The following is a 108,181-nucleotide window of genomic DNA, read 5'->3' as shown; positions in this document are numbered from 1 at the left end:
TTTATTTAACCAGTAAAAACACATTGAGACTGTGTCTCTTTTTCAAGTGGGAACTGGCCAAGCGGCAGAATACATAATTACACTTTCAAATGCTACATTGGCTCCCAGTGACAGCCAACTGTCACAATCTGCGAGTTATCTGCGAGGCATTATTTTCCAGTTCTGACGTCCTAGTTCCATTTCTGCGACAGTCACATTCCTCATTGTAGACACAGGGTCTAGAAAACTCTGTGTGCGTGCGTGCGTGCGTGCGTGCGTGCGTGCGTGCGTGCGTGCGTGCGTGCGTGTATGTGCACATCCGCACATGCACGTGTGGGTGTGCAAACTGCAGTTGGTGTGTAAATTGAGCTGTTTGGGGCATTTGACCTCTGGGGTCCACGGCTACTTTCTTCTCCTGCATGTGAAGTTGTTGTTCATAGCATCAGCAAGGTAGTGCAGCTTGGATCAGATTATATGTTTCATCATAGTGGAATATTCAATTGATAACCACCCATTATCATTACATAAGCCTTTGGTGTAACGTATTATGGCCTTGAGTAGCTAAGAGGAAAAAAAAACATCTGTAAAATGTTTGGATATAGCATGTCATCAATGTATCTTTTTTCCTCTGTGTGTTAAGCGCGTGCGTGTGTGCGTGCGTGCGTGCGTGCGTGCGTGCGTGCGTGCGCGCGCGCAACTGCGAATGTGTGGCAGTGTGTCTCACTTGCAATTGAATCTATAATAGTCCAGCAGCCGACAGGCTTCTTTTGTTTAAAGTGGGAAATTTGGTATTAGTCTTTTTCATTGGCCTAAAATATTGTCTATATACATACAATACAATCATGAATCCACTTGCTGACCGGCTGTTTTTGGTTTCTTGTGTTGTGACCCTACCATGAACATCCTATGGCAGGCAAACATGTCAAACTTTCCTCTTGCTTTAAGTAGAATGTGACATGTCAAACTAGGGGGTTTTCATGATTCTGAATCCATTGCATGCACAAAATACACTCCTTGGGCTAATAGCAGCCATAGCCACTTGTGCCAAATGTGCCCAAAATGTGCTGACATCGTCACATATGGCCTTTTTTAGTGTATTTTGTGCAAAACTAATGCTTGTATTGGATGGATTCAGAATCATGAAAACCCCATAGTTTGACATATCACATGCTACTTAAAGCAAAAGGAAACTTTGACATTTTTGACATTTTTGCCTGCCATAGGATGTTAATGGTATATACCAAATTTCCCACCCGTCCACCTCGGCTGCCGGACTATAACCAACTAAGTTCAAGACACTTATTAAATCACCAAACTCACTGATTCTGTTAGGCTACCTCATGCAGTTGGCTGTGCCAAAATGTGCCTGATTCTGCTACGTACATAACAGAATGACTGTTTACAACTGTTAAGGTAAGTGGCTACTGGCTACTGGCTAGTAGTCTCACATACTTTGTCATACTTGGCCATATTGGGTAACAAAGGCCAAGTAAAACAAGAAGCACTACACTACAGGCTCATACTTCAGTCATGCTAGTGTTAAAGGAAAACAAAAGGCGAACCAATAGCCTAATTAGACATGCACACGGATTAGACCAAGTAATCCCATGCTAAAGATGAGCCTGCAGTACAGACATTTAACATTACTATGAGGCCAGCTGGTCCCATTGGGTACGAGAAAACAAATATACGAGAAACAATAAATAAATATATATTATACTAAAGGTTCACATCTACAGTTCGGGCCGGTCCTTGCCCCTCACACCTATGCCACAACGCCGATCTGACCAGTATGTCTGAGTCATTGTGTCAGGATGGGGGGGGGGGTTTGTCAGAGTAGCCGTGTCAGAGTAGTACCTCTGTCTCTTTTATACAATATGGAGATATATGTCATTAGTATAATCCCATACCCTGTATATTGGCATGCCCACAATGGGCATATTGGTTGGATCGATGGTTCTGATATACTCAGACATTCTTTTCTTCAGAATTGTATTGGGAGGATGACCCCTTGAGATGCAGCATCTCGTTTTAGAGGGGGTCCTATACACACAACTACACAACATTACAAGCAGTGCAAGTACACAGTACAAAAGACACATAGGTGCAACATAACATACAGTACAAATACACAAGACATACACATACAACAAGTACAGTTAGCTTGCTCCCCTTCTTCCACCCACACCCCCGGCCCTCGGCTCATTTACATATAGAAATAGTGGAGAAAACAGTATGTGTGCAAGCAGTTTTAAAAGCATGAACAGGTTGTTTGGAGATGTGAATACAGGGAAGTCCTGAAGTGGCCAAGAGAGGTAATTGATCTGAGTGAAAGCGGAAGATTGTTCCAGTCAGATGGAGCTTTGTATAGTGGAATGACCTGCGTCCGGATTCAGAAAATATTATTTTGGGAACAATAAGATAGGGATGTTGTGTATGTCTAAGTGAGTATGTATGTGAATGGTTTTAGAGACTGTTTCAGAAGGAAGCATGAGTTCAAGTCCGTTGCTCTCCCCATGTCCCCCATATATGGGGACTAGGTTGGTGGAGGGTGTGTAGAGCCCAGGATCACATTCGATAATTGACACAGGGGTGAAAAATGGGTTACAAAATTGTGGGATAAAAAATATATTAAACAGAGACTGTTTCAGGTATGAAGGACAGTTGAAGTAACCTGACTCCGCCAGATGGGGCAGCAGAGAGTACACTGGGTTCCCCCCTCCAGTGTACTCTCTGCTGCCCCATCTGGCGGAGTCAGGTTACAGTCGAAGTGGACGCATTTAAAAAGGAACTAGAAATGCACTCTGTCGAGGTGCCAACTTGCGCCTTGCACACAAGTAGGCCATGCATGGCCTACTTGTGCGCAAGCAGAGCGTACTAACTAATGTATATTACAACTGCTGTTCTAAATCCTTTAGACCCGTTATTGACCTTATACCTACCTTGAGGCGTACCTTAGTTACGTCACCATAAGGGACAAGCCAATAAGGGACCACAATTCTTACCGACATACATACATACATACATACATATACATACATACATACATTAACTTTTACCCACCCAACATTGAAACATATGTTAACACCCCCATCGCCCAGGACGAAGTTCACCGTCCTTTCTATTAGTAACGCCCGACGCCCAGGACGAAGTTTTATCCAAAAGACGAAGTTTATTGATATGAAAACGGATCACATCGCTCCACAGCCTGGGAGCGCCTGTTGTGCAATCCTCGATGTTGCGCAACAGTAAGACGTCATCGAAAATGTTCCCCCCCTGTTTAGCCGACGACAAAGAAAATCTTAAAACGTTAATAACTCGCGATCTAAATCCTCCCGTCTAATTATAAAAAAGATCCTGTGTTAGACGGCCCTCCGCTGTCCAGTCGCTAGTCGCGATAGATTTATTCTTACCTCCCGTTGTTGTCGATCGCCTTTAGAGTGGTTTGGCTATACATCTAGCTGCTACAGCCACATCCGGAACAACATCCGGTCCATCGGTAAAAGTGCTCCGTTGCTATAAATCGACTGGGCGCTATAATTTAATGGATTAAATAACCCCGGGCAATTAAGGTGTTTATGTCACCATCAACAGCCAATTATAACCATGCATACCATATACATACATACCACTTTTGGACCACAATACTTGTGCGCCCTGCTTGCGCAAGTAATAATTAGGTACCAGTGGTGTACCTTGTCTTAGAACTAAGAACAAATGTGCATAAAGCTACACCAGGCTTTTCGCGCACAAAACGCGCGCGTTTACCCCCGCGCATGCGTTTACCCCCGCGCGTGTGTTTACCCCCGCGCGTGCGTTTAATTAAGGTCCAGTCCTATTTTAAAAAACGCACGCGCGGGCCGCGCGTTTAGGGTAAACGCGCGAGAAAAGCCTGGTGTAGCTTGGCCGTAAGGAGTTACATAGTACATTAAGAAGCTTGAGATGCTGTTTTGTTTTGATATACAATGTCAGCATAGTCTACAATGGGACTATACAATGTAAGCATAGTCTACAATGGGGATATACAATGTCAGCATAGTCTACAATGGGGATATACAATGTCAGCATAGTCTACAATGGGGATATACAATGTCAGCTTAGTCTACAATGGGACTATACAATGTCAGCACAGTGGGGATATACAATGTCAGCATAGTCTACAATGGGGATATACAATGTCAGCTTAGTCTACAATGGGACTATACAATGTCAGCATAGTCTACAATGGGGATATACAATGTCAGCTTAGTCTACAATGGGACTATACAATGTCAGCATAGTCTACAATGGGGATATACAATGTCAGCATAGTCTACAATGGGACTATACAATGTAAGCATAGTCTACAATGGGGATATACAATGTCAGCATAGTCTACAATGGGTATATACAATGTCAGCATAGTCTACAATGGGTATAGTACTTGATTCAAAATTTGACATATATTTGACATGGCATTTTTGTACAACCATATATCCGAACGACTCTGCAGCGGGCACTGCACTCCCTCGAGTCCTTGCCAATGTGCATGCAGAGCTTGAAGTTGGTCGGTCCCATATTATGCACATGCATGATAGGTCTGATCTGTAGCTCTGGACTGTATCTCCATAAATGCCATGGGCATATAGGGTTTGTTTATGGCTATATCTGAGTCATAGTGACATAATATCAGCTTTGTTTATGGCTATGTGTGAGTCAGAGTGGTCCTGTCTATGGGCGTATCGGGTTTGTTTATATGGCTATGTCTGCAGACATGACACAGAGTGATGTGGCCGTGCATGGGCGTATATATATCAGGTTTGTTTATGGTTATATAGCTGAGTCATATGACATGACAATATGGGTTTGTTGTCTCCGCCAGGCCACTAGACGGTCTGTCATTCTGCCTGTGAACAGGTCATCTCTGGCACCGTTGGCTTTGATGGCAGTGAAACTGTGCACTCAGACTCCCTGGGTGCCAGAGCAGAACCTCTGGCCAAATTTTTTCTTTTTTTCCACATAGGCCTACCAGGACAGGACAGTTTTGTCAAAAAATCATGCAAATCTGTACACAGTATCTCTATAGTCCAAATTTTCATATTCCATCCTGATTGGCTATATTCAGAATGCCATGCACCCTTTTCAAATCTTCCTATTATTATAGCGCAGCACCAGGAGGCCGAATTTTGCAAAACATTTATTTTATTCCCCAAAATTTGGCCCAAACATCACGCAAATCATTAGGCACATTATTTCTATACTCAAGTGTTCAAGATGGATCCGTCCGATTTTTCATATTCCATGCTGATTGGCGGTTTCCGAACAAAGCTGGCCCACAATAACCTGACTATAGCCTACCTGACCTGGTGGAGAGACATGTTTCTAGTTGTTCATGGTTATGTCTGTCTGGGTGAGTGACAGTGACATGCCTATCGGGTTTGTTTATGGTTATGTGACTGTCTGAGACTCTGAGTGATGCATGTGGCTAATTAATGGCAATTAATATAGGAAAGACTATCTAACGACTATAGCCTAAGCCCTAAAAGCCTATATCCGATATATTATTGTATCTATTAGATATATATCTATCCATCCCCATTCCCCCTGGCTCCTGGATAAGAATAAAACAAGCGTCTTCGTGCCCGATCCCGGTTCTATTTGTATTGCACGCTGAGTTTGCGCACTGGGCGCCTCCATTGTCTCGCCAGCAGCAGCAGCCGCGGCGGCACGGAGCGCGAGAGCGCGCCGATTTCAGAGCGCAGGGGAGCGGCGTATCAGACTGTCAGTGACCCGAGTAGTGCCGACTAGTCTCCGGGAAAGCAACCAGCGACAGACAGCAGCATCAACAACGTCGCTCGCTTGCCAAGCAAGACCGACAGACCGTCGGGTCGGACCGACCGGCGGTCAGACAGACACACAGACAGCAACAGTTGTCATGATGGCTGAGATCAGCTGAGGCAATAGAGAACAGGCTAGATAACAAGAGGAGTGAACATTGCGGCGGTGCGTGCACGGTGCCTCGGTGGATGTGCTTGTCATCCTCGCTCGCTCGCTGCTGTTGTGATTTGGGGCAGGCTGTGCGCGCGCGCGTGTGTCGGCGTGTGTGTGTGCGTGCGTGTGTGTGTGTGTGTGTGTGTGTGTGTGTGTGTGTGTGTGTGTGTGTGTGTGTGTGTGTGTGTGTGTGTGTGTGTGTGTGTGTGTGTGTGTGTGTGTGTGTGTGTGTGTGTGTGTGTGTGTGTGTGTGTGTGTGTGTGTGTGTGTGTGTCCTGTCATTGGCACGGAGAAGCTACGGGGGGCACGGAAAACGTGTTGCTGCCTCAGCCTGCCTGCATGCGAGGAGTCCTGCATGTAGCATGTTATTACAGGCGTCCGATTACCTGGAGGAGATCATTGGAATATATAGGTTAATATAACGTCGCGTTTTTTTATTTTTTATTTACGTCGTCGGTCCAAGAGCTTGTTATTTTAGGCTAATTATCTCGAGGTTTATTTCTGGTTCAGGTGAATTGAATCGCTGCTCATGTTCCGTTCGGCAGGGACTGGGAGACGACGGGCTGTTGCGTCTGCAGAGATCACCAGCCCCAGCAGCAGCTGCTGTAGTCAGACTGCTTGACAAGCCTAACCCCCGGACTAGTGGAATCATATCACAGCAGCCCAGCCAGGCAGCAGCGCGTTGTGTCGGGCGACCGTGGCGTGGTGTTGGTGAAGAGAAGACCACTGCAGACAGACACACAGGCAGACAGGCGTGCCAGGAGGAAGGGAAGGGAAGGGGAGGAGGAGGGTGGCGATAGCCTGTGACGGCTCTCTCGACCCTTTGCGGATCGAGCCGAGCAGAGGAGGGAGCCCCTCCGCGTTTCAGCGACGAGGCGAACGAACCCCCACCCATTTTTCCCCGGGGTGCGCTTTGGTGGATGGGGGGCAAGCAGAGCACGGCAGCAGGGCGGCCCCGGCCGGGCGCTTTCCCCGGCGTCTCTACGGACGACAGCGCCGTGCCACCCTCGGCCCACTTCGGCCACTACCGGCCGAGCGGCGGCACCATGGGCCTGCGGAGCCGCTCGGTCAGCTCCGTGGCCGGCATGGGCATCGAGCACCACCACCACGGCCCCGCCGTGCCCTTCGGGTTCTACAGCAGTGCCCCCCGGGGGGGAACGGACTCGGACAGAGCCGGAGCGGGGTCCGGCGGCACGAATGCCAATGTTGTTGCCCCCCACCACGGTAATAACGGCTACCAGGACAACACGGGGGGCGGAGTAGGGCACCACACGGACGGTGTCCTCTACCTGGGGTCCCGGGGGTCGCTGGCTGACACCTTACCCCTGCACATCGCACCCCGTTGGTTCAGTGGCCACAGCGGTAAGTGTGCATAAATATGTCCAAACTGGCAAAACGCACGCACGCGCGTGTGTGCGCGCACGCGCGCACACACACACACGAATGCAAAACATCTGCGCACTTTCCTGTAGTTGACCAACGCAGGTGCCATATTTTACTCATGCCACCCATACCCAGTCAGGAGTTTCACCCCTATAGCCTCCTCATCAGTGTTTGTATATAGTGTATGATGAGACAGAGAAAACAGAAGGAACTTGCATGGCACAGAGCACACCTTTATTCAAATGAAAATGAAGGGATTATCCTATACTGTAACTTCTGTTTATTTGTGGAAATAGCTGTCTGGGTTGGGTCAGTCTGCCAGCAGCAGCAGCAGCAGAGGAGACAGTCTGTTTTGTCATTGTGTCGGATTCAGAGAAAACTATCTTTAGTGTCTGTGTGACATTGAGGGGCTCTGCCACAACAACAACAACAGGGGAGATCCCGGTCTTGACCGTCTGTGCATTAGGTCTAATTCCGTGTTGTGTGTGTGAGGTGACTCTCATAAATAAGCCTGTTGCCAAATCTGTCTGAGTCAATTAGGCTGGCGATTTGAGAGAGAGAGAGAGAGAGAGAGAGAGAGAGAGATGGTGAAGGGAAGGAGTGATGGAGACTGGACAGAGGACGGGAGGGAGGGAGGTATGGAAGGAGCAGAAAAGTGAGGTGGGAACCTGGGAGGGAGACGAGGAGGGTGGGGTGGTATGGAGGGAGACGAGGAGGGTGGGGTGGTATGGAGGGAGACGAGGAGGGTGGGGTGGTATGGAGGGAGACGAGGAGGGTGGGGTGGTATGGAGGGAGACGAGGAGGGTGGGGTGGTATGGAGGGAGACGAGGAGGGTGGGGTGGTATGGAGGGAGACGAGGAGGGTGGGGTGGTATGGAGGGAGACGAGGAGGGTGGGGTGGTATGGAGGGAGAGCTAGGGATAAAGGGTTGAGTTGATGGAGCGGAGGAGAGGTTGTTCATGTGTATCATAGCCCAGTAGGGGATAGTAAATAAGTACTGTACTTAAGTACAATTTTGAGGTATTTGTACTTATTATTTCCTATTTCCAATACGTTTACTTCTACTCCACTACATCTCAGATCCAAATATTGTACTTTTACTGCACTACATTTATTCAACAGCTTTAGTTAGTTTGTGTAGCGTATCTGGATTATTATTACAAAACACAGCATACCCACTTCAGCCCTATATACATTTCGGCCATTTAAAGCTGATCTACAGAGCTTGTAGATCTGCTATTTTTAAAAGCTTTTTATACATTTGAAATAAGACGTTCTGCATAAAGAGTATACTTTCTACTTTTGGTATTTAAGTAGGCTACATTTTGATACCAACACCTTTGTACTTTTACTCAAGTAGATTTTGAATTCCAGACTTTTACATTGCAGTAAGTATTGATACTTTTACTCAAGTACGAAAATGTGAGTACTTTTCCCACCACTGTCAGTATTACCTTATTGGTCGCACAATATACATGTTTCTGTGTGACTGAGCCTACGGCCTGATTTACGCTTCAGGGACAAAGTGGAGCCTGACACAAATACCATATTTCTGTTTGCGTGGCGCTCACCGACGCATAAATCAGCCTTCAGACACCACAAATGTCCAGCAGCTAGTGACGCTGGCCTTAGCAGACTCCTTGAAAACCGCTCTCAAAGAGCACCTACGGACGGCTGCAATTCGAAACTGGCCCCTGTAAATGAAGTCTGAGCTCCCCCCACCCCTTTCTCCCCATACTGTACATGTTTTTTCCTGTTATTTATAGAAGTGTATATTTGTACGTCTCTAAATGTTCTGATTAATTGAAAATGGTGGACCCTGTTGTAAACAAGTATAATGGATCGTCCACAAAGTAACAGTTTTTGTATTGACTTGTGCTTTCGTTTGAAATTTACCCATTCTGCATACTGTGAAATAAAAATTTAAATCAATCAATCAATCAAGCACGCACACATGGCACACGAGCACACACACACACACACACACACACACACACACACACACACACACACACACACACACACACACACACACACACACACACACACACACACACACACACACACACACAGTAACAAGAATGCAAAACTAAATGCAGAGAAACTCACAAAGTCACACACCTCAACTTAAAGGACCACTTCACCACTTTTCAACCTATCTTCATATAATAAGTCCTCACTAATAATCATGATAAAATGGCACGATTATTTTCTACTCAGTCTGTGTCTCATAGGAGGGCTGTGGGCAGTTCAGAAACCCGTCCACCAGTGACATCATCATTAGGCAGATTTTTTTTAAACAAGATTAGATTTTCAATATCGTGAGAACGATGGCATCCATTTTCGCATTGCAACTTTTCAGGACTAGAAAGCCTGCAGTTTCTATTAGCTTGTATTCCCCATCGATGATGTCACTGGTGGACGGGTTTCTGAACTTCCCACAGCCCTCCTATGAGACACAGGCCGAGTAGAAAAAAATTGCACAATTGTTTCATGATTATTAGTGAGGACCAATTATATGAAGATAGGTTGAAAAGTGGTGAAGTGGTCCTTCAAGGCCTATTCATACTCCAGTTTTAGGTGATAAGTTGACCACCGGAAACTAACATTAGTCAGGGAATATTATCAGAATAATGTCAATTCTGGAAATTTCTTACCAAGAATTCTCTTCACCAATGTGTTTGTAAAGGTGTCTACTAACATATCCCACATTGGTTTCTATTCAACCACCCTAGGGGAATTTTTCACAGCTGCTGAAAGTTGGGGTACCATCAACAACCAATATAAGGCAAAATGTTCTAAATTTCATTATGCTTTAAGTAGCATGTGATGTGTCAAACTAAGGGGTTTAAAAAACGGCCATAGCATCATCACAAATGTGATGAGGTCAGCACATTTTGGCAATTGGCAATGGCCGAATTTAGCCCAAGGAGTGTTTTTCGTGCAAAACTAATGCTTGGAATGGGTTCCGAATCATGAAAACCCCTTAGTTTGACACGTCACATGCTACTTAAAGCATAATGAAATTTAGAACATTTTGCCATATATTGTTTGTTGATGGTACCCCACATTTCAGCAACTGTCAAAAATTCCACTAAGGTGGTTGAATAGAAACCAATGTGGGATATGTTAGTAGACACCCTTACAAACACATTGGTATAAAGAAAATTCTTGGTAAGAAATGTATTCCCAGATTATATTAGTATCCCCTGACTACATGACGTCACACCGCGGTGGTAAGCCACTCACCCCAACACATCACCTGACTACATGACGTCACACCGCGGTGGTAAGCCACTCACCCCAACACATCACCTGACTACATGACGTCACGCCGCGGTGGTAAGCCACTCACCCCAACACATCACCTGACTACATGACGTCACGTCGCGGTGGTAAGCCACTCACCCCAACACATCACCTGACTACATGACGTCACGCCGCGGTGGTAAGCCACTCACCCCAACACATCACCTGACTACATGACGTCACACCGCGGTGGTAAGCCACTCACCCCAACACATCACCTGACTACATGACGTCACGCCGCGGTGGTAAGCCACTCACCCCAACACATCACCTGACTACATGACGTCACGTCGCGGTGGTAAGCCACTCACCCCAACACATCACCTGACTACATGACGTCACGCCGCGGTGGTAAGCCACTCACCCCAACACATCACCTGACTACATGACGTCACGCCGCGGTGGTAAGCCACTCACCCCAACACATCACCTGACTACATGACGTCACACCGCGGTGGTAAGCCACTCACCCCAACACATCACCTGACTACATGACGTCACACCGCGGTGGTAAGCCACTCACCCCAACACATCACCTGACTACATGACGTCACACCGCGGTGGTAAGCCACTCACCCCAACACATCACCTGACTACATGACGTCACACCGCGGTGGTAAGCCACTCACCCCAACACATCACCTGACTACATGACGTCACGCCGCGGTGGTAAGCCACTCACCCCAACACATCACCTGACTACATGACGTCACGCCGCGGTGGTAAGCCACTCACCCCAACACATCACCTGACTACATGACGTCACACCGCGGTGGTAAGCCACTCACCCCAACACATCACCTGACTACATGACGTCACACCGCGGTGGTAAGCCACTCACCCCAACACATCACCTGACTACATGACGTCACGCCGCGGTGGTAAGCCACTCACCCCAACACATCACCTGACTACATGACGTCACACCGCGGTGGTAAGCCACTCACCCCAACACATCACCTGACTACATGACGTCACACCGCGGTGGTAAGCCACTCACCCCAACACATCACCTGACTACATGACGTCACACCGCGGTGGTAAGCCACTCACCCCAACACATCACCTGACTACATGACGTCACGCCGCGGTGGTAAGCCACTCACCCCAACACATCACTCTGTTCTTACTAACCACCGTGGTCACCTTATCACCTACAACTGGAGTATTAATAGGTCTTTAAACTCCCTAGATTATTAACACATTCTCTTCTCACACACACACACACACACACACACACACACACACACACACACACACACACACACACACACACACAGACACTGAGTAGCCGGGCTCAGCGAGGTCCCCAGGCTCTCATTACCGAAGCCCCAAGCATCTCACGGCAGGAGAATAGCAAGTCAGACGTCAACATCATCCCGGCTGTTTTTCCTTCCCTTTATCACCTAGCAACCCTGATGTGCTTTTGTATCGGTGGGAGGAGATGGCTCTGTGGGGACGCTGGGAACAGCTTCACACCGGTACAAGACATCCCGGGAGAATGACAGTGGACACTGGACAGAGATACAGGCTTTTACAGGGTCTGTGGTTGAAATAACCCATTTAGACCTGAGGACGATTCGACAAATATCTTCTAAATCCTGACAAGACTGAAATACCCATGTTTCTATGTCAGTGGTTCTCTATTTCATGTCAAGGACCCCGAAATATATATGTAATTGGCCGCCGATCCCCCAATCTGAAAAAATGTTGTTCCAGTCACCCCCCCCACCCAGAAGCAAAGATATGAGTTAAAAACGTTTGCTCTGAAATTGATTGATTGATTGATTGAAGTATTTATTAACAGTTTGCAGAATTACAGTACATTTCAAGCACAACTCAATACAAAAACTGTTAACTGTGGACGACACCGGCATAAAGCATTACACTTGTTTACAGTGTCCACCATTTTCAATTCATCAGAACATTTTAGAGACGTACAATTATACACTTCTATATAACCAAAAACAGGAAATCGTCATAAGGAGGTAAACTGGGAAAGAATATATATTCAAAGATTTGCGCCACATTTTCACGATTTCTCAAAAATAGCAAATCTACAAGCTCGTAGCGTAGCACTCGTTGCCACGCTATATGAGCTTGTAGATCTGCTATTCTTCAATAGCTAAAGTACAACATAATGCTTGAAAAACACCAAAAGGGGTTCCCGCCGTGAATGGGATAAAAACTGCGACGGGCTATGTGGTAAAAGAAATCCAGGTTAAACATAAACATATCAGGATGAATGTCACTGTGAAATGTCATGTTTTTAATGGAGTGCACTTGTCCATTATTATTAATGTGTACATTTTTCTCCAGCACCTTCTTTGCAAGAAAGATTTTATTAAGTGATGCTGGCTTTATAATGTGACTGTCTCAAGGACAATTTGACTGGCTTAACAATTAACACAGAATTGACTCAGGTCCACATATACCACTCTTCCAAGTGCTACCAGTTCAAGTGGTTAAAATCTGGGAACCCATTGGCAAAAAAAGGGATAAACAGCCCCCATCTTCCGGTGGGGCGCTTATGTTTTTATTCCAATGTACGCAGACGTTCTGAATGCTCCTGCCGACAGATTCAGTAGCGCAGCTTGAAATCCATTCTCATTTTTGAGGGGCGCTAGCCCCTCCTATATTCAGCTATTAGTGTAGATTTTCGTCTTACACAAACATTAAATTCCCATTGACAATGAATGGAGAATTTACGTCATATGTGGACGAGCAAATCGTTTATTTTCGTCTTACACAAACATTGAATTCCCATTGACAACGATTGGAGAAATTACATCATATGTGGACGAGAAAATCGGCTATTGTCCTACATAAAGATTAAATTCTCATTGACAATGAATGGAGAATTTACGTCATATGTGTGCAAAGAGAAGAGCGCCCCTCACTTCACACGGGTGTGATTTTTTTCCCTCTACACCAAACCTCTCTGTCGAATAAAACAGATCTACCAGCTCATAGTGTGCTACATTGCGAGCTTGTAGATCTGCTATTTTCTGCAAATGTTCCCCTCGGAATAGAAATCCCAGCGCGTACAAGAGCACAGTGAGCTGCTGCATTTTATTTTCTCCGAACTTAATTGCATGTTGGGGGATTCTTATTTCTGAGTTCTAGAAGATAAAATAATTCAACTTGTAACCAAACTACATCATATTTTTAAGCAGATTTTCAATAGTTGCTTAGCAACTAGAGCTACGCTTTCTCCAAGCATCTGTTTAGCTCGAAACAAGGTTTCCAGTGGACAGTGGACACAGGGGTTTACTTTTACTTCATCAACCCATCATTATTTACAAAACTCAGGGGGAGTAGTGAATGCAATCTTGTTTCCCGGGGGGCGGGTTCAACATTTTCTCTTTGACGCAATTGGTCAGAGCTACTGTCAGTCAAAGGTCTCAAGCATTGAACGTCACTGTACCAAAGCCCGCCCATATTGCATACCGTGTCCCGATTGGCCACACCAGTTCTCTGGTGTAGGAAATGGGCGTACAATTGAGCCTCTCCAGACCGTAATACGCCGGCAGGCAATTTTTTTTTGCCAACGGCTGATTCGGTCTGGCTTATTAGCCAGGCTACCTTTGAACCAGTATGGTTAACTGAAGGTTGGAATAACGTGTTCCTTCCACGCGCTACGTCCAACCAGGGAAACTCCCCCCTGTCAGGTGTAAAGGAGCGACTTGGACACTCATGCATGAAGGAAGCATGAGTTCAAGTCCGTTGCTCTCCCCAGGTTGGCGGAGGGTGTGTAGAGCCCAGGATTACATTAGATAATTGACACAGGGGTGAAAAATGGGTTACAAAATCCGGGGATAAAACATATATAAAATATATAAAACCACCTCAGTGGTATACATCCGACGGAATTTCCCAGCCTGGTATTCGTAAATGTAACCTCAGTAAACTATGCTTAAACGGTTAAACCTAACCTTATTCCTAACAGTACAGCGGTGCCAAAAGCTAACTAAGGTGTCTGGACGTTCTGACAATATCTGGTCATCCTATGACACTCAGGCTCGCTGATCTTTTTTTTTTCTTTTATAATTTTTATCCCACAACTTTGTAACCCATTTTTCACCCCTGTGTCAATAATTATCTAATGTGATCCTGAGCTCCACACAGCCTCCGCCAACCTGGGGAGAGCAACGGACTTGAACTCATGCTTCCTTCATGCATGAGTGTCCAAGTCGCTCCTTTACACCGGAGTTACCCTGGTTGGACGTATAGCGCGTGGAAGGAACACGTTATTCCAACCAGTTCCTTTCCCCTCCATCAGGCACCCCGGCTGGCCAGGGGGAGGCAGTTTAGAGACCAGGATAATTTTTTTGTGAGGGTACCTACCCTAGGCTCGCTGATCTTAAAACGAAGCACGGACCTTTGTGACTCTTGGCCCGCCCTTTTCTATCCATATATAGTTGTATCACGGTGTTTGATTGATGGCTCCCAGGGTTTGGTGTATAAACAGATCAAATTAAAAGCGTAATGGAGAATGAGTGGAACCATTTGACTTTCCTCATAAATAATTAACGGCACTTGTTTTTATATGCTGGCAGAATCCATGCTTTCATGTATTACATGTTTTTTCCATGCAATGAAAGTGAATGGAGAGAGATAAAAAACAAACAAAAAAAACACGATTCTGCATTCCCCTTTTAAGTAGCACAGGAGAACTGATAAATAATAATAATATATTATAACTATATTTTATCTATATTAATAATATATTTGGACTGACTTATATCATGGCTAGCTAGGAAGCTATACAATGCAATGTTCTATGTTCAGTGCAGTGGTGTAAAGTAACTAAGTACATTTACTCAAGTACAATTTTGAGTATTTGAAATTACCAATACTTTTACTTCTACTCCACTACTTCTCAAAGGCAAATATTGTACTTTTATTCAATTATTTGAAAACTTTAGATACTATAGTTACTTTGTAGCCTCGGTACTCAGGCTTTTATTATTTTCAAAAGCACAATTTGAAAGTAGCATATCTACAAGCTCACAATGTGTCGCATTGCGGCACATTGTGAGCTTGTAGATCTGCTATTTTCAAAATATTTTGTATACATTTGAAACCTTGAAACGGGACATTCTGCATAATGAGTACTTTTGGTGCTTAAAGTACATTTTGATGCCAACGCTTTTGTACTTTTTAGTGCACTTTGAATTCTGTACTTTCACTTGTAATAGTTACAATATTTTCAATATGAAAGATTTACCATTTCCACCACTAGTTCAGTGTAATTTTTAGATTCATACAAGAAAAGGGACCCCAACCTCCTTTAATTGTGTGAGCCAGATTCTTGCAGTGACACTGAAGGCCTAGGGCAGAAAGTTTGTCTATGCTTCTGCTGAATGATTTATTAAAAGATGGAAAAATAATATGTTTTATGAGTGCAGCCCATTTCCTCTTTGGATATCCACATTCTTGCTGAACAAAAGAAGAAATCAGTTCAGCGGTTCAGCACGGCAATATATTCAAGGAGGCATTGCAATACAGCTGCTACGATTAGTTTGATTATTTTAAGAGCAAGACTGAAATCATGAAAGTGTTTTTCTTCTTCAAGTTAATTATTTTTTAAATTTAAGCCCAGTTACTGGTGCTTGGACTTGTTATTTGCCCCCATACTCCATTTAAATAGCCAGCTAATATTCTGTTTCTTTTACAATTACAGAAACATGATTTCTCAAAATAATTCTCAACAATTTCTCAACAATTTCTCAACAATTTCTCAACAATTTCTCAACAATTTCTCAACAATTTCTCAACAATTTCTCAACAATTTCTTTCTTTCTTTCTTTCTTTCTTTCTTTCTTTCTTCACCTTGAATTCATTATTGTGATTAGCAGCCTATAATCACACTTAAAAGTGGTAATAGTTTTCAATGTAGTAGATCTCATCAAGGTAGATCTCATGCCCCAAAAGGCTTCAGTTCCCACCTGTTATGACATTTCAATTAATACATTTGACAGTAGCTCTATTGAATTATCCTGTCACAGATGTCACTGATATTTTACCTATTTTTTTCCTTTTTTTTTTATCCCACGATTTTGTAACCCATTTTCACCCCTGTGTCAATTATCTAATGTGTGATCCTGGGCTCTACACTCCTTCTGCCAACCTGGTCCCCATATATGGGGGACATGGGGAGAGCAACAGACTTGAACTCATGCTTCCTTCATGCCTGAGTGTCCAAGTTGCTCCTTTACACCTGACAGGGGGAGTTCCCCTGGTTGGACGTAGCGCGTGGAAGGAACACGTTATTCCAACCAGTTCCTTTCCCCTCCATCAGTCGCCCCGGCTGGCCAGGGGGAGGCAGTTTAGAGACCAGGATTACTGCATGTTTTTTTGTGAGGGTACCTACCCTAGGGGACACGGGGAGAACATGCATGCAACATATTTTCCCTCTTCATCAGTGTCATGGTAATGGGCACAGAAGCTGACCTCTTGCCTTGATAGGGCTTGATGAGATCTCTAACTAGAAATGCACGATCGAGATGCAATGTCGAGATGCCAACTTGCGCCTTGCACACAAGTAGGCCATGTATGGCCTACTTGTGCGCAAGCAGAGCGTGCAAGTACTGCTACTAAACTAATGTCAACAACTGCTGTTCTAAATCCTTGATTGACCTTATACCAACCTTGAAATGTACCTTAGACTAGTTACGTCACCATAGACAGCCAATAAGGGACCACCATTCTTACCCCTATACATACATACATACATACATGCATACATACATACATACATACATACATACATACATACATACATACCCAGCCGATCACCAAACGTACCTTAGTTACGTCATCAAGAATGGTGGTCCCTTATTGGCTGGTGGACAACACAGACATACATACATATACTTATTGGCCAGTGGACAACACCGACATACATACCCAGCCGATCGCAGCGGCAGTACTGACAGTGTCATTTTAGCACACGTCATTGTCATGGCCTTGGACCTTCATCATGACCAGTAGGTGCGCAATACGTGGCTTTTGAAATGACGTCATATTGCAGCCAAGTCTATGGGATTTGTAATATTTGTTTAGAGCATTTCATTTGAGTAGCTTTGAGCCCCTTAACTCTTTGTTCCTCAAAAGTAGCTGCATGGTGTGCAGGTCCCTCTCCCCCTTTTTACCTTTGCAAAAGAGAGGCATGCAACAGCAAGACACAAAATCCTGTAGTAATCAAGTTATTGCTGTTGCTCATATACAGTATGTACAGTTGGGTGCCACCGATATTGTCCCTTATTTGACCCATTTAGGCCTGACCTCAAAATTTAAAAAAATCCTTCTAAATCCTCCAGTTTTCTGAAATAAATATTTTCACGATTTTTCAAAAATAGCAGACCTACAAGCTCGTAGCGCGCCACTCGGTGGCGCGCTATGAGCTTGTAGATCTGCTATTTTTCAATAGCAAAATTATAACAATGTTTAAAACACCAAAAGGGGTTCCCGCCCAAAATGGGTTAACTGTCCTTTTGCGCAGATCACGCAAACCTCAGCAAAAAGAAAAGGACAATATCAATGGCCTCCAACTGTATACAGTATACATAGTCATATATTGTACAGGTAGAGATGTGATAAGGTAAAGTCTGGTAGATTAAATGGTTTCTTCCACAGTCATAAACATTTATCGATTGAAGACTTGTGTTTCACTCATGTTTGTGTGAATGAGTGATGAGGATTTAATATTTGATTCCATAGTATGGAGAATGTCTGTAAATGACTCAGTTTACTACCACCAATTTAAAATGCTGGTAAAACCTTCTGTGAAACCCATGTCTAACTGCATTATAAACGTACTTACAGTATAATGCATTATAATCTGCTCATAACAGTTAAAATCTCTCCGTCTGTCTGTCCATCTGTCTGTGTACAGCTAATCTCGGACAGCAACTTTAAAACACACTTTTTGCTTCTTACATATTTTATCCAACACTCACACAACTTGCTACACGCTATCTTTGGAGTCACGTGATCAACATCATATAATATCATTCAGAATTTTGAGGGGCGCTAGCCCCACCTATGCCCAGCCTTCCGGGTTTCTGTAAACACAAACATTGAAGATAAAAGTGAGGACAGAAAAGTGAAGACGCCAAAAGTGAGTTTCCATACATCCATACATTCCATACATCTATGATTGGCTTCCAAAGTTTGTGCGCGGGCCCATTTAACAGAAAATGGTAAAAATGCACGCACGCACGCACACAGGCCTGTCGGCCTGGTGGAGATAATGACCTGCAATTTGTTGACCTTTCCGGCTGAGCAGCACAGAAAATGTCCCAGTGCTGACACCATAAGCATTTGCTTTTGTTTTCCTGCTGTGCAAATGATCAAAGTTGACTTATTGTTATTCAAACAATGTGATTAATGGTCTTTCTTTGTGCCTGGCCTGCTGGCACAAAAAGATAGGTGGGATTTATCACAGTTTAAATGTGGGGACCTCACTAAAAGATAGGTTGGATTTATCACAGTTTAAATGTGGGGACCTCACTAAAAGATAGGTTGGATTTATCACAGTTTAAATGTGGGGACCTCACTAAAAGTTGAGATCACTGCAATGAATAACAAGTCGAAAAGTATGCCGACAGATGAATAGATGGGAAGACGGACTGAATGATGTATTGACAGGAAAATTAATGGATGTGAAGACAGACAGACAGACAGTCTGACTGACAGTTCCGGAATAGGACTGAATGAACAATCAGTGAAACGGGGTAAAAATTATATGTTAAATTAACAATTAACTATCTGTCAGAATGAATTTTCAGACAAACAGCCAGGCAGACGGACAGACAGACAGATAGGCCTGTCACAATTATTACATAATCGTCTAATTGCAATTATTGGAGATTTGCAATTAATTTGTATATTTAAGTTTTGTCATTTGTCATATCTGCCCTGTGCAATTTGTGTTTACGAAGCCTTAAAGGCAAACAGAAATACAAATGTAACATTCCAATGTTCAACGAGAAAATCACAATTAAATTGTTAATTGCAATTATTCGTGTGACAATTTATCGTCAACTTAAATTTGTAATTGTGACAGACAGACAGACAGACAGACAGACAGACAGACAGACAGACAGACTGGCTGTTTGGAAGTTGGACAACATATGGAGACAGAAACAAACATGTAATGAGCAGACAAACAGATGGATGGATGGTCCAGCGGTCAGATAGATACAGAGACAATATCACAGAATGAACAGCTAGCGACACAGACAGGGAAGAAGAAGAAGCCAGACAAAGATCGATACAGAATACAGTCAGAGACAGATTGTCAAACACTAGCAACTGCTCAAAAACACATTAGAGACATGCCGGCAAGGCAGTCATTTGAATTCAAAAGCCGTACAGTATACCTTTAAAGGTGGACAAGACAGAGACAGGTGATGACTTATAATGTCAGGAAAGAGAAACATTGATAGGCAGGCATACAACCAGGTCAAACACCAATGAACAAACTATGGACACAGATAGCGCTGACAAAAAGGCTACATGTTTGACAGACAGATGGACAGAGGATAACTGTCTGTCAGAATAATGTAGTACCTTTCAGAAGCTTGCTCCTTAGACCTATCAATCAACCTAACCCAGTTGATTTTTCAAATCCTGACACCAATCCAATGTACTCTATCAATACAGCACTTTTACATTGTCTTGTGCGTGCGTGCGTGCGTGCGTGCGTGCGTGCGTGCGTGCGTGCGTGTGTGTGTGGGATCAATTATATTTGCTCAAACTAGGGACGCCATGGTTAATGTGCCGAAAATGGGGAAAGTATTTACAGTTGGAGGGGGTACAGCATTGTATAAACAAACAGATGTAGAGTTTCTGGCCAATATTGATGACAACTACAGGGCAGCGCTCTGTGGATTCGTCTATATAGTCTACTTGCCAGCCTCGACATTTCTAACATAAAAACTTTAGGGTATTCAAAATGTATATAGGGTTCACAATGGGGCTCTATGGGCTGACAAGTAGACTCATTGAGACGATCTACAAGCCTGCACGCTTGTACTGTATATCTGCTATTTATTAGTGTATCGTTTTGATGTTGTTTTACTTTCATAAAAACGGTGTGAAACAAAACACATCTGCATGAATAACAGCACGTGACGTTACCTATGCCTTAGTTGAGTCCTAGGCTGGCCGAGTGTGGATCATTAAGGAAACTATTGATTCTGAGCCTGTTGATTCTTCACTCTGAGCTCAAGGAGTTTGTCATCGTGTTGTCTTCATCTATTGTTTTACACACAAACGCATGCTGGCACGCATGCTGACACGCACGCACGCACGCACGTACGCACGCACGCACGCACGCACGCACGCACGCACGCCTGATTATAGGCCAAACCGATAGTCCCTTTAACTGCTTGTCCTAAAGTCTATACTTCATTGACTGCATGCATGCTTGGGCAACAACAATCACAAGCTCACTATGCATTGCAATCAGTGTTGGGTGCATTACTTTATATTTGGAATATATTACTTATTACCGTACTTATTACCTTAAGTAATATATTGTATTACATATTACTGTCTGAGCAAGAGTAATACATTAATATTATTATTACATATTACTTTTTTTTTTAAATGCTCAAATAGAACAATTAAATATTTAGTATAATATATAATATATAATATAATATATAAATGATATATTGCATAGACCTACCCCATCCTACTCAGCTTTGGACAGTTAAAACAGGAGTTAAATGTATTCATTGAATTCATGGAAGCCAATAAATAATTTGATGACAAATTATTGTCATTGTGAGCATGCAGATCCGCTATTTTCATTAAATGTCCACCTGACTACCTTTTTTTCGGTCTACAAAAGAAAATAAACGATCTACAAGCGATGTGTTGTTTGAGCTTGTAGATAGGCTATGTTTGGCTCCTGTTCAACTTCTCCTAGAATGTGGATTCTATGTTTGGCTCAGGTTCTCCCAGAATGTGGATGCTATGTTTGGCTCAGGTTCTCCTAGAATGTGGATGCTATGTTTGGCTCAGGTTCTCCCAGAATATGGATGCTATGTTTGGCTCAGGTTCTCCCAGAATATGGATGCTATGTTTGGCTCACGTTCTCCCAGAATATGGATGCTAGAGTTTGGCTCAGGTTCTCCCAGAATATGGATGCTAGAGTTTAAGTGTTTAACAATGGACGACATAATAATGTGTAATCGCACCGTGCTGTGAGAGGCAGGGGTTATGTGAGTTCACCCACCCATCAGGAGTGCAATTACTCAGTGACCCTCTCTCTCTCTCTCTCTCTCTCTCTCTCTCTCCCTACTTCACTCTCCTCTCTCTCCAGGTAACTAAATACAGTACATTTACTCAAGTACTGTACTTAAGAACAATTTTGAGGTACTTTTACTGTACTGGAGTATTTCCAATTTTGTGTACTTTCACTTCTACTCCACTACATCTCAGAGGCAAATATTGTACCTTTACTCCACTACAATTATTTGAAAATGTTAGTTACTAGTTACTTTGTAGATTTTGATTATTATTACAAAACATAAATTACCCACTTCAGCCCTATATACATTTAGTCCATTGTGAGCTTGTTGTAGCAATAGTCACTTTGGGACAAACAGCAGCATCGTTTCTCAAGACAATTTAAATGGTATACAAATAGAGCATCGCAGTCCCACCCCCTACCATGGCCCAGGAAATGAATCCCAATGCATTTTTCCCATAGACATTTCAAAAAGTATTTATTTAAAGACGGTTACGCCGCGGACAAAGCCAACTCGAGTTGTGACAACTCATGACAGCACAAACAATATTTTGGACCAAACAAATAATTACAAAGAAGAAAAACAACAAAAAAGGTTGTAACCTGCCGTTTTTTTCTTTCTAATTATTTGTTCGGCCCAAAAAATTGTGTTTGTTGTCATGATTTGTCACGACTCGAGTTGGCTTTGTCCGCGGCGTAAACGTCAATAAAATAAATACTTTCTGAAATGTCTATGTGGAAAATGAACGGAGAATCATTTCCTGGGCCATGGTAGGGGGCGGGACTGCGACGCTCTATAAAGCATCAGATTTTGGGCGGGAACCCCTTTTGGTGTTTTAAACATTATGTTATAATTTAGCTATTGAAAATAGCAGATCTACAAGCTCATAGCGCGCCACCGAGTGGCGCGCTACAAGCTTGTAGATCTGCTATTTTTGAAAAATCATGAAAATATTTAGGATTTAGACGTTTCTTTTTTTTTTTCCCGAGGTCAGGCCTAAATGGGTTAAGGTAGCAGTGCTCAGTGTTTACATGTGCAGTAGGTCTAGCGGTCTACTTGGTACAGATGGTAGTCCTTAGGGAGGTTGTATTCCACTGGTCTAGCGGTCTACTCGGTACAGATGGTAGTCCTTAGGGAGGTTGTATTCCACTGGTCTAGCGGTCTACTCGGTACAGATGGTAGTCCTTAGGGAGGTTGTATTCCACTGGTCTAGCGGTCTACTCGGTACAGATGGTAGTCCTTAGGGAGGTTGTATTCCACTGGTCTAGCGGTCTACTTGGTACAGATGGTAGTCCTTAGGTAGGTTGTATTCCACTGGTCTAGCGGTCTACTCGGTACAGATGGTAGTCCTTAGGGAGGTTGTATTCCACTGGTCTAGCGGTCTACTTGGTACAGATGGTAGTCCTTAGGGAGGTTGTATTCCACTGGTCTAGCGGTCTACTCGGTACAGATGGTAGTCCTTAGGGAGGTTGTATTCCACTGGTCTAGCGGTCTACTTGGTACAGATGGTAGTCCTTAGGGAGGTTGTATTCCACTGGTCTAGCGGTCTACTCGGTACAGATGGTAGTCCTTAGGGAGGTTGTATTCCACTGGTCTAGCGGTCTACTCGGTACAGATGGTAGTCCTTAGGGAGGTTGTATTCCACTGGTCTAGCGGTCTACTCGGTACAGATGGTAGTCCTTAGGGAGGTTGTATTCCACTGGTCTAGCGGTCTACTTGGTACAGATGGTAGTCCTTAGGGAGGTTGTATTCCACTGGTCTAGCGGTCTACTCGGTACAGATGGTAGTCCTTAGGGAGGTTGTATTCCACTGGTCTAGCGGTCTACTTGGTACAGATGGTAGTCCTTAGGGAGGTTGTATTCCACTGGTCTAGCGGTCTACTTGGTACAGATGGTAGTCCTTAGGGAGGTTGTATTCCACTGGACACACACACACACACACACACACACACACACACACACACACATGCAACCTTCACTTTCAAGGGGTCAGGCAAGAAAGAGAGGGATCAAGACATCAAACAGAGATAAGATTAAGATAGACAGAATTTGCTGTTCCTTAACAGGTTATTGTGGGATCTTTCTGTCTGTCTGTCTGTCTGTCTGTCTGTCTGTCTGTCTGTCTGTCTGTCTGTCTGTCTGTCTGTCTGTCTGTCTGTCTGTCTGTCTGTCTGTCTGTCTGTCTGTCCGTCCGTCCGTCCGTCCGTCCGTCCGTCCGTCCGTCCGTCCGTCCGTCCGTCCGTCCGTCCGTCCGTCCGTCCGTCCGTCCGTCCGTCCGTCCGTCCATGTTGAACATTGTTCATACATTTTGAAACATTTTCAAAAATAGCAGAAACAGAAGACCTACAATCTCAGCATGTTGCATTATGAAGCATGGGCTTGTAGACGGTTATTTAAAAAAAAAATCAGTATATTATGGCCTCAATATTCATTCATTTGTTTATTTTTGCCAGTCATTGTCAGTCATTTATTTTTTCATTGAAGTTATTTGTTTTATCTGCCGTTTGTCATTTTAGTTTACAAAGCCTAAAAGTCAATGAGAAATGTGGCTTTTAATTATGTTCCAATGTCCAATGCCAAAACACTGGAAAAGAGAAGGGAACCCACACACTCATATGCTCCAAAAGGTATATTTATTGACGACGTTTCTTCATCTGGTCAAACTCAAGATGTGAGTGACCCACTTAAATAGACACCCACGGGTCACGTTACTAGTCAGTGGGTGGAACCAACACAACATGGTCATTGAATCAATTGTCAAATCAAATGCCAAAACACTGACATGAAATCACAGTTATTTGTATGACAATTATTCGTCAATCGTCAAGTAAAATGTCATGATCGTGAGAGCCCTGATTTAGCCTCAGGTTTATGCAAAGGCTAAAATGTGTTATTTAGATAGCATGTTATGTAGAAAGATGCCAGGTCATTACTGATCTGGCATAGCATTCTTTATTACATGACTTGGTTGAATGCATGATTCTGATTGGTCAATCGCTGAATTCAGCGGTGTTACTGTTATTTCTTGATAATGACCGCTCCGCTCTATAACAGACTGTCGAGACCGATGCCTAATCAAACCCTCAGAGCACCTGCTGCGCCCCGCTTGATTTACTGCTGTTTCCAATATGACAGCCATGTAAACACACACACACAATGTCATTTAGGCCTACAGCTTTTACAGCTTTTATAGCTTTTCTTTTTTCTTTTTCTTTTTTTTTACATTTTAGCGAGAAATAGACGAAGCAGTACCTGAAAATGGATTCTATTTGATCAACTAATTTCCTTGTTTTCTGCTGTAGCTGGGCAGACGCGGCCAGCGCGACACTTTCATTACCGCAAGCAAGGAAATAGCTCGTTTTGTTGTGTTTTGGGTAAATGTATTAATTTATGTATTAAGTAGCCATGTAATAAGCAGGATAATGTCTGTCATTGTCGGGATATAATTCACCTTCAGGGTGAATTATCTCCCGACAATGACTACCTAGGCAGATAATATCCCTTACATAGTGTTTATAGTTTCAATGTACGGATATTCTATACTGTTAGACTGATGTTACTTCTTACTTATGATCCTAGTTGACTATTTCTATGCATTTGATGTATTACCTTATGTTGTTTTCAAATCGCTCTGGATTAAGAGCGTCTGCTAAATGCCTAAATTGTAATTGTCAGCCTAGGGCCAGTGTCCAGTTCCTTGGTGCATATGGTCACTGTGTCAGTGGGCACTGTACAGCAGTGTCCAGTTCCTTGGTGGTAATGTAGTATATTGATAACAACACTCAATTTACTACAGTAACAGTGGCTGCAGTGGGGTGGGCACAGCAACTGTTGCCAGGGCATTGTCCTAACGTCACCATGGCACAGCGGAGAGCTTTTCCAAAGACACACGTCTGACTCCCTGAGACTGTAAGCAGCACTGGGGAGTGGCACTCAATGCCAGCGTCAACACAAAGCCACGTCTCTGGCACTTTTCTGATTCCTACATCATGTTGCCTGATTGACTATTATATTGCACAGTGCCATCTTTTACTGGTGAAAATAAGTATCACATTCTGTTCTGTCCTGTAGGTTTCCAATAGCCATTACCCGGGTTCTACCCCCCAGCATTTGGAAGATCTATATTGCTCTGGGCCGGGCAGAAACCTTGTATGTCCTGAACTGTTACTTTCTAGGAAATAGACTACAGGAACCTGTGCTCCAGTGGATATCATTATTAGTTTATCATTTAATCACACAAACCTTTCATTGGTTAAAGGAGCTGTACATGATGTCATGGTTTGTTCAGTAACAGTACTGTACAGTACATGATGTGATGGTTTGTTCAGTAACAGTACTGTACAGTACACGATGTGATGGTATGTTCAGTAACAGTACTGTACAGTACATGATGTGATGGTTTGTTCAGTAACAGTACTGTACAGTACATGATGTGATGGTTTGTTCAGTAACAGTACTGTACAGTACATGATGTGATGGTTTGTTCAGTAACAGTACTGTACAGTACACGATGTGATGGTATGTTCAGTACTAACAGTACTGTACATGATGTGATGGTATGTTCAGTAACAGTACTGTACATGATGTGATGGTTTGTTCCGTAACAGTACTGTACAGTACATGATGTGATGGTTTGTTCAGTAACAGTACTGTACATGATGTGATGGTATGTTCAGTAACAGTACTGTACATGATGTGATGGTATGTTCAGTAACAGTACTGTACATGATGTGATGGTTTGTTCAGTAACAGTACTGTACATGATGTGATGGTTTGTTCAGTAACAGTACTGTACAGTACATGATGTGATGGTATGTTCAGTAACAGTACTGTACAGTACATGATGTGATGGTATGTTCAGTAACAGTACTGTACAGTACATGATGTGATGGTTTGTTCAGTAACAGTACTGTACAGTACATGATGTGATGGTATGTTCAGTAACAGTACTGTACAGTACATGATGTGATGGTATGTTCAGTAACAGTACTGTACAGTACATGATGTGATGGTTTGTTCAGTAACAGTACTGTACATGATGTGATGGTATGTTCAGTAACAGTACTGTACAGTACATGATGTGATGGTTTGTTCAGTAACAGTACTGTACAGTACATGATGTGATGGTATGTTCAGTAACAGTACTGTACATGATGTGATGGTATGTTCAGTAACAGTACGGTACATGATGTGATGGTATGTTCAGTAACAGTACTGTACATGATGTGATGGTATGTTCAGTAACAGTACTGTACATGATGTGATGGTTTGTTCAGTAACAGTACTGTACAGTACATGATGTGATGGTATGTTCAGTAACAGTACTGTACAGTACATGATGTGATGGTTTGTTCAGTAACAGTACTGTACATGATGTGATGGTTTGTTCAGTAACAGTACTGTACATGATGTGATGGTTTGTTCAGTAACAGTACTGTACTGTACATGATGTGATGGTATGTTCAGTAACAGTACTGTACAGTACATGATGTGATGGTTTGTTCAGTAACAGTACTGTACATGATGTGATGGTTTGTTCAGTAACAGTACTGTACTGTACATGATGTGATGGTATGTTCAGTAACAGTACTGTACAGTACATGATGTGATGGTTTGTTCAGTAACAGTACTGTACTGTACATGATGTGATGGTTTGTTCAGTAACAGTACTGTACATGATGTGATGGTATGTTCAGTAACAGTACTGTGCATGATGTGATGGTATGTTCAGTAACAGTACTGTACATGATGTGATTGTTTGTTCAGTAACAGTACTGTACAGTACATTATGTGATGGTATGTTCAGTAACAGTACTGTACAGTACATTATGTGATGGTTTGTTCAGTAACAGTACTGTACAGTACATGATGTGATGGTTTGTTCAGTAACAGTACTGTACATGATGTGATGGTATGTTCAGTAACAGTACTGTACATGATGTGATGGTTTGTTCAGTAACAGTACTGTACAGTACATGATGTGATGGTATGTTCAGTAACAGTACTGTACAGTACATGATGTGATGGTATGTTCAGTAACAGTACTGTACATGATGTGATGGTTTGTTCAGTAACAGTACTGTACAGTACATGATGTGATGGTATGTTCAGTAACAGTACTGTACATGATGTGATGGTTTGTTCAGTAACAGTACTGTACATGATGTGATGGTTTGTTCAGTAACAGTACTGTACAGTACATGATGTGATGGTATGTTCAGTAACAGTACTGTACAGTACATGATGTGATGGTATGTTCAGTAACAGTAATATACAGTACATGATGTGATGGTATGTTCAGTAACAGTACTGTACAGTACATGATGTGATGGTTTGTTCAGTAACAGTACTGTACAGTACATGATGTGATGGTATGTTCAGTAACAGTACTGTACAGTACATGATGTGATGGTATGTTCAGTAACAGTACTGTACAGTACATGATGTGATGGTATGTTCAGTAACAGTACTGTACAGTACATGATGTGATGGTATGTTCAGTAACAGTACTGTACAGTACATTATGTGATGGTTTGTTCAGTAACAGTACTGTACAGTACATGATGTGATGGTTTGTTCAGTAACAGTACTGTACATGACGTGATGGTATGTTCAGTAACAGTACTGTACATGATGTGATGGTTTGTTCAGTAACAGTACTGTACAGTACATGATGTGATGGTATGTTCAGTAACAGTACTGTACATGATGTGATGGTTTGTTCAGTAACAGTACTGTACAGTACATGATGTGATGGTATGTTCAGTAACAGTACTGTACAGTACATGATGTGATGGTATGTTCAGTAACAGTACTGTACATGATGTGATGGTTTGTTCAGTAACAGTACTGTACATGATGTGATGGTTTGTTCAGTAACAGTACTGTACAGTACATGATGTGATGGTATGTTCAGTAACAGTACTGTACAGTACATGATGTGATGGTTTGTTCAGTAACAGTACTGTACAGTACATGATGTGATGGTATGTTCAGTAACAGTACTGTACAGTACATGATGTGATGGTATGTTCAGTAACAGTACTGTACATGATGTGATGGTATGTTCAGTAACAGTACTGTACATGATGTGATGGTATGTTCAGTAACAGTACTGTACAGTACATGATGTGATGGTATGTTCAGTAACAGTACAGTACATGATGTGATGGTATGTTCAGTAACAGTACTGTACAGTACATGATGTGATGGTATGTTCAGTAACAGTACTGTACATGATGTGATGGTATGTTCAGTAACAGTACTGTACAGTACATGATGTGATGGTATGTTCAGTAACAGTACTGTACAGTACATGATGTGATGGTATGTTCAGTAACAGTACTGTACATGATGTGATGGTATGTTCAGTAACAGTACTGTACAGTACATGATGTGATGGTATGTTCAGTAACAGTACTGTACATGATGTGATGGTATGTTCAGTAACAGTACTGTACATGATGTGATGGTATGTTCAGTAACAGTACTGTACAGTACATGATGTGATGGTATGTTCAGTAACAGTACTGTACAGTACATAATGTGATGGTATGTTCAGTAACAGTACTGTACAGTACATGATGTGATGGTTTGTTCAGTAACAGTACTGTACAGTACATGATGTGATGGTATGTTCAGTAACAGTACTGTACAGTACATGATGTGATGGTATGTTCAGTAACAGTACTGTACATGATGTGATGGTATGTTCAGTAACAGTACTGTACATGATGTGATGGTTTGTTCAGTAACAGTACTGTACAGTACATGATGTGATGGTATGTTCAGTAACAGTACTGTACAGTACATGATGTGATGGTATGTTCAGTAACAGTACTGTACATGATGTGATGGTATGTTCAGTAACAGTACTGTACAGTACATGATGTGATGGTATGTTCAGTAACAGTACTGTACAGTACATGATGTGATGGTATGTTCAGTAACAGTACTGTACAGTACATGATGTGATGGTTTGTTCAGTAACAGTACTGTACAGTACATGATGTGATGGTATGTTCAGTAACAGTACTGTACAGTACATGATGTGATGGTTTGTTCAGTAACAGTACTGTACAGTACATGATGTGATGGTATGTTTAGTAACAGTACAGTACATGATGTGATGGTATGTTCAGTAACAGTACAGTACATGATGTGATGGTTTGTTCAGTAACAGTACTGTACAGTACATGATGTGATTGTATGTTCAGTAACAATACTGTACATGATGTGATGGTTTGTTCAGTAACAGTACTGTACAGTACATGATGTGATGGTATGTTCAGTAACAGTACTGTACAGTACATGATGTGATGGTATGTTCAGTAACAGTACTGTACAGTACATGATGTGATGGTATGTTCAGTAACAGTACTGTACTGTACATGATGTGATTGTATGTTCAGTAACAGTACTGTACAGTACATGATGTGATGGTTTGTTCAGTAACAGTACTGTACTGTACATGATGTGATGGTTTGTTCAGTAACAGTACTGTACTGTACATGATGTGATGGTTTGTTCAGTAACAGTACTGTACATGATGTGATGGTTTGTTCAGTAACAGTACTGTACAGTACATGATGTGATGGTTTGTTCAGTAACAGTACTGTACAGTACATGATGTGATGTTTTGTTTCAGTAACAGTACTGTACAGTACATGATGTGATGGTTTGTTTAGTAACAGTACTGTACAGTACATGATGTGATGGTTTGTTCAGTAACAGTACTGTACAGTACATGATGTGATGGTATGTTCAGTAACAGTACTGAACAGTACATGATGTGATGGTTTGTTCAGTAACAGTACTGTACATGATGTGATGGTATGTTCAGTAACAGTACTGTACAGTACATGATGTGATGGTTTGTTCAGTAACAGTACTGTACAGTACATGATGTGATGGTATGTTCAGTAACAGTACTGTACAGTACATGATGTGATGGTATGTTCAGTAACAGTACTGTACAGTACATGATGTGATGGTATGTTCAGTAACAGTACTGTACAGTACATGATGTGATGGTTTGTTCAGTAACAGTACTGTACAGTACATGATGTGATGGTATGTTCAGTAACAGTACTGTACAGTACATGATGTGATGGTTTGTTCAGTAACAGTACTGTACAGATGTGATGGTTTGTTCAGTAACAGTACTGTACTGTACATGATGTGATGGTATGTTCAGTAACAGTACTGTACAGTACATGATGTGATGGTTTGTTCAGTAACAGTACTGTACAGTACATGATGTGATGGTATGTTCAGTAACAGTACTGTACAGTACATGATGTGATGGTTTGTTCAGTAACAGTACTGTACATGATGTGATGGTTTGTTCAGTAACAGTACTGTACAGTACATGATGTGATGTTTTGTTCAGTAACAGTACTGTACAGTACATGATGTGATGTTTTGTTCAGTAACAGTACTGTACATGATGTGATGGTTTGTTCAGTAACAGTACTGTACAGTACATGATGTGATGGTTTGTTCAGTAACAGTACTGTACAGTACATGATGTGATGGTTTGTTCAGTAACAGTACTGAACAGTACATGATGTGATGGTATGTTCAGTAACAGTACTGTACAGTACATGATGTGATGGTTTGTTCAGTAACAGTACTGAACAGTACATGATGTGATGGTATGTTCAGTAACAGTACTGTACAGTACATGATGTGATGGTATGTTCAGTAACAGTACTGTACAGTACATGATGTGATGGTATGTTCAGTAACAGTACTGTACATGATGTGATGGTATGTTCAGTAACAGTACTGTACAGTACATGATGTGATGGTATGTTCAGTAACAGTACTGTACAGTACATGATGTGATGGTTTGTTCAGTAACAGTACTGTACAGATGTGATGGTTTGTTCAGTAACAGTACTGTACTGTACATGATGTGATGGTTTGTTCAGTAACAGTACTGTACAGTACATGATGTGATGGTTTGTTCAGTAACAGTACTGTACAGATGTGATGGTTTGTTCAGTAACAGTACTGTACATGATGTGATGGTATGTTCAGTAACAGTACTGTACAGTACATGATGTGATGGTTTGTTCAGTAACAGTACTGTACATGATGTGATGGTATGTTCAGTAACAGTACTGTACAGTACATGATGTGATGGTTTGTTCAGTAACAGTACTGTACAGTACATGATGTGATGGTTTGTTCAGTAACAGTACTGTACAGTACATGATGTGATGGTTTGTTCAGTAACAGTACTGTACAGTACATGATGTGATGGTTTGTTCAGTAACAGTACTGTACAGTACATGATGTGATGGTATGTTCAGTAACAGTACTGTACAGTACATGATGTGATGGTTTGTTCAGTAACAGTACTGTACAGTACATGATGTGATGGTATGTTCAGTAACAGTACTGTACAGTACATGATGTGATGGTTTGTTCAGTAACAGTACTGTACAGTACATGATGTGATGGTATGTTCAGTAACAGTACTGTACAGTACATGATGTGATGGTATGTTCAGTAACAGTACTGTACAGTACATGATGTGATGGTATGTTCAGTAACAGTACTGTACAGTACATGATGTGATGGTATGTTCAGTAACAGTACTGTACAGTACATTATGTGATGGTATGTTCAGTAACAGTACTGTACAGTACATGATGTGATGGTATGTTCAGTAACAGTACTGTACAGTACATGATGTGATGGTTTGTTCAGTAACAGTACTGTACAGTACATGATGTGATGGTATGTTCAGTAACAGTACAGTACATGATGTGATGGTATGTTCAGTAACAGTACTGTACAGTACATGATGTGATGGTTTGTTCAGTAACAGTACTGTACAGTACATGATGTGATGGTATGTTCAGTAACAGTACTGTACATGATGTGATGGTATGTTCAGTAACAGTACTGTACATGATTTGATGGTATGTTCAGTAACAGTACTGTACAGTACATGATGTGATGGTTTGTTCAGTAACAGTACTGTACTGTACATGATGTGATGGTTTGTTCAGTAACAGTACTGTACAGTACATGATGTGATGGTTTGTTCAGTAACAGTACTGTACAGTACATGATGTGATGGTATGTTCAGTAACAGTACTGTACAGTACATGATGTGATGGTATGTTCAGTAACAGTACTGTACATGATGTGATGGTATGTTCAGTAACAGTACTGTACATGATGTGATGGTTTGTTCAGTAACAGTACTGTACATGGTGTGATGGTTTGTTCAGTAACAGTACTGCGGGTCTCTCCATCTCTCCAGCAGTGGAGGAAAGTGACTATTTTCATTTACTTAAGTACAATTTGGAGGTATTTGTACTTTACTTGAGTATTTCCAATCTCCAATACTTTTACAATTTTTTCATTTGAAAACTTTAGATTTCATACATTAACCACTTCAGCCCTATATACGTACATTTCGGCCATTTGAAAATAGCCGATCTACAAAGTCACAATGCGTCATGATGCAACACAGTGTGAGCTTGTATATCTGCTATTTTTAAAAGATGTTTAAACATTAGAAAACCTGAAATGGGACATTCTGCACAATGAGTATTCTACTTTTGGTACTGTTGGTACATATTGAAGCCAACTCTTTTGTACTTTTTAGTCCAAGAACATTTTGAATACTAGTCTTTCTTTGTTGTTTTTTTTGTGGCTTTCGCCTTTATTTTATGCCAGACTGGATTACCAGCCAAGGTGCCTGTACCACTGAGCCACAGCCCAGGCCGAATACTGCACTTTTACCTGTAACTTACCTGTTTCTATATCGCTGCGTATATTGAGACTTTTACTTAAATAAAACATCTGAGTACCTTTCCACCACAGGCTCTTCATCATGTTGTTTAAGGCCTCACTCAGACCTTTACAGCGTTGTGAGTGTCATGAATAGCAGACCTACAAGCTCGTAGCGCGCCACTCGGTGGCGCGCTATGAGCTTGTAGATCTGCTACATGTGACCTCCATTGGAAATGCATTGGGGCGGCCATGACACTACACAACATTCATCCAACAAGCATACAGCAATGCAGTAAAGGTCTGAGCTCAGCCTACCTCAGTCGACAGCTAGAGGCCCATTGAATCCTCTGGAGGAAACCTATAGGCTGAGGCATTCAGGGACTGTCTCACCTCTGGAGGAAACCTATAGGCTGAGGCATTCAGGGACTGTCTCACCAAACGTGATCATTTAACCCTCAATGTGTGTCACTGTGGAACATATCTGTCTGCACAGTAACCCCCCCTTAACCCATACTGACCTCAGTGACCTGAGATCAGATTCTAAAAATGTCTTCTACATCCTGACAGTTTTCTGAAAAAGCTATGTTTCTATGTCAGTCGTTCTTCGATTTTTCAAAAATAGCAGACCTACAAGCTCGTAGCGCGCCACTCGGTGGCGCGCTACGAGCTTGTAGATCTGCTATTCAATAGCTAAAGCATAACATAATGCTAACACCAAAAGGGGTTCCCGCCCAAAATGGGTTTAATACGTCTCTCTCTAAAGCCTCATTTATACCTTGTCGCATGATGGAGTTCAGGTATAATAATAACTCTGTCTCCCTCTAAAACTAAACTAAACTAAAACACTGACGAAAAGTCATGGAAAAACGAAATAAAAACTAAGCCATGTCGTCTAAAAACTACTAAATATTAAATCATATATTAAATAATAAAATATAATAATATATAGTAATATAATAATAATTATACTATAATTATAATTGCGACCGTTTATGTTTGGTTGAGCTCGGGCCTCGGGGGTTAAAATCAGCCATTACGACGCAACGAAATGCATTTTAGTCGACAAAATCAACTGTAGATTTAGTCGACTAAAATCGTGTGATATTTAGTCGACTAAACCACTAAAACATTTCGGGTGGCTAAAATGTGACAAAAACTAAGACTGTAATATTTAATACTAAATCAAAATATGCTGTCAAAATCAACACTGCCCTCGTTTCACCTGCCTGCATCTGAGAAACGTCATGTTTTCGGGGGGAATACATTAGTCCGACGTACCAATAGTCCGACTTATGTGGCCGGTTAAGACTCACCCGTGGCCGGTTAAGACACACCCGTAGCCGGTTAAGAGACATACGTGGCCGGTTAAGACACACCCGTGGCCGGTTAAGACTCACCCGTGGCCGGTTAAGACACACCCGTGGCCGGTTAAGAGACATACGTGGCCGGTTAAGACACACCCGTGGCCGGTTAAGACTCACCCGCGGCTCAGACATACGTGGCCGGTTAAGACACACCCCTGGCCGGTTAAGACTCACCCGTGGCCGGTTAAGACTCACCCGTGGCTCAGACATACGTGGCCGGTTAAGACACACCCCTGGCCGGTTAAGACACACCCCTGGCCGCTTAAGACTCACCCGTGGCCGCCGGTTAAGACTCACCCGTGGCCGGTTAAGACCCACCCGTGGCCGGTTAAGACTCACCCGTGGCCGCCGGTTAAGACTCACCCATGGCCGCCCGTTAAGACACACCCGTGGCTGGTTAAGACACACCCGTGGTCGGTTAAGACTCACCCGTGGCCACCGGTTAAGACACACCGTGGCCGGTTAAGACACACCCGTGGCCGGTTAAGACTCACCCGTGGCCGCCGGTTAAGACACGTGGCTCAGACATACGTGGCCGGTTAAGAGACATACGTGGCCGGTTAAGACACATACATGGCCGGTTAAGACACACCCGTGGCTGGTTAAGACTCACCCGTGGCTGGTTAAGACTCACCCCTGGCTCCGACATATATGGTCGGTTGAGAGACATTCGTGGCCGGTTAAGACCGGCCACGAAGTTCCGCGTGCGGTTAGGGTTTGGGGTAGGTAGGGTGTCGGACTATTGCGTGTCGGACTGTTAGGACGTCAGACCAAAGATATGCATCCCTCTTCATCTCTCTCTCTCTCTCTCTACATCCCTCCTCTCTCCTCCCCTTCACTTTTCATCCCCCGCTCGTTCCGTTACGTTCTGTTCTGTTCTGTTCCCATGGAAACTGCTGCTCTTTCCGGTAAGGTACAGACAGTTGTTGAGAGGAGAAAGAGAGCGAGCGAGACAGAGACAGAAAGAGAGAGAGTACGAGAGAGAGAGAGAGGGAGAAAGAGGGAGTTCGCATTATAGTGTAAGTTGTGATGTAATCCAACCAACGGCATCCTGGGTTCCCGTTTTTGGTCATAGCAATGGTAGGCTGGTGCCTGTGCGTGCGTGCGTGCGTGTGTGTGTGTGTGTGTGTGTGTGTGTGTGTGTGTGTGTGTGTGTGTGTGTGTGTGTGTGTGTGTGTGTGTGTGTGTGTGTGTGTGTGTGTGTGTGTGTGTGTGTGTGTGTGTGCGCGTGCGCGTGCGTGTGTGTATTATTATACTGTTGACGATCAAATGTCCCCACACGAAGCATAAGTATGGTTCAACAAAAGGAGAGATCACACCAATTATGTTGATTTAGAAAAGAAGATGAATCGCTGATTGGCCGGCTGCAGATTGTACGTAGAATACGATTGGTTAGTAGTGCTCACACTTGGATTTATGAATGAAAGGACTTTTGGCAGCGTGGGAAAACGGAAGTGACAGTTGCTGTCAATGTGAATCGAAAGCGTGAGAGATCTTCTTCGTTGAATGTGCGCCTAGAGCTACGTTAGAATTTGAGAAATAGACACTGCAAGGACGACTTTCCTGGTCCTCACAAGAGAAATTAATGTTTTCAGGGAAATATTTGAAAAAGATTCAGCTTGAGGAACCCCAACCTTATGGTGTGTGTGTGTGTGTGTGTGTGTGTGTGTGTGTGTGTGTGTGTGTGTGTGTGTGTGTGTGTGTGTGTGTGTGTGTGTGTGTGTGTGTGTGTGTGTGTGTGTGTGTGTGTGTGTGTGTGTGTGTGTGTGTGTGTGTTTTCACCTGGGTTTCTCACAGTTGCAATGCGTGTACTGTGTACATTAAGTACTGTGTATTTCTTTAATGGCTATCGAAGGTCACAGCCCAGGGTGTGACAGTCAGCACAATTAGAGTAGTTCACAAGCCCAATTTATACTTGTCATATGAAGAGGTACAAATCATTGTAAAGTATGGCAAAGTGGCGTCCTTGACGTGTCGTGAGCTCGTAGGTCAGCTATTTTCGGGTTGCGACACCGTCGTACGACGTACAGAGCATAAATTAAGGCTACAGTCACACTACAGTGTCGCCCGCCAAAAATAGCAGACCTACAAGCCTGTAGTGAATATTAAACTATTTTAAAACTAACGTTTAAACTCCAAAATAACTCTCAGTGTGATCACACAGTCACTGCTACTGTCCAGGTTATGTTTTATATATAGCTTTGCTCTTCAATTCATCAAATATTGGACTGCTAGATCAGGGATGGGCAACTTTGACGATGGAGAGGGCCACTATAGTTCCACACTCACTCCAGAGGGCCACTATAGTTCCACACTCACTCCAGAGGGCCACTATAGTTCCACACTCACTCCAGAGGTCCACTATAGTTCCACACTCACTCCAGAGGGCCACTATAGTTCCACACTCACTCCAGAGGGCCACTATAGTTCCACACTCACTCCAGAGGGCCACTATAGTTCCACACTCGCTCCAGAGGGCCACTATAGTAGTTCCACACTCACTCCAGAGGGCCACTATAGTTCCACACTCACTCCAGAGGGCCACTATAGTTCCACACTCACTCCAGAGGGCCACTATAGTTCCACTGTTCCACACTCACTCCAGAGGGCCACTATAGTTCCACTGTTCCACACTCACTCCAGAGGGCCACTATAGTTCCACTGTTCCACACTCACTCCAGAGGGCCACTATAGTTCCACTGTTCCACACTCACTCCAGAGGGCCACTATAGTTCCACTGTTCCACACTCACTCCAGAGGTCCACTATAGTTCCACACTCACTCCAGAGGGCCACTATAGTTCCACACTGACTCCAGAGGGCCACTATAGTTCCACACTTACTCCAGAGGGCCACTATAGTTCCACACTCACTCCAGAGGGCCACTATAGTTCCACACTCACTCCAGAGGGCCACATGCATATTACTGTCAAAAATAGCCGATCTACAAGCTCAAAACGTGTCGTTTTGAGCTTGTAGATCAGCTATTGTTTCTATTATTTGAATTGAAATCCAGAATTGTTATTTTTGCTATTTTTGAATTGGAATCCTGAAAAGTTATATTTTTATTGAATTTCAAATGCCTTTAATTATAGTTAACTTAACTATAATTAACTTAATTTGATGAACTAAATACAAATACATTGGACATAAAACAGACAATAACATTTTAATGCTACTCATTAAGCTACTAATTTAGACTGAAGTAATTAAAGTGGGTCATGTTTGCATGTTTGGAATTGTAACAGCTGAATTCAATAATATATCAGTATTCGGTGTATTGTATTGTGTATTGTGTATTGTGTATTGTGTGTGTGTGCGTGCGTGCGTGCGTGCGTGCGTGCGTGCGTGCGTGCGTGCGTGCGTGCGTGCGCGCGTGCGTGCGTGCGTGCGTGCGTGCGTGCGTGCGTGCGTGCGTGCGTGCGTGCGTGCGCCCGTGTGTGCGTGTGCGTGTGTGCGCGCTCGCGCATCTGGAGCTGAAACTTTATCCAGCTTGTCTCCCACACAACCAGTGTCGGGAGACACTGTTCAATTATTATTAATTAAATCACATTGAATTAAATTTAATGAGTTTAACTGTTGGCAGACATTTAGCAAAGCAAAAATTAAAAAGAAAAATTGTGGCATATTTTTCGAATATTCCGATGGACCAGTGCGAGTGAAATGTTAGTGACCACGTAATGTACCCACCTTCCATGCTGTGCTGATATGTGTTTAGACTGATGGAGTCAAAGAATGTATTCATTATGGCCTTAACAGAGATCACACAGAGTGATACAAGGTATTCCTCAATCCTCATGCTTCTGGAATCACGGGAGGCAATGTTTATATGCTTTTAATTGATCTTGGCTTCATGGAGTGAGGGCAGTCTGGTGCTCAGGCTACCTCTGTGTTGTTGTTGTTGTCGTCATCGTCGTCGTCATCTGTTTTTGTATATTTGATATGGATGGACCCATTGTGTCTGAAATAATGTCTGTCAACATATTAGTTTGCGGTAGGTTGCTGGTACTCAGTGAGCCATAGTCGGCTATTTGACTTCCATCTAAAACTGGGTTATGACTCGTCTAAAGGTTCTTTAGTGGTCTAAGCTTAGATTAGACGTTGAAGATTACAGTAGCTGTTGTTTAATAAGCCCCTATATACATATACACTGTCTATATAATGACAATCTTTCAACGTTTTGGCTAAGCCTAAACCGCCAAAAAAACGGCCCATTTAGATGTCTAATAGACTGAAAAATTCCCAGTTCATATGTTTGAATTGTGCTTCACTAGTTTAAAGCTGCAATCCATGAAATGTAAATGATATGTTCTTCCCGGGAGGCTGCATTTGTACCAGTGAGAAGGAACTCCCTGCCTGCCTGGGCAGGGGAGATATCAGGCTTTGAGCTTCAGGCAGCACCACTCGTCAACCTTATAGTGTTCTTACAAAAAGTAAAAAGTCAAAAATTAGGCTACTTGAGTAAAAGTACAAAAGTATAGGTACTAGGTATCAAAATGTAAAGTACCAAAAGTAAAAGTACTCATTGTGCAGAATGTCCCAAGTCCCAAGTTTTTCAATGTGTAAAAAAATCATTTGAAAATAGCCGATGTACTGTAGATCAGTTATTTTCAAAGGGCCGAAAGGGCTGAATTGGTTAATGCATGTTTTGTTTTCTAATAATAATTACAATTTGCAAATAAACTAAAGTTTTCAAATAATTGTAGTGGAGTAAAAGTATAATATAATTTGCCTCAGAGATGTAGTGGAGTACAATTAAAAGTATTGGAAATTGGAAATACTCCAGTAAAGTAAAAGTACCTCAACATTGTACTTACAGTACTTGAGTAAATATACTTAGTGACTTTACAGCACTGCAAGTCAACCATGTTTGTAGTGTTCCTACAAACACATATCTCAATAGAGCGTCGCAGTCCCGCCCCCTACCATGGCCCAGGAAATTAATCACAATGCATTTTTCCCATAGACATTTCAAAAAGTATTTATTTAAAGACCTTTTAAGCGTAGTACGAAGCCAACTCGAGTCGTGACAAATCATGACAACACACACAATATTTTGGACCAAACAAATAATTACATAGAAGAAAAACAACAAAAAAAGGGTTGTAACCTGCAGTTTTTTTTCTACTTTCTAATTCTTTGTTTGGCCCGAAAAATTGTGTTTGTTGTCATGATTTGTCACGACTCGAGTTGGCTTTGTCCACGGCGTAAACGTCTTTAAATAAATACTTTCTGAAATGTCTATGAGGAAAATGAACGGAGAATCATTTCCTGGGCCCTGGTAGGGGGCGGGACTGCGACGCTCTATAGAGGAGCAGGGAAACCACCTCCACTGCTGTTTTATAACACAGTGGTTCCCCCAAATTAGCTTAAGAAAGACCCAAAAGTAGAAACTTCCCCGGGGCACAATCTAGTGAAAATAGGCGATCTCTACAAGCTCACAATACGTCGCAATGTGAGCTTGTAGATCTGCATTCTTTTATGGAATTTCTTTGATATATATATTGTTTTAACAGTTGAGCTGTTACTGAGAGCAATTTCCATTAAAGCACCCATATGATATGAAAGCCTGATTGTACAAAATTGGTTATTTGTGGGGATAGAAAACACATATGGGAGCCCCAAAAACACAAAATTCATTCAAAAGATGTAATTTTATGTTATAGGTCCTTTAAATCCCATTGCCAATAGGATCATAACTGCCTTGACTCCATGTCAGTCAATATTAGACCAGTGGCAAAGAATCTGGGTGTACTACTGGACTTTGACCTTTGCCTTGAAGCTCAGATGAAAACCTTAGTTTGCACCTGCTTTTTCCACCTACGCAATATCTACAGAATCCGCCCAGTCCTTTCCACCCCTAACCTCCACAAAGTCATCAATGCCCTTATTTCATCTCGCCTGGATTACTGCAACACCCTTTATTCTAATCTCAGCAAGGGATCTATACACCGCCTGCAGAACACGGCTGCCAGATTTATTGCCGGGACCAGGAGGTCAGCGCATATCTAGTTTTAGCGATACTGCACTGGCTGCCTGTAACTTTTAGAATTGATTGTCTCCACCAGGCCGAAGGCATGGGGAGAGAGTATGTTTTGCACTCCGTCCGTCCGTGTTTGTGTCCGTCCGTCCGTGTGTCCGCCTGTGGATAGCTAATCTCTGGCACTGTTGCCTTGATCGCAGCCACACTCTGCACACACACTCCCTGGATGTCAGAGCTGAACCGCTGCCCCAAATTGTTCACATTGTGGAGATGATGTATGATGATGTACAATGATAAGATCGCCCCTCACTTCACACTGGTGTGATTTTTGTGATTTTCTATATACAGCTTTTGTCCCCACAAAATGTCCGCAACACAAACATTAAATGCCATTGACAATGAAGGGAAAAATTACGTCATCTTGTCCCCACACGTCTCATATTTGCCATCGACAATGAATGGAGAAATTAGGTCGCCAAATATGATGTAAATTTGTGGCAACAGGCAACAGGCATTCTGATTGGCCAGTATGAGATGATGCATGATGATGTACGATGATAAGGGCACCCCTCACACAGGTGTGATTTTTACTTTTATTTTAGCATCGTAATCGTAATTGAAACTCGTTTGACCAAGCCTGCCCATCGTTCTTTCATTCTGACCACTGTGAAGGCATGGTGCATTCGTCTGGCTGGACTCCAGCCAATAAAATAATCCCCTATCCCCCATAGGAACTACATCATTCTTTGCTATTTTTGGAAAATGTTCCCCCCAGAATAGTGATGCTAGGGTGCAAGTGTCTAGTTTCTGGAAGACAGGTGGGTCAGGTGTCTGTCTGACTGATTGACATGTGTCCAGGCCCAGGGGTCATCAATATGCCCGCACACGGACACCTGTGTCCGTGGTAAAGACTTTTGTCCGTGGCAAATTTTATATTTTCTCTTTTACACACCATTAATGTTCTTATTTTGAACTAAGACCCCATTACTGAATGTCAGTCTCCAGGTTTTCTTCTGAATGTGTATGACACATATTTACTACGACACTATGGCACATTAGGACACCCATATAACTCTGAGAGTCTACAAACAAATGGAATGGTGTACAGACGAGGACGTATTTTGAGTTACCTGGGCAAGTATTTAGCCGATCTGCCCTTTTTGCCACACGGAGACGGCGTTTTGGGGGACTTAAACGGCTAATTTTGAAATGGACCCGTAAGGGTCCATTTGCAGACTTTTTATGGTCATTCAGGGGCGGGCTATAGCTCCACAGGCCAGCATGGGGATACCCTGCATGTGTCAGAAGCCAAAGCTGACATTCCCTGTACTTTCCAAAGAATAGTGGGCTATTTATTTTCTGTTTGTTTGTTTTTATCTATTCTACAGGTATGCCCTGTCAACAGATGGACACTTCTTTCAATAATTCTTGGCTTGGCATGTGACTTTTCTTTCCTACATTGTCAATTAGATCTTTTGATCAAATATATATTATTTTCTTTTTTACAAAGTAGTTTGAACTACTTTTTTCTAAGTAGCTTTAAACCTCTCCCTCGGGTGGCTTTGCCGTAGTTCAACTTCTTCCAGTGAGTGTGAAGTAATTGGAAGCAGCTTCAAAGTAGCTTCCCCCCAACACTGCTTACTTACAACTAAAACACCCTCCAGAGAGACAGACAGGCAGCTAGTGGGAGGCAGCTCTGTCTTTGGTTTGTCTGCCGTGTAGAGCAGTGTGTCTCAGAGATAGTTTCTTTGGTTTGTCTGCCGTGTAGAGCTGTGTGTCTCAGAGATAGTTTACTGTACCTTGCCTTGTTTGTTTGTGATTGCGTTAAAGTGGGGCTCTGTCTGCCTATGGGTTAGTCTAGTTTTACTTGACTGCATAAGACTTTAGTCGACTAAAAGCTGCTGTTGATTTTGTCGACTAAAATGTGTTTTGGGCGTGCCTTGATTGAGTCGTAATGGCTGATTTTAGGCTTGGTTGCATGCTAAAAATAGACGATCTACAAGCTCTGTGACGCGTTGTGAGCTTGTAGATCTGCTATTTTCAGAGCACAACACCCGAGCGCAACCAAACATAAAATGACTTTACTTTTAGTTCTACTGGATCTCTTCTCTACTACACCCTAACATTTTAGTCTAGTTTTTATTTAGTCATCGAAGCTTAGTTTTTATTTATTTTTCGTCTGTGAAAAAAGATAGTCGATGAACATTTTTCGTTTTAGTTGACACTACCTAGGGCTGCCTGTCATCACAATCACACAATATTTAGTCTGCGATTAATTGTCATGCAATCAACAATTTGTTTATTTGGCTTTGAACATTGGATCATGGGTTATTATCTCTTTACACTATACAGTCTTCCTTTAAATACAGCATATTGTATTCTATAATCTATAATTGTCTGGGTCTCCGTCTTTGGGTCATAACCAAAATGTGTTACAAAAAAGAAAGAAAACTTACACAAAATATAGAATAGATACAGTAGAATAAATATAATATAATAATATATTAAAGCTATTTGTGCTGCATTTGGAATTCATACAACAGTCGGCTACTGTACGTATAATCCAGGGCAGGCTAATAAGGACTATATATATATATATATATATATATATATATATGTATACTATGGCCATTGTGTGTAAGCACTAGCTGTGAGCTAAAACTGTTTAGACAATAGACTTTTTTTTCCTGCCAACACAAGTATGCCTGCCCACGCCAAGACATGGATGGTATAGTTGAACAGAAACTATTCATCTCTGTTTTTGGTCCAGCTTTACCATCTGCTCCACTTTTCAGTGAGTAACGGAGGTATTTGGCCAAATTGCTGATTCTGCAAATCTGCAGTCCATAAAGGAGCCTGCAGTAGAATGTGTCAGAGGAGGAAAAAGCTTCATGGAAAACAAAACAAACTCCTATAATGTTTTATTTCAAATTATGCAGTTAATGTGCATCATGCAGTAAAATAATTTCCTTCAAAAGAGATGAAAGGCCCATGGTGGTGAATGATAGAAACTTCATGTCTTCATTGTAAACCTCCAGATGACTGTAGTAATCTGGACGCGTGCGTGCGTGCGTGCGTGCGTGCGTGCGTGCGTGCGTGCGTGCGTGCGTGCGTGCGTGCGTGCGTGCATCTGTGACTGTGTGTGTGACTTAGTGTGACTATGTGTGTGTGGAACCCAAGTGGAACAGTGAGGTTAAACGGAGTAGAGGTAAGGAAGGTGGATGGTTTTGGTACTTCAACATTCCAGAGCAATGGAGAGTGTGGAAAAGAGGTGAAGAAGCGAGGTTGGAAAGCAAGCTGGTTGGAAACAGGTGGAGAAAGATGTCAGGTGTGATGTGTGATAAGGAAAGTAACAGCAAGAATGAATGAAAGGGAAAGTGTTCAAGACGGTGGTGAGACCAGCTCTGGTTTAGCGACAGACAGCTATGTTGTATGGTTTAGAGACAGACAGCTATGTTGTATGGTTTAGAGACAGACATCTATTTTGTATGGTTTAGAGACAGACAGCTATTTTTTATGATTTAGAGACAGACAGCTATTTTGTATGGTTTAGAGACAGACGCACTGGGGAATAGATAGGAAGCAGAGCTGGAGGTTGCAGAGACTAAATAGTTGATGTTCGCTCTTGGAGAGGGACAGCACATGTAGATGTTTTGAGGATAAAGCCAGAGAGGCCAGACTGAGATGGTTTGGACACGTACAGAGGAGGGATACTGAGATGGTTTGGACACGTACAGAGGAGGTGTATAGTGAGTATATTGGTAGAAGGATGCTGACGTTGGAACTGCCAGGCAGGAGGCCTAGCCTAGAGGAAGACCAAAGATTTATGGTGAAAGAGGACAACAGTAAGTTGGAGGCAGATAATTCGCTATGGCGACCTCTGAAGGGAACAGCCGAAAGGAAAAGGGTCCGGGACCCCCAGGGGTCCACAGCCTCCAAATCTTTGTGTGCTTACTACAGTAGGAACCTTTTGTGTGGGAGCAGCATTCTGGTGTGCAGATTTTATAGGTTTTTTCACAGTTGAAGTTTTAATCCAGAATCCAGCCCAGCAGGACAGGACGTGCTAGCTGTCACATTGTTCTCAGGAACCTTTTTTAACTTCTTCTTCTTTTTACATCAAATTTCTGAAAATAGATATAAACAAAAACAAAATTAAACAACACTGTTGTAAGTGGTGTCAAGCAAGTCTATGCACGAAGCGATGCTTTGTGAGCTTGTAGATCTGCTATTTATTGTGAAAATGTGGCGCAAATCTTTGAATATATATTCTTTCAGAGCAAACGTTTTTAACTCAAATCCTTGCTTCTGGGGGGGGGGGGGGTCCCTGGAACTACATATTTTCAGATGGGGGTCCACCCGCCAAATACAGATAATTCTGGGGGTCCTTGACATGAAAACGATTGAGCACCACTGACATAGAAACATAGGTTTGTCAGAAAGCGGTTTTAGAAGACATTTTTTACAGAATCTGCCTCAGGTCTAAATGGGTTAAAATGAACTCTAAACCGTACGGTCGGGTGCAGTGCCACCAGAACTGAAGTAATATGGAAAGAAAGGGACTTCAGGCATGCAGGGCTGCTACAGCATGCAGTACCGTGGGCAGTGTTCACTTGGTACAGTTGGGTGCCACCGATATTGTCCCTTATCATTTGACCCATTTAGGCCTGACCTCAAAATTTAAAAAAAAATCCTTCTAAATCCTCCAGTTTTCTGAAATAAATATTTTCACGATTTTTCAAAAATAGCAGACCTACAAGCTCGTAGCTTGTAGGTCTGCTATTTTTCAATAGCTAAAGCATAACGTAATGCTAACACCAAAAGGGGTTCCCACCCAAAATGGGTTAACTGTCCTTTTGCGCAGATCACGCAAACCTCAGCAAAAAGAAAAGGACAATATCGATGGCCTCCAACTGTAGCTCCGCAGCAGCAGCTACAAACCAAAATAAATCACATGCTTCCAATCACAGTTCCTGTCAATCTGTTTCCTTCTCTGGCCTCTTTGTCTCATTGCTTCATGTCTCCTAACCCCTCATTCCCTCCAGTGTTCTTCACACCTCAATCAATCTCATGATTCACTCCCTCCTCCTACTCTATCTATGTACTTGTTTTCTGCTCCCTTTGTCTAAGTCTGTTGCTCCTCTTGCCATTTTCATTCTTTTAGAAAAAAAGAAAAAGAATATGAAATGCAGCACCTTTTCTTGACTTTCTGTCAGTCATATTTATTTCCAGCACAAATGTTTTCCTCATCTCACTCTCTCTCTTCTCTTGTCTTATTCACCTTACCTGACCTTTGCATCATGTAGTGGACACAGCAGGGTTGGTGATTTACACTTTACAGTGTTTGGCAAGCTTTAAGCATTTATATAGCTAAGCTACGGGTTAAAAAAAAACTACTGAGCTACACTAAAAGCTCTTTCAAAATACGTTGCCAGCTGTGTTCTTCTTCTTTGGTGTGTCATCATCAGGTGTCCAGCTCAGTAGCGTGCACTGCAGCCACGCCCTCGTCTCAGGTCCCACATGGAATAGGCCGGCCTCCGAGGGTGGTTCATACAGGGGACAGGTGGTGATTATGTGGTCAGCGGCCTGCTCCGGCTCCCCACACTCGCACACTGCTCCGTCCGTCAGGCCCCACTTCGTCATGGATGTTTTGAAACGTCCGACCCCAGTTCGCAGGCGGTTCAGCAGGGTCCATTGCCGGCGTGGCAGTTCCTCTCCTTCAATACCGCCTCCCGGGTCATGGATGTAACGGTGGATGCGTGTTGGCCCGGCTGACTCCCACTCCTGCTTCCAGGCTGCTGCCAGCCATGCCTCTGTAGACAGGTCCTCAGGGATGGACCTGAGACAGTGGCCTTGTGGTTAGAGTGTCCGCCCTGAAACTGGGAGGTCGGGGTTCGACCCCCGGCCGGGTCATACCAAAGACTGTAAAAATGGGACCCAATGCCTCCCTGCTTGGCACTCAGCATCAATGGGTTGGATTGGGGGTCAAATCAACTAATGATTCCCGAGCGCGGCACACGCTGCGGCTCACCGCTCCAAGAGATGGGTCAAATGTGGAGAACAAATTTCACTGCTGTAACGTCTGTGACTAATCGTACGACTTTGACTTTGACTTTGACTGAGCAGCTCTTGTGCCGCCTTGTTGTACAGGTGGCGGGACTTGAGTCTACAGTATTTAGAGGCAGTTCTGTTGTGGTGGTGTGTTGCAGGATATGCCAGTCTTTTTTTTCGGGCTTTCCTTGCTAATGCTAGGGTAGAAGCCTCTCGTCGGAGGCCGACCGGGGCAATTCCTGCTAGTACTGACAGCCAGTTATGGTCCGTAGAGCGTTGTTTATGACAACGTCAACCGACCTGGCATGTGGGCTTCTGCACCAGGCTGGGGCATAGTACTCAGCTGTGGAAAAGACAAGGGCTTGTGTGGAGATTCGAAGCACCTTGGCAGATGCACCCCAGCTAGTACTGGCGAGACGTCGGATTAGTGAGACAGAGACCCTAGATGACACTTTGGCCGTCACTTCTTCAAGGTGTTGTTTGAAGGAGAGTGTTCTATCCAGACGTACACCAAGGTACCACGAGGCTTGCTGGAACTCCAGGCGCTTGTTGTTGACGAAGACATCCAGTTCCCTTCTTGTTGTTGACGAAGACATCCAGTTCCCTTCTTGTTGTTGACGAAGACATCCAGTTCCCTTCTTGTTGTTGACGAAGACATCCAGTTCCCTTCTTGTTGTTGACGAAGACATCCAGTTCCCTTCTTGTTGTTGACGAAGACATCCAGTTCCCTTCTTGTTGTTGACGAAGACATCCAGTTCCCTTCTTGTTGTTGACGAAGACATCCAGTTCCCTTCTTGTTGTTGACGAAGACATCCAGTTCCCTTCTTGCTTCCCTGTTGTTGAGGTGGTAAGCTGCTGACACTGTCTTGCCAATGCTGAGCTGTAGGCGCCACCTGCTTAGATAGGCTGCTAGGATGCTCACCTGTGAGCTTGTAGATCGAAGTGTAAAATCAGGATACTATTACGACACTATCAAGGCCTGCCAAAATATATGTATATGTTAAAATGATATGTTGTTGACTAAAACTAAAATAAGTGTCAAAAGATTATGACTAAACTAAATCAAAATATGTGCTGTCTAAATCAACACTGCTTGCTTGATGTTACTTCAGACATTGAATGATTATCTAAATTATAAAAGCAATAAAAAATGATTGCTGGTGTGTTGAGCAAACAACGGCACTCAAAAGTCAAAGCTCATCTTTTTTATTGTAGTGGTATTGTAGTGTTTGCTCTAGAATGTCATATTAATACAATATGTATCCATAGATACTGGTAACCCACAATTACAAACATTACAACCTATAGAAAGAACACAGTTTAGTTGAGTCAACAACGAGTCACAGCAGAAATAACATGACAGCTAAATATTGTACAGTACAGTACAGCATTAGCCTACTGTACTGTGTTACAGTGAAAGGGAGAAAGGGCAGGCAGAACATTTTCTTTCATTTTGGTTTAATTCAATTTCAGTACAGCACAATACAACTTTATCTGGTGTCACACAGCACTATTAGCACTAACTAACTGAACTCACTTATCATGCAGTGCAACTCTCGCACTAAACCATTTTGGTCTCCACAAGGCCGAAGGCATGGGGAGAGAGTATGTTTTGGACTCCGTCCGTGTGTGTGTCTGTGTCCGTGTACAGCTAATCTCCGGCACTGTTGGCCCGGCCGATGCCACACTGTGCACACCCACTCCCTGGATGCCAATGACGAACCTCTGCCCCAATTTTTCCCACAACGGCCTATTATAGCGTCACCATGAGGCCGACTTTTGCAGAACACATTTCTGTAGATTACTCCTATACACATTTTATCCATACATCACGCAAATCGGTATACCCGGCTATCTCAATAGTCATGTGATCAACACGGATCTGTCCGCTTCCCCATATTCCATCCCCATTGGCTAAGATTGCCTTCTAAAGTTTGCAGGATTGGTCCATTTTGAACAAAATGCCTCAAATCTTAACACAACATGCGATTTCCATTCTGCCTTTTTTCCCACGCTTAACTATAACTTAGCTTAGCTATAACTGCACCGATCTGTGTACAACTTTGTATGCGCACTCCATAGAGGCCAAGGAAAAACCTTTACCCCACATTTTTGAGTGGTGTAAAATGAGCATGGTTGCTATGTTCAAAATAATTTCTGACGTAATTAAATCACACCCGGGTGAACTGGATGACCGTAGCAACCGTGGTCATTTTCTCTGCACAAAAAAAGCCAGTTGTGAAATCACATCCGGGTGTGATTTCATTACGTCAGATCAGAGCTGATCAGGCTATATAATACCTTATTACGTCAGACCACAGCTGATCATGCTATATAAAACCTTACACCACTCAGTTCACACGGGTGTGATTTTTCACATATGCCTGCATTACTCGCACAGATTTTATCCATACATCACGCAAATCGGTATTCACAATCTGTTGAACACAGATCTGTTAGCATAGGCCATCTACGACTCTTCTCCATCCAACACGCTTTTGGGCTATCCTTTCTGCCTCCCCCAGCTGATTCCCTGTCTCTTCAGTTCCGCCTCAGTGTCCCGCCTCCAGCTGTTTTTGGGTCGCCCTCTCTTCCATCTTCCCCTGGGGATTCCAAGTCAGGCCCTGGCGAGTGGTGCTGGTTGTTGGTTTCCTCAGTGTGTGTCCTATCCAACCCCACTTTCGTCTCAGGATCTGCTTGTCTACCGGTTCCTGCCTTCCTCTCAGCCACAGTTCCTCATTCTTGATTTTGTCCGGCCACCTGATCCTAAAGATGCATCTCAGACAGCTGTTTATAAAGGTCTGTATCTTCTGTAATGTTCTTTTCGTCATTCTCTAAGTCTCTGAAGCGTAGAGAAGGACAGATTAGAGTTGAAGAGCCGCACTTTAGTTGACGTGGCTATGTCCTTGGAGGACCAGATTCTCCTGGCTTTGCCTACTCTTGCTATGACATTGTCTGTTCCACCCGGCTTGTCTATGATGCTGCCTAATATAACATTACCTTACAGTACATTAAATATATATGCAATACTTGCACCACCCCCAGGTGATAATATCATTCATGATATGAAGACGCTATGAGTGAGCGGTGACTGAGAGAAAAGCCAATATTACCGACAGACAATATGATTTAAACATGGATCAGACTGTCACATAATGATACATAATGCCCACAGAGCAGGCCTGGACTGACTGTAGATAGACCTAGTCTGCAGCACGAGCCAGTCAAAATCAAAGCAGTGCTTGGATGCATAATGGCTGCACAAACAACTCCCAGACCAAATCAATAGGGCCATAAAAATCTAACTGTATTCAAACCTTGCATAAAATATCTGTGTGGGAGTCTCTGAGATGATAACTGAGGCGGAAATGAAAGTTTCGTTATAGTTTTTTTCTGATCCACACACTCTTATCTGTATTAGCAACTGTAGACATTATGGCATACGATAAAGGTTGAGAAAAAGACATGCATCACAGAGTAGTACGGTTACTGTACGTGGTGCAGTGAATGAAGAGCCACAATTATGCACGACCACACAGTCAGTGTATATTGATTATTAAATGTTGTAAGAATGGAATGGAAGAGTCGGGCTAAGGAGAACACATCTCTCTCTCTCTCTCTCTCTCTCTCTCTCTCTCCCGCACGCACGCACGCACGCACGCACGCACGCACGCACGCACGCACGCACGCACGCACGCACGCACGCACACTGTATGTACCATACAGTATTTTGTGTGCGTGTGATTGTGCTGAGTGAGGGTGAGTAGAACGGCACGGGACACTTCTACAGCGGTTTCAACTTTGAATGTGACTCCACTCAGCCTTGCTTTGAATGTGACTCCACTCAGCCTTACTTTGAATGTGACTCCACTCAGCCTTGCTTTGAATGTGACTCCACTCAGCCTTGCTTTGAATGTGACTCCACTCAGCCTTGCTTTGAATGTGACTCCACTCAGCCTTGCTTTGAATGTGACTCCACTCAGCCTTGCTTTGAATGTGACTCCACTCAGCCTTGCTTTGAATGTGACTCCACTCAGCCTTACTTTGAATGTGACTCCACTCAGCCTTGCTTTGAATGTGACTCCACTCAGCCTTGCTTTGAATGTGACTCCACTCAGCCTTGCTTTGAATGTGACTCCACTCAGCCTTGCTTTGAATGTGACTCCACTCAGCCTTGCTTTGAATGTGACTCCACTCAGCCTTGCTTTGAATGTGACTCCACTCAGCCTTGCTTTGAATGTGACTCCACTCAGCCTTGCTTTGAATGTGACTCCACTCAGCCCTGCTTTGAATGTGACTCCACTCAGCCTTGCTTTGAATGTGACTCCACTCAGCCTTGCTTTGAATGTGACTCCACTCAGCCCTGCTTTGAATGTGACTCCACTCAGCCTTGCTTTGAATGTGACTCCACTCAGCCTTGCTTTGAATGTGACTCCACTCAGCCCTGCTTTGAATGTGACTCCACTCAGCCTTGCTTTGAATGTGACTCCACTCAGCCTTGCTTTGAATGTGACTCCACTCAGCCTTGCTTGCAGGTCACTGACAGTTGTTACTGCTTAGTCACACAAGTTGTGTGTGTGCGTGCATGCCTGCGTGCGTGCGTGTGTGCCTGCGTGTGTGTGAGAGAGTGAGCATGCATTACAAGTGGTAAATATGTGATGCACGTCCGACCTCTTGAAGGCAGGTGCCGCTGACCCCGAAGTGAACCGATATCAAATAAACAAGGGTCGAGTTGCCGCACTCTATAGCTCCGTTTGTCAGTTATTTTTAATTTTTCAGTTACAGAGAGACGCTTTGAGTCCATGCATGCTCTAAGACAGTGGTTCTCAACGTTTTTGGCCGGGGACCCCCGGAAATGCTTTGGCAATGTCTCGGGACCCCTGCCCCGCCCCCTCCCGACCCCCAATATAAATTGACTGCTACAATCACCTTAAACCATTTTGGGCGGGAACCCCTTTTGGTGTTTTAAGCATTGTTATAATTTAGCTATTGAAAAATAGCAGATCTACAAGCTCATAGCGCGCCACCGAGTGGCGCGCTATGAACTTGTAGGTCTGCTATTTTTGAAAAATCGTGAAAAAAAAAAAAAATATATATATATATATATATATATATTTTTTTGAAAATATGTTGGGGACCCCCCAAAATAATTTGGCGACCCCCCGAGGGGTCGCGACCCACGGGTTGAGAACCCCTGCTCTAAGACAGTGGTCTTCAACCCTTTTCATATCAAGGTCCATTATTGATTCTGCATTTGAGCCACGGACCACCAATTTTGATGAGACCTCTAGGACCTAAAACGAAGAATATGTTGTTGTCGTTGGATGAGATTTTGTCCACAATTCCATGCTGTATTGATGTGGTTCTATAGGAGAGATAACAGGCAAATGTTAACAATTCTTCTATTCTCTAATTGTGTAGACTTCTTCTAAATTAAATAGATTATGCAGATGTTTAACAATAATTTTACTCTTGAGAGAGTTAAATGAAACTGCACACGTACTGCACTTATGAGGAAATATGCACACTTTTACAGTCAATTAACCATTTGCTTAAGAAACAAATTTGACTTGAAGACAGTAACTCAGGGTTGAGAGAAGAAATCAGAGTCAAGCGAAAACTGCCAGTTTAGCATAAACCAGATCCCCTTGAGTATATGCTACTCCTAGCATGCTCTCTCTATCTCTCTCTCTCTCTCTCTCTCTCTCTCTCTCTCATGCACACAAACCACTTTAATTAATTCATGATCCAATCCAGTGATTTATTTTTGTACCAATCTAACCTTATGCGCCGCTTGAATATATAAAATGTCCCAGAGGGAATTTTTGTGGTGCTCGCCGGGTGAGTTCAGTTGACATACACACGCACAAAACAAACAACTCTGAGAGTGTACCAATGGAACCAAATGGTCCATTTGTACACTCTCAGAGTTACAGACCCATAAGGGTCCATTTGGTTCCAAACTATCATTTAGCTGCAGGGGACCCCCTGGAACTCCCTCAAGGACCCCTGGGGGTCCCCGGACCCCACTTTGGGAAGCACTGCCCTACTGGACTCACCAGCACGTGTAGCATCATAACCACTCCACATCTCTCCTCCTCGAATGCCTGAACTCTGTCACCTTTCTTCTGCACCTCTTTTTCACTCATTTCATTTCCTCTATCCCTCCCTGCGTCCCTATGGAGTATCTGAAAATAGCAGCCAGGGGAAAAGTGGGTCAGCTGCCATGGGGGTGGGGTTGGGGGGCTGGGTGGTGGTGGTGGTATTATGTGTGTCTGTGACTCGGTGTGTGGGGGGGGGGGGGGGGGGGGGGGGCTGGGTGGTGGTGGTGGTATTATGTGTGTATGTGACTCGGTGTGGGGGGGTTGGGGGCTGGGTGGTGGTGGTGGTGGTATTATGTGTGTCTGTGACTCGGTGTGGGGGGGTGGGGGGGCTGGGTGGTGGTGGTGGTATTATGTGTGTCTGTGACTCGGGGTGGGGGGCTGGGTGGTGGTGGTGGTATTATGTGTGTCTGTGACTCGGTGTGGGGGGGTGGGGGGCTGGGTGGTGGTGGTGGTATTATGTGTGTCTGTGACTCGGTGTGGGGGGGTTGGGAGGGGGGGTGGGGGGCTGGGTGGTGGTGGTGGTATTATGTGTGTCTGTGACTCGGTGTGGGGGGGTGGGGGGCTGGGTGGTGGTGGTGGTATTATGTGTGTCTGTGACTCGGTGTGGGGGGGTGGGAGGCTGGGTGGTGGTGGTGGTATTATGTGTGTCTGTGACTCGGTGTGGGGGGGTGGGGGGCTGGGTGGTGGTGGTGGTATTATGTGTGTCTGTGACTCGGTGTGGGGGGGTGGGAGGCTGGGTGGTGGTGGTGGTATTATGTGTGTCTGTGACTCGGTGTGGGGGGGTGGGAGGCTGGGTGGTGGTGGTGGTATTATGTGTGTCTGTGACTCGGTGTGGGGGGGTGGGGGGCTGGGTGGTGGTGGTATTATGTGTGTCTGTGACTCGGTGTGGGGGGGTGGGAGGCTGGGTGGTGGTGGTGGTGGTATTATGTGTGTCTGTGACTCGGTGTGGGGGGGTGGGGGGCTGGGTGGTGGTGGTGGTATTATGTGTGTCTGTGACTCGGTGTGGGGGGGTGGGGGGCTGGGTGGTGGTGGTGGTATTATGTGTGTCTGTGACTCGGTGTGGGGGGGTTGGGAGGGGGGGTGGGGGTTTGGTTAGGGGGGGTGGGGGGCTGGGTGGTGGTGGTGGTATTATGTGTGTCTGTGACTCGGTGTGGGGGGGGTTGGGGGGGTGGGGTGGGGGGGTGGGGGGCTGGGTGGTGGTGGTGGTATTATGTGTGTCTGTGACTCGGTGTGGGGGGGTGGGGGGCTGGGTGGTGGTGGTGGTATTATGTGTGTCTGTGACTCGGTGTGTTCATGACGGGAGAGAGAAAAAGCCAGAGTTGATGTGTGCAATGATACGTTGTTATTACCGGTATGTGGGGCTGCAAATATTGATTGTTTTCTTGGCGATTATTTCTATCGATTTTCTTTTCAAAGTGTGTTTTTTGGATGAATCAATGATGAATCAATGTTTTTGGATGAATCAATGTCAATGATTTTTTTTTCAACATTGATTCGGATTTAAAAAAATAATAATTCAAAATTAATTCAGACTAATTGACTAAATCAATTAGTCTGATTAACCACCTAAGCTATATTTTATTCTTTGTCGTACACTGGTATCAGTGTACCAAAGAATCTACAAGATCACTGTCATCCCGATGCAACGCGTTGTGAGCTTGTAGATCAACTATTGTTTTTGTGTTATTTCTATTATTAACAATTTTAATTTATAAATGATTAAATGAATTACCGGTATTCTGATTAAAGGTAGGGTAAGTGATATGTTTAGGTTAAAACGTTAAATCGCTATATTCTGATATCATTGCTTTTAGAGTGTTTGTTCAGTAACAGAGGTCTCCCTGTCTCTCCAGCTCTGAGTGCCGGGATTTTCTTCAATATGAAGGCGCTAAAAATATGGGAGATTTTACTCTGAAAAGCCCCGCCTTCCACCCCCCCCCCCCCCCCCCCCCCCCCACGCTAAAGTCTCCCTAGAAGCATTAATATTCCAAACGAGAGGCTTGTTGAAGTCAGAAATTAAGAAGGCATTCTTTCTGAGCCGTAAACAAGGAAGTGAATGGCAGCGCGCATGCGCGAACAGCAAGGAGTATGGTGGATATCAATAAAAAATAAAAAAGCGCTATGACGTTTGTACACGTCCTACTGTCTTAATGTGTTAATAAACAGAAAATACATTTTCAGGTACAGTAGGTGATAACATTGTAGCCAATCAGGAGAGAGTACCCATTAATCAGCTTCATTTTTATAGTGGTCCAGTTCCACTTTTGTCTGCTCGTTTATTTGTATCATAACTTCCAATTTCAGTTGTTTTGTTGTGCTACGGTAAAAACCACGTATACTTAATGAACTGGTGGATGTGGCCACATAGGTCAGTTCTGGCCCGACACATCCGGCAGAACACTCTCTGCCTTAAGGCTCATTCATAGTCTGGATTTTCGGTGGTGAGGTGACCACCGAACTACAACATGACGTCACGAGCCGCGGGGGAAGAGCAAACCACCGCCACTGCCCCAGCCCTTCTCTCTGTTTTTATTCCCCACCGCTCAATGTTATTTCAGCTCCGGTGGTCAGCTCACCACCGGAGCGGTGGTCACCTCACCACCGAAAATCCAGACTATGAATGAGCCTTTATAGGTCGTGAGTCGTGACCATGGTTTTGTCTTCGCGAATGAGTGAGGCTGCAGGGAACGAGGCTAGAACAGCTACTTTCTAGATCAAATTGAAAGGCATGGCTTGGCTCTTAGGCTGAGCTCACACCTTTAATGCACTGCATTGCTGTTGTGAGTGTCATGGCCGCCCCCAATGCATTTCCAATGGAGGTCACATGGTCTGTTGTATGGCTTTCAGCTGTGTTTCGACTGCGCCCCTCCCCCTCACACAACACAATGTTGTGTCAAACCATGTGACCTCCATTGGAAATGCATTGGGGCGGCCATGACACTACACAACAACAGCAATGCAGTGCATTAAAGGTGTGAGCTCAGCCTTAGTAAAAATGTAAGTGCATGGCAGTCTATGGCTTCACTCAGACCTTTACTGCATTGCTGTATGCTTGTTGGATGAATGTTGTGTAGTGTCATGGCCGCCCCAATGCATTTCCAATGGGAGTCACATGGTTTGACACAACATTTGTGACAAAATTTGACTGAGGGACTGCCATTGGATTTTTTTGAATTTTCGTTTTTTCTTGTCATGTGAAAGCAGGGAATCATAGCTTAAAATGTACATATTGGTTGTTCAGTTTGACCCTCCAGTTTTGGAGATATGGCTTATAGAGTAATGTCTTGCAGAAAACAGCGAGTTGAGAAAACAGGCTTGAAAGGATCACTTCTGTGGACTCTAACATTACACCTAGCTACATGTTTAAGCATCTATTTCATATTTATATGTCGATTTCAGCTCTGACACTTATTTCAGACATGCTCTATAGGATGTGAAGAGTCTGCCTGTGCTATAAACTCATTTTGAAAAAAAAAGAGAAAAAAAAAGGTTTTCTCCTCTGGTGAAAAGCTGGAATTTGCATTTTACATTTTGAATTACGGACTTTTACTTGTAACAGTAAGCAAAACATTTGAGTACGTTTTTTCACCACTGCTGTTTTGACACAATGTCTTGTTTTTCACCAGTGTGACGTGAACTCAACTCATGAGGCCCAGCAGCGGTCGATCCAATTAGCCGTTATGTGCTAAACTAATACAGTTAGGGCTAATGGGCCATGCAACAACCCGACAGCACAGGCGCCAGGGGACAACCCCAAACCGCTCAAATGTTTTCAAACAGCAGAGCGATAAAGAGAGGGAGATTGTATGATTAACCGTGTGTCAAAAATCAAAATGTCAAAGAATACGATGTTGGAAAAAACTGAATGTCACTTACGTTTGGTTCAGATTCAGAAGCCACAGACTCTGGGATTGGATGGAGTCCCACGCTACAAACAACCATATCTAGGTATAGTCACAGGACAGTAATCAGCGTAGAGATAACTGATTTAGTGTAGAGCAGTGTTTCTTTTAAAGTGAGGCCTGCTGCAGAGGGAAAAAGTAAATACGCACGCACGCACGCACGCACACACGCACACAATCAAAATCTCACACAGTCCTATCAGAGACCTGTGCCCTGCAGAAGGGCACTTTTTCTAGTTCTTTCTCTGCCGGCTAGCTATTAGCATTCATGAAGTTCCCAGTGCCACCATCATACACGTTCACTTTAAGAGGAGTTTTTACGTCCCATAGCTGGTGGTGACGGGGCGTGGCCATATAGCAACCGGATCAAAGTTTAAAGCTGCCGTGGGGCTCCACCATTATATACACAGAGTATACGTTGGGGTCCATAATTATTATTAATTAGGTTAATTATTTATTAACTTAAAGAATTAAGTACCGTACACCACTGGACACCGTACACCACTGGAAAAATACCATATGGTAGCAGCGTTTTCTTTCACACCGGGATTCAGTGAAGAGCCGCTCTTATTGGCCGCGACACTGCCGATGATCAGCAGTGAGCATATACTGTACCTCACTGGTTGCTTGGTCTGACCTGTTCTCTGCTCTTCTTCCAATAGGTTTTAAGTGTCCTGTCTGCTCCAAGTCCGTGGCATCCAATGAAATGGAAGTTCACTTCATCATGTGTCTAAGCAAGCCCCGCCTCTCCTACAATGGTGAGAAACACCTCTTTCTGTGTCTGTATACTAGGGATGGTGTCTGTATACTAGGGATGGGACGGTAATCGCTAATATCGTTTACCGTGATAAAAAAAGGCTCACAATAATCGTATCACAGAGATTTTAATTTATCGTGAAATTGTCCTCCTTCATACACTACTACTAGGACTAATTAGCTTTTGTTGAGCTGTAAATTCAGCACTACTTACAGTTGGAGGCCATCGATATTGTCTTTTTGCTGAGGTTTGCGTGATCCGCGCAAAACCCCTTTCGGTGTTTTAAACATTATGTTATAATTTAGCTATTGAAAAATAGCAGATCTACAAGCTCATAGCGCGCCACCGAGTGGCGCGCTACGAGCTTGTAGGTCTGCTATTTTTGAAAAATCGTGAAAATATTTATTTCAGAAAACTGGAGGATTTAGAAGGATTTTTTTTAAATTTTGAGGTCAGGCCTAAATGGGTCAAATGATAAGGGACAATATCGAACCCAACTGTAAACCCCTCTATAGTAGATATAACGGCACGTTGCAAATGCGTTGGGAGCTTCGGTAGATCTGCTATTTTTGGCGAACGTTCCCCCCAGAATAGTGATGCTGGAGGTTCAAGTGGTTAAACAAAAGTGGCATTTTAAGTTTTAAGCATATTTTGATTATCGCGATAATATTGTTAATCTCAACTATTTTTGCCACAATAATCGTGACATATATATACTTTTAATATTATCCCAACCCTACCGTATGCGTACTGTACCTACAGTGGCGTGCACAGACATTTAGAGGGGCAGGTGCTCAAGTTAAAAAAGGGCACCTTGTGCAGCGCGTGGAACCGGCCGGTTGCCTTAATCTATTTTGGGCGGGAACCCCTTTTGGTGTTAGCATTATGTTATGCTTTAGCTATTGAAAAATAGCAGATCTACAAGCTCATAGCGCGCCACCGAGTGGCGCGCTACGAGCTTGTAGGTCTGCTATTTTTGAAAAATAAAAAAATAAAAATAAAAAAAAAAGGTTTTTTTTTTTTTTTTTTTTTTTTTCAAAAGGGCACATTGCCAAAAGGGCAGGGGGTGCTCTAGCACCCCCTAGTGTCTATCTGTGCACGCCACTGTGTACCTACCTTTCTGTGCTGTTGAGATGTGAAATGTGAAATTGACCATTTTCAGCTTGACCTTGATTGTGACCTTTAACGGTTTCGACCCAAACATTCGTTTTGGGCAGCCGAGGTTTTGTGAAAATGTGTTCATTTGAAACATTTGAAGAATGTTCTTGACCTCTTCTGTTCGTTCACACACACACACACACACACACACACACACACACACACACACACACACACACACACACACACACACACACACACACACACACACACACACACACACACGGTTACAATGCAGGGGCGTAACTAACGTGATGCAGACAATGAAATTGCGTTGGGGCAGCGGGCCCCGAGGCATTTGGCTGCCCACCTGTGCCGTCAGTAAAATGTAATTTTACATACAGAGATGCAATGACAGTTGAGTTGACCAACTGTCATTGCATCGCCCGGAGGGGTCAGACTCCCATTGGTTTAGGCGGCATGGGGTGGGACTCCCATTGATGACCAGGTCGCTTACATTTCATGAGCTGTCATTAGTCAGGTTTCACATGACAAAAAACAGCCTCCAAAAATAAAAGTTCTCTGTTGCAATCTGAGGTCTGGTGACACTGTCGTCCAGTGTGATTTCCCAGTTCAAATTCAAACCGGGCCAATCAGCATGTATCCTTTGAATGTAATGAATGATGGGAAGTAAACTGTGCAAGACGAAAGAACAATGGTATAGTCATAGTGGCTGTAACAGCATGATTACCAGGAAGTCTATACTGAAATAGGCAATGTCTGTTGAAAATGTTTGTTTAAATTCGACTCATTATGCACATAACTTTCAGCCGCTGCCTGGTGAAATATTCACGTCTCTAATATTTACTATCTCATGGGAATTCACAAAATTGCAGCAGAGGGAGAAGGAATTAGCACAAAAACAACAGGGTTGGCCCTTCAGCGTTGAACCCTTAATTAAAACAACAGGGTTGGCCCTTCAGCGTTGAACCCTTAATTAAAACAACAGGGTTGGCCCTTCAGCGTTGAACCCTTAATTACTAGAACATTAGCATGTGAAAGAAAAGCAATAATGTAAACATAACAACCACGCAAAACTTTGATCTTCAGTGGAGGAAATGGACAAGATCGATGCATTAAGCAAAGATAGATTTGTATTTGTATTTGTAACTGTACCAGCTCTGTACAGTGGCTAATATGTCTCAATTAAGACTAGTGTCAGTTCACCCCTATTGGTCAAAATGAATGAAAGTTAAAACTAATATACAAATATGACTATATATTTATATTTATATTTATATTTATATTTATATTTATATTTATATTTATATTTATATTTATATTTATATTTATTAGTAGCAGGCAACAGGTCCTGAATTCCTCAGTTTTTATTCCGTTCTGAGAGTGTAATAAAATGTGTGGGTCCATTTTTGTTGTGATTTAGTAAAATAAAAAAAGGAAACTGTTTTTAAAGTAATTTTTTTAATGTCAAAGCTTTATATTTCAGCTCTTTAGTAAACAGAAAACATGTGAACTCAGGATATCAATTTTATCCAATCAGGAGAGAGAACCCCTCACAGTGTTTCCAGTTCCAATTTTGTCTGCTCACGGTATCTTGGCCTCACAATGTGTTTCCCCAAGAGCGGGAGAGAGACACTATAAGGGTATTCAACTAGCGGCCCGTGGGCCAAATGCGGCCCGTGGAGCGCCTCCTTGTGGCCCTTAGAAGAATAAAAAAAGAAAGAAAGGATTATTGTCATTTTGGTATGCTCACATACCATAATGACAATAATCCTTAATCATATTCAATCATATTCAAGGGCTTTTGTGGAGAAATGATGTCGTTAATGTCAAGGCAATATGTTTATGCACTGTCAAATAGGTCTACATCTATTCTAAGGTAGCATATACCTGTATATAGACATATTATCCTGCTCATTACTGTGCAGACATGTATTATATGTACATAAATCTTTCGTGTTTGAGCACAAAATGCATTTTGAGAACCCACAAAATGTCAGTTTCCACGCACGCTGCGTGGCCCCCCACACACAATCATTCTACAGTTGTGGCCCCCCGGCCTAATCTAGTTGAATACCCCTACACTATACATGATTGCTATCAGAATACAATACATTTTAACAAAGACATTTTAACTTACAGTACGTCACCTTTTAAATGGACACAGGACTATACTGTGCAGGCTTGTGCAAAAAAATAAAATAAATAGATAAATAAATAAGTCCACCCCTGGAGCTGAATCAAGGCTGTAGGAGAAGATTGAGTGATGGAGGCAGATTGGAGAGTGAAGCTGTCTCGGGGAAGGAGAAGAACAAGGGACAGATGTTGTGTTATGTTATAATTTAGCTATTGAAAAATAGCAGATCTACAAGCTCATAGCGCGCCACCGAGTGGCGCGCTACGAGCTTGTAGGTCTGCTATTTTTGAAAAATCGTGAAAATATTTATTTCAGAAAACTGGAGGATTTAGAAGGATTTTTTTAAATCCTTCTAAATGTGAAGCTGTCTCGGGGAAGGAGAAGAACAAGGGATAGATGTGGGAGTGATGGAGGCAGATTGGAGAGTGAAGCTGTCTCGGGGAAGGAGAAGAACAAGGGATAGATGTGGGAGTGATGGAATACCCTGATGGCTGATAACACCAGAGAGGCTAAAAGGAGGAGAGAGTCCGACTCGGGCTGTTCTGATAACACCAGAGAGGCTAAAAGGAGGAGAGAGTCCGACTCGGGCTGTTCTGATAACACCAGAGAGGCTAAAAGGAGGAGAGAGTCCGACTCGGGCTGTTCTGATAACACCAGAGAGGCTAAAAGGAGGAGAGAGTCCGACTCGGGCTGTTCTGATAACACCAGAGAGGCTAAAAGGAGGAGAGAGTCCGACTCGGGCGGTTCTGATAACACCAGAGAGGCTAAAAGGAGGAGAGAGTCTGACTCGGGCTGTTCTGTCGCTCTTTATTTCTGGAAAATGACTCTCCGTTCACCCCTCCTGCTGCTGTCTTTCTCGCCATCTCCCACTTTCACTTTTTCTCCGTCTCCTTTGTGTCTATCTTTAAAGCCATGGTCTATAATACAGTGGTTTTCAACCCTTTTCACATCAAGGCCCATTATTTATTCGGCATTTGAGCCACGGACCACCATTTGATGAGGTTTAGCCTCTCTGACCCAAAACGAAAGAATATGTTGTTGTTGTTGGATACGATTTTGATGTGATACCATAGTAGAGTTAACAGGTTGATCAAAGAAATATACAAATCTATAAATTCTCTAATAGTGTAGACATCTTGTAAATTAAGTAATGCAGATGTTTAACAATAATCTAACTCTTGAGAGCGTACAATAAAAGTATCAATACTGCAATGTAGAAATACTCTGTTAAAAGTAAATGTCTGGAATTCAAAATGTACTTGAGTGAAAGTACAAAAGTATTGGCATCACTTAAGTACTCATTAATATGCAGAATGTAATATGAAAAAATCTTCTCTTATGGGGGGCCGCGGGCCCACTAAATATAGTGTCAATTTGGGGGTCCTTGACATGACAAAGTTTGAGAACCACTGCTTTACACCACTGTAAAGAAGCATGAAGAAGCATAAAGCCATCATTCACCTGCTTAGATATGTGTCGTGTGTCCTCTCTCTCTCTCTCTCTCTCTCTCTCTCTCTCTCTCTCTCTCTCTCTCTCTCTCTCTCTCTCTCTCTCTCTCTCTCTCTCTCTCGCACTTTCTGTCTTTGTGTCTCCGCCAGTGTCTTTTTCCATTCTCCATGGCTTTTATTACTTTTTTTTATCATTTATTCTTTAGTTATGGGCCGTTGAATAAAACTTGTTTTGACCAAAAACGCAACCTGTATGGGAAAAGAATCATATATATTTTTTTGTAAATCTGCATGTTTACATTGATGCAGATGGAGACGGAGTTTTCACTTCCGGTTCATTTCCAGTTGTATCTGGTTGGTCTCCTAGTGTTGAATCTGGGATGACGTCCAGGCTCTAGTGTTGAATCTGGGATGACGTCCAGGCTCTAGTGTTGAATCTGGGATGATGTCCAGGCTGTAGTGTTGAATCTGGGATGACGTCCAGGCTGTAGTGTTGAATCTGGGATGACGTCCAGGCTCTAGTGTTAAATCTGGGATGACATCCAGGCTGTAGTGTTGAATCTGGGATGACATCCAGGCTGTAGTGTTGAATCTGGGATGACGTCCAGGCTGTAGTGTTGAATCTGGGATGACATCCAGGCTGTAGTGTTGAATCTGGGATGACATCCAGGCTGTAGTGTTGAATCTGGGATGACGTCCAGGCTCTAGTGTTGAATCTGGGATGACGTCCAGGCTCTAGTGTTGAATCTGGGATGACGTCCAGGCTGTAGTGTTGAATCTGGGATGACGTCCAGGCTCTAGTGTTAAATCTGGGATGACGTCCAGGCGCGTCAATGACAGTCAATGTGTCAACTAATTTTGTTGCACTGGAACCGGCCCAAAAGGTCACCCTGCAGGCGGGTCCCCGGACCTCACTTTGAGAACCACTGCTGTAGGGCAGTGGTTCGCAAACTTTTTCACGTCAAGGACCCCCAAATTGACACCTATGAACCTTGAACCTTTTAATTTCAAGGACCCCCAGTTTAGATGATGAAAATGCCAGCACTCATTGTATGTCCTTATACATGATTTTATTTACCTCTGAGACTGAAAACGTACGCGTTTCGGCCTATATGGCCTTCCTCAGCGTTTGTCAAGGACCCCCAGTTTGACATGCATATACGCGTCCCCATTTAATGGCATTTCTATCTCTGGGACCCCGATTTATATTGTAAAAATCAATGTTGCTTTCCATTTGGTTCCATTTGTACACTAACGGGTCCATTTGGTTCCATTTGTAGTCAGAGTTACAGACCCATAAGGCCCATATAGGGTCCATTTGTTTTCCTATCTATCATTTAGCTGGGGACCCCCTGGAACTCCCTCAAGGACCCCTGGGGGTCCTCGGACCTCACTTTGAGAAGCTCTGCTGTAGGGTATATCTACAGATCATCATGTCTTCCTACTTGCGTTCCCTCTCCCTCCATCATGTCTTCCTCCTTGCGTTCCCTCTCCCTCCATCATGTCTTCCTACTTGCGTTCCCTCTCCCTCCATCATGTCTTCCTCCTTGCGTTCCCTCTCCCTCCATCATGTCTTCCTCCTTGCGTTCCCTCTCCCTCCATCATGTCTTCCTCCTTGCGTTCCCTCTCCCTCCATCATGTCTTCCTACTTGCGTTCCCTCTCCCTCCATCATGTCTTCCTCCTTGCGTTCCCTCTCCCTCCATCATGTCTTCCTCCTTGCGTTCCCTCTCCCTCTTGACTTTCAGCCACGATCCCCTCTGCATCCGCCGCCTTGCCAACGGTCATTTGGCATTCGACACTTCGCGTCAATTAGGACTTAAAGGAGTTTTAGCGTTGCCTCTCTGAACCATGGCTCACTTCCCCATTTCTCTTCCTCGGCTGCGTCCTCCAATGACCCGAGCTGCGAGAAAGCCAAACTGTACTGCACTCACCTCTCTCTCTCTCTCTCTCTCTCTCTCTCTCCCCCACTCTTCCTCCCCCACGCTCTAGCATCACTGGTTCCCAATCCCAAACACCCATTTGTGGGTCGAAGACACATTTTTACAGGTTCCTTAATTTAGGCACTAGCCCCTCCTATACACAGGTTTAATGTTTGTCTTTAGTTCAATGTTTGTTTTGTAAACGCCATTGACAATGAAGGGAAAATTTACGCCATAATGTAACTCATTACGTCATATTGTCTCTTTATTGTTAATGGCGTTTAATGTTTGTGTTGGCACCGTTTGTTTTATATCACTACATCATTACATGACCTAATCAACATGAGTTAGACTTTAATATATATATCGTCCCTCACTTCACAGTCACACAGGTGTGATGTTTTGTTCACTACATTTTGTTTTCAGTTCAAAACATTAAAAAAACTAAAATGCTAAAGTTTTCATGATTTTTATTTCTATGTAATTTCTTCAATAAATAAAATAAATTCTAAGAAATTACATACAGAAAATTAGAAAACAAATGTTTAAGAAGTAGTGAAGTGAAGATCTACTATTCTGCTATAGTTAGTAGATCTGATATTTTTCACTCTTTTGGGTTCCGGAGGGACAGACACATTTGTCTTTTCAGTCACAGGCTAAAAAGTTTGGGAACTCTCTGCTCTGGCTTTTCTGTGTCTGTATTTCTGTGCATGTCGCTATGCCCACTGCGCCGCCGTCTGTCTCTCCCTCTTTCTCTGTGTCTGTGTGTGGCCCCTAACCCCTCTCTGTCTCCTAAGGAGGCTAAATTTAGTCTCAGGCATTAAAATATCATTATGCAAAGTCAAAGCCCAGAAAAGATCCAGTGGTCAGCTCCTGCGAGTCGGGACGGGTGCAGGAGCACATCCTCACATCCTACTAACTCCTCTGAATGATGCCTCTGTTTATTGCGAAATTGCGACCGCAAGTCGCACTTACTATGAAAACGCGGACTGACTGATGTGAAACGCATAGCATTTCACGTCAGTCAGTCCGCCCATCCGTCACCCATGCGGATGCGTGCACGCGCCCTCGCCCTCAGGGTGTCTTATTGGTCAGTATTTGGATCCAAGATGTAGTGTAGTAGAAGCAAAAGTATTGGAAATTGGAAATACTCAAGTAAATTAAGTACATAAGTACAGTACTTAAGGAAATGTACTTAGTTACTTTACACCACTGTGCACTGCGCGCGCGCACACACGCGCACACACACACACACACACACACACACACACACACACACACACACACACACACACACACACACACACACACACACACACACACACACATTTGAAATGTTTATTTATGTCCGCATAATCAGAAGTACAGGAATACCTTGTACATACAGTAGGACATAAACACTGCCATTGCAGTCAGACAATGGGAGAACAGCCAGTTCCAAAGTGCATAGAAGGCAAAACATCGTTACATACAGTATAGCTGACATACTTGTCAGACATAAATCATGGGTAAACAACGCCTCCTCCAAATTGAGCGACTTCCTATAATGGCGGATACTGAGCAGTACCTTGCTAGCTGATTGGCCCTCACAACCAACTTGTGCACATAGGCTGCCAAAGATATAAAAAAAACTAAAAGTTTACACATATAGCCTATAGCTGTGAGGTAGTCTGGATTAGACACTTTGGATAGAAAGGCTTCCTCCAGGCTGTAGTCAAAGGTACAGCCAACCTCTAGAATGAACACCTCTATGGTTTTCATTTACCCAGAGTCATCATTACACAGGTTAATCCATTGAGACCTGGAACGCATCCATGTCACGTTAGCGTTTAACCACATTAACCATTAACCCATTTTGGGCGGGAACCCCTTTTGGTGTTTTAAACATTGTTATAATTTAGCTATTGAAAAATAGCAGATCTACAAGCTCATAGCGCGCCACCGAGTGGCGCGCTATGAACTTGTAGGTCTGCTATTTTTTTTAAATCGTTAAAATGTGCCTCAAATCTTTCCGAAAATTGTCATGATTTAGAAAACCTTTTTTTTTAAATTTCGACGCTTATACAGCATGATGGAGGACCTGAAAATGGAAGAGATATCTTATTGATATCAAATCCACTATACTGTCATGTCTACTTATGTAGAGGCCCCTGTATACTGTACATACATGGCAACCATTCAAGATGTGGGACATGGTGTGTGTGTGCTATTTGCACACACACACACCCACACACACCCACACTCACACACACACACACACACACACACACACACACACACACACACACACACACACACACACACACACACACACACACACACACACACACACACACACACACACGTGTGTGACCTATATACACCACATTGCTTGCACACGGACAGCATGCTTTGCACACCTGTCCTGCCTGCTGCTGGTGATGCGTACAGCATTGGAAGCCACAGACGTAATAATATAATTAGTGAGGGCGGGGGAGGGTGGATGGTGTGGAGAGCAGTGGTATAAAAAGTAACTAAGTATCTTTACTCAAGTACCGTATTTAAGAATAATTGTGAGATACTTGTACAGTACAGTCTTGTATTTCCTTTTTGTATGGTTCTGTTACACTGCATATCAGAGGCAAATATTGTACTTTTGTGCAATATATTTTATACCGTACATAGACTCAATTAATTTCCATATACGGAGCAATTTGAAAATGTGACAAAAAAAGGATTTGTGCAAGAGCACTTTTGGTGCTTCAAGTACATTTTGATGCCAATACTTTGGTACTTTTACTCAAGTACAATTTTGAATACAGGACTTTAACTTGTAACAGAGCATATTCACATTGTGATATTGCTTTAATAAGTAAATTGAGTATTTCCTCCGCCACTGGGGGAGAGATTGGAGGAGATAATATGGTATTATTATATTCCATTGCGGTGAATCAGGGGTGTGAAAGAAGGTGTACCACAGAGGTGTGCCGTTTTCTTCACAGATAATCTGATGGAGAAAGTAACCTATCTTTATGTTACAGTAAAATCGAGAAATCAGTCAAATCTGGAAAAACGGAACGGGCGGTGCCCGTTCTTCCGGCGTGGGAGCCAGCGCCTGGCCGCCAGCGAAACGCGCCACTGGGGGCCGGGGCGGCGATCGCCTGCCATCGTCGGGCCCCGGTTGGCCTATCGGCCTTCGATTTGCCGTCATTGTTGTTTTTTGTTTTTCTTTTCAACCGGGGCCGCCCGTACGCTTGCCTCGGCCCCGTCCCTTCCCGTTCGGTACACGACACACCCCTCCCGGCCCGCGGCCCGAAACCGGGCGTCCCTCATGCCGTTTTTCTCGATTTTACTGTAACATTATACTCAGTAAAAATCCTGAGTATGTACTAGACATTGACCCACCCTTGTGGGGTCCCCCATTTTACACTCTGGGCGTTAAATGAACACTCGTGTAGACTCGAGCGTGGAGGAGCAGGATGACGTGAGAGGAGAGGGAGAAGGAGGAGGGGAGGGGAGAGGGGGGTTATGGGAGTTTATTGGGGAACTAAGCTGATTTGCAGTCGGAGCATATGTCTTGTTTCTCTTCTTGCTCCATCGTACACTGTCTGCTCTCCCTCCCCCCTCTCTCCCCCTCATCTGCTCCACATTTCTGCTCTTTGTCTGCAGATTAGTAGGAATCTCTGTGTCACGTTAGGTAAATTCAGCTGTCATACTTATTCCTCGGGTAAATCCAGGTGTCATACATAGTGGTATATTAGCCTAATATTGCTGTTGTTGATATAGTCTTATAAAAGCAACGCATCTCACTTGAATATGTTGATAAAAGAGAGTCAGAATCTACGCAGCAGCACAACTGCTATTATGGAACCATTTGAACCACGAGGTGTGCACTCTGTGCATGCGTGCGTGCGTGAGTGCGTGCGTGAGTGCGTGCGTGCGTGCGTGCGTGCGTGCGTGCGTGCGTGCGTGCGTGCGTGCGTGCGTGCGTGCGCAAATATCCGGAGAGAGAGACACAGACAGACAGAGAATTATTTAATGGACAGCAAGATTTAGTGTCCTGTCTTGCTCTAGCACACGTAGGCTATCACACACGTTTTTGCCCTGTGTGTGTGTGTGTGTGTGTGTGTGTGTGTGTGTGTGCGTGTGTGTGTGTGTGTGTGTGTGTGTGTGAGAGAGAGAGAGAGAGAGAGAGAGAGAGAGAGAGAGGGAAGTGTCCTGTGTCGGCCTTGCGCATGTATCACGGGAGCCTGCACGTACGTGATAGATATTATGACTACCGATTTAAAAAAGAGACTCGTAGTGTGAAATAATTAGCGATCTGCTTCCCCGATAACTTTAAAAGTCCTACCGTCCGAACGGCCCTTAAGCTGAACCGGACAAAAGTGGTTTGAATGGACTGACCTTGAAGTCGGGCGTAGGTGGAAAGTGACTCACTAAAATCAGTAGGGTTCATACTGCAATCTGTCTATTACATTATGAAATATGTTCTGTGCAAAGTTGACATTTTGGTCCTAGGATGGCATGGGGAGAAGCCGTCTGGTCATTCAGAGGTCAGGTGACCGGTTCGACTCCCGGCATGCCGGCGTCTACGCGTCAAAGTGTCCCTGAGCAAGGCACTTAACGCAAACTGAATCTCCCCATGAGATTAATGCAGCTCTAAAAGATAAAATAATTACAAACTAGAAAGGTGAAATTCTGGGAAATTGCAAGTGTGGTTATAAAGAATTCAGTCCTTATGTATATATTATGTCATATGAAGCATGACAACAGTGACGACAACAGTGTGTGAAGCATGACGGACGGTGGTGGCTCAGGGGTAGAGTGGCTGGATGGTAACCGCAAGGTTGCCTGTTCGAACCCGGGCTCCCCCAGTGTCGAAGTGTCCTTGAGCAAGACGCTGAACCACACATTGCTCCCGATGTGCTGGCTAGTGCCTTGCATGGTTTCTGCCGCCATCGGTGTATGAATGTGTGTGTGAATGGGTGAATTGATGCACAATCTATGTAAAGCGCCTTGGATAAAGGCGCTATATAAATGCACCATTTACCATGACCAAAAGCTTCACTTTTCTCTTGTGCAAGAGTTAACAAAAAGCAGGTTCACTCATTCTTGGGCCGAGAACAATAGTGCGTTGCCTATAGCAACCACACTAATAAACAAATAATAAATACAATAAGGCACTCAAATGGTTAGGCTACTTTCCTCCGGAAACTCTTCAGCAAGTTTCATGGCAAGTTGGCAATCTGGCCATTAGATTTTGAGATAACTTATATGCAAGTGGCCAAATGTTGGCTCTAGAAGACAGGGGGCCATGGTGTGGTCACCATTATCCTCACATGAAGGTGCCAACCAGCCATTCGTTTTCAAGGTGTGTGTTTGACACTAAAGTGCCATGTACGGACAGATAGACTATAAGTGACGGACGCAGCAATCCTTATGCCCAACAATTACCTTATAATGATGACAGTTATATAACCCTTAACCGTTTTCGGGGATTTTGACATTACCCTCAGACTAGTGTGACATCTCGTCTGACTGAAAATGCTGAAACAGGTCAGCAGCAGAAAGATGGAATAATGATCAATTTAAATGTCTTCATAACACAATGGAAACGCCTGGCATTGTGCCCCAGTGTGTCCATAATTCATATTCTCTTATTTTAATAACCACTAACCACAGTCAGTGTAGGGCCATGAATGGTTCCTGTGCTGCATTTTCACTTACATAAGTTCCACTTTAACACCTTTATGTACAGCATAAAACATTTCAAATGGATTGGATTAAAACTAAAAGTTGAACGCAACACTCCACTGATTCAATGAATATGAAGCTATTCCGTACATTTCCCCAGCACATTTTTGGTATTTTATTACAGTAATACGTCTGATTAATAAAGAAATAAAAAAGTGGTTGTAAAAGCAGTGATAATAACCGAGCAATCTTCGTTCCTATACACCTGGTCATGAAGTGTGGGTCATGACCGAAAGAATAAGGTCGCGAATACAAGGTGAGAAGTTCAGTCACGCGGGAGAGACTCGGAGTCGCTGCATGCTTCTTCGCCTGGAAAGGAGCCAGCTTAGGTGGTTCGGGCATCTGGTTAGGATGCCTCTCGGGCGTCTCCCTAGGGAGGTCCTCGAGGCACATCCCACTGGGAGGAGACCCCGGGGCAGACCAAGGTGCAGTTGAATGAAACACATCGACTCACTGGCCTTGGAACGTGTCGTGATCCCCCAGGAGGAATTTACTAATGTTGCTCTGGAGAGGGAAGTCTGGAGCTCTCTGGTGGAGCTGTTGCCCCCGCGACCCGACTACGGATAAGCGGTTGAAGATGGATGGATGGATGGATGCTTGTGGTTATGGTCACTCAATGCTCTGCTTCGCTCTCCCTGCGCTATTTGATATGCTTTTAACCTTAAACCAGGTGTATCCAAACTTTTTTCAAAGGGGGCCAAATTAGATATGAAAACACTCAAGGGCCAACTACACCTTCTACCCATAATAATGTATTTTCAGACCATATTAAAGTCAACAATTTTATATTAATCAACATCAACTATCAAAGGTCTTTTGTCAGGTGTGCTGTGAACAAAACACAAATAGCCTTTTTTCAGCCTTATTTAACATTAACAAATGTAATCAGAAGGTCTAATCTGATCCCACAACGTTGTGAGCTTGTAGATCTGCTATTTGTGGCGAATGTTTCCCCTCTAGAACAGAGACGCTGCCTGGGGTTCAAATTCAAAACATTTCAACAACTCTTTTGAAAACATTTCGGAAAGTTCCACCTACGTATAATGACATGCCCAAAATAGTGATGCCAGGGTGAAAGTGGATAAGTCTCTCTGACATTGTCAGCCTCGCATTCTAATGTTCACTGTGTGTGTGTGTGTGTGTGTGTGTGTGTGTGTGTGTGTGTGTGTGTGTGTGTGTGTGTGTGTGTGTGTGTGTGTGTGTGTGTGTGTGTGCGTGCGTGCGTGCGTGCGTGCGTGCGTGCGTGCGTGCGTGCGTGCGTGCGTGCGTGCGTGCGTGCGTGCGTGCGTGCGTGCGTGCGTGCGTGCGTGCGTGCGTGCGTGCGTGCGTGCGTGCGTGCGTGCGTGCGTGCGTGCGTGCGTGCGTGCGTGCGTGCGTGCGTGCGTGCGTGCGTGCGTGCGTGCGTGCGTGCGTGCGTGCGTGCGTGCGTGCGTGCGTGCGTGCGTGCGTGCGTGCGTGCGTGCGTGCGTGTTGTGCCAGATGATGTGTTAGCGAGGGATGCTGGTGAATGTGTGATCTGTCTAGAGGAACTGCAGCAAGGGGACACTATAGCCAGACTGCCGTGCCTCTGCATCTACCACAAAAGGTGAGATCGTTTCAGTGACACGACACACGCACGCACGCACGCACGCACACACAGCTTGTAGATCATTTTCAGCATGCAGCCTAGTGTAAAATATTCCATTTAGATGCCATCAAGGCCTGCCAAAATAAAATAAATTGTCAACAAAATCAACTGTATGAAGGCAGAAATAGGCTACAAATTGTAACATTCCAATGTTCAATGCAAAAAACACAATTAAATCGTTAATTGCAATTATTTATGTGCCAATTAATCGTCAGCTTAAAGAAGAATTCCATGCTAGAAGGCTTTCTTTGTAGTTGTTACGTCCCCACCAAAGAGGTCCAGGTGTTTTTTGTGCAAAAACTCCTTATTGGCTATTTCCCCTACCATAAGCCCTCAATGAATTGCATTGAATTGAATGGGGCTATGGGGTGTTGTGCTAATTTGCTTATTTCCATCGAAATAAGTAGTAAAGTGTGGTAAAGTGGGATATTATTTACATTATGAAGAGAGGATATATACAAAAAAATAATAATTTTGAGCGATGGAAATAAGCAAATTAGCACAACACCCCATAGCTCCATTCAATTCCCATTCAATTCAATGCAATTAATTTAGGGCTTATGCTAGGGGAAATAGCCAATAAGGAGCTTTTGCACAAAATAACACCTGGACCTCTTTGGTGGTAACAACTACAAATAAAGGTAAGAAAGCCATCTAGCATGGAATTCTCCTTTAAATGTGTAATCGTGACAGCCCTAGACGCAGACAGACAGGCAGGCAGGCAGGCAGGCAGGCAGGCAGGCAGGCAGGCAGGCAGGCAGAAAGACAGACAGACAGACAGACAGACAGACAGACAGACAGACAGACAGACAGACAGACAGACAGACAGACAGACAGACAGACAGACAGACACATAGATTTACGGGACCGTTTACATCACATTTGCATTGTAGACAATTGGAAATGCAAAACGTTACATTTTCTCTCTCTTGGTGTGTGTTGTGCAGCTGTATAGACTCATGGTTTGAGATTAATCGGTCGTGCCCTGAACACCCGTCTGACTGACTGACTGCCAGGGCCTCGCTGAACACTGCTGAAGGTGAGAGTGAGACGCTGCATGACTCATACATTCCTGTAAAGGTAAATGACTGCCCACACATACATACCCTGGCTGCTGCAAAAAGCTCATGTTGGCACTCACTCGTGCACGCACGCGTGCATGCACGCAGGCAGCAGTGCACACGTGCGCATGCACGCAGGCAGCCGTGCACACGTGCGCATGCACGCAGGCAGGCAGCCGTGCACTCACGCATGCACGGTATCAATGTCTACTCTCAGTCTTATAGGCTTAGCTGCTGTTTCAATCGTTTTACCCATTTACAGCTTATTTAATGAAGCTTATAAAATCTGTGCATTTCAACTGTTTTTAACAAGTGCTTTGGCACTCAAGTCATGATTAATGCATTCCCTGGCTCACACCCTGTCTCTCTCTCTCTCTCTCTCTCTCTCTCTCTCTCTCTCTCTCTCCAGGGCATGATCCTGCCATGGATCCAAAACTGTTGAAACAATCAAAGAAAACAAACATAGTTATCTTAAAGGAATTGATAGTCCTAAACCAAGAGAATGATTCCTTGTGAACTGAACCAAAAGAGTTAGCTGCCATCAAACCAATACTATTGTACATTACAAAGATCCACATTCTTCTTCTGCTCACTGAACCCCACCCCCCCTCCCCCCCACACACACACACCTACAGAACATTGCCCGTTTGCCCAAGACACACACACACACACACACACACACACACACACACACACACACACACACACACACACACACACACACACACGCACGCACGCACGCGGGAAGACCCCATAATATCAAGCTGCTGCAACTAGCTGCCTCTTCAGGCCGTCTCTCGGTAGCTGGAAAGCCAGTTGCCTCTCCATTCCCGAAACGGTCCCATCATGCTAGCTAGTTGCCTGCACGCTCAGGTCTCCAAAGAGCCTGAGCAGCAAGCCTTCCATGTTGAATTGGGAGTGACGTAACGCCTGTAAATCATTGTGTCCAGCAGCCCTCCCATCATGGCCTTAAAATGAAATGGTAAGCTTAAGCTAGCAGAGAGAGGGGAGCTTAGTCAGGAGGAGGAAGATTTTAAACAATGATGGCAAGGTGAAGGAAGCGTGTAACTGGAGGATTATCCCGTTCTGAGAGTTTTCTATATGTCCAAAAACAGCAACAGACTTTACTAACTTGTAAAGTTAACTTGTCTCACAAAAAAAAGAAGAAGACAATAGCAGCCCTTTCATAATGCAGTGGTTCTCAAAGTGGGTAGGTACCCTCATAAAAGACGATGCAATAATCCTGGTCTCTATACTGCCTCCCCCTGGTCAGCCAAGGCACTTGATGGAGGGGAAAGGAAATGGATGGAATAACGTGTTCATTCAACGCAGTATGTCCTAGCGGGGAAACTCCCCCCTGTCAGGTGTTCGGAAGTGGCCCGCTCATCATGCATTGAAGGAAGCATGAGGTCAGTCCGTTGCTCTCCACAGGTTGGCAGAGGGAGCGTAGAGCCCAGGATTACATTAGACAATTGACACTGGGTGAGAAAATGGGTTACAAAAATCGTGGGATAAAGATTTTAAGAAAGAAAAAAAAGTGGGGTCTGGGTCCATGACAGGGTTCCAGGGGGTCCCCAGCAAAATGAGTTGATATAGCATCAGTTGAACCACTTTAACCCATGTATACATCAGCTAACAAAGTTTTTATTATATCTTACATAGGTAGAGGCCTCGTATAAGCCCCTTGGGCTTCTTGCCTCATCCTAGCACTTCCCTCATAATTTTTATAAGTTTTATTGTATTGTTTTTATACTGTGCTAAATAAAAATAAAATACAATATTTGAAAATAGCAAAAAGATTAGCGCTGACGATTAGGGATGGGACGATAATCGTTATTAGCGTTTATGATCTACAAGCACACAACGCACTGCAACACAACGCGTTGTGAGCTTGTACGTCATCGGCTATTTTTGGCAAACGTTCCCCCCCAAAATCGGGATGCCGGGGTTAAAGTGGTTAAACAAAGTGGCATTTTAAAAGTTTTTAGCATATTTGGATTACGGCGATAATGTCGCTAATCGCGACATGCCATTTGTACAGTATATCATCCCATCCCTAGGCAGGTTTGAGAACCACTGACATAAGGGACGGCTCCCAGTGTGCTTCTGTATCATCTAGTTCTGGCCCAGTTCCACATCCTCCCTGCCCTCATGTGATGTTCTGTCCAGTTCCCACCCCACCTCCCTGCCCTCATGTGATGTTCTGTCCAGTTCCCACCCCACCTCCCTGCCCTCATGTGATGTTCTGTCCAGTTCCCACCCCACCTCCCTGCCCTCATGTGATGTTCTGTCCAGTTCCCACCCCACCTCCCTGCCCTCATGTGAAGTTCTGTCCTTCAGTTCCACACCTCCCTGCCCTCATGTGAAGTTCTGTCCTTCAGTTCCACACCTCCCTGTCCTCATGTGAAGTTCTGTCCTTCAGTTCCACACCTCCCTGCCCTCATGTGAAGTTCTGTCCTTCAGTTCCACACCTCCCTGCCCTCATGTGAAGTTCTGTCCTTCAGTTCCACACCTCCCTGTCCTCATGTGAAGTTCTGTCCTTCAGTTCCACACCTCCCTGCCCTCATGTGAAGTTCTGTCCTTCAGTTCCATACTTCCCTGCTCTCATGTGAAGTTCTGTCCTTCAGTTCCATACCTCCCTGCCCTCATGTGAAGTTCTGTCCTTCAGTTCCACACCTCCCTGCCCTCATGTGAAGTTCTGTCCTTCAGTTCCACACCTCCCTGTCCTCATGTGAAGTTCTGTCCTTCAGTTCCACACCTCCCTGCCCTCATGTGAAGTTCTGTCCTTCAGTTCCATACTTCCCTGCCCTCATGTGAAGTTCTGTCCTTCAGTTCCATACCTCCCTGCCCTCATGTGAAGTTCTGTCCTTCAGTTCCACACCTCCCTGCCCTCATGTGAAGTTCTGTCCTTCAGTTCCACACCTCCCTGTCCTCATGTGATGTTCTGTCTTTCAGCGCACACTTCTCGATTGGACCACCAATAAATAACCAAAACAATATGACCCACACACGCATCCACACATACACCTCCGCCCATTATGTAGATCTACACTGTTCGCCAAACACGATGCTTTTAAACACTGTTAGAGGACAGTTAGGAAGGGTAAGAAGACATTTGGGGGACACTGTTCTTGTATCTGTGGATGTGGAAGAACGTAAACAAAAAAAAAAGTGTAAACAAAATTGGTGGACAATGGGTGGCAGCATTGGAACAGGTAGGAATGGACCATGCTCAGTCCGTCTGCATGGGAGAGAGGGAGGGAGGAAGGGGCCAGCAATGTAGTTTATATGCTCCTACTGTATATTGTGCATTGTGTGTGTGTGTGTGTGTGTGTGTGTGTGTGTGTGTGTGTGCGTGCGTGCGTGCGTGCGTGCGTGCGTGCGTGCGTGCGTGCGTGCGTGCGTGCGTGGTCTGAAATGTCTTAATGAATAGCTGACTGGGACAATGCCGTGCGTGGGTCTGTGTATTGAAATGTTTACACTTACAGTCTAGATGTCCATGTTCCCTACTGTATGTGAGACTGGCAGTCCTCCCTTTACTTAAGTTTGCAGATGTTTACAGGCACAGAGAAGCGACATGACATTATTGTAATGTACTACACGTAATAACCTCTCTCTTTATTCACCTGCCTGATTGCTTTGTTTCTTTTGCTATGTGGTTATTATGAGATGGTGGTTATTATTTTTAATTTCACTGCGACAGCCACGTGTGTGTAACTGTATGCATTCTTTGTCCGTGCAGATGACGTGTGTGTGTGTGTGTGTGTGTGTGTGTGTGTGTGTGTGTGTGTGTGTGTGTGTGTGTGTGTGTGTGCGTGCGTGCGTGCGTGCGTGCGTGCGTGCGTGCGTGCGTGCGTGCGTGCGTGCGTGCGTGCGTGCGTGCGTGCGTGCGTGCGTGCGTGCGTGCGTGCGTGCGTGCGTGCGTGCGTGCGTGTGTGATGCGTGTGTGAGTGTGAGTGAGAAAGAGAGAGCACATGTGTCAGAGGCACTGAAACGGTGGTTAGTAAAATCAGAGAGATGTGTTTGGGTGAGCGGTGAGTCGCTTATCACCGCGGCGTGATGTCCTGTTGTAGTTTTTGATGGTCACCTTATCACCTAAAGCCGAACTATGAATAGGCCTTTTGTGTTTCTGCTGGAGGTTTGGCCATTTCTGATTCCATTGACTGAGGCTAATTGGAGATGTTAGACTCTGTGGATCCACTATATGGGGCTTATTTATTAATTCATTCATACTCAACAATATTTGTTTAATATCCGAGTCACGCGAGATGTAACTCACCATTCAAAAATGTCTCTTATATACAGAGGAGACACTGTACGATGACAACAAAACTGATATAAACAAACAATGGTATTGTAAACAAATATAACAGTGATTATTCCACAATAGCAGGGAGTAACGATGGTTCCATTTGTGCTAGATGACACTATTATCAGTGGTCCATTTTGTGACCTAGATACCTCTTAAACATGAGCCAATCTATACTGGGTATCCCATGATAGATCTTAGTGCGAAGGTCAAGGTTGTCTTACAGTACAAGCTTTAGGACAGAGAGGTAAGGATATTCTCTTTTTTTGCTGTTATGGCCTTAATATTAGAACACAAGATTGTACAAAAGGCAAAATAATACTACTAAACTGTCATCTTTCAATTAAAGATATGTATTGACCATGTAAAATAATGTCACGCCAAATAGGAAGGAGAAAAAAAGAACATCTGCACACTTGTTTAAATGGCAACGTTTGGGCTTCTTACTATAGGACTTCATTAGGCAAAACATTATGACTTAGAGGTCGAAACGTTGCGGCGGTTTGCCATTCAATTTCCTCCTCCTTGATTCTCGCCTTGATGTCCAGCACCTGGCCTAAATACAGGCATAAGATGGGCACACAATCTTCTCTGTGACATCAAAAAGGAATACATTTTCACGCTGTCCTAATCCTTGAACAACTAACAGTAGATTACTTTATTGCTAGGATGGTTCAGGGGATACCTGGTGGACATCAGCATATTGCCAGGGCCAAGGGCTTGCTCACAGCTTCAAAGCACTAAGACTATCGTGTATATAGCCTATATCTTTTTTTTAATTATTAACAGTTTTGTCTTTCATCTCACAATCTTACCTACAGTAGATACCTAATGATAAATCATATTTATGAGAGGGTTTTGGCTGCTATACCCTCCAACATATGGGGTGTTATTTGGATGTAACACACAAGCCAAAGTGTAGGTCAGTGACCATTTGCATCCCTGAGGTTCTATTTGGCCTACGGTATATTCCAGTGGTTCTCAAATAGGGCCGAGGGACCCCTCTGTGTTCTTTGAGGGTAGGTCTGTAAGTCTGAGCGTTAATTATGGGGGTTCTTGAAAATAAAAAGTCAGAGAACCACTGGTATAGGCATTCAGTGGGAAGGATGGTGAAGAACAGACAATGAAAAAAAAGAATAAAAAAAACAGTTCCTAGTACTCTGAAGCCAACAGCAAATCCCCCTGTTCAAAAGTCCCACCAGTGAACCACTTTCACAGCAGGGCTGATATGTGCTCACAATGCAATGCAACGCAACTTGTTTGCAAGTCACACTAAATGTGTTTTGTGAATGAGTGGGAAATGAAGCCAGCACATATATGGCCTGGAATGCCAGTATGGGAATGGGCTTTTAGTAACAAAACGATTATGACACAAATTGTTGACCGCATTGCCCATTTTCGAGCCACAATTTGGCAATGTATAATGGCATTGCAGCCAAAGGAAGGAGATGACCTATATTTGCAATCCAATAATGTCCAGTAAGGCCACATTTATGTTGTACGATGGTGTCGCACATCAGAAATGGCAGATTTACAAGCTCAGCGTGTGGCTCTGTCATATCATGATGAACCATAAATAGGGCTTATCTAAGTCTCCCAAATTCCTGTTACAGTATGCAATACTGTACTGCCTGCCTGCCCTATCAGCTCAGATACACAGCTACAATAATATGGTACCTTACATTTAATCTATGGCTTTATTTCATTTGACTATTTTAATTTGCAGACTTTTTTATTATTATTTTCAGAGGATGTGAATGGCTGCCTGCTTTTTTGGGGGCTCCAATTAACATGTCTGATGATTTCGATGTGCAATCTGTGGGATGAGTAATGATAATGATATATATAATATATATAATATTAAAATGTGAAAATAAACAACATTGTTGTCCTGTTGTTCCTGCTTAGACTTTGATTCTACTGTGCGTTAATTAACTAAGGTAAATGTCAAAATTAACAAGGGCTGTCCAGCTGTGTTCCTAGTAAGACTTTGACTATGGGTGAACTAAGGTAAATGCATTCAAATTCAGAAATAATATATCTGGATTTACAACATGCTGTAGCCTGTGCATGTTAATTTGATATTCCCATTACATTTCCAGGTAAATTTAGCTTCCTTTGCAAGTGCTCATTGGAAGTGCTTGTCGTCATTATCATCTCTGTATTATATGACTCCAGTCCTTTTAGTGTCCAGCCACTGTGCCAGACCTGCAGCCTCAAATGACTGCCAAGCATCAGAGGCCAGTCAGGCCACTCTTTTCCTTTTCGGGTGGTAATATTGTGACCCCTGATGGTTGAATTTAGCAACTGCAAATAAAAGAATAACGTACCTGTAACTTATTTTACTTTTTTGTTTTACTTGCAAATGTAGGCTACAATACATAAACGTATTGTGAAATTGTTTTTGATTTGCAGACGATCGAAGGGCAACTTTTAGTAACTATATTTTACACTTTTTGAACATATGTTTATTCATTTTCTCATTTGACAAAGATATTTAAAGGCTACAAATATTTATCTTCCCCCCATACACACAAATGACAATACACATATTTAAATAAAATCTTTAAAGAAATTACAATTGTCAGTATATACAAAAAAAAGATACAATTAAAAAAATATGTATACACATATGTACACATTACAGTTATTGACACTTTTGCTTTTAGATTTATTAATTTTCTTCATATAATTCATATACTGCACAGATCGATTGTGATTTGTCTGGACTCATCATTAGCTGATTGGTTTAGAAGACCGCGGCCAGTGTTGCCATGTCCGCTTATTATGAGCGACTTGTTTTTCTCCAAAGTTGCTAGTAAGCAGCAACTTATGGGTCTCCAGGGTCTGTGTACTCTGTAACTCAGAATGGACCCTTATGGGTCTGTAACTCAGAGTTAAATTAACATTGATTTTACAATATAAATTGGGGGTCCCAGAGATATAAAAGCCATTCAATGGGGGTCCGCTTAGACTAATGCATGTCAAACTGGGGGTCCTTGAAATTAATCGGGTTGAGAATCACTGCTAGTCTAGAGCAGTACAAATCTTCTCTTATGGGGGTCCTTGGCATATCTTTTCAATTGGGGGTCCGCGGGCTAATTAGTGTAAATTTGGGGGTCCTTGACATGAAAAGGTTTGGGAACCACTAGCCTCGGAAACCCAGACGTTTTTATTTCCAGGGAGGGAAAAAAAGGGAACCACTGACCTAGGTTGTTTGTTTCTCTCGCAAAACCTGGCAACACTGTCCGTGGCGGCGACGCGCGCTAAAACAAGAAAGGAACCAGGAAGTGGAGGGAGAAGTGTGTTGACGGCAGGTTGACAGGCAGCTGCAGTCTGTGTGAGACCAATAATATTAATAATAACCACATTAGAGCCACTGTTTGACTGTAAATGGACGCGCAGCAGCAGTCATATCTCCCCGTGCCGCCCGGCGTGGGGATGGAGGAGAATTTCTTCTCCATCGACGACATTCTGCTGTCCCACGAGAGACTTCCCAGCCGGACGGAGTGCTCCTTCCTACGGCTTGGATTCCTGGAGAAGTCCAGTGACACGCAGGACATCCCCGAGGTCAGTATTATATTCATCGTCTGATTAATTGAAAATTGTGGACCCTATTGTAGCCCCATATGTGCCCTCTCCCTACGCTCATTCGAGCTACAGAATGAGCGTAGGGAGAGGGCACATATGGGGCTAGACCCTATTGTAAACAAGTGTAAAGCTGTAGATGTATTTATCGATTCTGACATGTCGTAAAGTGGTTCGCGAGTGTCGGATAGCGTTAAGTCAGTAGAAATTAGAATCGATATTAATATATCTACGTCTACGAGAGTCTAAATCTTAGGCTAGCTCTGGACCTCTGGTCCATAGCCTTACTGCTTCTATGATAGAAGCAGTAAGGCTATGGACCAGAGCTAAATCTTAGGCTAGGTGTCGTCCACAGTTAACAGTTTTTGTATTGAGTTGTGTGCTTGAAATGTACTGTAATTCTGCAAACCGTTAATAAATACTTCAATCAATCCAAGTAACACAGACAGTCAGCGGTGGAAAAAGTAAAAACATGATGTTTTACAACATAAAAGTATCAATACTGGCATGCTATTTAGAAATACTCTCTGTTACAAGTAAAAGTCCGGAATTCAAAATGTACTTGAGTAAAAAAAAAGTACAAAAGTACAAAAGTATTGGCTTCAAAATACTATATGGCCTTTGACCCACACGGACCACCATGAGATTTAGACTCGGACTTAAAACTTAGATATTTAGTTGTTTGGTTACATTTTGTTGGTTTCATTTTTCGCTCTCAATAGTTAAAGATTTATAAGGTTCCACCTGGGGACCACCTCAAGGACCACTGGTGGTCCCCGGACCACTGTTTGAGAACCACTGATCTAGGTCACCATTACAAATTTTACTGGATGATTAATTGTCACAAAAATAATTGCGAATAACAATTGAATTGTGTTCTTGGCATTGAACATTGGAACATGATTAGGCTTTTAGGCTTCGCAAACAACAGGTGCACAGGGCAGACTTAATGGTACTTAGACTTAGTTCCTATTGGAACATTGGGCAACGAGTCCTCTCCATTTTCTCCAGTCTCTGGTGACCCTTCTTGCTCCATGCCAGCTGATCTGGTTTAGGTCTTCCTTGCTGTCTGTCTCCATGTCTTCTTTGGCCTCCCTCTCTTCCTCTTTCCACCTTCTGGCATCCAGTCCATTGCCGCACTTGCCGGTCTCTCTCTTGGCAGACGGAGTATGTGCCCACTGCCCAGCCATTCTCTTTCTCCTTTCAGCGGCGATGTCAGACAGTGGCACAGGGCAGATACGACAAATATCTTCAATAATTTCAATAATTCCCAACATGGAAATGATTATGAGTCTGACGATTGTGCAGCACCGAGCACCTCACTACGAGCTTGAAAAATCATGAAAATGAATGCAAATCTTTGAATATATATTCTTAATTTCTTTCACAGTGAACGTTTTTAACTCAAATCTTTGCTTCTGAAGACCACTGACATAGAAAACATAGGTTTTTCGGAAAACTTTTAGGATTTAGAAGACATTTCTTTCTGTATCTGCCTCGGGTCTAAATGCGTTAGGGTTGTCTCCTTCATCTCAGGGTACCAAGATGGAGCTTCCTCTGTGGCTGGTAAAAGGCCTGTACGAGAGGAAGCGGAAGGTGGTGTCGGTGGAGGTTCCTAAGGTGTACCGAGAGGGGTGGAGGACCGTGTTCAACGCAGACCCCACCGTAGTGGACCTGAACAAGATGGGGCCGTACTACTACGGCCTGGGCTCCCAGATGCTGCACTTCGACAGCCCAGAGAACCCCGACATCGCGCACACACTACTGCAGGTCAGTCGGTGTTGATTTTTCACAGGACATTTTGATATAGTTTTAGTCATAGTCGTCTTTTGAATAAAACTTCCTTTAGTTTTTGTCATATATTAGTCGCCTGAAATGTTTTAGTCTACTTTTAGTTGACTAAATATTATACGGTTTTGTTGACTAAAATGGGTTTTGGAGGGCCTTGATGGTGTCGTAATGTCAGATTTTACACTTGCTTGCATGCTTTGTTGCATGCTGAAATTCGCAACCGAACATAAAATGATCTCCACTAGTCCCACCCTAATATTTTTTGTTTTGTACATTTGTTGACGAAATTGTCAGTATATTTACTGGTAGTCATAGTTTTAATCATCATGGCTTAGTTTTTAGTTAGGTTTTGTCAGTGGACAAAAGTTAATCGCCGAACAGTTTTCGTCATAGTGTTAGTCGGCGAAATTGACACTACTGCAGGTGAATACCGTGAACAAAATGTCATTCAAAACATCATTTTGGTCGATAAATCATTTAGCCACCCACATAAAATGTTGAAACAATTTCACAAGGATGCAGAAAACACCATGTTATTTTACTCAGGAGGAAACTAATAGTTATGCATAGCGCCACTGTTGTGAATGTAACCTTACCCTAGACAGTACTTATCCACAGAAACAACACAAAGCTAGCACACAATCACACACTCATGCACACGGTCAAACCATTTGCACTCATTTAGGACATTTACGATTTTACCTTGCCTGAACCGTCACTTCCACGCCTCTGTGATTTTGGGTTTATGGCCTCATTCGTTTACCTTAAATTAACCTTTGTTTGATCTTCATTTTACATTCTAAGTGGCAGTGAAGTAAAATCTCAAGTCATTATTTATTTGTATTGAAAGTACCAGAATGCATGATGCATATTTATTTCATTACAAAAGGGTTAGTGGATGAGGTGTTGGCACTCATCAAGCAAGCACATCTGCCAACTGCCAAGGAGCTCAGCAAGGGAGCTCGGTGCTAAATAACTCAATGTCTGTCTGCAGTGGTGGAAAGTAACTCGGTACATTTACTTAAGTACTGTACTTAAGTACAATTTTGAGGTATTTGTACTTTACTTGAGTATTTACAATTTCCAATACTTTTACTTCTACTCAACTACATCTCAGAGGCAAATATTGTACTCTTACTCCACTGCAATTATTTGAAAACTTTAGTTGGTAGTTAATTTGTAGATTATGATTATGATTACAAAACATACTTCAACCCTTCCATCCATCCATCTTCAACCGCTTATCCGTAGTCGGGTCGAGGGGGCTACAGCTTCCGGACTTCCCCCTCCAGAGCAACATTAGTGACTTCCTCCTGGGGGATCCCGAGACGTTCCAAGGCTAGTGAGTCGATGTGTTTCTTCCAACTGTGCCTTGGTCTTCCCAGGGGTCTCTTCTCAGTGACGTGCCTCGAGGACCATCCTAACCAGATGCCCGAACCACCTAAGCCTCTCTCTCGTGTGAATGAACTTCTCTAAGGGAGCTGCCAGCCACCCGTCGAAGAAAACCCATTTTGGCCGCTTGTATTCGCGACCTTATTCTTTCGGTCATGAACTTCAACCCTATATACCCTATATACAGATTTTATACATTTGAAAACCTGAAACGGGACATTCTGCATAATGAGTACTTTCTACTTTTGGTACTTTAAATACATTTTGATACCAATACTTTTGCACTTTTGAATTCCAGACCTTTACTTGTAACAGAGTATTTCTACATTGCAGTATTGATACTTTTACTTAAGTAATATATGCGAGAACCTTTTCCACCACTGAACTCAATGTGTAGTCTGACTCCAACTGTTGGGTCTAATAAATAAATGCACACCTTCCCATGGTGTCACATCAGGCTAGCTTAATCAGTTGTACTTATTGCTAAGCTTTCTGCCGCATAAACTGGCTAATGTAATAGCTACAGACACAAGAATGCAATGCACCATTTTAAGTAAAAACTTTCCCCCTCAAAATATTGCATTTAATACATTTCTCTAAAACAGTATAATCATTTTTTTTCAAGTGCCATTTCCCGAAAATGCATTCTGTGTCTGGGTCGTAAATGTACGTTTTGTTACCCTTTTCTTTGAAGCAGACCGTGCTGGATCGAGTGTCATTACATTTTCTGTCAACATGAGACAGATTGGATATTGCCAGTAACTTTCAAATCCACAGACTGCACCCATGCTGCACACACATTCATTAGGGAATGTTATTTTGATATTCCACCACCAGAGGGCAACATTGGATCATATAGACTGGTAGACTGCAGCAGGGAACTGACTGACTGATGGATGCAGTTGCCAGGCAGATTGGCTGTGATCACATGATCTGACAGAGACAAAGGGTAGATGTGCCCTGTAAGATGACATTATCTTCATTGTTTTTAACCTTGCAGGACTCTGCGAATGGCCTTTAAGAAAATCTTATGTTGGATTCTTGCCCATCTTCTAAACGTGTTTGACTGTGTGACAATATCGGGTTAAAGGGGAACTTTGTCGATATTTCACTTTATTATGTTTGAATAGAATGCAACAATTTGGCATTAAAGACTTCCCAAAGTCAAGAGCTCACTCTTGGAAAATCACCACCACGACCTGCGTAATATTAATAAAAAAATATGTTTCACTTTGGCTAGCGGCATTTGTCCAGCATATAGAAAGCAAACTCTTGTCACACAATGCATTGGGAGGTTTTGTATGAGATTTGAGATGCCCTGCCTCCAATCTTAAGAGTTTTCTCCCTCGTGGTTTTATGTATATGATGAAATTCTGTGTCTTTTGAATCTCTTAATCATGTGTGCCATGGGCACTTTAAGTGAATCAGGCAAGATTATGAAGGGCCAATGAATTTAGGTTTACATGTGCTCTGATTTGAAGTTTCAAGGTTATATTCATGAACCTAAGTTTACAGTAAAAATCAAGTCACCTATGGAAGTAATGCATGACCGTTGGAGCTCTCTAGTCTGAATATGAACTTTACCTCACTTTGGGAACACTTTGGGAACCACTGTCCTATAGCACTAGACTAGACCGTTGTCCAGTGGTGGAGTGTTAACAATTTCCAATAGTTTTACTTTTACTCCGCTCCACCTCCGATCCAAATATTGTACTTTTACTCCACTACAGTTATTGGAAAACTTTAGTTAATAGTTACTTTGTAGAGTTTGATTTTATTATTACAAAACATAGATAAACAACTTCATTTCGGCCATTTGAAAATAGAGGGTATGTGTGTGACATCATCATCAAACCTGGAAGTTATGCGGGAACGCCTACCGAGTGGCAAAAAACGACTTTCTGGCCTCAACAGCCCATACATCCAAACAGAATAGTCCAATATGATTGCATTAAACGATGTTAAACTCACTTTGCCACTCGATTTGCCATTCACTTTATGCATGCGCATACCCTGTAAAGCATGCAATCTGAATCATTCGACACATTGTGAGCTTGTAGATCTGCTATTTTCAAAAGCTTATTATAAAAGGGTAAATGGTGCATTTATATAGCGCCTTTATCCAAGGTGCTTTACATAGATTGTGCATTTCATTCACCCAGTCACACACATACATTCATACACCGATGCCGGAGGAAACCATGCAAGGTACCAACCTGCACATCGGGAGCAATTAGGGGTTCAGTGTCTTGCTCAAGGACACTTCGACACTAACTCTGGGGGAGCCTGGGTTCGAACTGGCAACCTTGCGGTTCCCATCCAGCCACTCTACCCCTGAGCCTTCAACAGTTGGAGTGTGTACTCTCTTTGTAGAGACACTTGAAAGTATTATTCCCATAATACTTTGGTGCACTGCTCCATTGGGGAGGGCTGTCTTACTGAGACAACATGTAGTCCAGGAAGTAAGTGAGCCCAGTGTCCATGACATCAGAGACACTGGGCTCACTGCTGGGGATTGCATAAAGTCAATGCAAAGATGAGACGTCCCACGAATGAGGCGAACTGGGCAACGCGAACGGCCTAGTATCTTTGCCCCAGCTGGAAAAATCCAAATCCAATCCCCCCCCGACTCCACCCATTGCGTGAATCCTGACTGCGAATCAGTGTTGATGTTGTCCGCTGACATTTTGTGTGTCATAGTGCACAATATGCATATCATATAGAGTTAAATGTACATGGTAAATGAGCTCCCCTTGTACATTTTCTATCTGTTGTATGTCTGCAAACAAAACAAGCCCTCAAATTGATATTTGAGTCAACAAACAGTATTATTGACGTGACATCCAAGCGGGGAGGACCAGGTCATCCCCAGGGAACAGGCTACAGTGACCGGCCGGGCCGGGTTGTGTCGAATGGTGATTTTTCCCACGGTCGCGTCGCAGACAAGCGACGGGAAATATGTTTTTACCAGCGCGACCAAAGTGAAGCGAATGAAGCGACTAGAAACGATGTATATCTTCAGGTTTGAATGCACCTTTTAGAATATAAGAACCTCTCCCCCCCGCCCCATTTGTTCCGTCAGACGTTCATCGGTCGGTTCCGGCGGACGATGGACTCCTCCCAGAACGCCTACAATGAGGACACGTCAGTGCTGGTGCAGCGCCTGGACTGCCTGGAGAAGGCGCTGTTTAGGTCCGGCCAGAGTGGCCTCAACGGGTTCCAGAGCTGGGAGAAGGGCCGCGCGTCGCAGCTCACCGCCTCTAATCTGGTTCTCAATTACCGCAAGAGGAAACTGGCTGACCTACACATGTGACCTGCCCAGGGGTCATCGTCATGCCGGCTTGTGGTGGACACAAATTCTGTTTTTGCCACGGACATACAAAATCAGAGGACAATATATTATTACCAGAAATGCATAAAGAGCTAGCCCTGAATGACCTTAACATGTAATTTTGAGAGTGTACAAATGGAACCCGTAAGTGTCCATTTGGTATTTGCAAGGGGGTCCTTGCAAATAAGTGAGCATGTAGACTATTTTGGTGAAGATGTTTAGTACAGTGATCAGTGAATACTGAAAACAGGAGGCGGCCTTGTATAGAACCCTTGAGAATGTGGTCAACTAAGGCAGTGGTTCCCAAAGTGGGGTCCGGGGACCCCCAGGGATCCTTGATGGAGTTCCACGGGGTCCCCAGCTAAATGATAGTTTGGAACCAAATGGACCCTTATGGGTCTGTAACTCTGAGAGTGTACAAATGGAACCAAGAGTTAAATTAAGATTGATTTTACAATATAAAATGGGGTCCCAGAGATGGGGGTCCTTGAAATTAAATGGATGGAGAATCACTGCCAGGGCTGTAAAAATCTTCTCTTATGGGGGTCCCTGGCATATCTCTTCAAATGGGGGTCCACGAGCTAATTAGTGTCAATTTGGGGGTCACTGACATGAAAAAGTTTGGGAAACACTGAACTAAGGGAAGGGTGTACTGTTTCAACTAAAAACGGATTCTGAACGATAATCGGTTGTGGTGAAGAACGCAGTGTTGGACAAAAATGGCTGCTATTTGTTATTTGGTTTTGTCTGTCATGATATGACATGTGAATGAACTAATCACATTCAGGATTGAATACAAAGAATATTTTCACACTAGAAATAATTCTATGCAACCATGTCCATGTTGTGTATATATTACTATAGGTTTATTTTGTGGTAAAAGAGAATTCAACAAACTGCAAGATATAGAAGGACCAAAATGTGCGATTTTGGTAGCTGAATTAAATGGTATAGCAGCTAGAATTGGAATGGAAATGTAGTTAAATTCTGTCAACTTTTCATTGGAATTTTTGAGACTACAATTTCAATAAATTAAATGATTGCCTTATTTTGAGTTGACATACTGTTAGTGTTGAGCTGCATCTCAAATGATTCATTTCCAGACATTCTCTTTTGATTCCCATGGAACGTTTGCACCTTTTGAATGTTGCAAACATACAGTTGGGTGCCACCGATATTGTCCCTTATCATTTGACCCATTTAGGCCTGACCTCAACATTTTAAAAAATCCTTCTAAATCCTCCAGTTTTCTGAAATAAATATTTTCACGATTTTTCAAAAATAGCAGAGTGGCGCGCTACGAGCTTGTAGGTCTGCTATTTTTCAATAGCTAAATTATAACATAATGTTTAAAACACCAAAAGGGGTTCCCGCCCAAAATGGGTTAACTGTCTTTTTGCGCAGATCACGCAAACCTCAGCAAAAAAAAGGACAATATCGATGGCCTCCAACTGTAATGACAATACATCTGCATACTAATATGACGAAGTTCTTCAAATCGTCTGCAGTATCATGCCTAATTTATACTCCGACTGTCCTGCAACAAAAAAATAGATCAACTATTTTTGGTGTGGCACACCGTCCATCTTAAATAGAAATCAGGCTGTACATTTCAAAAATAACAAGTCTAAAGTAAATTATCTCCCTTTCAAGTGTCTCTACAAAGAGAGTACACACTCCAACTGTTGAAGTAGTCTACGCACGCGTACGTGTGCTAGTCTTATAGCTGCTGTGTCTCTTGCATCGCTCCCTGGGTTTGCCAGGCTGGTTATCCTAAGGGTGACATTCAGCCAGCGCACACGGCTCCTAAAAGAGTGCCACCTGCGTCAATGCTTCTGCTAACATCAGCACTTCACAAGCCCCAGCAGTGTCTTTACACTATGAAGCTTGAAGTCTGCCAAAGACATTCTCAGTGCACACAACCCAAGGTACATACAGCAGTGCATACTTAGCATGAAAACAACCACTCCACTGTTTACTGTCTGCCCTAGTTATTATTTTACTGTGTGTGTGTGTGTGTGTGTGTGTGTGTGTGTGTCCGTCCGTGTCCGTGCGTTCGATGACAGGTCATTGGTGATTGGAAGCTATTGACATTGCCCCAGGGCTGGCACTATTATCTACTGACATAAATAATAATGGCAAGGGACAGCTTCCCATCAAAGCAGATTTATTTTATTATTATTTTTCCTTTTTTATGTGCAATTTATTAGGTTGGGGGGGGGGGGGGGGGGAGTCGAAGGCAGTACTCAAAGTACTCAAGTAAAAGTATCAATACTGCACTGTAGAAATACTGCGACACATTGTGAGTGTGTGAGATAGGCAATTTTCAAATGGACGAAGTGTACAGTATATTGAGTAGGGCTGTGATTAATTTATATTTTATATAGCAACTAAAGTTTTCAAATGCATGTAGTGGAGTAAAAGTACAATATTTGCCTCTGAGATGTAGAATTGGAAATTGGAAATACTCAAGGAAAGTACAAATTCCTCAATTGTACAGTGATTTCACTTAATTCAAATATCACTTATTTTGTCTTATTTTTTTGGATAATCCTCCCTACTATAAAGTGTGCTGACCATATAAGGAGTGTCCCCAGTGAGCCCCTGGGGTCAAAAAACCCTAGTTTCGGTTTGGGCTTTGGGTGGCAAAGCCTTCATCCAATCAGGATGAGAGGGGCCTTCCTCCAATCATGATCGAGTGGGACGGGCCTTGGTGCACGTGCTGTTGGTCTGTTGTACTTCCCCCACTGTAGAACGTGTGCATGTACACATCTTGTTACCGGGGTGGACCGGGTTTTTTTCCAAATCACCCAAATCACTGAATGCTCCTTTAAGTACAGTACTAAATTGGGGGTCAGAAGAGGTGACTGGATTGTTGATCTGTCCTATCGCTACTCCACATGACTGCAGCTGCTCACAAGTTCACCTCATCTAACTTCTGCTGTAATGTCACTCACATTCATTTCAATCTACTGCAAAGTCTTGCAGAGCATTCTGGATCTCTGCCTGTCCTTTTTAATACAGTAATCCTCCAATCTGGGAATCCATTGTGTAAATTATGTTTTGTTTATTTTGACTCTAGTCTGGGGTCACAACTCTGCTGTTTAGCAGAATCTATCTTGAGAGATTAGTCATCATCACAAGACCTAAATGTAGGCTACGGCAAGTATGGAATTACGGGTAGCCTACTATATTTCATGCGTTATTTGTTCTTTTCTTCGGTTACATTTTCTTCTTTATACTACATCACTCAGAATTGATCAGTTTACAAGTTTAAAGACGGAGTGCCAGTGTACAGAAAGTGTTAAAATGTGGCCACACCCACCCTAAGTATACATAGTTTTAACCTTAGCACCACCCACCTAAACTGAAGCCGCGCCCACAGCTGTTGTTGTATGATGTAAATATGAAATAAATGCTTAAAGGAGCATTCAGTGATTTGGGTGATTTGGAAAACCACCCAGTCCGCCCCGGTAACAAAATGTGCACATGCACACGCTCTTGATGGATAATTTTGAGTTATTAGATCTGTAGATCTGTTATTTTTGGTGGATGGTAGTTTCCATGTTCTCAATAACTATGTATTTTTCATGCCCTGTATCCCACTGAGTTTACATATAATTTCTGCCCCAGCGTAAAACAGATAGTATTAAATCTCACTCTCCCCCAGTCAGCGAGTAAGATAAAAGATTGTTTTCTCCTGTTTGACGTCTTGCATTATCTGCCCCTCTGGTGAAAAACATGTTATTCGGCCTTGGTACGGTGCCAGAGCAGACAAATTGTCTCCTACTAACTAGTCAGTAACCAGTTATAAACTACATCTACATTTAAAAGAACTACGTTTCCCTTTGGTCACACTTTCTGGATTCCCGGAAGTGTGATTTGCCACGTCAGTTGTACTGTCCCAAGTGAACCTCCCGGCAATAGGTGTCGCCATAATTCACTTTTTGATTACCCTCTGAACTCCAAATGCATTACTTCCCCATGTGAAAATGATGTTATGACTTATGTAGTATAAAATGTTGTCACTGATGATGTGTCAGTGAGAGATCGTTTTAACGCTGTACGGACCTGCCATTTCTCTCCCGATGTGATTGTAATATATATCAAATGGAAAATCATTAGCTCTGGTGTGGACTTCTTTCTTCCGTGTCTGGTGTCAAACTCATTCTAAGGTATTCTGGTATACTCCGATACTTTTACTCTGCCTATTCTCTCCTTTTAGTATTATAGTTTTCCTCTAAAGTATTTATCCTTAAAAGGTATTACTATAGAGTTACAGTTGAACATTATAACAGTAAAGATAAGGTTAATATTCACTGGTTTAAAAGGTTTACAGTCCTTAATTCTGACTTCTTGAGTATTTGTACTCTATTACATTCTTACAAATTCTCCTCAACGGGACTCCTCCAGAGTCCAGATGATTGATTGGTCTTCGATCCTTCCCTTATCTAAATTTATATGCATCAGCTCTACAGTGGGGGGAAGTGCAACAGCATGTGCACCAAGGCCCGCCCCCACACATGATTGGAGGAAGGCCCCTCTCATCCTGATTGGATGAAGGCTTTGCTACCCGCCACCAAAACTGAAACTGAAACTGAAACTAGTTTTTTGACTCCAGGGGCTCACTGGGGACAGGGAGGAACTGCTTATATGATCAGCACACTCTATAGTAGGGAGGATTATCCAAAGAAAATAAAAAAATAAGTGATATTTGAATGAAGCGAAATCACTGAATATACCTTTAAACATGTAGCTAGGTGTAATGTTAGAGACCACAGAAGTGAACCTTTCAAGCCTGTTTTCTCAACTCGCTGTTTTCTGCAAGACATTACTCTATAAGCCATATCTTGACTGGTTGGTCAAACTGAACAACCAATATGTCAATTTCCCTGCTTTCATATGACATGGAAAAAACGAAAATTAAAAAAAATCCAATGGCAGTCTCTCAGTCAAATTTGGTCACATATTCACATGGTGGCCATTTTTCCGTTTCCCACTGCCCATAACAGTGGGAAACTCCAATGACCGGCGCTGTGCCGCGTGAAAATAGTCTATTGTGATTTAAGATGGATTCAACCGTAAGAAACTGATTCCAGGCTATTTTAGTATTGTTGTCTGGAAGGAGGAGAGACCCGCACACTGCCACTTGCTGGTTCAAGAACTTTATTTTAAAGAGTCATATAGCAACGTTTCGGCCTTTCGGCCTTCTTCAGGCATAGTTTGAGAATAGGCTGACATTCATTAAATACACAACAGTAGGTTTAGACAACCAATCAAATTGTATATAGTAATCATTCATCAGATAGCAGCTGTGAAGTATTGTTGTCTGAAAGTCAAAAGCTGCTGTGGCGGTCTGTCACAATAATCGCCTAATTGCAATTATTTGAGATAATCACAATTATTTTTGCATAATTGTCAACCTTTAGGAGATCTACAAGCTTTTCAAATGCTTACAACACATCACAAAGTGATGTGTTGTAAGCAGCTTGTAGATCAACAATTTACGCTATTTTGTAATTTATTTGGAAAGAAAATAAATGATTACTTAATTTCCTTTGTTTCTTTATTTGTCATATCTGCCCTGCACAATGTGTGATTACGAAGCCTAAAAGGCAAAGTGAAATACAAATTGTAACGTTCCATTGTTCAATGCAAACAAACAAAAAAATCCCCAATTAAAACGTTAATCGCAATTATTTGTGTGACTAATTAACTAACTGCTGATCGTCATCTTAAATGTCTAAGCGTGACAGCACTAGCTTCCAGGACATTTCATTGTCTCTAGGTCAAACGCAGCTGTGTGTGGCATCTATCAGCCCTGAGTCTCGCATGGTCTTGCTGGGAGGAGACTGTGAGTGGGCACTCTTCAGCCAAAAGATTAGCCACAGTAAAGGGCAGTGGACTCAGGGCAAGGGTCCAGGAACCTGACACACAAGACACTAATGTTGCCTCTGGCCTGTGTCCGCTTCAAGTGCGCCTGACGTTTGGTATGTTGTTATGAAAACTATTTGTGTATAGTACTTAATGTTGGGCATAATACCAGATTTCTCTCTCTCTCTCTCTCTCTCTCTCTCTCTCTCTCTCTCTCTCATATTCAAAGGGGCTTTATTGGCTTGGGATAGGCTATATGTTTACATTGCCAAAGCAATTGTGAAATCTCAATCTCTCTCAATTCAAATGATCAATTCAAAGGAGATTTATTGGCATGAGAAAACATACGTTTACATTGCCAAAGTGGAATAAAACAATCAAGATAAAACAATGTAAATCAGTGATCACCTCACCACCTCATCATCATCATCATCATCCGTGAACCTTGTCAAAATCATCTGTGGTTTCATCTCTGTAACTTCAGACACTGCATGCAGAATTTTGAGCTTCTATTTTGAGCAGGGCTGTGAAAACCACCCCCTACTGTTACCATGGCGTTAGTCATCTTTGTTAACATTTCCCCTCAAGTGCATTCTTCTATGCCAATTAATGAAGTCCCCTGTAACACTTAGTCAGCGAAAGTAACGTGGTACATTATTTACTCAAGTAGTTTTGAGGTGTGTTTTATAATTGTGCTGTCAAAATGACTGTAATGTATTTACGGGGTGCATGGGCAACTTTGACAGCCACTATATTTCCACACTCTAGCCACTATATTTCTACAAGCTCAAAACACGTCGCACTGCGACGCGTTTTGAGTTTTGCTATATTGAATTGAAATCCTAAATTATTTTTTGCCGTGAGCGGGTGGGGTGGGGTTGACATATGCCCTTACTGGGCTGCGTTCACACATTCAAGACACCTGTCTTGTGTCTGTGTTTAATGGGCGTTTGATGGGGGAGGGGGGCAGAACACATCCATCAAAGCTGTGTTCAGATACAAGTCAGGTGTCAGACACAAGGCAAGTGTCTTGAATGCAGCTCAGTAAGGGCATATGTCGACCCCGCCCGCTCACCTCCGCCCCACCCCCTCCTGGTGCTGCGGCCATCTTGGAAACTAAACACAATATAAACAGTGGGAGAGGGGTGGGGCCGAGAAAGGCCCTTGGTATGCGCGTGACATCATCATCATACCCGGAAGTTATGGGGGAATGCTTACTGTGTGGCAAAAAAATACTTTCTGGCATTGACAGCCCATACATCCAAACAGAAAAGTCTTATTTGATTGCATTAAATTACTTTAAACATTAAATTCATTTTGTCGCTCACTTTGCCACTCGATTTGCCACTCGATCTGCCATTCACGTTATCCATGCGCATACCCTCTATTGGCACCGGTTGGAAAATGGCTTACAAAATTGTGGGATAAGGATTTAGATTTTTGAGGGGCGCTAGCCCCTCCTATAATACAGCTTTAATGATGCTTGTTTAAGAAAACGCCATAGACAATAAAGAGAAATTTAATGTTTGTTTTGAGGACTGAAACGAACATTAGCACCCGTTGCTTAAACAAACATTATGTTGTAATTGATGTTGTAAGATGATAAGAGCGCCCCTCACTTCACATGGGTGTATATATATATAGGCCTATATATCATTTACGTATGTGAATGGCCTGCTCCATACATCCCATAATTCCATCCAGTCCTGGGTCTGTTATGTGATGGCTGATGGGTCCAAACCAGATGCAAAGAGACCCTGTGCGTGGCCCTATCTGGATTTCTGTTATTGCCAGAAAAGACTGGGAAAGAACGTTTGGGGTTGAGAGAGGCTAAATCTCATCAAATGGTGGTCCGTGGCTCAAATGCTGAATAAATAATGAACCTTGATATGAAAAAGGTTGAAAACCACTGCTGTATATGAAGGCTTTAATTGTCTGAGACTGCTCCAGTGCCTTCCTTTCACTTTACTTTGGTACAGTAAGTATATTTGATGCCAATTAGTAACATTTTGAATACAAAACTTTTACTCGAGTCCTAAGTCGTAACAGAGATTTTTCATTTTTTTTCTCACAGTATGTGGTATTGCTACTTTCACTTGAGTAAAAAAAATCAGACCCGTCTGAACTGAGTGGTGCTGTACTGTACTCGTGCTGTACAAGCCCTCCTCCCTGGCGTGCGTGCGTGTGCGTGTTAGGCTGCGCAACAGTGACACAAACGTGATTTCCTATTTCTGTGCTCGGACGGACGGACGGACACAGGCAGGGACACACATAGCCATCTATAGGAGTGGCTAGCACCACTCAAACATCGGCATACATAGAGAAATGTTAGGAAAGCGATGGGAGAGAAGAGAATGGACAAAGAAGCATGGGGGGGTTTGACGAGACCGGTCGGGGACATTTATTTAGAGACGGGAAAGGAGATCGTAGGCGAGAGATTGAATGTCAGGGAGAAAGAAGGCGAAGAAAGGAGGCGGTGGGTGGAAGGAGAACGTGGTATAGATGGGAGCGCAGCAGCCTGCAGCCAGCCAACCAGTCACATCTCAGTGATGAGGTGTGAGGATCCGCTTTATCTGAAGCGACACCCCAGCTATCCTCTCTAAATGAGCATTGTGTCCACCCCCTCCCTCCACACCCCACCCACCAGTGTTGCCAGATTTTGCGACAGAAATAAGCGACCATGGGTCTATGAAAACAAAGCTCGAAAGAAGCCACTCCACATATGAGCAAACTAATTCATTAGCTATTTGAAAATGGCAGATCTACAAGCTCAACGTGCCGTGTGTTCTGAGCTTGTAGATCTGCTATTTTCCAAAAATAGCAGATCTATATATATATATATATATATATATATATATATATATATATATTTTTTTTTTTTTTTTTTATATATATAATAATTTAACACAAATCTGGTATGGGGGTCCCTGGCACACAAAATAAATCTGATGGAGGTCCTTTAGGCCTACATGGATATAGTCTGTGATTTTGGATATTATACTACTAGTGATATGGCATACGTGTTCTATAAAAATATAGAGCTCGGATCGGGAAAAATCGGTATCGGCAGATCTCAACATCAAATGATCGGAATCGGATCGGTAGCAAAAATACGTGATCCCTAGTTTAAACATTAGGAGACGAGTCTAATTAAGCTACACTTTAGAAACAACCCCTCCCCAATAAAAAACGCACCCTGCAACTACCAATATACAAGCAACTTCACAGAAAGTCCAAAGTCGCTTCTAAAAAGCGGACATGGCAACACTGCCCACCACGTCCTCGTTGGCACAGGAGCACCGGCTCAGACAATGTACTGTACGTGTTCTGTGGGCTGGGTGGGAGGAGGAAGATGAACGCACTAATAGACCTCTTTATTATCTCAAGCAGGTGACAGGCACATACAAACTGGATATAAATAGTGCCGCGTATGTATGCGTCTGGCTATGCAATAAGTATGTGGGCCACGACAGGTTGCTTAATTACCATCAACGAAAAGAACAATTTGAATTGCTCAACTAAAGTGCATGGTAAACATTTTCAAATGGAACAAAATATGTGGAAAAAAACGTTGGAGACAGAGGATAAGTAGATATGGCATCCCTTTTATAACAAGATCTGTAAAATCTCATTTGTTTGTCCTATGGTGTAACTGCCTGGCCCCATGCCAACCAGTCGTTTTCGATGTGTCTTTGGGAGAAAGTCATTATTAAATAAAATACACAATTTAAGAGGTGTCAATGCGGCAAACGTGATTTATTTTCATTATGTGATGCTTGTGTTTGAATGGACTTGCACCTCAGCCTTTATGTACTTATCAATAGCTGCAGCAGATCCACCTCCTTCAAGTGCTTCAACTGTACAGTTACATTCTGTTAAACTTAAACATCTTTTGCTCAGATAGACCTCTTCTGACAAGGGCAGCGATCATGCCTCAATGTCCAGTATACAAGTTTCTGACTTGTGACTGTTTCATACTACTTCAGCTGTTTGTGGGAATGGCCTGAGGATGTTGTCGACAAGCTGCCATGAACAGTTATTCGGTTGTTCATTGCCCCATGACAAAACCTTTCACCAAAATCAAAAAGGAGAAAGGTCCCTGGAATCCTTGGATAACGGGGATAATGACGCAATAGCCTAGCTACGCCCAGTTATTACATAAATGCTTACGACATTTTGTGTTTTCTTCAAAATGCGTTTTGCTACCACTCCTCAAATTGATTCACATTTCTGGAGTCATGTGATCAAGATCTAATCATACAGATTTTCATTGGGATTGGCTACGATTGGCTTCCAAAGTTTGCATTACCTGGTGGTTAGGCAACCCGGCCTGGCGGCTGGCGGAGATCTGCTGCACTCTACTAGTTTTGTTATACTGTGTATATTTGACTGAATCTTGCCATAATCAGTTACCTCACTGTATTATATTATCATATTCATTTAAAAAAATCCCTTTAGAGGGACAGGTATTGCAAATTATCATCCACTAAAACCCTATGATCGGATATCAATACATAACTTAATACACGTACAATGACACCACACTCTTTACCTTGTTACTACTGTATACATGCTAATTGTGTGACAAACCTGCCAAAGATGGCACCCAGGCATGCTGTGGGAAGCATAGATATAGAAAGGTAGACGCCTCCTTCTGCTCTGGGGCGGCTGTATCTTGGGCGACACCTGCATCTTACCGCATCTTACAGGGAGGGCAAGCTTCCGCGTGTGTCACAGAGCGGACCTTCGGTATAGGCAAATCAGAGGCCATTGTGATGATATACTCCGGTGCACTTCCACCCTCCCTGCGATACAGGTCGCTCCAATGAACTGCAGCGGCGAATGATAGGCATCTAAGTTTTTATATCTATGGTGAGGAGCACGCAGGTGGTAGGCCTATTACTGTGAGCTTTTGCTCAAATGTTAAAGATGGAGTGCCGTGATTAGTATATTCATCAGGTACTGTGAATATACTAAGAGGAAGACGTCCATTACTGCGTGTCACCCCCCCCCCCCCCATCTCTCTCCCCATTTCCTGTCAGCCCACCTCTACAAAAATAATAAAATAAAGGTGAAAGCCACAAAAAAAAAAAACATTAAAAAAAAAGTGTACAGAAAGTGATAAAATTATGTTTTTATGTGGCCACACAAAAGCAGAATTATAAAGCCCTATCACACTTACTTACTTAGGCCTTTAAATTCCCTGAGGAAAATAGGCCATTGATGAGGCTCCTCCATCCCCTTCGGTCTTGTGCCCTCCGCTCCAGTTGTTGCCATGACAGCCCTTGCGCCTTCATCTCCTGCTCTGTGGTTCTTAGGCCTTCCTCTCTTCCTCTTGCCTTGCAGGTTCCATGTTTGTGAATGTTTTGTTATTGATTTGTTATGTTAACGACATGACATCAGCCTGTGACTGCAACTTGATCCTGTTCGCAGATGACTTAGCACTGCTGTTCTCGGACAGGAACAAGCTGCAGGTTGAAAAGGCTCTCAGCTCTGAACTCTGTAGAATCTGCACCTGGCTCGCTGATAACAAACTATCTTTACATCTGGGAAAAACTGAATCCATTCTTTTTGGTTCAAATAGTAATCTCAGGCTGATGACTTCTTGATTAGAGTGGGTGACAATATTATCACATGAAAAGATGAAATTACCTACCTAGGTTCCATCCTGGAGGCAAATCTTTCCGGTGATAAAATGGCCACCAACGTAATCAAAAAAGTCAACCAAAGAACAAGATTCCTATACAGGATCTCCTCACTGGTCAACAAAAATACCTTGAACTAACAGGAGCCCTAGTACAAGGTTTCTATGCATGCACCTCTTGGTACCACAGCACCTCAAAGGCCCTTAAAACAAGGCTCCAGACTTCCCAAATCAAACTGGTCAGGTTACTACTTGGCCTCACTCCTCAAACCCACCTCACCCCTGCCCATTTTGACAGACTGGAATGGCTTAGGGTTGACGACAGAGTACAGCATCTCACCAAGATACCCATGTACCTGTCTAAATACTTCCTTAATGTCAACGAAGTCCACACCCATAACACCAGAGGGAACGCAACTAACCATGTGCAACCCAGATTCGGCACAAACAAGGGACTAAATTATTTTCGCTCCTATGCCACCAAAATGTGGAACGCCCTACCAACAGTCATTAAGACATGCAAATCCCTTGACTCCTTCAAAACCGCTCTCAAAGGGCACCTACGGATTGCCGCAATTCGAAACTGGCCCCCGTAAAACCTGAATCCCCCACCCACCCCTCCCCCTCACTGTATGTATGTATGTATGTATGTTTGTTTCTTTCCTTTTTTACCTATGATGATTTCCTTTTTGCTATATAGAGTACATTTGTACGTCTCTAATTGTTATGAGGAATTGAACATGGTGGGCCCTATTGTAAACAAGTGTAATGCTTTATGGTGTCGTCCACAATTAGTTTTGTTTTGAGTTGTGCTTGAAATGTAGGCTACTGTAATTCTCCAATCTGTTAATAAATTCATCAATCAATAAATATGTCTTCGCAGTATCTGTCAATCCTATCCATGTGCATTTCCTCCTCCTGATCTGTGTTTCTTATGGTGTCTTGACTATAGTGAGGTCCCACAGGTTTGCATTGGATATGGTGTTGGACCAGTAGATTCCTAGTAGACGTCGGAGGCAGCGGTTGAAGAATGTTTGTATTTTGTTGAGTATTGTTGGTAGTTGGTGGGGGGGTTGCAGTTTATCTCCAGGTTTGTGGCTGGTGGGATATCGGCTGTCTGTTGGGGGGGGGGGGGGGGGGGGGGTGGTCTGTTGAGCAGTGTTCTAAAGTGTTCTGTCCACCTCTTTAGTTGGTCTTCTTTAGTTGTGAGTAGTGTAGTGTAGTGTACCCTGTGTGTGTGCTTGTGTCTGTTGAAACTTGCCTATGAGTTTTTTTGTGGTCATGTAAAGTTCTTTAAGATCGTTTTCTCCTGCTGCCTCCTCTGCCCGTTGAGCCAGGTCCTCGGTATACTTCTTTTTGTCCCTTCTGACACTTTTCTTCACTTCTTTGTTTACTGCTTCATATTCTTTCTGTGCTTTGGCCTTTGTTGCCCTAGGTTTTACTTCTGTTTAATACCTCCTAAAGCCCTATCACAGCCAGCCTTTATTTGCCATGGCTGAGGGGAGTAATAAAAGCACAGAGGGTCATAAGCTCGCGCTGATTGGTCAGCTGCCGTACCTTCCCTAGGGGTTATAAACTGCAGCAGCTGAACAACCAGCATGGCTTATTACCATCGCAGGCAAAACTACTGCCACCATGAGGGCCATTGCTTTTTTAAGGAACTAGAGCAGTGCCCGTTGGGCACTGGCCTACTTGGAACGATGCAAGTTGGAAATGCATGCCCCACTTGGTTGTCTGTGTCCCTTTTATGCTCATATATGGAGTTATTTGTCAGGCATGCCCAAATATGGAGTATATGCAGATGACAGACCACATTGTGATGTCAGAATAGGCCATAAAAACGGATTTATATTCATAGAGGCAATTCATAACAGACAGTCTGTAAGTGTCCAAACTGACAATACGAGTTTCAAATCGTTACAAGTACAAATCTTGCCTGTTTCTGTATTCACGGATACTTTACAATTACAAATCTGATTTACACTTACAGATTGTTTGTTATGAATTGCCCCTACAAATACAAAATCAGTTCTTATAAATAATGATGAGTCCTTTCTGATTCTCATGAGAGACACTGGACTTTCAAAGAACCAAAACACATGATAGCGGAAAATATAGTAGTTCACAGAATGTTTCACAGCCTGTGTTGATTTGTGAAATTCAAAATGCAGACCAGACCTTGTTCCTGCAAGAGAGAAACATGTTGTCTTAAAGGGTTAGTTCAGATGTTTGGATTTAAAGCTGTAGAAAATATTTGCCATTAATATAGTGGTTACAAAGGTATTAATTGATTGACTGAGTCCCATGGTGGGAGTTCTGGTCTGGTTTTGAGGAATATTAAGTAGTTCCGGTCATTTGGTGGAAGGCACTTGGGGCCACTCATTAAAAATAAATTAATCCACAAAACTAGCGTAATTTGCATTGTTGACCTATTTCTACCATATAGCACAACTTTGACCTCTCACATGTCACATGGAACTATTTTTGTGTCCACTATCACGACGCCAGCAGCAGCACAAAAACATAGTTCCAAGAGGGGTCAATGCCACCTATACAATATGTTATGGTCAAGACTGTATAGATGGCTAAATCTAGGTGGCTAAAACCAGTGACGTTTAGATGAGAGAGTTGTGGCCACTTTGTTCACTTCATGGGGCCAGGCCAGTATTCTACATAGACTTCTATTGGTGAAGAGCATGGCGAAGAGTGACAAAGTCCTGGGCCGGAAGTTGGCAGAATGCACTGGACTCGGGCAACAGCCCAGCTTAAATGATCTTAAATCCCTTTCTTTTAGATGGTCTACACCTAACCGCTCCGCAAGTCTACAGTCTACACCTAACCGCTCCGCTAGTCTACACCTAACCGCTCCGCTAGTCTACACCTAACCGCTCCGCTAGTCTACACCTAACCGCTCCGCTAGTCTACACTCTACACCTAACCACTCCGCTAGTCTACACCTAACCGCTCCGCTAGTCTACACTCTACACCTAACCACTCCGCTAGTCTACACCTAACCGCTCCGCTAGTCTACACTCTACACCTAACCACTCCGCTAGTCTACACCTAACCGCTCCGCTAGTCTACACCTAACCGCTCCGCTAGTCTACACCTAACCGCTCCGCTAGTCTACACCTAACCGCTCCGCTAGTCTACACTCTACTCCTAACCGCTCCGCTAGTCTACACTCTACACCTAACCGCTCCGCTAGTCTACACTCTACACCTAACCGCTCCGCTAGTCTACACTCTACACCTAACCGCTCCGCTAGTCTACACCACTCTGGGTTAAACGCTCTCTAGGCCGCTCACATTCTCCTTCTTATATACTGTACGTACTCTCATCTCATTTTTGTGCAATTATTTTTTCCCCCAGTTTCCTCATTATCTGTCTGTCTCTTTCTCTCTCCCTGGCTCTCTGTCTGTCTGTCTGTCTCTTTCTCTCTCCCTGGCTCTCTGTCTGTCTGTCTCTTTCTCTCTCCCTGGCTCTCTGGCTCTCTCTCTCTCTCTCTGGCTGTCTCTCTTTCTCTTTCTCTTTCTCTTTCTCTTTCTCTTTCTCTTTCTCTCTCTCTCTCTCTCTCTCTCTCTCTCTTTCTCTCTCTCTCTCGTGTTCTCTCTGTCTCTCTCCCTGCAGTGTGAATATGTTGTGAATATCTCTAGAGACCAATTCTCAGCATAACGTCCTGATGAGTCAATAGAACAGCAGCCTGGTTCCTGTCTGTTGGCAGCATGCCCACACTGTGGAAGCCTGGCGGCACATACTGACATCCACAGTACAGTATAATGATGAGCTTTTAGCACCATGGACTGACCAGAACAGATGCCTCTGGAATGCAGTGGTGACGATGGAGAGACTATATTTCCACACTGGGCCACACTAGCATTGCATCATTTTACTGTTGTATCGAAAATAGCCAACCTACAAGCTCAAAACGTTTTGAGCTTGTAGATCAGCTGTTTTTGCTGTATTAGAATTGAAATCCTGAATAGTTTTTTGCTATTTTCGAATTGGAATCCTGAAAAATAAAACAAATATTTCATTCATAATGCCTTTCAAATGCCTTTAATTATGCTAACTTTATGAACTAAATACAAATACATTTAGTAATACAATAAAATTGTAATACTAGTCATTAAGCTACTAATTTATAGACAAAAGTAATTACAGCGAGTCATGTTTGCATGTTTGGAATTGTAACAGCTGAAATCAATAATATATCTAACTTACTTAGACTTTCCTCCCGTTCCTATTGGAACATAGGGCGACGAGTCCCCTCCATTTGCTCCGGTCTCTGGCGACCCTTCTTGCTCCGTGCCAGCTGACACCCATCTCGCTTAGGTCTTCCTTAGCTGTCTGTCTCCATGTCTTCTTTGGCCTTCCTCTTTCCACCTTCTGGCATCCAGTCCATTGCCACACTTGCCGATCTCTCTCTTGGCAGTCGGAGTACGTGTCCACTGTCCAGCCATTCTCTTTCTCCTTTCAGAGACGATGTCAGACAGTGATGCTACCCCTGCCCTTCTCATCGCCTCCTCATTGGTAATGAGATCTCTCCATGAGATCCTCAAGATGGATCTGAGGCATCGTCGGGTCGAATAATATATCAGTATTCCTAACCTGCAGGCCGCATTAAGTGATGGTGGGGGCCGCTTGTGGCCCCCGCCTCCCGGGCCGCCAGTTGCCCATGCATGTTCTAGACTACTGTTTCCCAAACACTGGGTCAGGACCTATTTGTGGGTCGCGGACACATTGTTATGGTTGCCCTTAGGTTTTCTTTCAATAAATCTGCTATTTTCACTAGTTTTGGTCCCGGGGAGACATCAACTTTCTCTTTTTGGTCACGGGCTAAAAAGTTTGGGAACCACTGGTCCAGACCCTCTCATAACAATGAGCTGCAGATGATTCAACAGGCTTTGTCACATGCCTCAGCCAAGCTGAATGTCTATACTGTACCTGTGACCAGTACATTTAACTTGAAAACACTCTCAACCCTCTGGATTTGACTTTGTGAGTTCAAAATGAATCCTACTCCTTCATAAGTCTGTTTGTGTAGAATTACTTTAGATACAGAACCTCTGGGTGAAGTCCTTTGTGCTCAGGGACCCCCGCTTCCAATGCTATCATATCAACCCATAATGTGACGGCAGTAGAGTAGCCGGATGGGAACGTGAGGTAGTTCTATCCCGGGCTCCTCCAGAGTAAGTGTCAAAGTGCCCTTTAGCAAGACACTGAACCCCTAATTCAGGGGTCCTCAACTAGAAATGCTGAAGGTCCACTAATCATTTTTGAAAAAGACTCCGATCCGGTCCCATGAGCGCGGCGCGGGCCACACAGCGGCCAGTGGAGAGCGGGGCTCTATATTTTTAGTACAGTCACACCAAGGCAAGCTTATACAAATCAAATCCCCTCCCAACCAACCAATACTGGGGTGCAGAGTATGGATAATATTCCCCTCCAAAAAAAAAGAGAGGTGGTCCGCGGTCCGGTCGTGGACCGTGGTCCGCCTATTGAGGACCCCTGCCCTAATTGCTCCCGATGTGCAGGTTGGTGCAACATTGGTGCATGGTTTCCTCTGTCATAGTGAATGTGTGTGTGAATGGGTGAATGTAATTCACCCATTCACTATATTACTTTGACGTACCTGTAATAACTAAAAATACATCGCATGGATGCACCTGGGACGTATCCTCAGTGATGTATTCTGAGGTCAACGGGGTTTCGGGTCTACCAACATCATACCCCTCACTCAGGCGACCCAGCCGGGGTTGATCAAAATCCCAACTTACGTCCCAGTAGCTACCCTCGATCAGTCCATCAGGGAATGAGTAAGGCCACACAATCCGTTGCTCCGGAACTACTCTGCCGGGACTGGTAGAACCAGATAATATAGTGTATATTCTCCTCAAATACTGATTACACAGTAACAATAGTGGTACGTTGGTTAATAATTGTCCCTTTGTTTTAAATTATACAATTCCAATGATCCATTTGATCCAATGCATATTTTAGTACCAGATAATAAATGAGCAGCTGTTCAAGGGTCAAGGATAGTTGCTGCTGTCCCACATTATTACTGCTCCATATTACCACTGCCCCACATTATCAACAGTAACTATACACTGCACCACAAACGTACGCAACATACTGTAGGTCACTTATTATTATACACCCAGTGCTGGTCGCTCTACCTTGGTTTTCTCATCAAATGTAGGATTAAAAAGATTTTAATCACCTACGTATAAAGCACTTACACAGGCTATAGCCTGTGTAAGTACAACACTCTCTGGTGTTGTACTACAACAGTATGTTGTGGGGATGGCGCTCGCCGCTCCCCTGCTGGAACTGTCTCCCCATAGGAATGGAGTCACATGCACGCGCAGACACACACACACACACACACACAAAGCTTGTGGCCCGTGACCAATATATAGACTAGAAATGCACACTGTTCAGCTGCCAACTTGCGCTTTGCACACAAGTAGGCCATGCATGGCCTACTTGTGTGCAAGCAGAGCGCACCATGAGACATGCGTTCATGGCACAATGCTATTAACCAATGTCTACTACAATTTCCGTTCTAAATGTTTTACACCCATTATATACAACTTTGAAACGTACATTAGTTACATCACCAAGAATCGTGGCCCCCTATTGGCCGGTGGAGGACACCAACATACAGCCGATACTTTTAGTTACGTCATGAAGAACGGTGGTCCCTCATTGGCCGGCGGAATATACCGACATACATACCCCGCCGATCGCTGTTCTTGATGACGTAACTAAGGATAAGGATAAGGAAAACTTTATTGTCCATTAAATTTACATCAAATGGAAATTTGTCTTTGGCACACCGTTAGTCAGTTACAACAATAAAACATTACATAAAATACACAGATGCATTCAAATACTATATAAAATGCATTCACATAAACACAGCAACAGTGATCATGAACAGTGGGTGTTAGGTGAACTATTTAAACATTTTCTTATTTAAAATGTCCACAGCAGTTGGCACACATATATGGAGCGTGTCACGAGGCGTGATGGACTGACGGCCATATATGGTGGTGTGACGTGTCACGAGGCATGATGTCACGAGGCGCAATGGACTGACAACCATATATGGACGTACGTGATGTCACGAGGTGTAATGGACTGACATGTTGACAATCATATGGAGGTGTGACCTGACTGACGGACGAACAGGTTTTGCAGGTTTTCATAGTAATCCACTACTGTTGCAACACATAGCAGCAATCATTTGCAGTCACTTTGGGACAAATGGCAGCATTTTTTCTCAAGACTTTTTAAATAGTCTACAAAAAAGCTTTAGATTTAAGATGTATTTATAGGTAGCAGCTCTGTTTAGTGTTTACATGTTCAGTAGGCCTAGCGGTCTACTCAGTACAGATAGTAGTCCGTTTAGGGTGGTTGTATTCCATTGTCTAACCTTTTATCGGAATAGTTCACAGATCTTGCTGCCGTTTCCGCACATTGTTTCTCCTATCGTTTCCTCATCACGAAAAAGATGTTACTTACTAAGAATTTCCCAACGTGACCTCCGTGACACAGTGCTTACCTCTCAAACGTAACACGCGTTACACGCCCATTATGTGGAGACCACTAGAAGCGCGTTATCTAGTTAACCAGCTAGTTATTTCGTCTAGCTTAATTTATCCTCCTTCTACTGCCTGGTTCTATATATGTAGCACCTTTGACAAATAGCACCTTTAAGACAGGCACTATACAGAAGAGGTTCCCCTATGATTACAAAGCAACGAAACCCTTTTAGAGCTATGGCTGACGTGGTAGAAGAGCTTGTCATAAAATAAAATACAACATCCACAATTTAAAGGTTCACTCTGACAGTGATCTGATGGAACCCGCAAGGGGAGTGTTTGTGTCCAATCTTCCAAATTGGAAACAGTTTTAATTTGATCTTAGTGGGCTGTTATGTAATAAAGCAATAAGCCCCCCCAGGGGCCATGGTTTACAGTGATGTTAGATCAGCTACAGGGCGTTTTAAAATGTGCAATATACACTTATGTACAGTATAACAGAACTGATCATTAAAGCCAATGTAAACATAGATCATATACTGTACATAGAGGCCTATGTTTACCTTTTAATATCAATGCATTCCTGTATTGAAATGTAGACATTTTACAGAAATCTTCAGAATGAAAATAGCTGTTCTACAAGCTCTCAACGCGTCTTGAACCATGCGATGCGTTGTGTCTTTGTAGTGTGAAGGTCAAGTATCCAAAATAAAAATACTCCAGTAAAGTAGAGATACACTCTGAGAAATGATCACTTGCACAGAATGTATTGACAGAAAGTAGCTCATAACAATGTCGTGGATATTTTATGAAACAAATGCTTTGCAGATTGAAAGAGCTTGCCTTACAGCTGCAATTTTGGTGAGTTTAACATGGTTTATTACACGGCTTGGTTGAATGCTTGATTCTGATTGGTCAATCGCCAAATTCAGCAGTGTGTCATTTCTGGATAATGACCGTTCCGCTCTATAACAGACCACTGCCTAATCAAAGGCTCGGAGCACCTGGCTGCAGCCGCTGGGCTGCTTGGATTTTATGCTGTACCCAACATGACAGCCATGTGAACTAACACACAATGTCATTTAACTAAACAACATGACAGCCATGTAAACTAACACACAATGTAATTTAACTAAACAACATGACAGCCATGTGAACTAACACACAATGTCATTTAACTAAACAACATGACAGCCATGTAAACTAACACACAATGTAATTTAACTAAACAACATGACAGCCATGTAAACTAACACACAATGTCATTTAACTAAACAACATGACAGCCATGTAAACTAACACACAATGTCATTTAACTAAACAACATGACATCCATGTGAACTAACACACAATGTCATTTAACTAAACAACATGACAGCCATGTAAACTAACACACAATGTAATTTAACTAAACAACATGACAGGTATGTAAACTAACACACAATGTCATTTAACTAAACAACATGACAGCCATGTAAACTAACACACAATGTCATTTAACTAAACAACATGACAGCCATGTGAACTAACACACAATGTCATTTAACTAAACAACATGACAGCCTTGTGAACTAACACACAATGTCATTTAACTAAACAACATGACATCCATGTGAACTAACACACAATGTCATTTAACTAAACAACATGACAGCCATGTAAACTAACACACAATGTAATTTAACTAAACAACATGACAGGTATGTAAACTAACACACAATGTCATTTAACTAAACAACATGACAGCCATGTAAACTAACACACAATGTCATTTAACTAAACAACATGACAGCCATGTGAACTAACACACAATGTCATTTAACTAAACAAC

The 108,181-nt window shown here is 43.2% G+C and overlaps 2 protein-coding genes across 2 annotated transcripts; both read left to right on the top strand.

Annotated features, from left to right (window-relative positions):
* The first annotated feature begins 6,591 nt into the window (after positions 1-6,591).
* znrf1 (zinc and ring finger 1) lies at positions 6,592-73,426 on the top strand. The gene is made up of 5 exons (XM_079501449.1): positions 6,592-7,311; positions 57,729-57,824; positions 71,660-71,765; positions 72,755-72,846; positions 73,278-73,426. Exons 1-4 carry the CDS (start codon positions 6,870-6,872, stop codon positions 72,810-72,812), a joined length of 702 nt encoding a protein of 233 aa, XP_079357575.1. The 5' UTR covers positions 6,592-6,869; the 3' UTR covers positions 72,813-72,846; positions 73,278-73,426.
* Positions 73,427-80,439: 7,013 nt separating this feature from the next.
* gins3 (GINS complex subunit 3) lies at positions 80,440-88,327 on the top strand. The gene is made up of 3 exons (XM_079501407.1): positions 80,440-80,747; positions 82,302-82,535; positions 87,031-88,327. The coding sequence occupies exons 1-3, from the start codon at positions 80,571-80,573 to the stop codon at positions 87,259-87,261; spliced, it is 642 nt and encodes a 213-aa protein (XP_079357533.1). The 5' UTR covers positions 80,440-80,570; the 3' UTR covers positions 87,262-88,327.
* Positions 88,328-108,181: the final 19,854 nt, after the last annotated feature.

This window comes from Electrona antarctica, assembly GCF_951216825.1.
Source record: "Electrona antarctica genome assembly, chromosome: 5".
NCBI lineage: Eukaryota > Metazoa > Chordata > Actinopteri > Myctophiformes > Myctophidae > Electrona > Electrona antarctica.
The sequence above is the reverse complement of the archived record's forward strand: the minus strand, read 5'-3'. Positions and strand labels throughout refer to the sequence as shown.

Coding starts and splice junctions, on each gene's coding strand:
- znrf1 (XM_079501449.1), top strand. CDS start 6,870: ATGGGGGGCAAGCAGAGCACGGCAGCAGGGCGGCCCCGGCCGGGCGCT. Junction 57,825..71,659: donor GCCCCGCCTCTCCTACAATG/GTGAGAAACACC, acceptor GTGTTGTGCCAG/ATGATGTGTTAGCGAGGGAT. Junction 71,766..72,754: donor CTCTGCATCTACCACAAAAG/GTGAGATCGTTT, acceptor TGTGTTGTGCAG/CTGTATAGACTCATGGTTTG.
- gins3 (XM_079501407.1), top strand. CDS start 80,571: ATGGACGCGCAGCAGCAGTCATATCTCCCCGTGCCGCCCGGCGTGGGG. Junction 80,748..82,301: donor ACACGCAGGACATCCCCGAG/GTCAGTATTATA, acceptor CCTTCATCTCAG/GGTACCAAGATGGAGCTTCC. Junction 82,536..87,030: donor TCGCGCACACACTACTGCAG/GTCAGTCGGTGT, acceptor TTGTTCCGTCAG/ACGTTCATCGGTCGGTTCCG.